Source organism: Stegodyphus dumicola, chromosome 2, assembly GCF_044657685.1.
Source record: "Stegodyphus dumicola isolate Sdum_Otavi_A_Nest chromosome 2, ASM4465768v1".
Lineage (NCBI taxonomy): Eukaryota > Metazoa > Arthropoda > Arachnida > Araneae > Eresidae > Stegodyphus > Stegodyphus dumicola.
In genome coordinates this window covers 11779435-11923613 of record NC_140769.1, presented here as the reverse complement: position 1 = coordinate 11923613, position 144179 = coordinate 11779435, and the positions used below count along the sequence as shown (strand labels likewise).

The 144179-nt window shown below is 34.1% G+C and overlaps 1 protein-coding gene across 4 annotated transcripts; it reads left to right on the top strand.

The window, feature by feature from the left end:
• Positions 1–66413: 66413 nt before the first annotated feature.
• LOC118187885 (alanine aminotransferase 2-like) lies at positions 66414–141483 on the top strand. Of its 4 annotated transcripts, XM_085810293.1 has the most exons (14): positions 66414–66525; positions 79316–79472; positions 86911–87000; positions 89495–89603; positions 90957–91087; positions 107975–108088; positions 114907–115036; positions 116754–116833; positions 116946–117079; positions 119482–119590; positions 125438–125503; positions 137498–137653; positions 140900–141012; positions 141137–141479. In XM_085810293.1, the coding sequence occupies exons 2-14, from the start codon at positions 79335–79337 to the stop codon at positions 141228–141230; spliced, it is 1464 nt and encodes a 487-aa protein (XP_085666419.1). In that variant the 5' UTR covers positions 66414–66525; positions 79316–79334; the 3' UTR covers positions 141231–141479. The 4 variants fall into 4 exon arrangements, with proteins under 4 accessions (XP_085666419.1, XP_085666420.1, XP_085666422.1 ...); XM_085810294.1 differs by lacking the exon at positions 137498–137653 and having other exon boundaries at positions 141137–141483; XM_085810295.1 differs by lacking the exon at positions 79316–79472 and having other exon boundaries at positions 66431–66525; positions 141137–141478.
• The last annotated feature ends 2696 nt before the right edge of the window (positions 141484–144179 follow it).

Sequence of the window (144179 nt, the reverse complement as noted above, 5' to 3'; positions counted from 1 at the left end):
ATGCACAAAACATGGTTAGTAACTTCGCTTATAATAAATGGATTATATTCGGTTACAATAACTATTAATTTTTAAATAAAATACAACGAAAGAAACTGTTAGTAAACCGCACATTAAGCAACATAAAATCAAGATCACTCTATTTAAATAAAAATAAACAATATATTCAAATTTTTTCTGGCAGCCACATAGAACGATTCTAAGGAAAACTCTGAAAATGCCCGTGAAGCAAGCCTACCTGCCAGTATTTCAAGCGAGGGCAAATTTCAGGGTTTGCAGTCTTAACCACCTGTGGGAATGAATTGCTGTGAATGGGGTCTAGTGCAGGTGTTCTCAAAAATAACTAGGATTAGGTTTTATCATCCCTAACCTAAACATTTGCAAAGAAGGCATTAAACATTATTATTCTTCGACAGCAGTATTACATAATCCAAAATTAACTTTCTGAAAAACACTACTATCTCTAACATCACTAACAAACTTCAAATACCTAAAAGCGTCCACCAAATCTAACGCAGTGCCTTCAGAGGATGAGTCTTTCTCTCCAATGTCAATACTGACTCCCTTGTCATGTCTCCACGTTTCATTGAGATCTAAGTAAGCAATATTCTGCTTTGTCACCATTTTTTTTTATTTTCTTTTCGTCTAATATTCTTAAGATCATTTTTTAACCGTTTGACCGCGGATGTTAAAATGGCTTTCACAACAAGATTTTCTGATTTTTTCTTCTTAACACAGTAAATCATGTCTGAAAGTTCTTCACATTCTCTCTTCCGCTTTCCCATTCTGCATCAAAGTGAGATAAAAGCAGTTAAAATAAAATATCAAACGGATTTCAAGTTGATTACCAATGATCAGCAAACACTGGACGCTTTCAGCACAACGATGAAATCACCACGTGCTACTGACAGCAAACTTGCTTTTGCAGGCGTTAAGTCTTTCTGCCTGATGACGAAAATTACTGCATAGTGTTTTGTAAGGAGAGTGTTAAATATCAAAATACCAAAAATAAAGTAATTCAATAAATTTAATATATTTATTTACGAAAGTTTCCAGCTGTAGTAAAAATAGTATGCTTATATAGAAAATTTTAATTAATTTTAACTTACATACATTTTCTCAAATCCAGGTGTTTTCTGTAAAGCACATTGAATAAGGCGTTCATATCGTAAACAGCCCGAAGATTCCTTTCCCGGTATTGCTGTATTTCTTTACGTTGCTGTTGTGAATTTAATTTGTTTTATTCTAATAAATACGAAAGGAAATGAAGTCAGCGTTGTGTGGCTGTGGGCTGTTTAATTTAAGGTCTCTTAGGTTGCTAGCACACGTCGGTTTGTTTCGGACGAACAACTGTTTGGAACAATGTTTCTGTCTTGTCACAACAGCGAATAACCATAGATCACTTTGGTGTTAACACAGAGCAAACTAGTTAGACGTAGCTGATAGCTCACTGGTTTAAAAAGAACAACTTGCAATTTTTTTGGAAAGGAAGGAAAAAGGCGCACGTGTGTCTTTCAATAGTAAACCAAGCAGAAAAATTATCCGAAACAGTAGTTCGTGTGAGACAAATCATGTGTGATATGGGCCTTACGGATCAAAAATTGCTTCCAAAAAAAAAAAAAAAACCTAAGGACTATAAAATATCTGTTAAACTAACTTATACTATCGCCTTCTGATTTTGGCTACAGTTCGTATGTTGGAATTCATGATGATGTGTAATTCACTGTAGCCACAAAAGGAGAAATTTCTGAAAAGTCTATGATAAAATTAATTGTTTTGAATACCATAATTGAAATTAACTGCAAATTGTCCTTATATTCTGAACAAAAACATCGAACTTTGAGCATAGTGTTTGCATACTTTACCATAATTAACAATTCTTGTTTCTGAAGAATTGCCATCATAATTGGGTAAAACATTGTCTGTAGCTCTATGTCACTCCGAAATTAAGCTGACGAAAACATAGTTTAAATTTAAAAATTCAGGCAGTTGTCTTAAAGAAACGTGTGTTAATTTGCAAGTATAAAAGAAGGTTTTTTAGATAAAGCTTTAAAAAAGTAAGGAATCTTCAATTGAAAATTAAATTTGTTCATTATGTTTTAATTATCACATAAAATCAATTTCAAACAATGCCCTTAAAGTACTCCTTTTCTGAAAGCTATACTAGTATGTTACACAGACAATCAGAAAAGAAATGCCATTGGGGTTCTCTAACTTTATTATTATCATATACAGTTTTAAAACAAAATTATTTCATTTGCTCTTTAAATAGCTAATATGCCCAAAACATGGTTAGTAACTTCGCTTATAATAAATGGATTATATTCGGTTACAATAACTATTAATTTTTAAATAAAATACAACGAAAGAAACTGTTAGTAAACCGCACATTAAGCAACATAAAATTAAGATCACTGTATTTATATAAAAATAAACAATATATTCAAATGTTTTCTGGCAGCCACATAGAACGATTCTGAGGAAAACTCTGAAAATGCCCGTGAACCAATTCTACTTGCCAGTATTTCAAGCGAGCGCAAATTCCAGGGTTTGCAGTCTTAACCACCTGTGGGAATGAATTGCTATGGATGGGGTCTAGTGCAGGTGTTCTCAAAAATAAATAGGGTTCGGTTTTATCATCCCTAACCTAAACATTTGCAAAGAATGCATTAAACATTATTATTCTTTGACAGCAGTATTACATAATCCAAAATTAACTTTCTGAAAAACGCTACTATCTCTAACATCACTAACCAACTTCAAATTCTTAAAGCGTCCACCAAATCTAACGCAGTGCCTTCAGAGGATGAGTCTTTCTCGCCAATGTCAATACTCACTCTCTTGTCATGTCTCCACGTTTCATTGAGATCTAAGCAAGCAATATTCTGCTTTGTCACCATTGTTTTATTTTCTTTTCCTCTAATTTTCTTAAGATCATTTTTTAGCCGTTTGACCGCGGATGTTAAAATGGCTTTCACAAGAAGATTTTCCATATTTTCTGATTTTTTCTTCTTAACACAGTAAATCATGTATGAAAGTTCTTCACATTCTCTCTTCCGCTTTCCCATTCTCCATCAAAGAGAGATGAAAGCAGTTAATATAAAATTTCAAACGGATTTCAAGTCGAATACCAATGATCAGCAGACACTGGACGCTTGCAGCTCAACGATGAAATCACCACGTGCGACTGACAGCAAACTTGCTTTTGCAGGCGTTAGGTCTTTCTGCCTGATGACGAAAATTACTGCATAGTGTTTAGTATGGAGAGTGTTAAATATCAAAATACCAAAAATAAAGTAATTCAATAAATTTAATATATTTATTTACGAAAGTTACCTGCTGTAGTAAAAATAACATGCTTATATAGAAAATTTTAATTAATTTTAACTTACATACATTTTCTCAAATCCAGGTGTTTTCTGTAAAGCACATTGAATAGGGCGTTCATATCGTAAACAGCCCGAAGATTCCTTTCCCGGTATTGCTGTATTTCTTTACGTTGCTGTTGTGAATTTAATTGGTTTTATTCTAATAAATACGAAACGAAATGAAGTCAGCGTTCTGTGGCTGTAGGCTGTTTAATTTAAGGTCTCTTATGTTGCTAGCACACGTCGGTTTGTTTTGGATGAACAACTGTTTGGAACAATGTTTCTGTCTTGTCACAACAGCGAATAAACATATATCACTTTGGTGTTAACACAGAGGAATCTAGTTAGACGTAGCTGATAGCTCACTACTTGAAAAAGAACAACTTGCAATTTTTTTGGAAAGGAAGGAAAAAGGCGCACGTGTGTCTTTCAATAATAAACCAAGCAGAAAAATTGTCCGAAACAGTAGTTCGTGTGAGACAAATGATGTGTGATATGGGCCTTACGGATCAAAAATTGCTTCCAAAAAAAAAAAAACCTAAGGACTATAAAATATCTGTTAAACTAACTTAGTGTCTTTAACAATACAGCTTTTTTATACTATCATCTTCTGATTTTGGCTACAGTTCCTATGTTGGAATTCACAATGATGTGTGGTTGATTATAGCCACAAAAGGAGAAATTTCTGAAAAGTCTATGATAAAATTAATTGTTTTGAATACCATAATTGAAATTAACTGCAAATTGTCCTTATATTCTGAACAAAAACATCGAGCTTTGAGCATAGTGTTTGCATACTTTGCCTTAATTAACAATTCTTGTTTCTGAAGAATTGTCATCATAATTGGTTAAAAAATTGTCTGTAGCTCTATGTCACTCCGAAATTAAGCTGACGAAAACATAGATCAAATTTAAAATTCAGGCAGTTGTCTTAAAGAGACGTGTGGTAATTTGCAAGTATCAAAGAAGTATTTTTAGATAAAGCTTTAAAAGAGTAAGGAATTTTCAATTGAAAATTAAATTTGTTCATTATCTTTTAATTATCACATAAAATCAATTTCAAACAATGCCCTAAAAGTACTCCTTTTCTGAAAGGTATACTAGTATGTTACACAGACAATCAGAAAACAAATGCCATGGGGGTTCTCTAACTTTATTATTATCATATATAGTTTTAAAAAAAAAATTTTCATTTGCTCACTAAATAGCTATTATGCACAAAACATGGTTAGTAACTTCGCTTATAATAAATGGATTATATTCGGTTACAATAACTATTAATTTTTAAATAAAATACAACGAAAGAAACTGTTAGTAAACCGCACATTAAGCAACATAAAATCAAGATCACTGTTTTTAAATAAAAATAAACAATATATTCAAATGTTTTCTGGCAGCCACATAGAACGATTCTAAGGAAAACTCTGAAGATGCCCGTGAAGCAAGCCTACCTGCCAGTATTTCAAGCGAGGGCAAATTTCACGGTTTGCAGTCTTAACCACCTGTGGGAATGAATTGCTGTGAATGGGGTCTAGTTCAGGTGTTCTCAAAAATAACTAGGATTAGGTTTATCATCCCTAACCTAAACATTTGCAAAGAAGGCATTAAACATTATTATTCTTCTACAGCAGTATTACATAATCCAAAATTAACTTTCTGAAAAACACTACTACCTCTAACATCACTAACTAACTTCAAATACCTAAAAGCGTCCACCAAATCTAACGCAGTGCCTTCAGAGGATGAGTCTATCTCTCCAATGTCAATACTGACTCCCCTGTCATGTCTCCACGTTTTATTGAGATTTAAGCAAGTAATATTCTGCTTTGTCACCATTTTTTTATTTTCTTTTCGTATGATATTCTTAAGATCATTTTTTAACCGTTTGACCGCGGATGTTAAAATGGCTTTCACAACAAGATTTTCTGATTTTTTCTTCTTAACACAGTAAATCATGTATGAAAGTTCTTCACATTCTCTCTTCCGCTTTCCCATTCTCCATCAAAGAGAGATGAAAGCAGTTAATATAAAATTTCAAACGGATTTCAAGTCGAATACCAATGATCAGCAGACACTGGACGCTTGCAGCTCAACGATGAAATCACCACGTGCGACTGACAGCAAACTTGCTTTTGCAGGCGTTAGGTCTTTCTGCCTGATGACGAAAATTACTGCATAGTGTTTAGTATGGAGAGTGTTAAATATCAAAATACCAAAAATAAAGTAATTCAATAAATTTAATATATTTATTTACGAAAGTTACCTGCTGTAGTAAAAATAACATGCTTATATAGAAAATTTTAATTAATTTTAACTTACATACATTTTCTCAAATCCAGGTGTTTTCTGTAAAGCACATTGAATAGGGCGTTCATATCGTAAACAGCCCGAAGATTCCTTTCCCGGTATTGCTGTATTTCTTTACGTTGCTGTTGTGAATTTAATTGGTTTTATTCTAATAAATACGAAACGAAATGAAGTCAGCGTTCTGTGGCTGTAGGCTGTTTAATTTAAGGTCTCTTATGTTGCTAGCACACGTCGGTTTGTTTTGGATGAACAACTGTTTGGAACAATGTTTCTGTCTTGTCACAACAGCGAATAAACATATATCACTTTGGTGTTAACACAGAGGAATCTAGTTAGACGTAGCTGATAGCTCACTACTTGAAAAAGAACAACTTGCAATTTTTTTGGAAAGGAAGGAAAAAGGCGCACGTGTGTCTTTCAATAATAAACCAAGCAGAAAAATTGTCCGAAACAGTAGTTCGTGTGAGACAAATGATGTGTGATATGGGCCTTACGGATCAAAAATTGCTTCCAAAAAAAAAAAAACCTAAGGACTATAAAATATCTGTTAAACTAACTTAGTGTCTTTAACAATACAGCTTTTTTATACTATCATCTTCTGATTTTGGCTACAGTTCCTATGTTGGAATTCACAATGATGTGTGGTTGATTATAGCCACAAAAGGAGAAATTTCTGAAAAGTCTATGATAAAATTAATTGTTTTGAATACCATAATTGAAATTAACTGCAAATTGTCCTTATATTCTGAACAAAAACATCGAGCTTTGAGCATAGTGTTTGCATACTTTGCCTTAATTAACAATTCTTGTTTCTGAAGAATTGTCATCATAATTGGTTAAAAAATTGTCTGTAGCTCTATGTCACTCCGAAATTAAGCTGACGAAAACATAGATCAAATTTAAAATTCAGGCAGTTGTCTTAAAGAGACGTGTGGTAATTTGCAAGTATCAAAGAAGTATTTTTAGATAAAGCTTTAAAAGAGTAAGGAATTTTCAATTGAAAATTAAATTTGTTCATTATCTTTTAATTATCACATAAAATCAATTTCAAACAATGCCCTAAAAGTACTCCTTTTCTGAAAGGTATACTAGTATGTTACACAGACAATCAGAAAACAAATGCCATGGGGGTTCTCTAACTTTATTATTATCATATATAGTTTTAAAAAAAAAATTTTCATTTGCTTACTAAATAGCTATTATGCACAAAACATGGTTAGTAACTTCGCTTATAATAAATGGATTATATTCGGTTACAATAACTATTAATTTTTAAATAAAATACAACGAAAGAAACTGTTAGTAAACCGCACATTAAGCAACATAAAATCAAGATCACTGTTTTTAAATAAAAATAAACAATATATTCAAATGTTTTCTGGCAGCCACATAGAACGATTCTAAGGAAAACTCTGAAGATGCCCGTGAAGCAAGCCTACCTGCCAGTATTTCAAGCGAGGGCAAATTTCACGGTTTGCAGTCTTAACCACCTGTGGGAATGAATTGCTGTGAATGGGGTCTAGTTCAGGTGTTCTCAAAAATAACTAGGATTAGGTTTATCATCCCTAACCTAAACATTTGCAAAGAAGGCATTAAACATTATTATTCTTCTACAGCAGTATTACATAATCCAAAATTAACTTTCTGAAAAACACTACTACCTCTAACATCACTAACTAACTTCAAATACCTAAAAGCGTCCACCAAATCTAACGCAGTGCCTTCAGAGGATGAGTCTATCTCTCCAATGTCAATACTGACTCCCCTGTCATGTCTCCACGTTTTATTGAGATTTAAGCAAGTAATATTCTGCTTTGTCACCATTTTTTTATTTTCTTTTCGTATGATATTCTTAAGATCATTTTTTAACCGTTTGACCGCGGATGTTAAAATGGCTTTCACAACAAGATTTTCTGATTTTTTCTTCTTAACACAGTAAATCATGTCTGAAAGTTCTTCACATTCTCTCTTCCGCTTTCCCATTCTGCATCAAAGTGAGATAAAAGCAGTTAAAATAAAATATCAAACGGATTTCAAGTTGATTACCAATCATCAGCAAACACTGGACGCTTTCAGCACAACGATGAAATCACCACGTGCGACTGACAGCAAACTTGCTTTTGCAGGCGTTAGGTCTTTCTGCCTGATGACGAAAATTACTCCATAGTGTTTTGTAAGGAGAGTGTTAAATATCAAAATACCAAAAATAAAGTAATTCAAGAAATTTCATATATATTTTTACGAAAGTTTCCTGCTGTAGTATTAATAACATGCTTATATAGAAAATTTTAATTAATTTTAACTTACATACATTTTCTCAAATCCAGGTGTTTTCTGTAAAGCACATTGAATAGGGCGTTCATATCGTAAACAGCCCGAAGATTCCTTTCCCGGTATTGCTGTATTTCTTTACGTTGCTGTTGTGAATTATTTGGTTTTATTCTAATAAATACGAAAGGAAATGAAGTCAGCGTTGTGTGGCTGTGGGCTGTTTAATTTAAGGTCTCTTATGTTGCTAGCACACGTCGGTTTGTTTTGGACGAACAACTGTTTGGAACAATGTTTCTGTCTTGTCTCAACAGCGAATAAACATATATCACTTTGGTGTTAACACAGAAGAAACTAGTTACCGTAGCTGATAGCTCACTGGTTGAAAAAGAACAACTTGCAATTTTTTTGGAAAGGAAGGAAAAAGGCGCACGTGTGTCTTTCAATAATAAACCAAGCAGAAAAATTGTCCGAAACAGTAGTTCGTGTGAGACAAATGATGTGTGATATGGGCCTTACGGATCAAAAATTGCTTCCAAAAAAAAAAAAACCTAAGGACTATAAAATATCTGTTAAACTAACTTAGTGTCTTTAACAATACAGCTTTTTTATACTATCATCTTCTGATTTTGGCTACAGTTCCTATGTTGGAATTCACAATGATGTGTGGTTGATTATAGCCACAAAAGGAGAAATTTCTGAAAAGTCTATGATAAAATTAATTGTTTTGAATACCATAATTGAAATTAACTGCAAATTGTCCTTATATTCTGAACAAAAACATCGAGCTTTGAGCATAGTGTTTGCATACTTTGCCTTAATTAACAATTCTTGTTTCTGAAGAATTGTCATCATAATTGGTTAAAAAATTGTCTGTAGCTCTATGTCACTCCGAAATTAAGCTGACGAAAACATAGATCAAATTTAAAATTCAGGCAGTTGTCTTAAAGAGACGTGTGGTAATTTGCAAGTATCAAAGAAGTATTTTTAGATAAAGCTTTAAAAGAGTAAGGAATTTTCAATTGAAAATTAAATTTGTTCATTATCTTTTAATTATCACATAAAATCAATTTCAAACAATGCCCTAAAAGTACTCCTTTTCTGAAAGGTATACTAGTATGTTACACAGACAATCAGAAAACAAATGCCATGGGGGTTCTCTAACTTTATTATTATCATATATAATTTTAAAAAAAAAATTTTCATTTGCTCACTAAATAGCTATTATGCACAAAACATGGTTAGTAACTTCGCTTATAATAAATGGATTATATTCGGTTACAATAACTATTAATTTTTAAATAAAATACAACGAAAGAAACTGTTAGTAAACCGCACATTAAGCAACATAAAATCAAGATCACTGTTTTTAAATAAAAATAAACAATATATTCAAATGTTTTCTGGCAGCCACATAGAACGATTCTAAGGAAAACTCTGAAGATGCCCGTGAAGCAAGCCTACCTGCCAGTATTTCAAGCGAGGGCAAATTTCACGGTTTGCAGTCTTAACCACCTGTGGGAATGAATTGCTGTGAATGGGGTCTAGTTCAGGTGTTCTCAAAAATAACTAGGATTAGGTTTATCATCCCTAACCTAAACATTTGCAAAGAAGGCATTAAACATTATTATTCTTCTACAGCAGTATTACATAATCCAAAATTAACTTTCTGAAAAACACTACTACCTCTAACATCACTAACTAACTTCAAATACCTAAAAGCGTCCACCAAATCTAACGCAGTGCCTTCAGAGGATGAGTCTATCTCTCCAATGTCAATACTGACTCCCCTGTCATGTCTCCACGTTTTATTGAGATTTAAGCAAGTAATATTCTGCTTTGTCACCATTTTTTTATTTTCTTTTCGTATGATATTCTTAAGATCATTTTTTAACCGTTTGACCGCGGATGTTAAAATGGCTTTCACAACAAGATTTTCTGATTTTTTCTTCTTAACACAGTAAATCATGTCTGAAAGTTCTTCACATTCTCTCTTCCGCTTTCCCATTCTGCATCAAAGTGAGATAAAAGCAGTTAAAATAAAATATCAAACGGATTTCAAGTTGATTACCAATCATCAGCAAACACTGGACGCTTTCAGCACAACGATGAAATCACCACGTGCGACTGACAGCAAACTTGCTTTTGCAGGCGTTAGGTCTTTCTGCCTGATGACGAAAATTACTCCATAGTGTTTTGTAAGGAGAGTGTTAAATATCAAAATACCAAAAATAAAGTAATTCAAGAAATTTCATATATATTTTTACGAAAGTTTCCTGCTGTAGTATAAATAACATGCTTATATAGAAAATTTTAATTAATTTTAACTTACATACATTTTCTCAAATCCAGGTGTTTTCTGTAAAGCACATTGAATAGGGCGTTCATATCGTAAACAGCCCGAAGATTCCTTTCCCGGTATTGCTGTATTTCTTTACGTTGCTGTTGTGAATTATTTGGTTTTATTCTAATAAATACGAAAGGAAATGAAGTCAGCGTTGTGTGGCTGTGGGCTGTTTAATTTAAGGTCTCTTATGTTGCTAGCACACGTCGGTTTGTTTTGGACGAACAACTGTTTGGAACAATGTTTCTGTCTTGTCTCAACAGCGAATAAACATATATCACTTTGGTGTTAACACAGAAGAAACTAGTTACCGTAGCTGATAGCTCACTGGTTGAAAAAGAACAACTTGCAATTTTTTTGGAAAGGAAGGAAAAAGGCGCACGTGTGTCTTTCAATAATAAACCAAGCAGAAAAATTGTCCGAAACAGTAGTTCGTGTGAGACAAATGATGTGTGATATGGGCCTTACGGATCAAAAATTGCTTCCAAAAAAAAAAAAACCTAAGGACTATAAAATATCTGTTAAACTAACTTAGTGTCTTTAACAATACAGCTTTTTTATACTATCATCTTCTGATTTTGGCTACAGTTCCTATGTTGGAATTCACAATGATGTGTGGTTGATTATAGCCACAAAAGGAGAAATTTCTGAAAAGTCTATGATAAAATTAATTGTTTTGAATACCATAATTGAAATTAACTGCAAATTGTCCTTATATTCTGAACAAAAACATCGAGCTTTGAGCATAGTGTTTGCATACTTTGCCTTAATTAACAATTCTTGTTTCTGAAGAATTGTCATCATAATTGGTTAAAAAATTGTCTGTAGCTCTATGTCACTCCGAAATTAAGCTGACGAAAACATAGATCAAATTTAAAATTCAGGCAGTTGTCTTAAAGAGACGTGTGGTAATTTGCAAGTATCAAAGAAGTATTTTTAGATAAAGCTTTAAAAGAGTAAGGAATTTTCAATTGAAAATTAAATTTGTTCATTATCTTTTAATTATCACATAAAATCAATTTCAAACAATGCCCTAAAAGTACTCCTTTTCTGAAAGGTATACTAGTATGTTACACAGACAATCAGAAAACAAATGCCATGGGGGTTCTCTAACTTTATTATTATCATATATAATTTTAAAAAAAAAATTTTCATTTGCTCACTAAATAGCTATTATGCACAAAACATGGTTAGTAACTTCGCTTATAATAAATGGATTATATTCGGTTACAATAACTATTAATTTTTAAATAAAATACAACGAAAGAAACTGTTAGTAAACCGCACATTAAGCAACATAAAATCAAGATCACTGTTTTTAAATAAAAATAAACAATATATTCAAATGTTTTCTGGCAGCCACATAGAACGATTCTAAGGAAAACTCTGAAGATGCCCGTGAAGCAAGCCTACCTGCCAGTATTTCAAGCGAGGGCAAATTTCACGGTTTGCAGTCTTAACCACCTGTGGGAATGAATTGCTGTGAATGGGGTCTAGTTCAGGTGTTCTCAAAAATAACTAGGATTAGGTTTATCATCCCTAACCTAAACATTTGCAAAGAAGGCATTAAACATTATTATTCTTCTACAGCAGTATTACATAATCCAAAATTAACTTTCTGAAAAACACTACTACCTCTAACATCACTAACTAACTTCAAATACCTAAAAGCGTCCACCAAATCTAACGCAGTGCCTTCAGAGGATGAGTCTATCTCTCCAATGTCAATACTGACTCCCCTGTCATGTCTCCACGTTTTATTGAGATTTAAGCAAGTAATATTCTGCTTTGTCACCATTTTTTTATTTTCTTTTCGTATGATATTCTTAAGATCATTTTTTAACCGTTTGACCGCGGATGTTAAAATGGCTTTCACAACAAGATTTTCTGATTTTTTCTTCTTAACACAGTAAATCATGTCTGAAAGTTCTTCACATTCTCTCTTCCGCTTTCCCATTCTGCATCAAAGTGAGATAAAAGCAGTTAAAATAAAATATCAAACGGATTTCAAGTTGATTACCAATCATCAGCAAACACTGGACGCTTTCAGCACAACGATGAAATCACCACGTGCGACTGACAGCAAACTTGCTTTTGCAGGCGTTAGGTCTTTCTGCCTGATGACGAAAATTACTCCATAGTGTTTTGTAAGGAGAGTGTTAAATATCAAAATACCAAAAATAAAGTAATTCGAGAAATTTCATATATATTTTTACGAAAGTTTCCTGCTGTAGTATAAATAACATGCTTATATAGAAAATTTTAATTAATTTTAACTTACATACATTTTCTCAAATCCAGGTGTTTTCTGTAAAGCACATTGAATAGGGCGTTCATATCGTAAACAGCCCGAAGATTCCTTTCCCGGTATTGCTGTATTTCTTTACGTTGCTGTTGTGAATTATTTGGTTTTATTCTAATAAATACGAAAGGAAATGAAGTCAGCGTTGTGTGGCTGTGGGCTGTTTAATTTAAGGTCTCTTATGTTGCTAGCACACGTCGGTTTGTTTTGGACGAACAACTGTTTGGAACAATGTTTCTGTCTTGTCTCAACAGCGAATAAACATATATCACTTTGGTGTTAACACAGAAGAAACTAGTTACCGTAGCTGATAGCTCACTGGTTGAAAAAGAACAACTTGCAATTTTTTTGGAAAGGAAGGAAAAAGGCGCACGTGTGTCTTTCAATAATAAACCAAGCAGAAAAATTGTCCGAAACAGTAGTTCGTGTGAGACAAATGATATGTGATATGGGCCTTACGGATCAAAAATTGCTTCAAAAAAAAAAAAAAAACCTAAGGACTATAAAATATCTGTTAAACTAACTTATACTATCGCCTTCTGATTTTGGCTACAGTTCGTATGTTGGAATTCATGATGATGTGTGATTCACTGTAGCCACAAAAGGAGAAATTTCTGAAAAGTCTATGATAAAATTAATTGTTTTGAATACCATAATTGAAATTAACTGCAAATTGTCCTTATATTCTGAACAAAAACATCGAACTTTGAGCATAGTGTTTGCATACTTTACCATAATTAACAATTCTTGTTTCTGAAGAATTGTCATCATAATTGGGTAAAACATTGTCTGTAGCTCTATGTCACTCCGAAATTAAGCTGACGAAAACATAGTTTAAATTTAAAAATTCAGGCAGTTGTCTTAAAGAAACGTGTGTTAATTTGCAAGTATAAAAGAAGGTTTTTTAGATAAACCTTTAAAAGAGTAAGGAATCTTCAATTGAAAATTAAATTTGTTCATTATGTTTTAATTATCACATAAAATCAATTTCAAACAATGCCCTAAAAGTACTCCTTTTCTGAAAGCTGTACCAGTGTGTTACACAGACAATCAGAAAAGAAATGCCATTGGGGTTCTCTAACTTTATTATTATCATATATAGTTTTAAAACAAAATTATTTCATTTGCTCTTTAAATAGCTAATATGCACAAAACATGGTTAGTAACTTCGCTTATAATAAATGGATTATATTCGGTTACAATAACTATTAATTTTTAAATAAAATACAACGAAAGAAACTGTTAGTAAACCGCACATTAAGCAACATAAAATCAAGATCACTCTATTTAAATAAAAATAAACAATATATTCAAATTTTTTCTGGCAGCCACATAGAACGATTCTAAGGAAAACTCTGAAAATGCCCGTGAAGCAAGCCTACCTGCCAGTATTTCAAGCGAGGGCAAATTTCAGGGTTTGCAGTCTTGAACCTGCAGTCACCACCTGTGGGAATGAATTGCTGTGAATGGGGTCTAGTGCAGGTGTTCTCAAAAATAACTAGGATTAGGTTTTATCATCCCTAACCTAAACATTTGCAAAGAAGGCATTAAACATTATTATTCTTCGACAGCAGTATTACATAATCCAAAATTAACTTTCTGAAAAACACTACTATCTCTAACATCACTAACAAACTTCAAATACCTAAAAGCGTCCACCAAATCTAACGCAGTGCCTTCAGAGGATGAGTCTTTCTCTCCAATGTCAATACTGACTCCCTTGTCATGTCTCCACGTTTCATTGAGATCTAAGCAAGCAATATTCTGCTTTGTCACCATTTTTTTTTATTTTCTTTTCGTCTAATATTCTTAAGATCATTTTTTAACCGTTTGACCGCGGATGTTAAAATGGCTTTCACAACAAGATTTTCTGATTTTTTCTTCTTAACACAGTAAATCATGTCTGAAAGTTCTTCACATTCTCTCTTCCGCTTTCCCATTCTGCATCAAAGTGAGATAAAAGCAGTTAAAATAAAATATCAAACGGATTTCAAGTTGATTACCAATGATCAGCAAACACTGGACGCTTTCAGCACAACGATGAAATCACCACGTGCTACTGACAGCAAACTTGCTTTTGCAGGCGTTAAGTCTTTCTGCCTGATGACGAAAATTACTGCATAGTGTTTTGTAAGGAGAGTGTTAAATATCAAAATACCAAAAATAAAGTAATTCAATAAATTTAATATATTTATTTACGAAAGTTACCTGCTGTAGTAAAAATAACATGCTTATATAGAAAATTTTAATTAATTTTAACTTACATACATTTTCTCAAATCCAGGTGTTTTCTGTAAAGCACATTGAATAGGGCGTTCATATCGTAAACAGCCCGAAGATTCCTTTCCCGGTATTGCTGTATTTCTTTACGTTGCTGTTGTGAATTTAATTGGTTTTATTCTAATAAATACGAAACGAAATGAAGTCAGCGTTGTGTGGCTGTGGGCTGTTTAATTTAAGGTCTCTTAGGTTGCTAGCACACGTCGGTTTGTTTCGGACGAACAACTGTTTGGAACAATGTTTCTGTCTTGTCACAACAGCGAATAACCATAGATCACTTTGGTGTTAACACAGAGCAAACTAGTTAGACGTAGCTGATAGCTCACTGGTTTAAAAAGAACAACTTGCAATTTTTTTGGAAAGGAAGGAAAAAGGCGACGTGTGTCTTTCAATAGTAAACCAAGCAGAAAAATTATCCGAAACAGTAGTTCGTGTGAGACAAATCATGTGTGATATGGGCCTTACGGATCAAAAATTGCTTCAAAAAAAAAAAAAAAAAACCTAAGGACTATAAAATATCTGTTAAACTAACTTATACTATCGCCTTCTGATTTTGGCTACAGTTCGTATGTTGGAATTCATGATGATGTGTGATTCACTGTAGCCACAAAAGGAGAAATTTCTGAAAAGTCTATGATAAAATTAATTGTTTTGAATACCATAATTGAAATTAACTGCAAATTGTCCTTATATTCTGAACAAAAACATCGAACTTTGAGCATAGTGTTTGCATACTTTACCATAATTAACAATTCTTGTTTCTGAAGAATTGTCATCATAATTGGGTAAAACATTGTCTGTAGCTCTATGTCACTCCGAAATTAAGCTGACGAAAACATAGTTTAAATTTAAAAATTCAGGCAGTTGTCTTAAAGAAACGTGTGTTAATTTGCAAGTATAAAAGAAGGTTTTTTAGATAAAGCTTTAAAAAAGTAAGGAATCTTCAATTGAAAATTAAATTTGTTCATTATGTTTTAATTATCACATAAAATCAATTTCAAACAATGCCCTTAAAGTACTCCTTTTCTGAAAGCTATACTAGTATGTTACACAGACAATCAGAAAAGAAATGCCATTGGGGTTCTCTAACTTTATTATTATCATATACAGTTTTAAAACAAAATTATTTCATTTGCTCTTTAAATAGCTAATATGCCCAAAACATGGTTAGTAACTTCGCTTATAATAAATGGATTATATTCGGTTACAATAACTATTAATTTTTAAATAAAATACAACGAAAGAAACTGTTAGTAAACCGCACATTAAGCAACATAAAATTAAGATCACTGTATTTATATAAAAATAAACAATATATTCAAATGTTTTCTGGCAGCCACATAGAACGATTCTGAGGAAAACTCTGAAAATGCCCGTGAACCAATTCTACTTGCCAGTATTTCAAGCGAGCGCAAATTCCAGGGTTTGCAGTCTTAACCACCTGTGGGAATGAATTGCTATGGATGGGGTCTAGTGCAGGTGTTCTCAAAAATAAATAGGGTTCGGTTTTATCATCCCTAACCTAAACATTTGCAAAGAAGGCATTAAACATTATTATTCTTTGACAGCAGTATTACATAATCCAAAATTAACTTTCTGAAAAACGCTACTATCTCTAACATCACTAACCAACTTCAAATTCTTAAAGCGTCCACCAAATCTAACGCAGTGCCTTCAGAGGATGAGTCTTTCTCGCCAATGTCAATACTGACTCTCTTGTCATGTCTCCACGTTTCATTGAGATCTAAGCAAGCAATATTCTGCTTTGTCACCATTGTTTTATTTTCTTTTCCTCTAATATTCTTAAGATCATTTTTTAACCGTTTGACCGCGGATGTTAAAATGGCTTTCACAACAAGATTTTCTGATTTTTTCTTCTTAACACAGTAAATCATGTCTGAAAGTTCTTCACATTCTCTCTTCCGCTTTCCCATTCTGCATCAAAGTGAGATAAAAGCAGTTAAAATAAAATATCAAACGGATTTCAAGTTGATTACCAATCATCAGCAAACACTGGACGCTTTCAGCACAACGATGAAATCACCACGTGCGACTGACAGCAAACTTGCTTTTGCAGGCGTTAGGTCTTTCTGCCTGATGACGAAAATTACTGCATAGTGTTTAGTATGGAGAGTGTTAAATATCAAAATACCAAAAATAAAGTAATTCAATAAATTTAATATATTTATTTACGAAAGTTACCTGCTGTAGTAAAAATAACATGCTTATATAGAAAATTTTAATTAATTTTAACTTACATACATTTTCTCAAATCCAGGTGTTTTCTGTAAAGCACATTGAATAGGGCGTTCATATCGTAAACAGCCCGAAGATTCCTTTCCCGGTATTGCTGTATTTCTTTACGTTGCTGTTGTGAATTTAATTGGTTTTATTCTAATAAATACGAAACGAAATGAAGTCAGCGTTCTGTGGCTGTAGGCTGTTTAATTTAAGGTCTCTTATGTTGCTAGCACACGTCGGTTTGTTTTGGATGAACAACTGTTTGGAACAATGTTTCTGTCTTGTCACAACAGCGAATAAACATATATCACTTTGGTGTTAACACAGAGGAAACTAGTTAGACGTAGCTGATAGCTCACTACTTGAAAAAGAACAACTTGCAATTTTTTTGGAAAGGAAGGAAAAAGGCGCACGTGTGTCTTTCAATAATAAACCAAGCAGAAAAATTGTCCGAAACAGTAGTTCGTGTGAGACAAATGATGTGTGATATGGGCCTTACGGATCAAAAATTGCTTCCAAAAAAAAAAAAACCTAAGGACTATAAAATATCTGTTAAACTAACTTAGTGTCTTTAACAATACAGCTTTTTTATACTATCATCTTCTGATTTTGGCTACAGTTCCTATGTTGGAATTCACAATGATGTGTGGTTGATTATAGCCACAAAAGGAGAAATTTCTGAAAAGTCTATGATAAAATTAATTGTTTTGAATACCATAATTGAAATTAACTGCAAATTGTCCTTATATTCTGAACAAAAACATCGAGCTTTGAGCATAGTGTTTGCATACTTTGCCTTAATTAACAATTCTTGTTTCTGAAGAATTGTCATCATAATTGGTTAAAAAATTGTCTGTAGCTCTATGTCACTCCGAAATTAAGCTGACGAAAACATAGATCAAATTTAAAAATTCAGGCAGTTGTCTTAAAGAGACGTGTGGTAATTTGCAAGTATCAAAGAAGTATTTTTAGATAAAGCTTTAAAAGAGTAAGGAATTTTCAATTGAAAATTAAATTTGTTCATTATCTTTTAATTATCACATAAAATCAATTTCAAACAATGCCCTAAAAGTACTCCTTTTCTGAAAGGTATACTAGTATGTTACACAGACAATCAGAAAACAAATGCGATGGGGGTTCTCTAACTTTATTATTATCATATATAGTTTTAAAAAAAAAATTTTCATTTGCTCACTAAATAGCTAATATGCACAAAACATGGTTAGTAACTTCGCTTATAATAAATGGATTATATTCGGTTACAATAACTATTAATTTTTAAATAAAATACAACGAAAGAAACTGTTAGTAAACCGCACATTAAGCAACATAAAATCAAGATCACTGTATTTAAATAAAAATAAACAATATATTCAAATGTTTTCTGGCAGCCACATAGAACGATTCTAAGGAAAACTCTGAAGATGCCCGTGAAGCAAGCCTACCTGCCAGTATTTCAAGCGAGGGCAAATTTCAGGGTTTGCAGTCTTAACCACCTGTGGGAATGAATTGCTGTGAATGGGGTCTAGTTCAGGTGTTCTCAAAAATAACTAGGATTAGGTTTATCATCCCTAACCTAAACATTTGCAAAGAAGGCATTAAACATTATTATTCTTCGACAGCAGTATTACATAATCCAAAATTAACTTTCTGAAAAACACTACTACCTCTAACATCACTAACTAACTTCAAATACCTAAAAGCGTCCACCAAATCTAACGCAGTGCCTTCAGAGGATGAGTCTATCTCTCCAATGTCAATACTGACTCCCCTGTCATGTCTCCACGTTTTATTGAGATTTAAGCAAGTAATATTCTGCTTTCTCACCATTTTTTTATTTTCTTTTCGTATGATATTCTTAAGATCATTTTTGAACCGTTTGACCGCGGATGTTAAAATGGCTTTCACAACAAGATTTTCTGATTTTTTCTTCTTAACACAGTAAATCATGTCTGAAAGTTCTTCACATTCTCTCTTCCGCTCTCCCATTCTGCATCAAAGTGAGATAAAAGCAGTTAAAATAAAATATCAAACGGATTTCAAGTTGATTACCAATCATCAGCAAACACTGGACGCTTTCAGCACAACGATGAAATCACCACGTGCGACTGACAGCAAACTTGCTTTTGCAGGCGTTAGGTCTTTCTGCCTGATGACGAAAATTACTGCATAGTGTTTTGTAAGGAGAGTGTTAAATATCAAAATACCAAAAATAAAGTAATTCAAGAAATTTAATATATTTATTTACGAAAGTTTCCTGCTGTAGTATAAATAACATGCTTATATAGAAAATTTTAATTAATTTTAACTTACATACATTTTCTCAAATCCAGGTGTTTTCTGTAAAGCACATTGAATAGGGCGTTCATATCGTAAACAGCCCGAAGATTCCTTTCCCGGTATTGCTGTATTTCTTTACGTTGCTGTTGTGAATTATTTGGTTTTATTCTAATAAATACGAAAGGAAATGAAGTCAGCGTTGTGTGGCTGTGGGCTGTTTAATTTAAGGTCTCTTATGTTGCTAGCACACGTCGGTTTGTTTTGGACGAACAACTGTTTGGAACAATGTTTCTGTCTTGTCTCAACAGCGAATAAACATATATCACTTTGGTGTTAACACAGAAGAAACTAGTTACCGTAGCTGATAGCTCACTGGTTGAAAAAGAACAACTTGCAATTTTTTTGGAAAGGAAGGAAAAAGGCGCACGTGTGTCTTTCAATAATAAACCAAGCAGAAAAATTGTCCGAAACAGTAGTTCGTGTGAGACAAATGATATGTGATATGGGCCTTACGGATCAAAAATTGCTTCCAAAAAAAAAAAACCTAAGGACTATAAAATATCTGTTAAACTAACTTAGTGTCTTTAACAATACAGCTTTTTTATACTATCATCTTCTGATTTTGGCTACAGTTCCTATGTTGGAATTCATGATGATGTGTGGTTGATTATAGCCACAAAAGGAGAAATTTCTGAAAAGTCTATGATAAAATTAATTGTTTTGAATACCATAATTGAAATTAACTGCAAATTGTCCTTATATTCTGAACAAAAACATCGAGCTTTGAGCATAGTGTTTGCATACTTTGCCTTAATTAACAATTCTTGTTTCTGAAGAATTGTCATCATAATTGGGTAAAAAATTGTCTGTAGCTCTATGTCACTCCGAAATTAAGCTGACGAAAACATAGATCAAATTTAAAAATTCAGGCAGTTGTCTTAAAGAGACGTGTGGTAATTTGCAAGTATCAAGGAAGTTTTTTTAGATAAACCTTTAAAAGAGTAAGGAATCTTCAATTGAAAATTAAATTTGTTCATTATGTTTTAATTATCACATAAAATCAATTTCAAACAATGCCCTAAAAGTACTCCTTTTCTGAAAGCTGTACCAGTGTGTTACACAGACAATCAGAAAAGAAATGCCATTGGGGTTCTCTAACTTTATTATTATCATATATAGTTTTAAAACAAAATTATTTCATTTGCTCTTTAAATAGCTAATATGCACAAAACATGGTTAGTAACTTCGCTTATAATAAATGGATTATATTCGGTTACAATAACTATTAATTTTTAAATAAAATACAACGAAAGAAACTGTTAGTAAACCGCACATTAAGCAACATAAAATCAAGATCACTGTATTTAAATAAAAATAAACAATATATTCAAATGTTTTCTGGCAGCCACATAGAACGATTCTAAGGAAAACTCTGAAAATGCCTGTGAAGCAAGCCTACTTGCCAGTATTTCAAGCGAGGGCAAATTCCAGTGTTTGCAGTCTTAACCACCTGTGGGAATGAATTGCTATGGATGGGGTCTAGTGCAGGTGTTCTCAAAAATAACTAGGGTTAGGTTTTATCATCCCTAACCTAAACATTTGCAAAGAAGGCATTAAACATTATTATTCTTCGAAAGCAGTATTACATAATCCAAAATTAACTTTCTGAAAAACACTACTATCTCTAACATCACTAACCAACTTCAAATACCTAAAAGCGTCCACCAAATCTAACGCAGTGCCTTCAGAGGATGAGTCTTTCTCTCCAATGTCAATACTGACTCCCTTGTCATGTCTCCACGTTTCATTGAGATCTAAGCAAGCAATATTCTGCTTTGTCACCATTTTTTTTTATTTTCTTTTCGTCTAATATTCTTAAGATCATTTTTTAACCGTTTGACCGCGGATGTTAAAATGGCTTTCACAACAAGATTTTCTGATTTTTTCTTCTTAACACAGTAAATCATGTCTGAATGTTCTTCACATTCTCTCTTCCGCTTTCCCATTCTGCATCAAAGTGAGATAAAAGCAGTTAAAATAAAATATCAAACGGATTTCAAGTTGATTACCAATGATCAGCAAACACTGGACGCTTTCAGCACAACGATGAAATCACCACGTGCTACTGACAGCAAACTTGCTTTTGCAGGCGTTAAGTCTTTCTGCCTGATGACGAAAATTACTGCATAGTGTTTTGTAAGGAGAGTGTTAAATATCAAAATACCAAAAATAAAGTAATTCAATAAATTTAATATATTTATTTACGAAAGTTTCCAGCTGTAGTAAAAATAGTATGCTTATATAGAAAATTTTAATTAATTTTAACTTACATACATTTTCTCAAATCCAGGTGTTTTCTGTAAAGCACATTGAATAAGGCGTTCATATCGTAAACAGCCCGAAGATTCCTTTCCCGGTATTGCTGTATTTCTTTACGTTGCTGTTGTGAATTTAATTTGTTTTATTCTAATAAATACGAAAGGAAATGAAGTCAGCGTTGTGTGGCTGTGGGCTGTTTAATTTAAGGTCTCTTAGGTTGCTAGCACACGTCGGTTTGTTTCGGACGAACAACTGTTTGGAACAATGTTTCTGTCTTGTCACAACAGCGAATAACCATAGATCACTTTGGTGTTAACACAGAGCAAACTAGTTAGACGTAGCTGATAGCTCACTGGTTTAAAAAGAACAACTTGCAATTTTTTTGGAAAGGAAGGAAAAAGGCGCACGTGTGTCTTTCAATAGTAAACCAAGCAGAAAAATTATCCGAAACAGTAGTTCGTGTGAGACAAATCATGTGTGATATGGGCCTTACGGATCAAAAATTGCTTCCAAAAAAAAAAAAACCTAAGGAATATAAAATATCTGTTAAACTAACTTATACTATCGCCTTCTGATTTTGGCTACAGTTCGTATGTTGGAATTCATGATGATGTGTGATTCACTGTAGCCACAAAAGGAGAAATTTCTGAAAAGTCTATGATAAAATTAATTGTTTTGAATACCATAATTGAAATTAACTGCAAATTGTCCTTATATTCTGAACAAAAACATCGAACTTTGAGCATAGTGTTTGCATACTTTGCCTTAATTAACAATTCTTGTTTCTGAAGAATTGTCATCATAATTGGTTAAAAAATTGTCTGTAGCTCTATGTCACTCCGAAATTAAGCTGACGAAAACATAGATCAAATTTAAAAATTCAGGCAGTTGTCTTAAAGAGACGTGTGGTAATTTGCAAGTATCAAAGAAGTATTTTTAGATAAAGCTTTAAAAGAGTAAGGAATTTTCAATTGAAAATTAAATTTGTTCATTATCTTTTAATTATCACATAAAATCAATTTCAAACAATGCCCTAAAAGTACTCCTTTTCTGAAAGGTATACTAGTATGTTACACAGACAATCAGAAAACAAATGCGATGGGGGTTCTCTAACTTTATTATTATCATATATAGTTTTAAAAAAAAAATTTTCATTTGCTCACTAAATAGCTAATATGCACAAAACATGGTTAGTAACTTCGCTTATAATAAATGGATTATATTCGGTTACAATAACTATTAATTTTTAAATAAAATACAACGAAAGAAACTGTTAGTAAACCGCACATTAAGCAACATAAAATCAAGATCACTGTATTTAAATAAAAATAAACAATATATTCAAATGTTTTCTGGCAGCCACATAGAACGATTCTAAGGAAAACTCTGAAGATGCCCGTGAAGCAAGCCTACCTGCCAGTATTTCAAGCGAGGGCAAATTTCAGGGTTTGCAGTCTTAACCACCTGTGGGAATGAATTGCTGTGAATGGGGTCTAGTTCAGGTGTTCTCAAAAATAACTAGGATTAGGTTTATCATCCCTAACCTAAACATTTGCAAAGAAGGCATTAAACATTATTATTCTTCGACAGCAGTATTACATAATCCAAAATTAACTTTCTGAAAAACACTACTACCTCTAACATCACTAACTAACTTCAAATACCTAAAAGCGTCCACCAAATCTAACGCAGTGCCTTCAGAGGATGAGTCTATCTCTCCAATGTCAATACTGACTCCCCTGTCATGTCTCCACGTTTTATTGAGATTTAAGCAAGTAATATTCTGCTTTGTCACCATTTTTTTATTTTCTTTTCGTATGATATTCTTAAGATCATTTTTGAACCGTTTGACCGCGGATGTTAAAATGGCTTTCACAACAAGATTTTCTGATTTTTTCTTCTTAACACAGTAAATCATGTCTGAAAGTTCTTCACATTCTCTCTTCCGCTCTCCCATTCTGCATCAAAGTGAGATAAAAGCAGTTAAAATAAAATATCAAACGGATTTCAAGTTGATTACCAATCATCAGCAAACACTGGACGCTTTCAGCACAACGATGAAATCACCACGTGCGACTGACAGCAAACTTGCTTTTGCAGGCGTTAGGTCTTTCTGCCTGATGACGAAAATTACTGCATAGTGTTTTGTAAGGAGAGTGTTAAATATCAAAATACCAAAAATAAAGTAATTCAAGAAATTTAATATATTTATTTACGAAAGTTTCCTGCTGTAGTATAAATAACATGCTTATATAGAAAATTTTAATTAATTTTAACTTACATACATTTTCTCAAATCCAGGTGTTTTCTGTAAAGCACATTGAATAGGGCGTTCATATCGTAAACAGCCCGAAGATTCCTTTCCCGGTATTGCTGTATTTCTTTACGTTGCTGTTGTGAATTATTTGGTTTTATTCTAATAAATACGAAAGGAAATGAAGTCAGCGTTGTGTGGCTGTGGGCTGTTTAATTTAAGGTCTCTTATGTTGCTAGCACACGTCGGTTTGTTTTGGACGAACAACTGTTTGGAACAATGTTTCTGTCTTGTCTCAACAGCGAATAAACATATATCACTTTGGTGTTAACACAGAAGAAACTAGTTACCGTAGCTGATAGCTCACTGGTTGAAAAAGAACAACTTGCAATTTTTTTGGAAAGGAAGGAAAAAGGCGCACGTGTGTCTTTCAATAATAAACCAAGCAGAAAAATTGTCCGAAACAGTAGTTCGTGTGAGACAAATGATATGTGATATGGGCCTTACGGATCAAAAATTGCTTCCAAAAAAAAAAAACCTAAGGACTATAAAATATCTGTTAAACTAACTTAGTGTCTTTAACAATACAGCTTTTTTATACTATCATCTTCTGATTTTGGCTACAGTTCCTATGTTGGAATTCATGATGATGTGTGGTTGATTATAGCCACAAAAGGAGAAATTTCTGAAAAGTCTATGATAAAATTAATTGTTTTGAATACCATAATTGAAATTAACTGCAAATTGTCCTTATATTCTGAACAAAAACATCGAGCTTTGAGCATAGTGTTTGCATACTTTGCCTTAATTAACAATTCTTGTTTCTGAAGAATTGTCATCATAATTGGGTAAAAAATTGTCTGTAGCTCTATGTCACTCCGAAATTAAGCTGACGAAAACATAGATCAAATTTAAAAATTCAGGCAGTTGTCTTAAAGAGACGTGTGGTAATTTGCAAGTATCAAGGAAGTTTTTTTAGATAAACCTTTAAAAGAGTAAGGAATCTTCAATTGAAAATTAAATTTGTTCATTATGTTTTAATTATCACATAAAATCAATTTCAAACAATGCCCTAAAAGTACTCCTTTTCTGAAAGCTGTACCAGTGTGTTACACAGACAATCAGAAAAGAAATGCCATTGGGGTTCTCTAACTTTATTATTATCATATATAGTTTTAAAACAAAATTATTTCATTTGCTCTTTAAATAGCTAATATGCACAAAACATGGTTAGTAACTTCGCTTATAATAAATGGATTATATTCGGTTACAATAACTATTAATTTTTAAATAAAATACAACGAAAGAAACTGTTAGTAAACCGCACATTAAGCAACATAAAATCAAGATCACTGTATTTAAATAAAAATAAACAATATATTCAAATGTTTTCTGGCAGCCACATAGAACGATTCTAAGGAAAACTCTGAAGATGCCCGTGAAGCAAGCCTACCTGCCAGTATTTCAAGCGAGGGCAAATTTCAGGGTTTGCAGTCTTAACCACCTGTGGGAATGAATTGCTGTGAATGGGGTCTAGTGCAGGTGTTCTCAAAAATAACTAGGATTAGGTTTTATCATCCCTAACCTAAACATTTGCAAAGAAGGCATTAAACATTATTATTCTTCGAAAGCAGTATTACATAATCCAAAATTAACTTTCTGAAAAACACTACTATCTCTAACATCACTAACCAACTTCAAATACCTAAAAGCGTCCACCAAATCTAACGCAGTGCCTTCAGAGGATGAGTCTTTCTCTCCAATGTCAATACTGACTCCCTTGTCATGTCTCCACGTTTCATTGAGATCTAAGCAAGCAATATTCTGCTTTGTCACCATTTTTTTTTATTTTCTTTTCGTCTAATATTCTTAAGATCATTTTTTAACCGTTTGACCGCGGATGTTAAAATGGCTTTCACAACAAGATTTTCTGATTTTTTCTTCTTAACACAGTAAATCATGTCTGAATGTTCTTCACATTCTCTCTTCCGCTTTCCCATTCTGCATCAAAGTGAGATAAAAGCAGTTAAAATAAAATATCAAACGGATTTCAAGTTGATTACCAATGATCAGCAAACACTGGACGCTTTCAGCACAACGATGAAATCACCACGTGCTACTGACAGCAAACTTGCTTTTGCAGGCGTTAAGTCTTTCTGCCTGATGACGAAAATTACTGCATAGTGTTTTGTAAGGAGAGTGTTAAATATCAAAATACCAAAAATAAAGTAATTCAATAAATTTAATATATTTATTTACGAAAGTTTCCAGCTGTAGTAAAAATAGTATGCTTATATAGAAAATTTTAATTAATTTTAACTTACATACATTTTCTCAAATCCAGGTGTTTTCTGTAAAGCACATTGAATAAGGCGTTCATATCGTAAACAGCCCGAAGATTCCTTTCCCGGTATTGCTGTATTTCTTTACGTTGCTGTTGTGAATTTAATTTGTTTTATTCTAATAAATACGAAAGGAAATGAAGTCAGCGTTGTGTGGCTGTGGGCTGTTTAATTTAAGGTCTCTTAGGTTGCTAGCACACGTCGGTTTGTTTCGGACGAACAACTGTTTGGAACAATGTTTCTGTCTTGTCACAACAGCGAATAACCATAGATCACTTTGGTGTTAACACAGAGCAAACTAGTTAGACGTAGCTGATAGCTCACTGGTTTAAAAAGAACAACTTGCAATTTTTTTGGAAAGGAAGGAAAAAGGCGCACGTGTGTCTTTCAATAGTAAACCAAGCAGAAAAATTATCCGAAACAGTAGTTCGTGTGAGACAAATCATGTGTGATATGGGCCTTACGGATCAAAAATTGCTTCCAAAAAAAAAAAAAACCTAAGGAATATAAAATATCTGTTAAACTAACTTATACTATCTCCTTCTGATTTTGGCTACAGTTCGTATGTTGGAATTCATGATGATGTGTGATTCACTGTAGCCACAAAAGGAGAAATTTCTGAAAAGTCTATGATAAAATTAATTGTTTTGAATACCATAATTGAAATTAACTGCAAATTGTCCTTATATTCTGAACAAAAACATCGAACTTTGAGCATAGTGTTTGCATACTTTACCTTAATTAACAATTCTTGTTTCTGAAGAATTGTCATCAGAATTGGGTAAAAAATTGTCTGTAGCTCTATGTCACTCCGAAATTAAGCTGACGAAAACATAGATCAAATTTAAAAATTCAGGCAGTTGTCTTAAAGAGACGTGTGGTAATTTGCAAGTATCAAAGAAGTTTCTTTAGATAAACCTTTAAAAGGGTAAGGAATCTTCAATTGAAAATTAAATTTGTTCATTGTGTTTTAATTATCACATAAAATCAATTTCAAACAATGCCCTAAAAGTACTCCTTTTCTGAAAGCTATACCAGTGTGTTACACAGACAATCAGAAAAGAAATGCCATTGGGGTTCTCTAACTTTATTATTATGATATATAGTTTTAAAACAAAATTATTTCATTTGCTCTTTAAATATCTAATATGCACAAAACATGGTTAGTAACTTCGCTTATAATAAATGGATTATATTCGGTTACAATAACTATTAATTTTTAAATAAAATACAACGAAAGAAACTGTTAGTAAACCGCACATTAAGCAACATAAAATCTAGATCACTGTATTTAAATAAAAATAAACAATATATTCAATTTTTTCTGGCAGCCACATAGAACGATTCTAAGGAAAACTCTGAAAATGCCCGTTAAGCAAGTCTACTTGCCAGTATTTCAAGCGAGGGCAAATTTCAGGGTTTGCAGTCTTAACCACCTGTGGGAATGAATTGCTATGAATGGGGTCTAGTGCAGGTGTTCTCAAGAATAACTGGTTTATCAAGCCTCACCTAAACATTTGCAAAGAAGGCACTAAACATTATTATTCTTCGAAAGCAGTATTACATAATCCAAAATTAACTTTCTGAAAAACACTACTATCTCTAACATCACTAACCAACTTCAAATTCCTAAAAGCGTCCACCAAATCTTACGCAGTGCCTTCAGAGGATGAGGCTTTCTCTCCAATGTCAATACTGACTCCCTTGTCATGTCTCCACGTTTCATTCAGATCTAAGCAAGCAATAATCTGCTTTGTCACCATGTTTTTATTTTCTTTTCGTCTAATATTCTTAAGATCATTTTTTAGCCGTTTGACCGCAGATGTTAAAATGGCTTTCACAAGAAGATTTTCCGTATTTCCTGATTTTTTCTTCTTAACACAGTAAATCATGTCTGAAAGTTCTTCACATTCTCTCTTCCGCTTTCCCATTCTGCATCAAAGAGAGATAAAAGCAGTTAAAATAAAATATCAAACGGATTTCAAGTCGAATACCAATGATCAGCAAACACTGGACGCTTGCAGCACAACGATGAAATCACCATGAGCGACTGAGAGCAAACTTGCTTTTGCAGGCGTTAGGTCTTTCTGCCTGATGACGAAAATTACTGCATAGTGTTTTGCAAGGAGAGTGTTAAATATCAAAATACCAAAAATAAAGTAATTCAATAAATTTAATATATTTATTTACGAAAGTTTCCTGCTGTAGTAAAAATAACATGCTCATATAGAAAATTTTAATTAATTTTAACTTACATACATTTTCTCAAATCCAGGAGTTTTCTGTAAAGCACAGGGAATAGGGCGTTCATATCGTAAACAGCCCGAAGATTCCTTTACCGGTATTGCTGTATTTCTTTATGTTGCTGTTGTGAATTTAATTTGTTTTATTCTAATAAATACGAAAGGAAATGAAGTCAGCGTTGTGTGGCTGTGGGCTGTTTAATTTAAGGTCTCTTAGGTTTCTAGCACACGTCGGTTTGGTTCGGACGAACAACTGTTTGGAACAATGTTTCTGTCTTGTCACAACAGCGAATAACCATAGATCACTTTGGTGTTAACTAGCACACGTCGGTTTGGTTCGGACGAACAACTGTTTGGAACAATGTTTCTGTCTTGTCACAACAGCGAATAACCATAGATCACTTTGGTGTTAACACAGAGGAAACTAGTTAGTCGTAGCTGATAACTCACTGGTTGAAAAAGAACAACTTGTAATTTTTTTTGGAAAGGAAGGAAAAAGGCGCACGTGTGTCTTTCAGTAGTAAACCAAGCAGAAAAATTGTCCGAAACAGTAGTTCATGTGAGACAAATGATCTGTGATATGAGCCCTACGGATCAAAACTTGCTTCCAAAAAAAAAAAAAAAAAAAAAAAAAAAAAAAAAAAAAAAAAACCTAAGGACTATAAAATATCTGTTAAACTAACTTTTTAACAATACAGCTTTTTTATACATATCAGCTTCTGATTTTGGCTACAGTTCGTAAACCTTATCGCTATGATAAACAAAAAGAGCAAATCATAGTAGAACATATTCAGGAAATGTTAAAGAATCAAATAATAACACCCATAAATAGTGAGTACGCGAGTCCGGTCGTACTATGTAGGAAAAAGAACGAGTTTCCTCCTTCGGATAAAAGGGCTTGGAGGTTTGCTATCGATTACAGGAAACTTAATAGTGTTACTAAATTCCCAGTTTACCCTTTGCCGGTTATAGAGGAAATTATTAGAAAGATTAAATCTACAAGATACATGACTACGTTGGACTTAACGTCTGGCTACTATCAAATAGCTATGAGACCCAAAGACATACATAAAACCGCGTTGATAACATTATCGGGCACTTATGCATTTTTACGCATGCCCTTTGGGTTGTGTGGGGCCCCTTCAACATTCCAGAGAGCTATGGACATTGTTCTAAAGCCTGTCCTAGGAAAATCGACTTTAATCTATCTAGATGATATAAGTAGAGTTATGTATCAGAACATCTTTCATTGCTATATATTCAAAAAATCCTTTTAATAACATTTGTAACAATCAAGTTACCAATAATTGTTTTAGGCTTTTTTTTGAATTACAACAAAGTTAACGAATACTTTTTTAACGAGGCTAATAAACCATAATCATTAGAGATATTAAATCTAGTGGTGCTAAAATTTTACGTGTGGATCACTTTTGCTTAAATTTGTTATTTTTACTGCTGAAAACGAATTTGGGCCATTTTTAGAAATGGGCTTCTTTATGTTGACAGTATTATGTTACGTTTTTTACCAACACCGTTTATCGACAGCCTATTGGGCATACTTATTTGTTTTGCGACTGCCTTCATTTTGTTTCCTCGAAGAGAAGAGAAAACTCGAAAAAGTAACGATGAAAATACCATTAACTGTAATGAACACAACTATAATGCCAGAAAGAAGGTCCATAATTTAGATTTCCTTGATTCATAAGCTGATATTCATGAACTTAATGACGATTCCTTTGATGTGGATATAGACAATGACACCCATCTCCTCCAAGTTTCTAACGAAGCTTTTGATAATAATCTTTTTAATTTGCATATTGATAGTGACACTGACCACATCGAACTTTTTGCCAAAGATTTCGGTAATAATCCCACTGAAGTTTACCATATAAGTGATGAAAATAAATTGAATTACCTCCATGAAGAAACAGAAAGGAATTTTGATTACCCAAAACCTGATAACTCAGGTAATCAAACAGGCATGAAGAGCAGTATAACCATCTTCAACCAGGAAAACCTCAGTTTGAATACCTCTATTATATCATTGGATGCTGAATGCATTGTATCGCATACTGATCTTGGAGCACAAGGGGACATCAATTTCGGCAATCTCATCAACACAAATAATGAACCAGAAATAAATGGCAAAATGGATCAAGTAGACAGAATAGAAGTGAAACCAATTCAAGAATTTCAAGAACGCCTTATTGATATCGTCGTTGATACCGTCGCTGTTATCTACGTTGATGAGGAGAAGACTCAACATAATTCATCACATCTTAGCACGCGTTTCACAATTTCAAAATTAAAAGAAAAGCTTTACTGAAATATTTTCCCTTTAAAAAAATTAAAAATAAACATAACAGTTTAAAGCATCATATCAAAATCTAAGTTTACATAATTTCAATTTATGTTCGTGATATATTTGTTCGAAATGGCACCAATCTAATTGACTGACTAAAAAGTGGACATTGACTGACGAGAAACTCACTAAGTGACGATCACATTGATTGACCAGTGACTGAATAAAAATAGCACATTGACTGACCAGTGGCTAAATAACTGACGATCTCATTTATTGAATACAAATTGGACATTGACTGATCATGTGATGATCTCCTTGACTGACTAAAAGACTGAGCTCATAAGCAGAACCTATATTTATTTAATAAAAAAGAGATTAATTGGGGAGCCAAGGAAGCGGCTTAATTATGACTAAACTGTGCATTTTGCCAAAATTAAAGCTTTTAATTAAAGCTTAAGAATTGTTTTTATTATATTTTTGCAATTAATGCATTTTTTACTATGTTTATATCATATTCCCTTTTAAATGCTATTTTATTTTTGCTTATTTGTTTATTAATATTTACTTTTATGTTTTTTGTATTTTCTTATTCTTACTTTTTAAATTTTATATATATTTCTCCTTAATATTTTATTTTGCTTAGCATTTATTTTATTATTATTAATATTATTATCTTAATTTTGTATTTGATTTACTTTTTTCTAAATTTTTGATTTCATTTTTCACATTTATTATTACCATTTCAAAAAAATTTCGAACCCATTATAAAGTTTAGACTTTTGTTAACAATTAAATTTAAATTAACACTTTTGGCTCTCCAATAAAATTTTAATCATTTGTATTAAAGACTTTCGTTTATTATTATTCATGTATGATTTATTATAATATTCAAAGCTATATTCTTGAAAAACTGCATGAATCCTAAAATAATGACATTTGAGGCAAAACTACGAGACCTGAGAGTCCGCCCTAAGGGTTTCCATTTCCTCGTAATCCATACGTATATCCAGATCCCAGAGAATGATTTTAAATAAAGAACAATTTAGTTAACTATTAGTTTCTAAGGAAAACTCTGAAAATGCTCATGCAGCAAGCCTACTTGCCAGTATTTCAATCGAGGGCAAATTTCACGGTTTGCAGTCTTAGCCACCTTTACATTGATATGAATATGGTCTAGTACAGGTGTTCTAAAAAATAATTGGGGTTAGATTTTTATCATCCCTACCCTAAATATTTACGAAGAAGGCATTAAACATCATTATTCTTCACCAGCAGTATTACCTAATCCAAAATTAACTTTCTGAAAAACAGTACTATCTCTAACATCACTAACCAACTTCAAATTCCTAAAAGCGTCCACCAAACCTAACGCAGTGCCTTCAGAGGATGATGTTTCTCTGCAATGTCAATACTGACTGCCTCGTCATGTCTCCACGTTTCACTGAGATCTAAGCAAGCAATAATCTGCTTTGTCACCATTTTTTTATTTTCTTTTCGTCGAATATTCTTAAGATCTTTTTTTAGCCGTTTGACCGCGAATGTTAAAATGGCTTTCACACGAAGATTTTCCATATTTTCTGATTTCTTCTTCTTAACACAGTAAATCATGTCTGAAAGTTCTTCACATTTTCTCTTCCGCTTTCCCATTCTGCATCAAAGAGAGATAAAAGCAGTTAAAATAAAATATCAAACTGGTTTCAAGTCGAATACCATATCAAACTTTCTTTTGCGGGCGTTAAATCTTTCTGCCTGATGACGAAAATGTCAATGCCTGATGACTAAAATTTTGCAAGGAGAGTGTTAAGGGGAATCATACACCTTAAACCCCTCATCATCTTCGAATATGTGACTGTTGCAAGAATTGGGATATTTTATTTATTTTAAAAGTAATTACCTCCAACTTTTTACAGCTGAGTACATAATATAGCTGCTTTGGAAACTAGTAACCAGAAAGTTGGTGTTCCTAAAAATAGTTTTGTAATTTATTCCTCTTTGTGACAAAATATTTCGCCATATTTCCACCTTGCGCGCATGATATTTTAAAAATGGCTGATGGTACATAATTCAAATTTGATGGAAATCTTTATATGGGCACTATTTTCTAACTGAACCAACAATCTGATGAATATTTTAATACTGAAAACTTTTATGGACGAAAATATTACAAATTTTTTTAATAAAATACATTGTATAAACTCAACTCAAAATAAAATAAAAATTTAACATGAAATTTTTAGAATTTTAGGTTCACAGTAGTTTTCGAATGTTATGAAAGCTATATATTAAATATGGAATTAAATTATGAAACAGAATGTTTTAAACTGTGCGCGCAAGTTGGATACATGAAGAAAAATGTTGTCACAAAGCGGATTAAATTATAAAAATATATATGGCAACACAAACTTTCGGATTACTATTTCAGAAAGCAGCTATATTATGTAGTCAGCTGTAAAAAGTTGGTAGTAATTGCTTTTAAAATAAATAAGTTATACCAATTCTTGCAACAGTGACGTATTCGAACAACTTGTAAGGATCTTAAGTTTTACTAACGTTTATTTTATTTTAAATCTTTACTATCACTTCTTATTTTCTACTTCCGGCCAGAATTAAAAGGGTTAACTTATTTATGCAAAATTTGTCTGGCGAACGCCAAGTACTTAAGTTGTGGCTTTTTGCCAAGCGAGAGAGAGGAAGGAGTTAGTCGAAGCAGGCCGCTTATCTTAGAAGTTTTACTCAGTTGCTGGTTGCCTTCCAGGCCAGAGGTTTAATCCTCTTGGTAATTTTAAACGTATTGTAGTGTTAACAGTTCTCTGTACTACATACGGCTTCCTGTTAATATAAGGCCAATCTTCCACGTTTATTATTTTAAAGTTAAATTAGAGTTTAGTTATATTTTTATATTCTTACGTTTAGACCACAAGTAGTGGGTCTTTGTATTCCGAAGTACGGAAATTATTGTAAAGAGAAAAAAATAAAGGGTTTTGTATACCCTTCTTGTGTATCCTGTCTACTTCCCACAGTTATTGAACATAGCTTTAGTAAGCTCCCTGTTCCGAGTCAGGTCATTGCATGTTCCCAAAGAAAGTAAGACGGAACATTGAACCTGATAATCTTACGGGTTTTAAGGTGTATGAGACCCCTTAAATATTAAAATACCAAAAATTAAGTAATTCAATAATTTTAATATATTTATTTGCGAAGGTTTCCTGCTGTAGTAAAAATAATATGCGTATATAGAAAATCTTCTTTGATTTTAACTTACATTTTCTCAAATCCAGGAGTGTTCACGAAGTTTTCTGTACCAAGTGTGAGTAGAATTTCAAGGTCTGCCTGAACGACTGCCACAGGTCTCATGGGAGGAATGTAGGTGGAGACAAAAGTGTAGAGTGTTAGTGTCTGTTGTGATGCAGATAGCTGTGGCCTCTACGGCTGAGAGCTGTGGAATGTTCACGTGATAATGGGGGAATGCAGCGTTTGACAAGAAGTGCAGTGCCACCTCCACGTGGGCGAGGAGCGAAAGTACTTCTGTGCGACTTGTAGGTATAGTAATTTGCCACACACAATGGTATTTTAGGGTCAAGCTTGTGTTCTTGTAGGAAAAATAAGTGTGCTCACTTGCAAAATCCCGCAATTCATTAATCTTACGGAACAAACCATTTGCGTTCCAAGTAATAATACTTAAGTACCTATTGTTTACACTATACATAATTATTCAACATTGGAAAAAACACTGTCAAAAACATTAAATAATATAAACAACATATCGATTGAATGCTCCGCAGCCCGTAATTCAGGCATGGCTGCCGAGATTTTTTGAAAAACATTCATAACTGTGGTGCCTTTAAAAACATCACACACCTCTTTGATTATTTTGAGAAAGTCCATAAACATACCCGAACCAACAGTAGCACTAGCAGCACCACCACTGCTGACAGTCTGTTTATGCATATCAACATTAAAATTATTAACAGTATTTACAGATCTTTGAACGTCACCCTTGGCTACACTAGCATAACTGCGCCTGGAGGCAACAGCAGAATAACTCAAATTTGCATTAGAAGTACTAGGCATTTTAACACCATTATTTACATTTTCTGAGTTTGCACTCTTATTCACAATTTTATTTCCGACTATGCGTCGGGGGAATTTCGGACATCCGCGATAATTGGCGGTGTGTCCTTCTTGCAGGCAATTACAACAAATAGGAGAGTCTATTTTTTAACATTACATTTATCAGTACGATGTGCTCCCGCACATTTCACACATCTTGGTTGTAGTTTGCAACTTTCACTACAATGGTGGAAGTGTTGGCAGTTGTGACACTGCACAACATTTCCACGCACTTTATAAGGATGTATTTTAACAAAGAAACATATCAGTTTTTTAACATCATAAATAGATTGCACCCTTGGTACATTCTCTAAATGAACCTGAAACAAAGGCATAGGAGCCTTAGATTTGGTTCTGTGCATTTGGGTAACTTTTCGAGGTTTACACTTTAAATTAACCAGCTCCTCAAAAATGTCATCTGAGGGGCAATCGATAGGTAAACCTCTTATAACTATTTTGATGGGCCTATCCAGCTTTCTGGTAATTAAATAATGATTTACACTTTTTTCATCCAAATATTTTGTTATCTGAAGGTGATCATTTTCCGTTTTCGGAAAAACTTTTAAAAACTCGCCAGTAACTTTAGCTGCAAAGTCTAAATTAGTTTCAGCCCTCAATGTTTTAGAGAAATCCGAAAAATTAATTGGAGGCTTCACCATTATCGGTTTCACCTTCGGTTGTTGCATTTCAATAACCTCATTCTCTTCACTAACTTCCATATCATTATTAGTGGCAGTATTATCTGCATTAGCATTTTCACCTAGCTTATCAAATTTATTGCTAACATTAATTTCTGCATTAGCTTTGACTAATTTAGCAGGCCGAGCCGTATTACGCGGCTGTCTAAAGCCTTCTGAATCCTGAATTTCGCTCACACATCTTTTTCCTTTTTTCGAAGGCCGTTTAAGCAAAATTTTTGTTTTTTCTCCGCTAGGAGTTTGTGCAACTGCACCAGATTTATCACTAACATTTTTTACACTTGATATAGTATCATTACAGTTAACAGAATTAACAGTAGATATAACCTGCATCTTAGGGACATGCTTAACAACATTCACATTCAACTTATCACAAGATAAATTTACAATACTAGGAATTTGGGCACTAAAAACGTCGCACTTACCCTGAAATAACAGAGTCTTTTGGCTATTCCACTCCTTTTTTGGTGTATATCCAGACGTTTTTGTTTATCATCCTCACTGGATAATGTATTGGGATCATCTTCCGTTAACTGCTCCTCTACATGAACTGCAACATTCAGAAGCAGAACTTGCTGAAGCGCGAGTTGATAATCCTCCGCATCGTAACAATCCTTGTTTAATAGCTGACTCCAACCTTTTCTTAACACCTTGTCTGCATACGCACATATCTCCTCGGGTAAACCAGAGAGATTTTCTTTACTAACGTTCTGGCTGTGGGCTGTTCTAATTTAAGGTCTCTTAGGTTGCTGGCACACGTCGGTTTGTTTCGGAAGAACAACTGCTTGGAACAATGTTTCTGCCTTGTCACAACAGCGAATCACCATACATCACATTGGGGTTAACACAGGGGAAACTAGTTCCTCATAGCTGATAGCTGACTGGTTGAAAACGAACAACTTGCAATTTTTTCTGAAAGGAAGGAAAAAGTCGCACGTGTTTTTTTCAATAGTAAACCTGTAAGGATCCTAAGTTTTACTAACGTTTATTTTATTTTAAATCTTTACTATCACTTCTTATTTTCTATTTCCGGCCAGAATATAAAAGCTTTAACTTATTTATGCAAATTTGTCTTGCTAACGCCAAGTACTTAAGTTGTGGCTTTTTGCCAAGCAACAGAGAGGAAGGAGTTATTAGAAGCAGGCCGCTGACCATAGTAGTTTTACTCGTTTGCTGGTTGCTTTCAAGGCCAGAGGTTTAATCCTCTTGATAATTTTAAACGTATCGTAGTTTTAGCAGCTCTCTGTACTACATACAGCTTTTTGTTAATTAACGGCCAATCTTAAAGTAGGCACTTGTATATTAAGTTAGTTTAGTTAGAGTTTTAGTTAGTATTTTTTATATTCTGACGTTCAGACCACAAGTGGTTGGTCTCTGTATTCCGAAGTTCCGGAAAGCTCTGTAAAGATAGAAAAATAACGGGTTTCGTATACCCTTCCTGTGTGTATTGTCTACTTCACAATTTATTGAACATAGCTTTAGTAAGCTACCTGTTTCGAGTCAGGACAGTTCATGTTTCCAAGGCAAGTAAAGAGGAATACCAGTCCTGATAGTGGCGCCCGACGAAGAATAACCATGGCCGAGTTTCAAGAAGAACCTGTGGTGCGTGCAGAAGCGACTCAGAATCCAGAAAAGCCAGCTGCCGCCCTGGAAGGATTTGGGTACATCGTACAGACCATGCGCGCATCGATGAAACCAGAAGCAACATTTAATGGAAACTCACCGGTAACCAGTTTTTTGGAAAAATTGGGTGACCACTTGATGCTGTACCCAGTCCATGAATTCCAGAAAGTCACCTTAGCTACCAGCGCTTTGAGGGGCCAAGCGCTTAATTGGTTCAAATGTATAGGCAGAAGCCTCTTGGGTCAAGCGGGAAGTCCCACCTATACTTACGAAAATTTTAAGACTGCCTTAGTAAAAGCCTTCCCTGTCGTAAGAGATCGTGCAAGATTAGAAACAGAACTCTTCAGCATATATCAGCAACAAATCGAGAATCTTTCTACCTTTATTTTAAGAAAAATTCATGTCTTTAAACTTTTGTATGGAAACCGTCCGGATCCTGAGATAATCCAAGTGATTTTGCCGAGGTTACTTCACCAATTGCAAGACTTTATTGAATTAGGGAATCCGACTACACTGGAAAAGTTATTTGAGCTAGCAATCCAGTTTGAAAGTAGAACGGCGGACATTGAAAGAAGACGCCAGTATGAGCAACGAAGCCAATTTGGTGCGCCAAGACCACAGCAAAGGCAAGAACATGGCTACGGAATCAAAGCGAATCAGTGGGCAAGGAAACCCGAGTATCCAAAAACAACCGGCAAACGTCGACAGTTCAATAGTAAGCCAGAAAAAAAGTCTGAATGCCAGCGGAAAAAGAAGGAAGGCATGGAAAGGAAGAAACAAAATTTTAACTAAAACGGATTTCTGCTGACGGGAGGATGCGGAAATCCGAAGGCCAAGAAAACCCCTCTTCCTTCAAGTTAAATACAGTTATGGTGAAAAATTTAACTCTTCCAAAGATTGAAGTTTTGGTGAATAACATCCCAGCCACCGCACTCCTGGATACAGGCGCGCAGTGTTCCTGTGTGGCAGAAGATTTTTTAGGAAGTATTTCCGTAGATACCGCATATATAATTCGGATAATACGACAGTGTTAGCTGCGCAGGGAGAAAGATGCAAATGCATAGGTAAAATACCCTTATACGAGTATATATTCATATCAAGGACGAACAAGTAAAGATCATGTTTTTTATCGTAAAAAATTTACAAGCACATGTCATTTTAGGGATTGATTTTCTTTCAGAGGCGGAAGCAACGCTGGATTTTAACGAAGCGTCCCTTAAGCTGACGATGAAACCAGTTCGAGAAGAAAAAACAGAACCACCGACGTTAAACCTCGATCACCTGCCTAAGGAAGAGCAACAAAAAATTCGACAAGTGGTAAGTGAATTTGCTTCGTTATTTAGTGATATTCCCGGATTTACTCAAGTTACTAACCATATTATCGACACCGGAGATTCACTGCCAGTTCGCCACAAACCATATCGATATGATAAGAATAAAGAAAAAATTATAGAGTGGCACATTCGAGATATGTTACGTAAAAAGATCATAACGCCCATCTCAAGTAGTTATGCTAGCCCGGTTGTGTTATGTAAGAAAAATAATGACTATCCGGTAACACATCCGAAAAGGTGGCATTTTGCAATTGACTATCGTAAATTAAACTCCATGATTAAATATCTGGTATATCCGTTACCTATTATTGAAGAAATTCTACGGAACATAACTTCTACCAAATATATGACTACGTTAGACTTAACGACTGGTTATTTTCAAATAGGGGTTAAACCGGAAAATGTGCCTAATACTGCTTTTATAACCAAGTCTGGCACTTATGTATTCTTGCGTATGCCGTTTGGCCTTTCAGGGGCACCGGCAACATTTCAGCGATGTATGGACATTGTGCTAAGGCCTGTTCTTGGAAAGGCCACATTTATCTATTTAGACGATATCATTTTTACTAGTGATAATTTGGACCAACATGTACAGGATTTAAGACAGGTGTTTTCATTATTAAATGAGGCCGGTCTAAAAGTTAATGTCGAAAAGTGCAAATTTGCAGTCCCTGAATTAAAATACTTACGTTACAAAAAATTTCAGAAAGGAATCGAGAAGGACGAATCAAAAATAATCGCTGTGCAAAAGTATCCGCCGCCAAATACGGCAAAGAAGCTCTCTTCTTTTCTAGGACTTTGCTCATATTATAGGTCCTTTATAAAAGATTTTGCAGCTATTGCTGAACCATTGTTAAAACTAAAAAGGAAAAAGGCAAGATTCTCGTGGACGGCCGAAGCCAATAGTGCTTTAGAAAAATTAAAGCAAGCATTAACGCAAGCCCCTGTTTTGAAATTTCCTGAGAACGATGAGAATTTAGAAATTTCAGCGGATGCTTCGGATTATGCAGTGGGAGCGTTACTTTCGCAAAATCAGCAGCCCGTGGCATTTTTTAGTAGAACTTTAGATCAAACACAAAGAAATTATTCCGCGACTGAGAGAGAGGCACTTGCAGTTCTGTTAGCAGTGCAAAAGTTCCAAGTCTATTTTGGAAGGGCGCCAATAACAGTGTATTCTGATCGTGCGGCGGTAACTAGATTGTAGTCAGGGAAAAACTTATCCCCAAGGTTAATAAGATGGGCACTCAAGTTACAAGAGTATAATCTGGTAATCAAGCACAACCCCGGAAAGGAAAATATCGTAGCAGATGCCCTATCCAGAATAAAAATAGATGAAGAAGGTAATACTGTAAAGGTGGCAATGCTCACAGCATGTACGATACATTCTCGAGAAACTGTAATAACCGAACTGGGTAAGGATCCTGAATTTAAAAACATTTATTAGTATTTAAAGGATCCTAAAAATTTTAGCCACCAAGATATTGTGGCGATAAGAAATAGGGCGGCCCATTACGAACTAATAGATGGTCTATTATTTTATACAAAACTACGAATTCCAACAACGAATTTCGTCCTGTTATCCCAGCTAGTCTTAGATTAAATATACTGCAGGAGTTACACGACTCCCCTTTAGCTTGTCATGCTGGTATTCGAAAAACCATCCAACGCGTACGCGAAGCAGTTTATTTTCCTGAGCTGCAAAAGTTAACAAGGGCGTATGTCCTGTCCTGCCCAACATGTCAAGCAGTTAATTATATTAATTTCCGCCCGGCCGGGTTTCTAAATAACATTAAATCCGAATTTCCAAATGAAATAATTGGCATCGATTTATTGGGCCCTTTCCCAAAAAGTCAGTTAAATAAAAGTCGGTATCTCCTTGTTATGGTTGATCATTTTAGTAAGTGGACCGAAATTGTTCCCTTAAAACGAGCCTCCGCGAAATTAGTTACTGATTCTATTTTAAATAAATATATTTTAAAATACGGGGCGCCCCTAAAAGTTATATCGGATAATGGTCCTCAATTTGTAAGTAATATATTTGAAGACATGTGCCAAAAACTGGGCATACGTCATTTAAAAATGGTCCCGTATCGGCAGCAATCAAATATAGCGGAACGGGTCAAAAGAAATGTAGTGAAAATTATCCGTAGTTATGTTAAAAATTTTCATAAAAGCTGGGATAACTATGTCAATGAATTAGCTTTCGCCCTTAGGACCGCAAAACATGATACGTCGGGCAAAACTCCTGCTGAGTTATTTTTAGGCAGAAAGATTATAACGCCGTTAGATAAATTATTTTATGTTCAACAAAGAGCCCCAGAATTTAAAATGGGCGATATAGAAAATTTAATTAAAGAAGCAAAAAAGAACACTGAAGTAGCACAGAGAAAACAGAAGTTTCATTATGATATGAAACGACGGGGTGTAACTTATAAAGTAGAGGATGAAGTGATAAAAATTAAGCATTCACTTTCTTCAGCACCAGAAGATAAAACTGCCAAATTTTATCCACGATTTGAAGCACCATATGTCATAGAAAAAATAACTCAGGCTGTAGTGGTGTTAAAAGCCAGGAATGGTGAAACATGCACCGCAAACGTTGACCAGATAAAACCATTTTATAATCGTAATAAAATGCCAATATTTCGAGATCTTTTGCAGGATCCGGCACGGCAGGCACAAGCTCCAGAGGTGGAACAACGACAATCACAAGGGCAAGCCATTAGGAGGCAGGAGCAATTGAAAAGAAAGTTCCCCCGTTGGAAAACTGAAGGTAACAAGAAAAAGAAGCCGTTCCACCGATCAGAAAAGAGAGAGCACGACCACCCCCAGAATGAAGAAGGGAGAAGTACGACGAATGCAAACAGAGCCAGGAGAAATGACGGCAACTATAAGCCGGCTCCAAAACGGAAGATCTACCCATCGGATAGGAGTCTGCGCAGCAAATGTCGACGAATTGATGAAGGAGTACCAGCTGCAGAGGCAAAGAAACAAGAAAAATTTGAACAGCCAGCAACGAGATCCAGGCAACGACGAGAGACAGTTGTCCCGGTTCCGCCAAGACCAGCTGCCATCAAACGGCCGAGATCACAGGCAGAGGCTAAAAAGAAGGTCTTCAAGGGTGACCGAACTGGAAGGAAAAGAAAGTTCATGGAGGAAGGAACAGAAGGGCGAAACCGTACAAGACGGAAGATCAACCAGACTGTAGTCTTCGCCACTTTCCAATCCTGGGCAGAAAAAAGGATGTCTGAATATCACAAAGATAAGTAAAACTTTATGTTACTTTGAAACCTTAAGTTAATTTTTCATTCTTACTGCAAGTGGCAGAATTCAAGAAGTTTTACCTCATGTGAGGCCTACCTTTATCGCCAAAAAGGCGAGAAATGAGTTGTTACCTATTTTGATATTGTTTTTCAATTACTCGCGAGTAAAACTAATATTAATGTATAATAAAAATGTGTAAATACTTGAATATTGTAAGAGCATTGATAATCTTTGAGAAAGGTACACTGCTCAAAAAAAAAAAAAAATGGGACAGTGCTATATCTCCCGTTCTACTGGGGCAATTCACGAAATTCAAATTGCGTTCTTCATGTCTCGAAAGCGCGACTTAGGATATATATTAGATTTATATGTAGCACTATTCTAACATAGGTATTTTGACACAAAATCGGACTTTTTCTGAAATAACATACCAATTTTTTTACATATTTCGATTCTACGACTCAAATTATGCCAGAATACCGAGTTATGTAAAAATCGTACGAGTAGTTTTTGAAATATTAGCTCTCAAAATTTTAGCTCCTCAATGTTATTTGAATTTGGCAAATATTTATTTATATCTCTTTTTTTATTAAACTTTTTTGATTTTTTCTCTCACATTTTGAAATTTAGGTTCATTCCAAATAAAATTTACCCATTTTTTGTGTTTTATTTTTTAAATTTCTATTTTTAAATAATTTTTATAAATTTTTCGAAAAAAATTTTGAATTATAACCTATAAAATTTTTACCATCATCTTAAAGTAGGTATATTTTTAAGCATATCTGCAAAAAATTAGACTTTTTTATTCAAAATTTTCTAAGATATACACAAATTTACATATTTTCGCGTTTTGAAATTCGGCATCTTTTTTTTGAGCGATAATAACGCCAAATGTGGTCTATGGATTTTTGTTACACTGTATTGCCACAGCTATTTTTAACCTTAAATTTCAAGTAAAATTTTACGGAGAATTAATTATATCACATTTTTTCCCTCAGTGATGCGTAATAAATATTTATTAATACTATATGAAAAGCTATTTTTATAAATAAATTTTTTTAATATTTTGTTTAATTTCTCTCTATTTTTTTTTTTTTTTTTTTTTTTTTTTTTTAATAAGAGTAAATTTTTGTATGAGTAAATTTTTACCTTCGGCGTTTTATCGTCTGCTACTTTACTTCGATTAAATCGAATTGTCTAAAACTGAGAATTTTCGTTTGATGTTTATTTGAATTTTATGACATTAACTGCACAATTTATTTCTAAACAAACTGATGCTTTTGAAGTGGCTGAAAGAGCGGCTGGTACCATCATCCATATTTTTAAAGCACGGTATATTTTTATAGAAACATAAGATTTAGAATAATCATTTTTATAAAAGTCAAATTATGATATAAATATACAACCCTCTAGAGTCTGAATTAATGGAAGTTCAATGGTTATGTAGAAATGATCTGCAGCTACTTAATCGCTGGATAAGTCAGCAGATTCCGTGGACAAGTAAGAATAATTGTATAAACGACACCCAACATTCTGAATTCAATTAACAACGAGGATACGATGTTTATTAAATGAATTCAAGAAGTTTTAAAACATAAAAAATCAACTCATTTTTTATCCTAAAATGTATTGTTGCGTGCGTACGGGTTCGTTATGAAATGAATGCACAAGTCCGATGAAAAATGAACAAAAATTTATTATTATCACAACAAAAATGCTTGAATTTTCTCAAATTATCATGCAGTATTACAATATCTCACAGTAGTTATCTTTTAACTACTCAAATGTCCAATAGAACGTAATTCAAAACAGCTAAAGAACGCTAATCCGCGAATTCGCTACAATCAACAAGAGCAGTTTTCTAAACAACAACAAACTAAGCATCTACTACGAACTGAGATGTTTTCCTCCTTTTATAAGATTTTAAAAATCACGCGCTAGAATTTTGCAGTACTTTCTCGAAATCAAAAAGAGATATTTATTTATTTAATGCACGCGCTCTTGTATTTTCAATTTTCCGGCTTAGCTTTCTTTTAATATTCGTCACGCGCTGCACTGCGCGAGAAATAAAACCATTTAATTTATAATTGAACTAACATTAGCTTTTTAAATACCAAATTCGTAACACTGCCCCCTTCCCAAGGACTGCACGTCCCGGGCAGTACAATCCCTGGACAGGAAGCTAAACTTACAACTGTGGCATAAATGCAACTGAGGCATAAACATTACATTACAATATCAAACAACATGAACAATAAATGCAATAACTAACTTAAACAAATCAAATGCTAAATGCATATCAAATACTAAATACAAATCAAATCAAATACACATTTAAAAACAAAAAAGGACCATGGTCTTATACTATTTACAATTATTTACATTACGCACTATGGACATAGTAATGAGCTAACCTAACCTGTCGTAAAGAACGACTTTAGGATCAGAGTTCGAAGACTTACGGATCCGAACTACAAGGTCATTCAGCCTGTTTAGGACTGTGTGGTGACCATTCCAAGGTGACTGTAATTTAGGCCTGAGTCCTTTTCGTTGAATCGAGTTCCACAACCACACCTTGTCTCCTTTGTTGGATCTATGTCCAGTAGCTCTCGTGTTGTATCTGGTCTTCACTTTCTCCGTGACCAAGTTCACTCGTTTTCGTGCAGAACGGTGCATTCCCTCAAACCGGGCCTGGACATCTTGGATGTTTTCCTCAGGCGATGAAGGCGCATCCGTAGGGCGACCAAACAGGCGGTAACAAGGCAGACGAAGGTCTCGACCGAAGAGCTTCTGAGATGGAGAATAGCTGGTAGTCTTGCGTTTCGTTTCGACCCTAGCATGATTTCGGCGGCTCCCCGAGCTGGGTCTTTCGGACAAGGCGTCGGCATTTCCAGGTGAGGATCTCTTCTGAGGATGGATAATCGTGTCACCAGATGCTGAAAGCAGTTTGTTGTTTTTGAAGTCTAAGGAAAAATTGTATTTCCTTAAAAAGTCTAATCCGAGTATGCATGGATCTGTAATATCCGCCACATATGCCGTGTGATGGTAGGCGGCACTTCCAAACGTGATGTTTACGTTTAACTTCCCAGCTATCTCGATCTTGTCACCAGACGCAGTCTGAAGGGTAACACAGGATGGCGTCCAAATAAGTTTATCTTTAAACTGTTGAGCTAAATCTTTCCTAATGATGGTAACATTAGCTCCTGTGTTAATGATCATATTGCAAGGAACTCCATCGATATTCCCATTAATGGACATTCCGTTACTGTTGCCACTCACTGTATAAATTTTAAGCGCTTTAAAACAAGGTTTTTCATTATCTGGCAGCCTCCGTTCCTCGATATGGTCAATTTGTTTACTGCGTCGTTGCTGGGAAATGGTCTTATTTTCCGTACCTCGGGGTGTTCTGCAGTTTCTTCGTATGTGGCCTTCAACTCCGCAGTTCCAGCACTTTAGAATTAGTTTCTTTTCACTTCTGTTCCGTCTCAAGCCACTGACTTGTCTGGTAAAATCATCTGCTCTATATTCCGTACCCTGGGGTGTTCTGCAATTCCGTCTTAGGTGACCTTCACTATCACATCTCCAACACCTTAGAGCCACTTTCTTCTCGTTCCCACTCCGTATCAAAGCCTCGAATTCTCTGGCTAAATCATCCAAACGAGCCATCAGTTGATCCATTGGCTCATGGACTCGCACAGCTCTAACTGGGCAGCTATCTCGACTAGTTGCTTGCTGGGCTGCCTCGAACTTCATGGCGTACACTAAAGCGCTTTTCAAATCTTTAACATCCGCCATTCGCAGTGCTTTCTGTATTTCAGGGTCCCGGATGCCATCGATGAAATATTGCAGCGACAGATTTTCCCTCGTTTCTCTCGGGCACTCCGTAAAGACGAGGTGGGACAGCCTTTCAACATCCGTGGCGAGTTCCTGGAGTGATTCTGTGGGCTTCTGTTGACGGGATTTTAATTGGAGCCTGCTGTAGTCTTTTAAACACATCTCCCCAAAGCGCAGCTCCAAGGCGCCGGACAGAGCTTCAAAATCTAACCTTTTGTTTTCGGGAAGAGTCTGAAGGATATCCGCTGCGTCGGCTCTTAAAGAAGCGGCGAGATGACAGGCCTTAGCTTGGGAATCCCATCCATTTGCATCCGCAACGATAGAAAATTGGGTCTTGTACACTTGCCAGGATGTCTTCCCATCATATGTGGATAGCTTCAGAAATGGACGAGCAGGCATCGGTAAGAATTTAAAATCATTACTCTTGCTCCCTGCCGTCGCTACGAATTTCTTTAGAGTTTCCATTTCTTTGGCAACTGCAGAAACTCTCTCATCAATTTGTTGTTCGATTTGGTGTTGGACGGCACAAACTCTTCCTTCAATTCGTTCCTCCACAGCCGAAACTCTCCCTTCTATATGTTCTTTTACAGAAGCAACTTTTTTTTCTATTTCTTCTTTCACCGAAGAAACTCTTTCTTCAATTTGATCTTTTACGAAAGAAACTTTTTCTTCAATTTGTCCAACTTCATTTTCAACTGTGTCAATTCTGCCTTCCATAGCTTCAAATTTATTTTCTATTATGCAGGTAATTTCTCTTTTCATTTCTTCTTGACATGCTTCAATCTTTTCTTGACCAGCTTGAACGCCTTTCATTTCGTCCTTAATGGATTCCTGGCCCAATTTCATTTCTTCTTTAAATGAGGCAAAGGCTGATATTAACTGCCTTAATTGCTCTTCCATCGCTCTTGTTATTGGCATTCAAATCCCACTACTGACACCAAAAATTGTTGCGTGCGTACGGGTTCGTTATGAAATGAATGCACAAGTCCGATGAAAAATGAACAAAAATTTATTATTATCACAACAAAAATGCTTAAATTTTCTCAAATTATCATGCAGTATTACAATATCTCACAGTAGTTATCTTTTAACTACTCAAATGTCCAATAGAACGTAATTCAAAACAGCTAAAGAACGCTAATCCGCGAATTTGCTACAATCAACAAGAGCAGTTTTCTAAACAACAACAAACTAAGCATCTACTACGAACTGAGATGTTTTCCTCCTTTTATAAGATTTTAAAAATCACGCGCTAGAATTTTGCAGTACTTTCTCGAAATCAAAAAGAGATATTTATTTATTTAATGCACGCGCTCTTGTATTTTCAATTTTCCGGCTTAGCTTTCTTTTAATATTCGTCACGCGCTGCACTGCGCGAGGAATAAAACCATTTAATTTATAATTGAACTAACATTAGCTTTTTAAATACCAAATTCGTAACAGTATTTTTGTGCGTAGCGTATTTTCATTATTCTAATTTAAAATTCTAATTTAGAATGTAATTGTCAAGAACTGATTTCTAATCATCAGTAATATAATAAGTAATTATTACGGTTATTAATAAATCCTTCTTATAAAGTAATTGCAAATATTTCAAAAAACTTTCTGTCTGAATGCAAATATTTTTCTGTGAAAATATTTTTAATTTTATATTAATCAAGATTGCACACGATATTATTTATTTGCACTTCAATTCTTAACGTCAGTTCTAGTAGAAGTTACAAATCAATTATATTTAATTAAGGATTGGATTGGAGTATTTAATTATGGCAAAGCACACGAGGGCTATCTGCCTAAAGGGAGGGATGCCTTCGTGGAGGACTTTCTAAGGGAAACTGACTCGTATACACGTTACACATCGGGAAAACCACGAAAACACCCATGCAACCAGCCTGTTCGCGGGATTCGAACCTCGGACCGAACTACCAGTGATCAGCGTCTTTACCGCTCGGCCGTTTGTGGGCCCTTATGAAATGGAAGGCGATAACTTTATTTAAAATTATTGCCAGAAATACCAAAATGTTTCGAAAAGTTGGATACTTTTTAATATACTTTCAGAATGCTTAAAGAAAAAGAGAAGAAAAATAAATTTTTTCGTAAAATTTAGTATTTGTTTTTTTTTTAACTTAAAACTTTTCAGTGTTATGATATTTGATTCTTGCGATTTCAAAAATAAAATATTTGACTAAAATAGGAATAACATTTTAAGAAACCAAATGTAGGATAAAATTGTGTAAAGCAATGGGCACAATGATAAAACTGTTTAAAGCAGTTTATGCAAGTCATCCGAAGTTAAAATGTCGGTTATACATCTCTCTTATTTATATATATCTTTTCTGAACGGAACATTGAAAGGCGTGTAAAACTGTGCTTTACTGTATTTTCTCTTTTAATATAGTATGCAGTTTTCAAACTCATCGTAGTCTGGGTTACAAAGTATTCTTCCGAAAGAAACGCAGTTCAAATAAATAAAATCAAATTCTGGAAAATTGATATTAATAAATATATTTAAAATGCTCAGTTCGAAGAAATAAATAGAAAATTTTAAAACAATTATCTGAAGAGGCAATGCAACACAAACAATTAAAATAAAAGTATAAAAATTTAAAAATTACCTATAATAACTATGACGAAAAATATATATAAAGAAAACTATTTGAAAAAAAAAATCAACGCTGCGCCTTTATTTACGCAGTTCGAATAGGTAAATAGAAATTTTTAAAACAGTTATTCGAAAAAAAAAAAAAAAAAAAAAAAGAAAAGAAAAGAAAAGAAAACGTGCAACTTAAACAATTAAAATGAAATTCGAAAAAGAAAAAATTACTTAAAATAATAAGTTATAATTAAAAATATAATATCAAGAATATTATTTGGAAAAAGGAACGATGGTGACTTTTTTTCCTCTCACGGGAAAGGAAACTAGGTTGCCATATATTAAGAAGTTCGCCAAGTGAAGTATTCTTGGCGCAAACTGACAAAAAAGTGCCAACATAAATTTGTGAATTTCTCCGTAAATTTCGCTCCAAATTTTACAAAATTTCATATTTGGGCGTAATTTGAGTCGTAGAATCGAAATATGTAAAACAATTGGTATGTTATTTCAGAAAAAGTCCGAATTTGTGTCAAAATACCTATGTTAGAATAGCGCTATATATAAATCTAATATATATCCTAAGTTGCGCTTTCGAGACATGAAGAACGCAATTTGAATTTTGTCAATCGGCCCAGTAGATCGGGAGATATAGGACTGTCCCATTTTTTTTTTTTTTTTTTTTTTTAGTCCAAAGGGATTTGAATCCCGAAGGACTATTAGTTTTGTTTTGGCATTTTGCGTCAGACTCATAAATGTCGGTTCACTTTTCAAACTGTTGCCCCAAAATGTTAGAGTCCTGCATTATATTTGAAGAAATTAAATAATGAAAAATCTGCATAAATGTATGTAGATTTCTCGTATTGTGATAAAACAACGGTACATAGAGTCATCGAATTTTGAATAACGTAATCCTCCAACGAATATGAGCATGTGGAAGACCAAATTTGAAATTTGAAATTTGTTTTATGATCGATTTCCTATTTTTTAAAACTTTGACGAATTTCTGATTAACAAACTCAAGGATTTCAAAGCGAGCAATGGCAACGTTGTGCAGAAAAAACATTTTTATCTCCAGCGCGTGAGTCTCTGTATCGGAAATTCTAGATATGCTCGTTTTAAAACTATTTTGCGATATTGCTGTTGCACTGGATCTTATGGTTTAAGTGCGAGGAACATGATATTTAATAAAGAAAGGTAACACACAAAATGTTAAAAAACGCCCCTTTGGACGTAATTTAAAATCTGAAACATTTCAGATTTTTTTTTTTTTTTTTGAGCAGTGTACCTTAAGAAAATTGTAAAAAAATTATTGTATAAAATTTTATTTAAAAGATTCTGGCAAGAAAGAAGTTTTAGTCTGAAAGACTTTTGAAATGTAGTATTTCAATGTAGAAGAATTGGCACTTGCTTGGAAAAGAATAGAAGTTAACAATGTACTACTAATGTATGTTTTAAAATGCGTAAAATTAACGGCATGTTAATATGTCCTTATATACAATGTGAACTGTTATTTTAAAAGTTGAGAAATACTGTGATATGTTAAAAGTGAAAGTAATGCCAAAAATTTTAACTTATTCGTGTGACTGTAAAAAGAGAAAATTATTGTGAATATGTGTTAAAGGTTGAACGAATGTAGTTAGCCTCTCTGACGCTACACTTCAGAGTTAGCCACTTTTCAGAATAGTACCTCAGGGTTTAGAGATGAATATAAGGTGTGTTCTGAGGTCTTGTTATGTTGAATTTTAACACGTTAGTGTTTTGATTGCAGGCGGTAGTGTTGAACACTTGTACATGGACACGCTCGTGTTTGCTGTTTTCCTTTACAACACATGTCAGAGAGCACGGGGAGATAATTAAATAACGTCATGAATGAAATGAGAATGTTATAAGAGAAATATAAGTATTCATGTTACTTGCCATTTAATTGTGTAACATTTCATTAAACTAGTTTTCCTTCCAGATCTCTGGAAGGAAACAGATTTCAACTAAGAAACTCCTAGACTAGAAGAGAAACACGCTAATGTGACAATCAAAATCGTAAAAAACAACCTTATATTTAGCGTAGGTATAATGAAACACTCAATCGATTTCGAGGGCAGCTAAAGGTCCCTCCTCATCAAGAGAAAGAAATACATAGAAAGAAGAAAATAGGAATCACAGAAACACGTGGTGCTTATCAGCACTGCACGTGGTTATAACTAGATTTTTAATCAGAGTTGCACTGGCCGCCTACTTTTACTGAGCCAGGCTGTCTGATCAAGCATAAAGAAATATTAGCGAAGTTAAAATAGGGAGCGAGGGGCAAATGCACATTACGCTCAAAATCTGAACTTCAAATAATGGAAAGCAACCACTGAACGGATTTTTATACCCTCTGGTAGTACCAAGCGCGAGGAGGTAACGCCATCTATCGGCAAAAATAATTGAATTAAGACAGTAGAATTTTAAATGCATTAGGAAGGACTGGATTGGACTTCAAATCATTAACTAAACTTTCTAAATCTTTGTGAATGTGAAAAGCCTCAAGAAAATCCAATTCGCCTATGGAAGAAGCCTTTTGGATGATTTTTGCAGACCCAAAATCAAAATTATGGTTAAAAGTCCAGCTATGATACGCTATTGAAGACTTGTTAATTTCCCCTTTTTTGACATAAGATTCATGTTCCTTGATACGAAACTTCAACGCTCTTTTTGTTTGGCCAATATATCTTAAACCACACTGACATGATATACTATAAATTCCCCAAGAATTCAAGACAGAAACGCAATCTTTTAGAATCGAAGGGTGAATTTTATTAATAGGGGAGAAACCGACTTGAAAATTGAATTTCTGGAGAATCCGTGCAATTTTATAGCTAACAGAAGGATAAAATGGAAGCACGACAAGGTCATTGATATTATTTCTAACAGTGTTCTATGTCTTCTTTGATGGGAATCTGAAAATTTTTTGACGGCTTTATCAATAATCACGGGAGAAAATCCACGGTCAATCGCAACTGCTCTCAAATAATTAAGTTCATTGGTAAGCAAAGATTCAGAGGAACAAACTTTTAGCGCGCGGAAAACATAATAGTAAAAAGAAGCCATTTTTTGCTTAACAGGGTGGCATGACTTGGCATGGGGTGGTAAACAAACTGCAAAGGGTTTACGGTACACAGTGGTGCTAAAATCGGTTTCATTGCGGATTATAAGAATATCGAGGAAGGGGAGGGAATTGTTGGATTCAATTTCAAGAGTGAATTGGATGGCTGGATCAATTGAATTCATAATAGATAGAATCTCGGATAAATCCTCTTTATAACCGTCAAAAAGTGCGAAAGTGTCGTCAACATACCGAATCCAAAGACGAAAAGATAATTTATCAAATAATTTCATCTCAAAATAGTGCATATAAATGTCAGCAAGTACCGGACTGAGAGGATTACCCATAGCCAATCCTTCAACTTGACGAAAATATGCATTTTGGAAAACAAAGTGGGTTTGACTTAGAGAAACTTTAGTAAGCGAAACCAACTCATTAATTTCAGTATGTGTGAAGTGAAATTCCCGAAGCCTAGTTTCAAGACAATTTAGTGCTCCTTCGACCGGAACATTAGTAAACAATGATTTGACATCAAATGAAACCATAATGGAACGAAGTGGGGAAATATTTTTAAGTTTATCAATGACTTCAACAGAATTTTTTACAGTGTGAATATTGTTATCAAGTAGAGGAGAAAATCTGGAAACTAAATATTTGGCCAAAGGATATGAAGCAGTACCTATGTTGGAAACAGATGGTCGAAAAGGAATACCGGTTTTGTGGACTTTTGGAAGAGCATAAAGTCTAGCGCAATTAGTAATAGGCGGAATAAGTGATTTCTTCAACTGAGTTGGCAGAATGTGGGAAGATTTAATAGCACTTTTTACTTTCATGAGGTTCGAAGTTGAAGGATCTTTAGGGATCGAGCAGTATGGGCCTTCATTTATCAATTTAGAGACTCCAGTAATATATGTGTGTTTGTCCATAACAACGATCTGTCCGCCCTTATCAGCTTTAGAGATAATGATATTAGTATCAGAATGAATTTCACATAAGACCTCATTTTCCTTTTTGCTAAGATTAGAACCCAAAGATTTATTATTAAAATTAACGTTATGAGTAATTAGGTGGCGGATTGTATCCTTCTGCGTTTCCGAAATTTTCGAGAATTTAAAGGCTTTCTCTATAGGGGCGATGATTTGAGGAATTGAAGGTTTAGATGTCTTTGAAAAGTTGAAATTATATTTTAATACTTTTAACTGATCCTCCGAAAGATTCCTATTGGAGATATTAACGATGGAGTTAACGTTTACAGTGGGAAGATCAGCTAGATAATTGGGCCTATGCGAGTGGTGTGTGAGTTTTTGGAATTTAGAAATGAGCACATTTTTATGCCGTTGACAAACGGTATCGGTTCTAGACAGGATGTATGTTCAAATGAAGAAACATTTTCAGTGGAATTAGCAATTTTTAAATGGAGGTAATATAATTCAAATTCAATTTTAGATAAACGTTTGCGTGTGTCCCTTATAATGTGACGAAGAAGTGCCAATTTGAATTTATGCAAAATTTTTGAAACGTGAACGGAAGCTTTAAGGCTACATTTCACATGTATAAATTTGGGAATGAAATTTTGATGTTTGCATTTAAGTAGAAACTGTATATGATTCAAGAATTTCGTACGCTTAAGGCGTAACTTACAAAATCGGTTCCTGTCAGTGGACATATTGTGAAAAGGGCACAAGCAAGAAACAAGTGAACAAAAGAAATGTAATTCCGAAAGTCCAAACAAGTAATTACTTATAACATGAAAAAAACACAAATAAATAATGAAGACAATTTTCATCAACAAATGACAAAAACATTCCAAAAGGAGAGAAACATCCAATACTGAAAACCAATAGCCACGTGGAAAGAAGCAACGAAAGTCAAAATCGTGCACGTGGTAAACCGAAAAAATATAGAATTACCTCGAAACTGGTAACATAGCTGGACTTTTAACCATAATTTTGATTTTGGGTCTGCAAAAATCATCCAAAAGGCTTCTTCCATAGGCGAATTGGATTTTCTTGAGGCTTTTCACATTCACAAAGATTTAGAAAGTTTAGTTAATGATTTGAAGTCCAATCCAGTCCTTCCTAATGCCCTTAAAATTCTACTGTCTTAATTCAATTATTTTTGCCGATAGATGGCGTTACCTCCTCGCACTTGGTACTACCAGAGGGTATAAAATTCCGTTCAGTGGTTGCTTTCCATTATTTGAAGTTCAGATTTTGAGCGTAATGTGCATTTGCCCCTCGCTCCCTATTTTAACTTCGCTAATATTTCTTTATGCTTGATCAGACAGCCTGGCTCAGTAAAAGTAGGCGGCCAGTGCAACTCTGATTAAAAATCTAGTTATAACCACGTGCAGTGCTGATAAGCACCACGTGTTTCTGTGATTCCTATTTTCTTCTTTCTATGTATTTCTTTCTCCTGATGAGGAGGGACCTTTAGCTGCCCTCGAAATCGATTGAGTGTTTCATTATACCTACGCTAAATATAAGTTTGTTTTTTACGATTTTGATTGTCACATTAGCGTGTTTCTCTTCTAGTCTAGTTTGTGCTATCAACCGGCATTTTCGAGAATATTTTACTGTTTATTGTTTTACCACGTGCACCATTTTATTTACTTCTTTCCACGTGGCCATCATTTTTTCGGATTTGGTTTATGCTATCAACCGGCATTTTCGAGGTAATTCTATATTTTTTCGGTTTACCACGTGCACGATTTTGACTTTCGTTGCTTCTTTCCACGTGGCTATTGGTTTTCAGTATTGGATGTTTCTCTCCTTTTGGAATGTTTTTGTCATTTGTTGATGAAAATTGTCTTCATTATTTATTGGTGTTTTTTTCATGTTATAAGTAATTACTTGTTTGGACTTTCGGAATTACATTTCTTTTGTTCACTTGTTTCTTGCTTGTGCCCTTTTCACAATATGTCCACTGACAGGAACCGATTTTGTAAGTTACGACTTAAGCGTACGAAATTCTTGAATCATCTACAGTTTCTACTTAAATGCAAACATCAAAATTTCATTCCCAAATTTATACATGTGAAATGTAGCCTTAAAGCTTCCGTTCACGTTTCAAAAATTTTGCATAAATTCAAATTGGCACTTCTTCGTCACATTATAAGGGACACACGCAAACGTTTATCTAAAATTGAATTTGAATTATATTACCTCCATTTAAAAATTGCTAATTCCACTGAAAATGTTTCTTCATTTGAACATACATCCTGTCTAGAACCGATACCGTTTGTCAACGGCATAAAAATGTGCTCATTTCTAAATTCCAAAAACTCACACACCACTCGCATAGGCCCAATTATCTAGCTGATCTTCCCACTGTAAACGTTAACTCCATCGTTAATATCTCCAATAGGAATCTTTCGGAGGATCAGTTAAAAGTATTAAAATATAATTTCAACTTTTCAAAGACATCTAAACCTTCAATTCCTCAAATCATCGCCCCTATAGAGAAAGCCTTTAAATTCTCGAAAATTTCGGAAACGCAGAAGGATACAATCCGCCACCTAATTACTCATAACGTTAATTTTAATAATAAATCTTTGGGTTCTAATCTTAGCAAAAAGGAAAATGAGGTCTTACGTGAAATTCATTCTGATACTAATATCATTATCTCTAAAGCTGATAAGGGCGGACAGATCGTTGTTATGGACAAACACACATATATTACTGGAGTCTCTAAATTGATAAATGAAGGCCCATACTGCTCGATCCATAAAGATCCTTCAACTTCGAACCTCATGAAAGTAAAAGTGCTATTAAATCTTCCCACATTCTGCCAACTCAGTTGAAGAAATCACTTATTCCGCCTATTACTAATTGCGCTAGACTTTATGCTCTTCCAAAAGTCCACAAAACCGGTATTCCTTTTCGACCATCTGTTTCCAACATAGGTACTGCTTCATATCCTTTGGCCAAATATTTAGTTTCCAGATTTTCTCCTCTACTTGATAACAATATTCACACTGTAAAAAATTCTGTTGAAGTCATTGATAAACTTAAAAATATTTCCCCACTTCGTTCCATTATGGTTTCATTTGATGTCAAATCATTGTTTACTAATGTTCCGGTCGAAGGAGCACTAAATTGTCTTGAAACTAGGCTTCGGGAATTTCACTTCACACATACTGAAATTAATGAGTTGGTTTTGCTTACTAAAGTTTCTCTAAGTCAAACCCACTTTGTTTTCCAAAATGCATATTTTCGTCAAGTTGAAGGATTGGCTATGGGTAATCCTCTCAGTCCGGTACTTGCTGACATTTATATGCACTATTTTGAGATGAAATTATTTGATAAATTATCTTTTCGTCTTTGGATTCGGTATGTTGACGACACTTTCGCACTTTTTGACGGTTATAAAGAGGATTTATCCGAGATTCTATCTATTATGAATTCAATTGATCCAGCCATCCAATTCACTCTTGAAATTGAATCCAACAATTCCCTCCCCTTCCTCGATATTCTTATAATCCGCAATGAAACCGATTTTAGCACCACTGTGTACCGTAAACCCTTTGCAGTTTGTTTACCACCCCATGCCAAGTCATGCCACCCTGTTAAGCAAAAAATGGCTTCTTTTTACTATTATGTTTTCCGCGCGCTAAAAGTTTGTTCCTCTGAATCTTTGCTTACCAATGAACTTAATTATTTGAGAGCAGTTGCGATTGACCGTGGATTTTCTCCCGTGATTATTGATAAAGCCGTCAAAAAATTTTCAGATTCCCATCAAAGAAGACATAGAACACTGTTAGAAATAATATCAATGACCTTGTCGTGCTTCCATTTTATCCTTCTGTTAGCTATAAAATTGCACGGATTCTCCAGAAATTCAATTTTCAAGTCGGTTTCTCCCTATTAATAAAATTCACCCTTCGATTCTAAAAGATTGCGTTTCTGTCTTGAATTCTTGGGGAATTTATAGTATATCATGTCAGTGTGGTTTAAGATATATTGGCCAAACAAAAAGAGCGTTGAAGTTTCGTATCAAGGAACATGAATCTTATGTCAAAAAAGGGGAAATTAACAAGTCTTCAATAGCGTATCATAGCTGGACTTTTAACCATAATTTTGATTTTGGGTCTGCAAAAATCATCCAAAAGGCTTCTTCCATAGGCGAATTGGATTTTCTTGAGGCTTTTCACATTCACAAAGATTTAGAAAGTTTAGTTAATGATTTGAAGTCCAATCCAGTCCTTCCTAATGCATTTAAAATTCTACTGTCTTAATTCAATTATTTTTGCCGATAGATGGCGTTACCTCCTCGCGCTTGGTACTACCAGAGGGTATAAAAATCCGTTCAGTGGTTGCTTTCCATTATTTGAAGTTCAGATTTTGAGCGTAATGTGCATTTGCCCCTCGCTCCCTATTTTAACTTCGCTAATATTTCTTTATGCTTGATCAGACAGCCTGGCTCAGTAAAAGTAGGCGGCCAGTGCAACTCTGATTAAAAATCTAGTTACAACCACGTGCAGTGCTGATAAGCACCACGTGTTTCTGTGATTCCTATTTTCTTCTTTCTATGTATTTCTTTCTCTTGATGAGGAGGGACCTTTAGCTGCCCTCGAAATCGATTGAGTGTTTCATTATACCTACGCTAAATATAAGGTTGTTTTTTACGATTTTGATTAAGAAACTCCTGTTTAGATGCAGTACAGATGAAAACTCTTGTCCATGGAGTCGATAATGTAAAAACGACTTTTTTAATTTCTAGTTTCTAGTGAGAAATGTTTGTAAAAGATGGGCCTCGCGTTAGATTCTAGAGCTAAAAGTTTTCAGCAAGGTCCTTTTAGACCTCGGTTTCAGACTAATTAACTTTGTCGGGAAGGCGGGAAGTATCTAAGGATCCTAAGTTTTACTAACGTTTATTTTATTTTAAATCTTTACTATCACTTCTTATTTTCTACTTCTGGCCAGAATTAAAAGCTTTAACTTATTTATGCAAATTTGTCTTGCTAACGCCAAGTACTTAAGTTGTGGCTTTTTGGCAAGCAAGAGAGAGGAAGGAGTTATTAGAAGCAGGCAGCTGGCCATAGTAGTTTTACTCGTTTGCTGGTTACCTTCAAGGCCAGAGGTTTAATCCTCTTGATAATTTTAAACGTATCGTAGTTTTAGCAGCTCTCTGTACTACATACGGCTTTTTGTTAATTAACGGCCAATCTTAAAGTAGGCACTTGTATATTAATACAAAGTTAGTTTAGTTAGAGTTTTAGTTAGTATTTTTTATATTCTGACGTTCAGACCACAAGTGGTTGGTCTCTCTATTCCGAAGTTCCGGAAAGCTCTGTAAAGATAGAAAAATAAAGGGTTTCGTATACACTTCCTGTGTGTATTTTCTACTTCACAATTTATTGAACATAGCTTTAGTAAGCTCCCTGTTTCGAGTCAGGACAGTTCATGTTTCCAAGGCAAGTACAGAGGAATTCCAGTCCTGATAAACCAAGCAGAAAAATTGTCCGAAGCAGTAGTTCGTGTGAGACAAACGATGTGTGATATGGGCCTTATGGATCAAAAACTGCTTCCAAAAAAAACCTAAGCACTATAAAATACCTGTTAAACTAATTTACTGTCTTTAGCAATACATCTTTTTCATACATATCACCTTCTGATTTTGGCTACAGTTCGCATGTTGGAATTCATGATGATGTGTGATTGATTAATTACAGCCACAAAAGTGGAAATTTCTGACACGTCTATGATAATTTTAGTTTTTTGAAAACATTAATTGAAATTAACTGCAAGTTTTCCTTATATGCTAAACAAAAACATCGAGCTTAGAGCATAGTGTTTGCATACTTTGCCTTAATTAACAATTCTTGTTTCTGAAGAATTGTCATCATAATTGGGTAAAAAATTGTCTGTAGCTCTATGTCACTCCGAAATTAAGCTGACGAAAATATAGATCAAATTTTAAAATTCAGGCATTTGTCTCTTTAAATGTGGTAATTTGCAAGTATCAAAGAAGTTTTTTTAGATAAAGCTTTAAAAGAGTAAGGAATCTTGAATTGAAAATTAAATTTGTTCATTATGTTTTAATTATCACATAAAATCAATTTCAAACAATGCCCTAAAAGTACTCCTTTTCTGAAAGCTATACAAGTATGTTACACAGACAATCAGAAAAGAAATGCCATTGGAGTTCTCTAACTTTATTATTATCATATATAGTTTTAAGACAAAATCAGATTATATGAAACAAAATGGATTATATTCGGTTACAATAACTATTAAGTTTTAAATAAAATACAACGAAAGAAACTGTTAGTAAACCGCCCATTAAGCAACATAAAATCAAGATCACTGTATTTAAATAAAAGTAAACAATATATTCAAATGTTTTCTGGCATCCACACAGAACGTTTCTCAGGAAAACTCTGAAAATGCTCATGCAGCAAGCCTACTTGCCAGTATTTCAAGCGAAGGCAAATTTCACGGTTTGCAGTCTTAGCCACCTTTACATTGATATGAATATGGTCTAGTACAGGTTTTCTAAAAAATAATTAGGGTTAGATTTTTATCATCCCTACCCTAAATATTTACGAAGAAGGCATTAAACATCATTATTCTTCACCAGCAGTATTACCTAATCCAAAATTAACTTTCTGAAAAACACTACTATCTCTAACATCACTAACCAATTTCATATTCCTAAAAGCGTCCACCAAACCTAACGCAGTGCCTTCAGAGGATGAGTCTTTCTCTGCAATGTCAATAGTGACTGCCTCGTCATGTCTCCACGTTTCACTGAGATCTAAGCAAGCAATAATCTGCTTTGTCACCATTTTTTTATTTTCTTTTCGTCGAATATTCTTAAGATCTTTTTTTAGCCGTTTGACCGCGAATGTTAAAATGGCTTTCACACGAAGATTTTCTATATTTTCTGATTTCTTCTTCTTAACACAGTAAATCATGTCTGAAAGTTCTTCACATTTTCTCTTCCGCTTTCCCATTCTGCATGAAAGAGAGATAAAACCAGTTAAAATAAAATATCAAACTGATTTCAAGTCGAATACCAATGATCAGCAAATACTGGACACTGGAATTGCGTTTCTTTCGGAAGAATACTTTGTAACCCAGACTACGATGCATTTGAAAACTGCATATATTAAAAGAGAAAATACATTAAAGCACAGTTAACACGGCTCTCAATGTTCCATTCAGAAAAGATATATATAAATAAGAGAAATGTATAACCGTCATTTTAACTTAGGATGACTTGCATACACTGCTTTAAACAGTTTTATCATTGTGGCCATTGCTTTACACAATTTTATCCTACATTTGGTTTCTGAAAATGTTATTCATATTTTAGTCAAATATTTTGTTTTTGAAATCGCAATAATCAAATATCATAAGATTAAAAAGTTTTAAATTAAAAGAAAAGGTACAAATATAAAATTTTACGCAAAAATTTATTTTTTCTTCTGTTCTTCTTCAGACATTCTGCTTCATTCTTTTTCTTTTTCTTTAGGCATTCTGCAAGTATATTAAAAAGCATCCAACTTTTCTAAACATCTTGGTATTTCTCACAATCATTTTAAATAAAGTTGTCGCCTTCCATTTCATAAAGGCCCACAAACGGCCGAGCGGTAAATTTGCTGAACACTTGTAGTTCACTCAGGTGTTCGAATCCCGGTAAACGGGCTGGTTGCATGGGCGTTTTCGTGGATTTTCTCATGTGTAACGTGTATGCCAGCTGGTTTGCCTTAGAAAGTTCTTCACGAAAGCATCCATCCTTTTAGGCAGATAGCCCTGCTTTGCCGTAACTTAATAATCCAATGTAATCCATTTCATCAGTCTTTGGTATAAGATGAAAGGAAAGACTGGTTTCATCAAGAGGTTTTTGGTTTATTTAATTATGACAAAGCACACTAGGTCTATCTGCCTAAGGGAAGGGATGCCTTCGTGGAGAAGTTTGTAAGGGAAACTGGCTCGTATACACATTAGAAATGGGGAAAACAACGAAAACGCCCATGCAGCCAGCCCGTTCGCGGGATTCGAACCTCGGACCGAACTACCAGTGTTCAGCGACTTCGGCCGCTGTTTCATCGGGAGGCAAAAAAAAAGTCTTTAAGCGGCATCCACATACATCACTGTATAAACTCCTGAATCTTCAAATAATTCGACTGAGAAATCATGGATTCTCCGTTTATGATACGATATGATGTTCTATAACATAATTTTAATTTATACAACCATATAGTTTAAAACCAGTCGCTCTTCAATTTAATCTGCAATGATATCGTCTTTGTCTTTTCTGTTAACACAAGTTCAGTTGATGGTATTTGCTGGTGTACACGTCTAAGTGTTTTCTCTTTAAACACCTAAATTCTTTGAAGTATCCTGAAGGTATATTCAAAAGCGTCGAACTTTTTGAAAGATCTTGGTATGTCTGACAGCTAAATTTCCCTGCAAATTTTTGCTTACTTTTCTCCCTAATTTCCTTCTACAGTTATTTTCAGTGCTCACGCAAGAAAATTAAGATTTTTCGATTGCGTTTCAGCTGAAGACAGCTTTTCATTTTCTAGTCATTTTAACTATAAATAAACTTTAAAGCGAAGTCCAGAGGATAAGTATTTTAATTAAAAGATTTTTTGCTAAATGACAAAGAATTAAACAGCCCGGCAGTGTTTATTTTGTACCACCGAGTCACCCGATTCTTATAGTATGGTGTATGGTGTATTTAATTATGGCAAAGCACACGAGGGCTATCTGCCTAAAGGGAGGGATGCCTTTCGTGGAGGACTTTCTAAGGGAAACTGGCTCGTATACACGTTACACATGGGGAAAACCACGAAAACGCCCATGCAGCCAGCCCGTTCGCGGGATTCGAACCTCAGACCGAACTACCAGTGTTCAGCGTCTTTACCGCTCGGCCGCTGGTGGGCCCCCGATTCTTATATCGGTTGAAACAATCTAAATCATATTAAAGATCATGTTTTTTTATACAATCTATAACGCGAAAGAAAAATTAGATTCCTAAAACATTCTTTCTAAGAGGATTAATACAAAAATTTATATTTGTATATATATTTTTAAAGCTGGGACTTGAACCAAACTGTCAAACTTTTAAAGTTTAATTTATATGGTGGTTATAATTTTAGTTCCATTTTCAAATGGTTCATAAAAGGAAAACTGCCGGACCAAATGTTATCAAACTTGGGAATCGTGTAAAGGAGGTTATTGGGATTTATTTTCCGCGGGAAAAAAGAGTTCAAAAACTCACCACCAGAGGAAAAATGGCGCTGTATGCAATATTGTTAAATGAAATAAGACATAAAAACATCGGTTTAATATGTATTTAATCGTTTCCGAAACGTATTACAAAGCATGTTCAAAGTAGTGTCCAGCATTTTCCGAAAGCAAGTTAAATCATGTTACTGCATTCTCAGCAGCAGCTCTTAGCATATCAGGAGGAATGCTACGGACATGTCGGTGTATCACATTTTTCATTTCTGTCAAATTGTTTAGATTATCACCATAAACAGTGCTTTTGAGATACCCCATAGCCAAAAGTCACAGAGGTTGAGGTCTGGTGGGAAAAGGGAAAATGTCGGCGTATAAGACGTTCATTCGTGAAGCGACACACATGAAGTAGGGCCCAGCCCTGCATAAAAATCGTAGTATCTAAAATGCCACTTTACTTCAGTTCGTGTATCACGAAACATTTAACATTGACTCTAAGCGAGCTGCAATCACATGGGTCCGGCTGTCGATTGCTCTTCAGAGAAAAATGATTCACTTATGAAACTAGCTGTCATTCCCCACCAAACGGTGTGGAATGACTGCTATGCAATCGAATGCAATAGAAGAATGCAATGGAACTAGGTAGATAACATGAGGGATTTCTTTGGCCCAAATCGAGTGAAAGCGTTTTGAATCAGTATCTTCATGTTTTAGGGCCGAATTCAGGCTTCAAAAACTACAAATTAGCGATCTGTAAGAAAACGATTTCCAGATTGTACGCACTTGTGCGATTGATTTCCGATCTCACATTTTCTAATCGCTAATTCGTGGTTTTTACGGACGAATTTCTCCCTTACACGGATGGCGCACTCGACTTTTATCGAATTTAACGCCATTAAATGGTAGTTTGCTTACTTCAAAGTTTCTTAAGGGTATATAACTTATTAAACCCGTGTAACAAAAAGCTAAGTTAGATTCCGACCCATATTTCGTTTAACAATATTGCATACAGCGCCATTTCCCCCCTGGTGGTGAGGTTTCGAACTTTGTTTTTTTCGCGGAAAATAAATTCCCATGACCTCCTTTACACGGTTACCAAGTTTGATAACATTTGATCCAGTAGTTTTCCTTTTATGACCGTTACAAAGTGGAACTTTAATTATAACCACCCTGTATATTATTAAATTTTAATTTGAAGCTATGCGTTATATGCATACCATGTGTAAGATTTTCTTTTTTATGGAAAAAATAAAGAATCGAAGCAAATATACTTAGGATAATGGACCAAAACTGAAAACGTTTCCCCTCCCTCCAAAAATAAAATATTGAAACTTAGACCTTGAATTTATTGGATTATCGAAATATTCGATTTGACTTAATAGTTCCGACAACAATTCCGTCAAAAATTCCGAATTACATAAGCTGAAGTAAAAGGTTTAGTATATATTCACAGTATGTTAATAAAGTAATCAGAGTGTAATAAAAATAGATTATAGAATTTACGCTGATGCAACTTTTTGTCTGAATGCACAACATGTAATGGAAGAGAAGGCTTGTAGAGATCTGTTTTTTACATGTCTCTAAAAGTAGATGTCATACTCCTTTTGTCTCTTCAGTGTCAAAAAACTTCCCTTTGAGAGGCAACTTTAGTTTTTGGGAAAGAAAAAAAAAATCACAAGAAGACAAATTTGAAGAAAATGCAGGACTATTGAGTACACATACTTATTTTCGGAACACAAGCGGTTCTCCGATTGGTTATTGAATAATGAAAAGATGCATTGTCATGCAATACAAAACATTTGAAATACGTTTTCTGACTGAATAACGTAAGATTAAAAGTCATCTGCCATTCACAGCCATTTACAAGTTGCAATTGCAGAATGGTTTTGATCCTGAGCTTGTAAGACAAACCTAATATCACTGGATTTAAACACTTCTTTAATCTACCGAGAACATTCCTTCTTTAGCTCATATTCCATGAATATTAAGTGAATACAATTATTGCAAAAGAAATTGAATATTTTGCACTACGGCTTGGTAGTTTACTAACGAGTTAACAAAACTTAAATTCTGCTTTTTGTGTCTAAGAATACAACAATATTTTAAATATTTACAAATAAAATATTAAATTTGAGATTTAATTGGAGCCTCACCAGTTGCCTAGCATTTTTAGATTGTTTAATACGAATTGTTTGCTGCGACAGAAAGTTTTTTGAAATATTTGCAATTACTTTATAAGAAGTATTTATTAATAACAGTAATAATTACTTATTATATTACTGATGATTAGAGAATTCAGTTCTTGACAATTACATTCTAAATTAGAATGTTAAGGATATAATGAAAATACGCTACGCATAAAAATACATTTTAGAATTAAAAAATGAGTTGATTTTTTATGTTTAAAAACTTCTTAAATTCATTTAATAAACATCGTACCCTCGTTGTTAATTGAATTCTGAATGTTGGCTGTCATTTATATAATTATTCTTACTTGTCCACAGAACCTGCTGACTTATCCAGCCATTAAGTAGCTGCAGATCATTTCTACATAACCATTGAACTTCCATTAATTCGGTCTGTAGAGGGTTGTATGTTTATATCATAATTTTACTTTTATAAAAATGATTATTCTAAATCTTATGTTTCTATAAAAATATACTGTGCTTTAAAAATATGGATGATAATATCAGCCACTTCATAAGCAACAGCTTGTTTAGAAATAAATTATGCAGTTAGTGTCGTAAAATATTTTAATAAAATTCAAATAAACATCAAACGAAAGTTCTCAGTTTTAGATAATTCGATTTAAACAAAGTTAAAGTAAAGTATGAGACGATAAAACGCCGAAGATAAAAATTTACTCCTACAAATATTTTTTTAAAAAAAAGGAAAAAAGAGAGAAATTAAAAAAAACAGTTAAAATTTTGAATAATAAGTATTACCTATAGTTTAAAAAATAGCTTGTCATACAGTATTAATAAATATTTATTACGCATCATTGACAGAAAAAATTTCATATAATTAATTCTCCGTAAAATTTTATTTGAAATTTAAGATTAAAAATAGCTGTGGCAATTAACTGTAACAAAAATCCATAAACCACATTTGGCGTTATTATTGCTCAAAGAAAAGATGCCAAATTTCAAAGCGCGAAAATATGTAAATTTGTGTATATCTTAGAAAATTTTGAATAAAAAAGTCTAATTTATTGCAGGTATGTTTAGAAATACACCTACTTTAAGATGATAGTAAAAATTTTATAAGTTATAATTCAAAATGTTTTTCGAAAAATTTATAAATTTATTTCAAATTAACAATTTTAAATTAAAAATATAAATTTAAAAAATAAAACTCAAAAAATGGGTAAATTTTATTTGGAATGAACCTAAATTTTGAAATGTGAAAGGAAAAATCAAAAAGGTTTAATAAAAAAAGAGATATTAATAAATATTTGCCAAATGCAATTAACATTGAGGAGCTAAAATTTTGAGAGCTAATATTTTGAAAACTACTCGTACGATTTTTACAAAACTTGGCATTATGGCATAATTTGAGTCGTAGAAATGAAATATGGAAGAAAATTGGTATGTTAGTTCAGAAAAAGTCCAATTTTGTGTCAAAACACCTATGTTAGAATAGTGCTATATATAAATCTAATATATATCCTAAGTCGCGCATTCCAGAAATGAGAAACGCAGTTTGAATTTTGTCAATCGGCCCAGTAGAACGGGAGATATAAATACTGTCCACCCCCCCCCCTTTTTTTTTTTTTTTTTTTTTTTTTTTGAGCAGTGTACATTAAAATTTTCAAAAACGAAAACTTGAAGATTAAATTAAAGAGTGTTTTTTAGCTGGGTAATCAGTTTGAAAGAACTGATCAATATGCTGCGATTTCTGACAGATAAATTTCATTCTGATCCTCCATACGCCTCACTTTTGTACTTATATTTCCCGTAAAAAATTCAGCCTTTTAAAATGTGTCGGAGAGGACTTTGCTATCCGTAAACCCATTGTTCGCCACGGTGTAAAAATAGACATTCTAAATTATCTCCCAAGTTATTTTCTAAAACGCTTAATAGAATGTAATATGTTTTATTGGCACCAAATAAAAAGACGTAGAATTAAACCTGGACCTTTGAAATAACCCTGATCTATAGAAATACCAAAATAATATTTATTTAATTATTTACACTAACTTTAGAGCACCTTCGAAGTTTTGATGAGTATTCTGTATAACTTTGATAAGTACTTGTTGATGATTATATTTGAATATATACCCCATACGGTTTAGAAATTAAATTTGCAAATGCAATTTAGAAATTAAATTCGTACATATGTTGTGATGCAAGAGATAAGTAGGAAAAGGAGAATATATCACGTTTATGTTTTTGCAATAAAAATCACTTTCTTTTCTAATTACTGGTATACTTAATTTATTTAGAAATTAATTAGATAAATAGCATTAACGTGGTTAAATAATGGATAAAGGAAATCACTTGATAATAATGTGAAGCATGTACTTGTAATTAAATAAACAGTGTTGATGGTTTCCAATTAGAGCAGTAATTCATTAATAGAACAGTAGTTAATTTATTTATAAATGTAACTTCAATACAGCTAAATGAAATCGCTTCGCACGGAATGTTAATGACCTAGATAGTGTAAATGCTTAGGTGTACATTCGAAGCATCTACTTTTAGAGTTATACAATCACCAATACAAAGCGACTACTTACAAATCTACTTACGTCACATGATCTTCACTGCAAAACATATACATGCACCAACTATAAATTCCTTTCCGTTTTTCTTTCCTACCTATTGTAACTGAAAACAGAACTGGCATCCTAAGCAGTGTTTGTCGCCTATCGCTCAAGTACCGAACGCTATTTCAGGAAGTTTCCTGAAAATTTAATTACTTCGCGCTTCGATACCCATAGTAAGTCTATTTAATTTTAGTTCGTTTTTCTTGCTCAAATATATTTATCTAAGAATTGTTAATCAGTATGTCTCGATAATCATGAGGCCCCTGTTTATTTTCTTTTCAGAATTTTAAGCTAACTTAAATTTAAGAGATGAAATTTCTTTAATCTACGTATTACAACTTTCGTTTCCTTAATTCACATCAGTTTTGATATTAGAAACATCTACAGCATAGCTTTTCAGCGTTTCTAGGCTCTTCTTATTACTGCTAGGGTATTTGTCGTTCATGCGGCTTGGCAAGTGTTGCTAGGTCTTCTGTAATACACATATAAGATCTGCACTAAATCGTTCGCGCTATCTAGCAAACAGCCAATTTTGTTACTCAATGGGACAGGATGTCTTCAACCAGAGGGGAATTCTCCCTCAGGGAATTTCATAGTTTCACGGGGAGGGGAATGTGGCTATTCGTTTACCTGTTAATAATTTAGTTTCAGTTTATGAACATAAAAACTACTTTTATTCAAATTTTGGTTTGGTTGGTTTATTTAGCTATGGCAAAGCACTCAAGGATACCTACCTAAAAGAATGGATGCTTTCGTGGAGGACTTCTAAGGGAAACTGTCTCGTGTACACGTTACACATAGGGAAAACTACGGAAATACCCATGCATCAAGGCCGTTCGCCGGGATTCGAGCCCCGGACTGAACTACTAGTGTTCAGCGACTTTATCGATCGGCCGCTGGTGGGCACTTTCAAATTTTGGTATTTATTATTGGATTTATTAACTTTTCCTATATTTTTCTCGTTTAATATATAAAACACATTGAAAAAAATTTTAATTTAAATAAACGTATATGTATTTTTCGAGTTTTGGGAAGGAGGGGCAATGATTGTCCAGCAATGTGAAAGGGGTACATTTGGCAAAAAAAAATTACAACCTCTGGTTTATACTTTTAACCCTAACATTTTAACCAAATGAGTGATTTGAAAGCAGTGAGAGAATATTCTTCGTGAAGCAATGAATTATTATTTTTAAAAATTTGCATGTTTACTTTATTTTTTAATCGTATATATGCTCTAATCAGTAATATATCAAACTGATGTCTTTTATGGATATTTGCACAGTTCCCTTTTTAAAAAGGAGTATTTCTAAAGACATACGATACATGTCCCGTACACAATGATAATTAATACTCCATTTAAAAACGAATCATATTTCATTTGCTTTGATTCTCTAGACGTTGAATTTTAGGTAGGAAAGTACTTGTTGTCTTGACCATGAATTTCATGGAAGAATTGTTGCCAGAGCCTCAAGGAGGTTGGGCTTCTACTTCCACCGCAATTTTGAATTTTGAGGGAGAGCACACTGGGGATAGTCCGAAGGTCTCCCACCCCTGTCCCCTTCCACCAAACCACACAAGAGGACTTTCGATTCGCCATATATTTAGATTGCTCCCATGCCGCAAAGATACAATACATTTACAAACATCCATGCCTTCTCCGGGATTCGTACACGGGCCCTTAGGTACCGTAGTAGGCTCCCCTAACCACTACACCGTTTTGTACGGAAGCAAAGTACTTAATCGCACTTACTAGGTTTCTCCCGAACGCTTACACTGTAGCCATAATTGCTCTAATTTTTCCTCGTCGAATTCTGTTATGGTATTTTTAATAAACTAAAAATTTTCAAAAGCAATTAGTTTTTATGCACTTTATCTAGGCAGACTGATGAAATATACGTAAATAAACTGCTATTATGTATCAATGCAGAGTTTAATTTGAAAATAACTTCATAATTTTTTTCTTCAGAAATACCTCGCATAGACTAAGAAACCGGTTCCGTCACTATCCTAAAGTATCTGGAACCGGACTAATTGAGGAAATAAATGTATACCAGGGGAAATTGTTGTAATTGGTTCCAAAATAATTCTCCCTCTATGTGTTTCAATGAATAAAACGGAATTAATAAATTCAAATATTTGTATTTCTTTATTTCCAATAATGTGTTCTAGCCGTTTATAAGCGGAAATTCAAATATCTCTATTAGAAATTATTTTCAATATAATAAGATAAGAAAGTTTTCAGTAAATGAGCTCTCATTTGAAACTCATAAAATATTTAATGAACTAATAGAAGAAAAAAACCCTTATCCTATATTTCATGAGAAGAAGCGATTACATAATAAACCAGAGGTGCCTAAATAACGAAATTGACTAATCGAATCGTATCGTCAAACTATATTCTATAAAACATATTTTAACCTTAGTTGTTGTTGTTTTTTTTTTTTTTTTTTTTTTTTTTTTTTTTTTTTTTTCCCTTAGTCTCAATGACACTTTGTCAATTAAATTTGTAAAGACATTAGGATTTTTTTGGGGGGGACGCCGGGGAGGGGAAAAATTAGCAACGCCTTCGCCGGAAATCGAACCACGGACCTCTGGAATACGGGCCCAGCGTGCAGAACCACTTCACCACGAAGGCACACTCGGAAGGCAGGAGAAATACCTTATATACTCCCGCTTTTAAAGAGCGACTGGAGTTTTTAGGGAACCCAGTCGATAAATCCTGGGTGAGGAGAATCATCATCCAACACTCTTTTAGTTCGGGCGGCACTGTAGAGACATTAGGTTTTTTTTTGGGGGGGGAGGCCGGAGAGATGAAAAATTAGCAACGACTTGCCGAGAATCGAACCACGGATCACTGGAATACCGCCCTAGCGTGCAAAACCAGTACACCACGAAGACACGCTAGGATGGAGGGAGAAATACCTTATAAATTATTCAGTTACAAAATCAGTCTTTTACTCCTAACAATTCTGTTACATCAAGTAGCCCAGAATATATCGAGCGACTTCCAAAAGTTCCCCAAAATATCATATATTAATTACAAAATTCATATAAACTTCATTTAGGAAACACTTTTTTAGCTCATTGTGCAAATGGTGGAATTCTGAGGTCTTCAGCCTTTTCGTTAAAGAGTATATGTGTAAAAAATTGTTTCAATATTAAATTAAATAAACTCTAAATAGAATTTTACAAAACATATTGTAGCACCACATTGTGAATTGTCAAGCACAATGTGTGCAAAATTTGAGCTGCATAACTTTTGAAAAAAGGTCAATACTCAAGTTTTGCCGTAGTTGTATTTTGCAGAGATTGTGCATGACACCACATTGTCTATTGTCATGCACAATGTAGGCAAAATTTGAGCTGCATGACTTTTGAGGAAATAGTTTAAGTCGATGTCATAGCTTTACCATAGTGACAAACCCTATGGGCGAGTTTAAAAAGCTCTTAAAAGGTACCTAATTTAAAAAAAAAAAAAAAAAAAAAAAAAAAAAAAAAATTTGAAGGTATAATTAAAATTTTTTATCATTTTAGTTTTAAAGAGAGGGAACAGTTTATTTCATAGCATTTGAAAAATTTCAAATAATTTTAACGGATTATTTTAAATACTTAAATTTAACTGTCCCATAAAAGAATAAATTACCTGTTACAAAAAAAATTTAAAAAATCAATAGTTTAAATGAAACGCTGGGGAAAATGCGAATAAAGTTATAAAATGGACAAGCTAAAAACAACACATCAGGTTTTCATTTCAAAAAATATTACCCGCTAACAATCCTTAAAGTCTATTAGTTTGGAGATTAATAAAATAAAATAATTATTAACTGCAAAGAAATTTGTACGCAAGCAGTAAGAATCGTAAGCTTAAACTTTTGTTTCCAAGTGGTGGACATAAGAACCGATTTTCTCTCTCCCATCTGCTTCGAATTGCAATTATTATTTAAAACATATATAAAAAGTGGCCAAATAAATATTTTTATCATTCTTGCTTTAAAAGAGCGCGAAGCCTTTTTTTAATCTATAAAAATTTCAAAAATTTGTAACGATACATTTTTACATGTTGAAATTTAAAATCATAGACATGAAATAGTTGCAAAAATCGAGCGATTTTCGAAAAATTGCAGAAACTTATATCAGGTTTGGTTTCTTTGATTATGGTAAAACACTCGGGACTGTCCGTTTGAGAGAAGGGACGCCTTCGCGGAGGACTTTCTAAGGAAACATGGCTCGTATAGACGTTACATATGCTGAAAACCTCGAAATTACCCATTCCCCTTGATTTGAAGTGAACTGCCACTATTCAGCGATTTTACCAATCAGCCACTGGTGGGCCAAAGTATATCAGCAATCACGTTAAAATTTTTATAAAAATTTTATTTAAAAGTTTTGTTTTCTCCTTATTTGACAGTGCGGACCGAATTTCTGAGTTTTCTAGTTTGTTCGCTAAACGAAGATATATGCTAAATATCATTCCAATAGGAAGGAATACATATATACATATATAAAATTCCATTTGGAAAAAAAAATCGCTTCATCACAATGTATTGTCATCCTCAACGTGTGTGCGTGTGTGCAAAATTTAAACTTCATATTTTATTTGGCAGTTGTTTAAAAATTGATGACAAACTTTAAAATAAAGTGACAAACACAAACAGAGAACTAAATAAAAGGTTATAACAATGCGTGTTTTTTGTTCTGTAAAATTTATAATATGGATTCTCTCACGCTTCTTTTTGGCCTTACACCTCACCCCCCCCCATAAGTTTCTCTGTAGCAACGAATTGCAGTGCATAAAGCAGGGGTAACCAATCTTTTGAGGAAGAGTGCCACTACTTAAAAAAAAATATTTATGGGTGCCACTTCTAATTTTTCAAGCATAACTAAAAATATAAAAAGGTGAAAACATTTTATTTATAAGCTGATTATGGGACTTTTGCGCAAATAGCACATTTTTTTATGTAAGTTTGAGTAGGGGATATTAAAAAATAGCGTAATAAATACAACAAACAGTCAAAATAAGGTTTTGTTTTCAATAAACATTTTTGAAGCTTGAGTCAGTTCGGTTACACATAAAATAAAAATGAATAGTTTGAAATATTTGATTCTAAATCACTATTAAACACTCAATACTTAATGTGTTTTTTGAATATGTAGTTCTTTTACCAAGTCATACAGTTAGTCAATAAAGTCTGCGTACATCAAGAAAAGTAACATCAAATCCAAATTTTAAGGTGCAAAAAGGGTAGTTTCTTAAAGTTTTATTTTTTAAATATTTAGTTTCAATAAGGGACTTTGAAATTATTTAACTGTAATATTTTCATATCTAATAATTTATGCACACTAATTTTTAAAAGATAAGTGGCCAGAAATCAAAGCCAATAAAGTTTGCGTACAACGCGAAGGAGGCGGGGGATTTTTTATCTAACTTTTAAACTTCAAACTTGAGAATGCAAAGAAGGTTACACTTTCAAGGTCATTGACTTCCGAAGCGAATTTCACATTGATTGGAAGTTGTTATTTCTATTTTCTTTGACGAAAATGACAACCAATAAAGAAATTCCTTTAGTTACAAGACAACTAATTATCAAATTGGGAGATGAAGGTAAAACTCTTCGTTATATTGGTAAAACCATTGGAAAACCATTTTCTAGTGTGCAAAGAGTTATTCAAAACTATCTTGACCCTGGTAGTCTTGCTGTAAAACCAAGATGTGGGAGACCGAAGAAGCTAACGTAGAGAGAAGAAAGAAAAACTCTTTTACGAATTAAACAAAATCCTAAATTTTCAGCTGCAAGCATTGCAAAAGAAATTTTTTTAACTAGCAACAAGGAAATTTCTTCTGAAACTGTACGAAAAGTGCTGCGAAAGGCCGATTATCATGGACGCAAACCTAGGTCTAAGCCATATATTTCCGAGGCAAATAGAAAGAAAAGAATTGCTTTTGCCAAAACACATTTAAACTCTTCGCAAGACTTCTGAACAATATAATTTGGTCAGACGAAAGTAAATTTACAATATTTAAAGTTAATGGCCACCCTATTGTATGGAGAAAACCAAGAACAGAACTGAATCTGAGAAATTTAAATCCAACTGTCAAACATGGAGCTGGCGGTGTGATAGTATAGGGGTGTATGTCGTCGAAAGGAGTTTAAAATTTTCACATTATTGATAAAGTCATGGATACGTATGTTTACCTGGATATTCTGAAGAAAAATCTACGATACAGTGCCCGAAATTTAAACCTTTCTAATACCTTTATTTTCCAAGAAGACAACGACCCGAAACATACAGCTAACATTGTGAAGGAATATCTCCTCTATCACACTCCAATACAGTTGCGTACTCCTCCACAGTCACCAGACCTCAATCCAATCGAACATTTGTGGGCAAAATTGGAGAAACGAATTCGAAACACACAATATTACGTCGTGAAATTAGCTAATTAGTAAATTTCTGGACGAATGGGCGAAATTTACGTCGGATGACACTGAAAAATTAGTTCAGTCAATGCCCAGACGTCTGCAAGCTGTTTTGAAGAATAAAGGATATCCTACAAAGTATCGAAGTAATGTAAAAAACTTATTTTTTTTTTTTTTTTTTTTTTTTTTTTTTTTGAAAGTGTATGCAGACTTATTGGAAATAATTTCTTAGTTCTTTTGACAAAATATATTTTTGAAAAAAATGTAAAAAGTATTACACTTATATTATTTACTTTTTATTTAAGCTTACAATTTTAGCTAATAGAAGAAAAAAATGCAATGATTAAAATACATTTCTCTATGATTTAAGTGTTTTTTTAATTTCAAATTTAGTCTGTAAGCAGACTTTTGTGACTAACTGTATATATTAGGATTAGTTTTTGCAGATGCTATTTTAAGTGCATATCAGTTAATTTAGAACGATATTTTGATTTTATTATGTTCGTAATAAAAAGGATCTGTTCATAAGCGTATTTTGATTCAAATCTACAATAATATCTGACAGCCAAATCGTGTACATTTGAAAAATTGCTTGTTGGTACAAATTTCCAAAATTCCTTATAATTTGGATCACTTGCAGTTGAAATACGTTCCTTATGTTTGCTTTTCAGTGTAGTATGTTTGCTTTTCAGTGTAGTATGTTTGCTTTTCAGTGTAGTATGTTTGCTTTTCAGTGTAGTATGTTTGCTTTTCAGTGTAGTATGCTGCTGTCGGTCAGTAATTTCGATGTGAATTCCAGTTGGTAACAGTTAACGTCTTGCAGGGAAATTGAATTATTGTATATTTATTATAATGTGTTTATTTGTATGTCGCTCAACGGGTTTGATGCCGATGATATTGTTATTTTTTCAAATCTTTTGATTTTTCAACAAGTCTCTGCGTGCCACTGTCAAAACTCCGCCGTGCCACAGGTTGGCCATTCTTGACTGAAAGGAGGCAGAAAATGCCTTGTAATGTAAATAATTTACTATCATTTATCAACGAAGGGTTAAGGGGCGTTGGAACCCCAAAATCTTCAAAATATTGTGATTTCGGATTTTAGTATTTTCAAATTCTCTACACTTTTATTCTAAAAATACCATTCTTTAATCTCTATGAAAATTAGAACTGTAAAAAATTTAGTTTTAATTTGTCATCTACTGCTTTGATCAATGAGGATTTTTACATAAAAACGCGTTTTTCTCCAAACGTGATTTTTTTATACTCGATGTACCTTTTCTCAGGAACTGCAACTCACAGGTATCTAAACTTTTTATGGCTTATTTATTAGGTTCCCTAATATTTACTAAAATGAGCTTTTTGTAATAAACTTAGAAAAAAAAAATTTTTTAAATTTTTTTGTGTGAGAAAAGTGCTAAATTTTACTATGCCTAACAAAATATTCTGTAATTTACTCTAAAATTCAAAATGCTTCAAAAGCTCATTTCAGTATAATCAAATAGGTATACTTTAATTACAGAAAAAATTTCAAGCTTGTATGTACAGCAGATTTACAGAATTTAAAATGGGAAACAAATAGTAAGTATCCATAAGCTTTAGATTAGCTTTTTAAGCTAAAGCTTATGGATACATTATATTTGCTTATTTAGCTTTTTAAGTAATGTAAGATAAAATTTCTTTTATTTACAATTTAAGTAAAATATCATTTATCTAATTAGTAAAATTTAATATGCCGAACTATATTTTACACACACTGTGAAGATAAAGTCCGCAAAAGCATCAGGGTAACTCATTGCAAGCGTTAGTTTCCGAGGTACAATTTCAGTATTAAAGAAAAAAAATACTTTCTTGACCACATTTTAAAATATGAGGTATATATTTCAAGCAATAAAGGTAAGAAGCCCGTTTTGATACCTCATTAACACAAAGACGATATGCACCATACCCACAAAAGTCTTAATGTGGCCTTATTGTCGCAACGTATTTTTGATTCAGGGGAAAAGCGATGTAGGTATAACGCAATGCAAATAATAGAAAGAAAATGTCTTTGTAATACTAAGTCATCAATACTGCTATTGAATTTTAAAAACTGCAAGATAATATTACCAAAACAAAACAAAAAAAAACCACTAAAGTGCTTCTTTATTTTGAATGACATCTCAAATTCCTCAAAGATTGTTTACGACTCTCTAAGAGGCAGAATTTTTTAATACGCAACTCGGAATTCTAAATTGTTCTAAGTCAGCAAAATTTTTGCTGAATGTATAAAATTGCAAGATAATCACTCTTATAAAACGACATTAATATGCTTCATTATTTTTAATGGCATGAGTATTTTTAAAGGCTCTTTATGACTCCCTAAGATGAGAAATTTCTGAAAATCATCCTTTCTTCTTGGGTAACTAAATTGCAAAAATAATGCATCCGGTAAATTTCGTATTTCTAATTTTGGTGGCTGAAATTGAGAGATAATGAGTTAGTCTGTTGAGATTTTACTTTTTATGATCAAAGATTGGATTTAGATTTTTCATTTTTGTTTAGAGTATCTCTAGTAATAAAAATTTTATTCAAAATAATATATAACAGCCAATGAAGAAAAACTGATAATAAATAGTAGATCGTGGGCAACATATTATTACTTCCCGGTTTAAATGAAACAGTTTACCCTTTTTCTTCGATGATGTCCTATACCTTCCGCCATTCGAATTTTCCACTTCAGTTTACAACCACTGCAGATGGACAACTTATATTTCTCAGATGTTGGGGAGAAGAAATTTCATTACGTGAACATTAATCAAACTTCATAAAGACTGAACACTAATGATCTGATATACTACGCATATTTAAATAACATACAGTTTTACATACTACCTGTACGCGTTTATTTTAATCATAATTATATGTATTTTTTTTTTTTTTTTTTTTTTTTTTTACGCTTTTGCGAAAATGTTTGAGAAATGCAAATAAATGCAGTAAAACTTCAAATATCCTCACTAAACAGAATCACAAACCATTTAAATATTAGGCAAATTTGAATAATCAGGCTGGATTCTTTCTACGTAAATAAGAATATATATATATTAAGTGACATATATGTAACTTGTAAATGAAACTTATCTTTCAGTAGCCCCTTAATTTAATATTTAAATATGTGCTTCCCTTTTTTTATTCTAAAAATAATAATTGCTTATAATAAACTTTTTAAACAGTATCACTTGCATTCTTGCATCTGCTCACGACGCAAATGATTACGCGACGCTTCAGAAAAATTTTAGAAAATTATTAATTAGCCAACCAAAATAGAGCTAAACCAAAACTAAATCATTCTGGACGATGCTTTTACCTAGACACGTTGCATTCTCTCTCGGTTTGAGAATTCCAGAAGTCATTTTAATAAGCAGATATTATCGCCTTCAGGAAAATTTCCGTTTCTCGAAATTTCGTCGCAAGTCTACCTAATCTTCAGTATTCAAGAATTTTCAATGATTCTCAAATGATTTCGTTAGTTCCAATGGGGCATGTTGGACATGAAAAGTTGGTTTAAAATGATTTGATTTCAGTTCACATTTTCCTCTTTGGGTGTTAAAAATTTCGTTTCCGAAATTTGAAATTGCTTCTAATTGGCTGGAACGTTATGAAAGTCTCTGAGGAATTTATGTAATAATCATATGAGATGGATTAATTTAACTTGTCGTAATCATGTAAACTGGATCAATTTTGAAAAGACACAGTTTCGATAGATTTATTTTCAGCAGTTCCTATATTTAGAGCAGAAAGCACAAATTCAAATTAAAATGTAGATCCAACGAACTGTTACCAATTAATGTTAGAACTTGATTTACATGTTTTTTTAACTTTATACATTTATCTTTATTCTGGAATTTAGAATTCAAGTAGCCACTTAATTCTGGAATAGGCAAATCCTAATTGAAATACACTTCAAACCCAGCAAGAGCAACTGTAGAAAGCGGCAATTGTTGTGTCTTGTTAATAGCCTGACGAAACAGCTGGGTAGCGATCAATGTTTGTTCAATTCATATGTTTCTTCATCTTGGTAACTAAACGCGGAATGCCAAAAGAAGCTTTCCAAACGTGCTTATAAGGCCAATAATGGACTGCTTATCCTTCAAAATAAGGGTCTCCAGCGGGATCAGTATTGTCCTCCTGCGGGGTCGAGAAAATTTTAAAGGGAGCTCAACGAAGATCAAGGGGTCGATAGCCGAATATATACCGACAATTGATGAGCTTGATAATAAAATTTTTTAATATACAACATTTTCATGCAAAATGTGTAATGTAAATATTTAAAATGCAAGAATACAGAAAAAAAGCAAATATTACTAAGACTACAAAACTACCTAGGAATATGCATCCATTGGCGTAGATGGGATGGGACAAGGGGGGACATGGGGCTGATGTTAAGAAATTTTAAAACGAAATGTTTTCCATTCTTGGCACGCAGAATGGGGACGCAAAATCTTCAATTGTCCCCGGGCGCTGAAAACCCTAGCTACGCCTCTGTATGTATTGTTATATATACGCCACTAGCAAAACTTTTAAAAAAATTAATTTAATCTTCGTTTCCAAGGCAATGAAAATGTGAAGCGAAGAAGAAGAATTACCATCTGTCTTAAATCAACATTCTGTATGCACTCGGTTATACGATGGCATTTCGAAAAGTAAAGATACAATGGCTCGCATTCCTTAAAAAAAACATTTATTTATAAAACGTCAGTTACATCTTATTAACTGGATTATTTATTATTTTTCGACATAATCACCCCGTTATCCAAACATTTGTTAAGTCGGTGCACATGCTTTTGTATCCCACAGTCATAGAAGGTTGCCGCCTGTTGGAACCCAGCGCGCACACAATTTCTTGTACCCTAACTTGACAGTCACAACTTCATAAAGAGTTGTCATTGACACTCCCGGTATGATCTGATGCAATTCTTTCAATTTGAGACGTCTATTCGCACGTTGTTCGTCATGAACATCGGTCCTACCGTCAGAGAAATGACAACACCATTTCGTTACATTTTGTCGATTCACAATGTTCCCATAAACAGAAACGATTTCTTTGTGAATATCCGCTGGTCGCTGACCTTTTGCATGAAGAAAACGTATGACGGAGCGCACTTCGCATTTGGTGGGATTCTGAATCGGCGCAGCCATTTTAAACACGACCTACTCCAAACAGAATCAACGTTGAAATGCCGAACGACCGCGAGGAGAAAAAGCTGACGGTTCAAGGTTAACACCTGTGTTGTCAACTTGCTCACCAAAACATTTCTTTACCTCTGGCATACGGTGTATCTTTATTTTTCGAAATGCCTTCGTATAAACAAATGTAGTTAATGTGACACTTGAAATAAACCCGTCTTATGCTGGGAATTTCTGTGAAAGAGGAAAGGAAACTCCGGAAATGAGTTGATGGTTCAGCCTGCACAAACAATTCGTATATATCAGGGAATTAGAATAGTGTCAGATTATGGCAGAGCATGTAAGGGTTACTTTTGAGGAGGCCTTTTTTAAAGGAAAATGGCAGCTCGTATCCACTATCCACTATATATTTGGAGGAAAAACAAACTTAACATGCAATTAGCCTGTTATCCAAATTTTAACCCGGATGGAAATACGAGTCTATAACGATTTCACCGCTCTACCATGGATGAGCTATCTACTTTTTGAGAGTTTAACGAACTATAGTATCTTGAAATTATGTGTTAAAAACTTTTAAAACAGAGATCTTAGAGCCGAGAGACATGCAGACGAAATTCTCACTGCTATTTTTAGTACTTACTGTGCAGTTACTGCTGGTTATTTCCTTTTTATAGATAATAAAGCATGCCTTCACAGAAGTTAGTTAATGGACAACAGGCTTCAGAAAAATGTGATCAAATATATAGAATAACTAATATATACTTCCTTGCTTTAAATCCAATTGAGTATACAGGAGGCAAATGCAACCTACAGACTTTGGTTTCCGAATCTCAGAAAAAGTTTGGATGTTTGCAACAATTGTACCTACATACAGAGACTGGGTATATTCTGTTGGTCTGAAAGATCTCGTGGTCGGAGTAAAAGAGCAGTCTTACTTGTGGTGGGAGGAGAAGAAGAATCAAAAGCTCATGAATGCTACCTAATGAGCATTAAAACTGAAATAATATCTGATAGCCGCAAGCATTAGGCTAGACTTTAGTATACTAGAGTATACTTACACCGAAAACGAATAAAGAACTGCATTTCTTTTAAGTCACTCATCGATTTCAAGATGCAGAAGCGTTGCACGTCGCTTTAGTTTCGCTTGAGACGAAGATTGCGCTGCACGTCGCTTTTCTTTTAACATGTTTTGTTCTTGTAATTATGAGAAATTTTTTTTCTAAAATTAAAAATTAATCGAAAATGCTTCTTTTTTCCTGAGTTCTACGCATAACATGCACTAACGTATGTAAATGTATCCTTTTGTTAGTGTACATAGATTGAAATTTCATTAAAAATTTTTAAAAGAGCAATAATTTTGAATTATATTCTTTTGTTTCAGAATATTTCCCTTTCCATCAATGGCATTATATCTAATGGATTCTTCAAAAAAATATCTGACAGTAGATACCATCAATCAAAATCTGAAACATGTAGACTTTCCTTGGAAATGTCCTGTTGTGTCTCGGGTAAAAGAAATCGAAGAGGAAATTAAGAAGGTATGATATGTGAAAGCGATACTGGATATGAACTATTTAAAACAAAACTGAAAAGTGTAAACTTCATATACTCACGTTTGTGAAAATTGCAACACCAAGAAGGAATCGTCATAATTGAATGCAATTTAATACACAGTTGAGTGGTAGTGGTACAAATAAATGATTAAATGTTCAAAGCAAACAAACAAGAACAAGAGATCAGAATCAGTATTTTGTGTGGCCACCACGCGCCGCAATAAGTGCTGCTACACGACGTGGCATGGAGTCAAACAAAGTTTGAATGTCTGACTGAGGAAGAGCATTCCATATCGTTTGTACGCGTACCCAAAGTTCGTCTGCAGACGCAACAGGACGAGGATCACGAGCAAGACGCCGACCAATGACATCCCACACATGTTCAATTGGCGACATATCCGGGGAACACGCAGGCCAAGGAAGAAGCTGTACCTGCTGCGCTGCAAAGAGGGATTTAACAATCCGAGCAGTATGAGGGCGGGCATTGTCCTGTTGAAATACAGCGCCTGGCAAGCTTTGAAGGAAGGGAACAGCTTCGGGCTGTAGAACTTCACGGATATACCGGTTGCTGTTCAGATTGCCCACAATTCGTAGCAATTGAGATCGTCTATGATATGCTATGGCGCCCCAGACCATAACTCCGGGTGTTCGTCCACTGTGGCGTTCGATAATGCACTCCGGAAGGTGGCGTTCACCGGCATAGCGTCTGACACGAATGCGGCCATCATGGTACCACAAATTAAAGCGGGATTCGTCAGAAAACACGACATGCTGCCAATCAGCACGCCAGTCTCTATGCTGATTGGCCCATTATAGCCGCAGGCGGCGATGGTCGTGCGTTAGGGGGATCCTGTATAAAGGAGTCTGTGCGCGCAGTCCACACTGCAGCAGACGTCTACGAATTGATGAAGCACACAATGAAACACCTGTAGCTATTGACCACAGTGCTGCCAATTGTCTAGAGGAAGCTGTACGGTCCGTCCGCGCCATGCGGACCAGGTGTCTATCATCGCGAGCTGACGTCACATTTCGGGGTCCACTCCCGGATTTCCGAGTTGTCCGACACTCGTCCGTCCACTGCTTCCAAACGCGCATCACTGTGCTGCTGTTACGCTGCACACGAGAGGCTACTGCACGATACGACAATCCAGCTTCACGAAGGCCGATGATTCTTCCTCGTTCAAACTCTGTAAGTTGTTCAAATCTCGCTCTCTTTCGTCGACGAGGCATAAGTACAGATTGAGTTAACGTTTACCACTAGCAGATAACCACCGATAACCACACACGCCTCGCTACAGCCGTCTATTTATTCGGATCCATCAGCCGTTCAGAGGGCGATGCTCAGCATACGCATGCGCTACGGATTTGCAATTCTAATCATTTGCATATCATGCGCTACTTTGCATTTCCTGAAAATTTCAGCTCACTCGCGTAAGTCCTTCATGGTGTTGCAATTTTCACAAACGTGAGTGTATAAGAAATTAAAACAAAAGCATTGATAAGCAAAATTAGATGCTATAAAAACTTCAGCGATATTTCCTATGCCAACAACAAACTAAAAATATCAAAATACAATCCATTTTAATAGATTTATTAACCATTGAAACCTCTCGTTGTTTTAAAGTTTCGCTGGGAAAAGGTGAGGAAATGTTATTCATTGCTATTTCATAAAGCGCGTGTATTTTTGCTTTACTTACTGTATTAGCTTATTTAAACTAAAGCAGATCACTAGTGGGCTATCTGCCAGAAGGAAAGGACGTTTTAAGAAACATTGCTTCATATGCACGTTAAAGCATGGAGAAATCCACAAAATTTCCCTATAGCGAGCCCATTTGTATGGACGTGAACCATTGATTTTTTTTAACAAAACTTATGGAAAATACGACGCTTTCAAATCTTATATATGTGACTAAGTAAGTTTCGATGTCAAAGTTGATGTAACACTGTTGCAGATAAATGAACGTTACATGTGCCTTACTACTATTTTACAACACCAGTTCTTTCTCGTTTGATTTAAAATCAAACTAACAAAAATGGGATTTAGTATATAAGGTTTTAAAGTCTTTTTGGAATCTGTGACCAACCTTTTGGTAGAGATTAAGCGACTTATCGCTAAGTCTGAAAAATAACCGAAAGTTGGAAAGGGTGTATAAAACCCTTATATTTAAAACTGAATATGTTGAACAGAAGGCACACCTGATGTTTGCAATTTCGCCAGCTTTTATGGCGGGAAACGTAAAGTAGAAATTCAAACGTAAAGCTAAATTTAATTAACTAGCAGACAAATGCTACACAGAGAATTTTAACCCTAAGCTGACTCGGAATCTCAACTGTTTGCAAGTATAATACTAGCCGAAGATAGGAACTCTTACCTTAGAATGGTAAACTTGAACATTTGTAGCATACAAATAATCGAGAGAAGTTAAACGAAAATGTTTGTATTTTTTCTACTTAAAATAACCTTAATAATAATTTTAAAAAAATAATTTTATTCAAATTTCGTTTTAATAACTGCTACAGTTTGTTCACTACAGTGGGCAGCGTGCATATACGTACATGCATACAAATCTCTTCCCAACGATTTACGGTCATTGCATTTGAAATCATTTTCTGTCTTATTTGCAGCGATCCTTACCATCTTCTAAATGGTAAATCTACAACTGATATGTACATACAGATCCCCCAAAATACCTCCATTTCGTCTATTGTGATTGAATTCATTTTGATGCGATTTTGTAACCTGTACCTATTGGATTCAAATGTCAAACGTTCTAGAAATTCCTTGCCAAACATAAACATTTTCAGTGATGTTTTGGCTTGATGAGCAGTACATTTGGGTTTAAATTTACTCTTATCGGTAGATCGTTATCTACCCACTCCACAATTTTCTCAAACTGACATTTGAAATAAAATGTCTAAAATGACTAATTATGAATAAAAAATGGCAGTATAATAAAATGTAAGCAATATTATATTATGTTTACTATGAAATATTGTACTAACTTGGAAACAGAAGTAGCAGCCATTTTTCAAATAGCAGTGCTTTACTTAGTGATGCTATGCAGCCATCTATGATCGACAGTTTAAAGTTCTAATAATATAATTAGAATGAATAAACACAGGAATGGAATCTGTTAAGGCATTTACAGAAGAATAAACAAATTTAAACTTCTCTCTACTAGAGTGGACATGATGCAACAAAGGATTAGCAACGTGGCATTAAACAATTTCAAAACCACACTTAAATACCAGTGAACTCATCCGCATTCTAGCGAAAAAAATGGATAGAAGACACAGTAAAAATTCAAAACATACAATAACTAATTATTAAAATTAAAGAAACCGTATTGTTATGTTGAAAATTATATTGAGTCTCGATTTTTTCTAACGTTTCTCGTGTACCGGCATAATGATTTTCTGATAACGAAGATTCCTATGTTATTCTAATATTTTCTTTGTTTTGTTTTCAGTCTTTGGAATCAGTTTAAAGTGGTAGATAGCTACATGAAGAAACAAAAGTATGATACCCAAATTCTTGTCTGTGGTGTTTAGGTCCGAGAGAATGGATCAATAATTATAAAACTTGACTAAGTCGCCAAATATCGCAAATATCTAGGTTCTTTTCGAACTATAAACGAAATTCTAGTTGCTAGTTACATCGAAATTAGCTATCCAAATACATAAATATTTAAAATAATTCAATAAAATTCATAAATTAGAATTTGGTTTCAGAACTCAGAACTCAGTACTTGAAAATTTTTAGATTGATTTTTCAAGATTAAAATGCACTATCTGCTGTTATGCAATCTTCATTATGAAAAGTACTTTATTTCTGATTTAAAGGCACTTAGAAAGTAAATATTTTTAATAGAATACCTCGAGAGGTAGCATTGCTATGCAGGCAAAAGTCTATTTTATGCAAGTACTTCTCAAAAGAGATTGATCTAGGAAGTACGATCCATGAAAAGACTGATTGTTCAATCTACGTTTTTCTACTTTCGTTGCTCTCGGACGTATATGTCTTTATATCCTTTATCACACATACATGCACTTTGCTTAATTATTCTACAACATATGGTGTTAGAAATACAACATTTGTTACAATAATGGTTCACATGTGCATATGAATGCGTTGTAAATTTTATCAATAAACTAATATAAAAATTAAATTATAATTAGTAAGTATGTTTAATATGTTAAGTCACTCAGTTTCCAGCCATAAATAAAAGGTGAAAGAAAAATTAAAGATATTATTCCAGATCAAAAGTTAACACTCTGGGAGCACGTTTTGTGCCATATGAATGGAAAAGAAATGAAAAAATTAAATGTTTTTCGTATAGTGTAATGGCGACATTTGATAGGTATCATGAATGTTAATCCTAGTAGCGTAGCTCAAAAGGGCGAAAAATTGCAATAACTAAACTACAAGTGCCTCTGGTTGCATATGCTCAAGGGTCATGGTTCTTAATTTCACTAAATACAATACTCACTCCGCACCAAATAAGACACCATGTTGAAGAAGCATAAATCCTTTATGTTTTGCAAATATTTATGGTCAACTAATTTCGCCATAGCACCATTTATTGCTTGGTATACGTCTCAAAACGAAACAATCAAATGTGCTAATTTTAAACCAAAGTGAATATCTTGCATTCTAGAATCAATCAACGATTTCTTTCAATTACTTTTCTGCTTTTTTCATCACATGATTACCAAACCGTTGCTAGTTTGAGAATGATTCCCGCAGCGAAGCCCAAAACAAGTTTTAAACATTAATGAATGAATCACAGACACTTGCTTATATATATTGCCATTCCTATCGATGTATATAATAAAAGCATACACACATACATAGTATGTCAACTTCTTTTACTGCATGCTATTATTTAATAAATAAATGATAGCTCGAATATGGCGCCGTTGTTTGAACTATTTTGTCAGGTGCATTTGTGACCAAAAGAGCTCAAAGTGTTCAAAGAAATGTTTCTAAAATTATATTGTTATTAAAGTTGAAAAAAGTTATCAAAAGAGAGAAGAAACGGCTTCTGAAACAGAAGAACACATATACTAGGCATGTGCAACACAAGACCCGCAATTCTGATTTGAATCTGATATCACTGAGTCTGGCAAGTTTAGTGTTTAAATTTGAGCTAGAAAAATTCGTAAATGTAATGAGTAATTTTGTAAAACTTCTTTTATTCCCAGTTTCTTGCAAATTTTTTAAACTTTTTATTTTCAGCTTTTTGTTTTGCTTTGTTTACATAGGAACTGAACTTTAACTGCCGTCGTTTGACCAGTGGTCGATGGTCAGGACTTTATTACTCGTCTGACTCTTCTGCAGTTAGTTTGATCACTTTCACTGTTGCTGTATGTAGTTGCTAGTTTCCATGCTACATTAGCTTGCGGTTTACATTTATATATTTGTGAACTTGTTAAAGTACACTCTGAGAGGCTTAAATTTCAATAGAAATGTATTGACGAGTATTTGTTTGCAAAACGAAGGCAAATCCTCTTTGTTTGATGTGTTTGGAAGGATCACAACTTGAAAAGACATTACGCTACCAAAAATGCTAATTCCATCAATTGCAGAGATCAAATGATTTAAATACTATAAGTAGATAGTTAGTTAGATAGATATTAGGTAGATAGTTAGAACGATCACATAGTTATTTAGATACATTTGAAAAAGAGTATATATGTATAACAGAGGCTGTTTCTCCACCATAATAATGTAGCTAACAATTTTGTTCCCGCAAGCTTTACTGTTAAGGAAAATATTACGAAATACTCGGAATCCTATTCCGAAGGCAAGTTTTGCAAAGAATAACTTACTGCTGTCATGAAACTAATGTGTCTTGATAAAAGCAATAAAACTGAAACGATAAGCTTCATTCGTTGGACAGAAAATCAATGAATCGATTAAAATGGTCAGTGGTATTAAATTAAACATATCGCATCAAAAATTGAAGCATTTTCATTGCTTTTGATGAGAACATAGACACCACAAATTATTAGTTGGTTATATTTACATACGGATTTGATATAAACTTCATTTGTAGCGAACAATTGTTTGCTAACCAATGACAGATACAGCAAGGGGTAAAGACATTTTCTAGGAAGTAAAAAATGCTTTTACTAGATGTCGCCTAAATAAGGAAACGCTAAGCGATGGGGCTCCACCAGTGATTGGATCATAGTATAGGAGATGTGGTGTAAATAAAATCAGAGTTATCTGATAGCAAAATCGATACCGAAGATTTGTCTGTATTTCACTGCATTATACACCAACAAAAGCTGAGCACAAAATCAATCAATTTTGCATTTATGATGTGTACGATAATTTCCTATATAAATGGCAATGAGTCTAGGACGTTGAACCACCATCAGTTTCAAAAATTCTGGCTGGCGTTTATTCTGAGCATGAAGATCTGACATTTTACCCCTAAGTGCGTTGGGAAGTAAGAAAAAGATTTTAAAGCGTTTTTATATTTGAAATATGACGTAATTTAGAGCTTCTTCCGGTAGTCTTTCAGGTAATCAGTGATTTGACGGCTACAGATTTTACACGAATTGAATGACTTGCCACTCTGTGCATTACAGATCTCGTGGCATTATAAATCTACACTGAAAGTGAGAGAAGAAATGTAAGTTATATGTTAATAAGAATTTGAAGCAAATATGCAGACCAGTAAATGACGCAAATTACCGGCTGGAAGAATATCTAAATAGACACAACTTCCCAGTTGAGAAAATATATGTAGATTAATAGGGTTAGTATCCTAGAAATTACGTTAATAAACAAAGAATTTTACTGTCGATTATTGCTCACTTTTCTAAATACGTAAAAATAATATTCTTTAGCCACGTTTCTATGAGAGTTGCCCCATGATCGTTTATAAATAGACATATCTTAAAATTAGGTGGCACTGCTAAATTTAATTATAATCAATGGGTCTTAATTTATAAGCACTAATTATGACAAAATTATCACAGTTCTAACAGATACGTGAAGTTGGTAAGCCATAAAATAATATATCTGAAATGATAATAAGAGAATCATTTGATCATGTGTGAAAACATATTCTCAGAACTAGGACTAACGCTAGCATAAATTTTAAGATCAGCTCAACAAAATATGACACAACAGGCAAAACACTCACGGACTTAATTTTAGACTTGGAACGTATCACTTTGTTTGATAAATTATTCCCCATTCAGCAGCAGAGCAGGACTTAAAACCAATAAATACGCAAAATTTCTACATATAAAATAACGCGTATATTGGAAAAAGCAAGTGAAACACAGAAGTTCGCTGCATTATCTTTAAAATGAACTCAAATAATAATGAAGGAATTCACTTGAACTAATTGCTTATATGTTCTGTAGAATAAACATATGAAAATTTAATTTTCTTGTATTGTAGGGGAAAAAATTTCCTTTTAAAGAAGTCTTCCACCTACTCTCTGGGGATCTTCAAGGAATGGGACAGAAACCCATAACATTTTTTCAACAGGTAAATACTGCAGCGGTATAGAAATTTTTAAATAAATATTTAGTAAATTTTTAAATTATTAATATATAAAATATTATAATAAATAATTAATTTTAATTGATTTATTAATTATTATAATATATTATGTAATACATGTACTTATTTTTAACTGTTATAAATTGAATGACATAAGTTGCTGCATTAAATGTATAGGAAAGGTTCATTCGCAATATCCAGGAGTTCGTTATATCAGGCTTCTACTGTATTAGATTAAAATCTTCGTGTTTCCTTTTACATAACTAAGACTTGTTGAAAAACGTCACTTATCATTATCTGTTTTATATAAATCGGCATTTGTAGCAAATCGTTGTGTTTGAAATGCGAAAAAGAATACACATTGAATTGAAAATTCAAAATTGAGAACTTTGTTACAGATATGGCATTGCTTCTTTATCTGTTTGTTTATATTTGTTATATCTTATTTTGTTGATGTTTCTATGCTATTTTTATTTATTAGCCTAAAGCATGTTACACTTGAACGGGATATTAATCTCGAAAAGTCATTTTGCGTTGAATCACTTTAAATGGCGTATCATTTTTCATATTGTTACCATCAAATATTATTGCCTTGTATCATATTTAAATTTAAAGAAATTAAATAAAGAAGAATCTGCATGGATGTGTGCATGTTTCTTTGACTGTGAGAAAACAACGATTCTAGATCCATTGAATTTTGAATAACGTAGACCACCACCCAAATATAGTCATCTGGAAGCCTGAAATTTTGAATTTCGAATTTGTTTTATTATCTATTTCCTGTTCTGCAAAATTTTAACAAAAATTTTTATTAACAAATTCAACGATTTCAAAGCGAGCAAAGAAAATTTTTAATTTTTTCGTAAGCGAGCAAGTTACGACAAAAAAAATCATTTTTATATCAAGTGAGCGCGTGAATTATCTATCGGGAATTCTAGAGATATGGTGTTTTAAACTATTTTGCGATTTTTCTGTTGAATCGAATGATATGTGGTGCAAGAGCCAAGAATATGATATTTAATAAAGTAGACACATAAAGCGTTAATTATGTAGAGAACAAAAAGGTTTTTATAAAGCCTTCTTAGTAAGAAAACTGAACATTGATATGGTGAACTGAGAAAAGACAGAAAAATATATACGAGCACTTAACGCTGCATCGGAAATTCTAAACGTATACTGCTATGCTGCTTTTAAACTTTTAGTCATTTTGATGTTGAACTGCAGATGGCGTAAGTGGGAACAAAATGGTGCTTATTAATAAAGCTAAAAAGACAAAAAAATGGGTTAGTAGAAGTGAGTGTAACAGCAGACTGCGAGCTCAGCGAGAGCTTAAAAATCCTAAACAAACTCTTTTAGGCGAACGTTAATATCTAAAACTTTTCAGATTTTATATTTATTTAATTAATTAAAATTTTTAGATTAAATTAAAATTAATTTAATTTAATTTAATTTTTTTAGACTATGAATAGAAGTAAAATCATTTGATCCAATTCGCCGCCCACCGCACAAAAAATGCTAAAATGCGAAGGGGATATCTATTTTAAATTTTCATGTAATTAAAAAAAATTAGTTTAAATTATTTATTTTCAGAAGTAAAGCAAGTTCCTTAATTGTTTGGGATAAATCAGAAACAGCAACAATAGAAAATTAAAGAAAAGTGGAGACCAAAAGGTGCTGTTACATAACTACTGTTCCTCTATCTGAATCTGATAGTAGATCAATCGCAGAACATTTTCGCCTTCCTCATACCTTTAACTTTTCCTTTTTATAATTTTGAACTGAGAGAGTAAATTAAATATAGAATAAGTAAGATAGGAAAATGAAAGGCTTTTTGCTTAAGAAAAAGTAAATTTTTTTTTAAAACTAGTGAGCTATTATCTTTTATTTAATAATCTTATATAAGGGAAGTTTGCAGAAATTGATCGTAGGAAATCAAACCTTTTCAAAATATTGTCAAGTATTAATTTTTGAGTAGAATCTGGAATTTTAACTATTTTTATCACTAACTAAATTTGATTAATAATCTCTTCATTTCTGAGATACCTGCTCACTAGTTGTGTGTTTATTTCAAATTCCGTTTCAAAGAAATCTCCTAAATACTTATGATGAAGTGATCACTAACTGACTTTTGACCGTAGAAATAAAATGTGTGTGCGTATGTGTGTGATTATGGCAAAGCCTCGAGGGCTATCTGCCTAAAGGGAGGGATGCCTTCGTGGAGAACTTTCTAAGGGAAACTGGCTCGTATACACGTTACACATGGGGAAAACCACGAAAACGCCCATGCAGACAGCCCGTTCGCGGGATTCGAACCTCGGACCGAACTACCAGAGTTCAGCGACTTTACCGCTCGGCCGCTGGTGAGCCCAGAAATAAAATGAATGGGAAACGTATATGGTGCGAAGGCATGTGGAAGATCTGGATAACTATATAGTTTAAAACATAAGTTTGAAAATAATTAGTGTTAATTTTTCTGCAGGTTGTATCGCTATGCCTTTATCCAGCCTTCCTGCAAAGTCCTTCCTTCCCGTCTGACGCAAAGCAGAGAGCCATGACTATCATAAAAGGCTGTTTAGGATGTAGAACAGGTAGTCTTATTTGTGTATCATCTTTCATTTATTATTTTTAAATCGTTTTATTTATTTTCTCATAAAGTAAAAACACTTTGATCTTCAGATGAAATACGGATAAATTTAATTTACTTTCCAATTGCGTTTCCTGTTCGAAACGTAAATTCTAATATCAAAGTAAGTTATCTGTTAGTTATGATCTTTCCAAATATAAATACGTTCTTTAGCTTTTATAAAAGATAACTAGCATTTAAAATTACATTGCAAATGATCTTCTTTTGGTTTCCTACCAGTAAAATGCCCATAGTTTCCAGAAAATACATATTTTAGATCAAATGTGCATCTTACTGTGAAACATGGTGATTCCACTGCTTTTGAATCTGCAAGTAAAAAGTAAATTATTTGTATGATTCCCAGTTCTAGCATTTCTGAGGTGTTACAGTATTAATAAAGAAAACGAATTAACATGATTTCTTTGTCACTTTGCGAAATAGATATGACAGTTTCAATAAAACCAAACACTTAACTTGCAAAACAACACGAAACACAAGAACTGTTTCTCCGTTCACTTATTAATACTTAAGAACAACTCATTTGTCGACTATATAGATGCATTGGACGCATGCAGAAGCATAACCGTTTAAGTGCCTTAGCAATATAATGCTTGCTTCCAGAGAACTTCAACTGAACCGCAAGCATGAACATAATCTACGTACTTCCACTGCACTGAAGTTTGCAGTTGTTTGTGGATACTGATATGAATAACTAAACAGGTGATTGTTAATGAAGCAAAGTGTAAAATAAAATTTCCCGTCTAATTTATTATAGAGAACTATGAACTGAACTTCCTGAAAGCTTCGTATTACTGCACTACAACGTCGCAGCCTTTGTTATTATTGATATGTTTCTTAAAGTGTTTACTTAGAGTCTGAACCTAGCACCAAAAGATTTTTATTTTCTACTGGGATTTCAAAAAGTACTTGCGGGGTAGGGAGTTCTTGGGCGATACGGACTTTCAGTGAGCTGTCATGGGGTAACTTCAGATACTCGACATTAATTTCTTTCACTTCTTCATAGATGCTTTGATGTATTGTTGGAACAAATGCTTGAACTGCAATGATTATTATGTTAAAAAGTAGGGTTTAACGGTGCACTGCCACTGAATATCTGCCTGTGAAATAAAATTTGCCTCTAAGAGGGCTTATTTTCTCATTTTGTTAACAGCCTTTGTATTTCAAACTAATTTAAGAGAACAACCTTATTTGAAAAATGACATATTTAGCTAATTTCTACGACTAACATTTTTACAGATGTTGATTTAAAAAATATTACAGAAAAAGAATTATATAAATTTTGTTTGTTATGATCTAGGTTCATATTCTGATTGTCCTGGACAGAAGATTGTTCGTGAACAAGTGGCTGAATTCATTCAAAACAGAGACGGTGTGCCAGCGTCGTATGAAGACATAATTCTCGCAAATGGAGCTACAGATGCTATAAGGGTCTGTCCAATTTTTCCCCCTCAGAACGCGTCCTGTAGTTTAAACCATTGTTTTTCTTCATCATTAATAGCACTTAATGTAGTTTAATAATTTTGTATATAGACAAAAAGAAGGTGCACATTATATAAGCGAAAATTCTTAGCATTCGATTTTACCACTGCGATCATCTTGCGCTGTTCTAAGGTATTACAATAAACGATTTCCAGAGGGAATCGGACTATTCGCCTTGGCCGTTTCGACGTCAAGACGTATTTTTCTTTACACGACTATATTATATCTTGCCGTATTATATTAAATTGATTTAAACTAATAACTCGTTTAGTTTAATAATTTAATTTAATTTGATAAACATTTTATATATTATTTGATACAGTTTTATACAAATACACCATTACACGTGACATATTAATTTTAAGAGAGTAAAGTGCTGACAAGATTCCAAAGTGATTCCGTTTTCCATTCAGATTTCATCAAAATGTGAATCTTGTGAATGTGAAGTCTCTGAATTGGCTGATTAAAAATTTCAAGGAATTTTGAAGAATCATGTAAATATTGTGCCCGCATAAATTTAAAATCGATAATATAACTTCTGTTATATAAGAAGTTTAGCCCCAGTTCTCTTTGATACCGACATAGTTTTCCAACTAACTAAGTGTAATTTCTTTATATCTCATGCTTGTAAACAACTGTGTATATTAAAAGCAGCTTTTATTAAGTATACAAACGGTAACAGGTAAACAGAATTATTAAACTAAATAAATTTAATACGAGTATAATACGGCAAGATAAAATGCAGACAGGTAAAGAAAAATACAGTGGATGGACAAAAATATGGAAACACCTTGTGAAATGCATGTTTGAAAAGAAAGATTGATTTTAATGAAATATGTAGGTGGCGCTGGCATTTTTGACTACTGACGCCACCTATACAACTTCGTAAATGTGTTAAACAGTTCAGTTGTTGTCGGAGTACTGTTATGTGAGGTTGTCATTGCATTATGTCAGAGTTAACTATGGTAGGTGCTTCCGTAAGCAAGGTAGCCGAGGTGTTTAGTGTTTCAAGAGGTACTGTATCGAAGATTTATTCCGCATATTTGAAAAGCGGAAAAACATCATCTGCTAAATCACAGCGCGGACGAAAGTGTGTCCTGAGTGATCGTGACAGACGATCATTAAGGACAATTGTGACTTAAAATAAAAAGACCGCAGCTGCAAAGGTTACTGCTGAAATGAATGTTGTGTTACCGAACCCTGTGAGTACCAAAACAATTAGAAGGGAGCTTCATAAACAGGGAATTGCTGGCCGTGCTGGCAATTGAGAAGCCACTCATCAGTGATGCTAATGCCCGTAACAGTAAAAGATGGTGTTTAAGTCATAAAGCCTGGAATATAGAGCAGTAGAAGCGAGTAATATGGTCTGACGATTCTTCTTTCACATTGTTTCCCACTTCTGGCCGAGTTTACGTCTGGAGAACGCCATCTCAAGCCTATAATACAGACTGCTTGTTGCCAAGAGTGAAACATGACGGGGGTTCTGTTATGGTTTGGACAGTCATATCGTGGTTCTCTGCTAGCCCCATGATAACTGTGTCAGGGCACGTGACTGCCGAGACTTATGTGAACATTTTGGCCGATCAAGTTCATCCCATGGTACAAACTTTGTTCCCCGATGGTGATGGTGTCTTCCAAGACAACAAAACCCCTGTTCACACAGCTCACATTGTCCAGGACTGGTTTTCTGAGCCCGAGGATGAGTTGTCCCATCTTCCCTGGCCACCACAGTCACCAGACCTGGATATTATCGAACATTTGTGGTCTACATTGGAACGGAAAGTGCGTTCTCGTTAATGTTTTTTTAAAGGTGTTTCCATATTTTTGTCCAACCCCTGTATGTCTTGACGGCGAAAAGTCCTAGACCTATTTCCAGAAATCTTTAGTAACAGAAATTGGTCTTCGTGAGATATAAATTTTTGTCTGCAATTTAGATTTCTTCTGATTACCCGTATTTCCGAGTCAGATCTCATTTTTTTTTTCTAACACCACATGAAACTTTAATGTCTGCATTAATATTCGAGTTTGAAAACTTTCAATTCTCGGTTACAGCCGAAAACATCGCGGCAAAAACATCGTGGACGAAAACGTCGCGGAGAAAACAACGCAAGGCGAAAACGTCGTGCTACAAAACATCGTGGGAGAAAACATCGCAAAGAGAAAACATCGCAGTTCTAAAACATCGTGGTACAAAACACCGTCGTCGAAAATAAAGCGGTTCAAAAACTTCGCAGTTTAAAAACATCGCCGTCGAAAATATCGTGGTAAAAAATAAAGTATCTACAAATCATCGCAGGACGATAACATCGCAGACATGCTTTTTTCAGGCATGCTTTAATAAGTGTAAATGGATATTCCCATAATGATTTGTGAGCGCAAGATGGAAAGAAGGATAATTTTTACTTTCATATTTTTTATTAATTAATAAATTTTTGCTCAGAAAATAAAAAGGAAACTTAAGCATAGAAAATTAATGCAACTTATAGCACTTAATAGAGTTTTAAACCGACATAGTTAACTAACAAAGGCCATTAATAAATCATTTTTATAAAGTTTTTACTGGTAATATTTCATGAAAAGTATAATAAGTTACATTTAATTTTCTATGCTTAAGTTTTCTTACGTTTTCAGCAAAAATTTATTAGTTAATAAAAAATGTGAAAGTAAAATTTATCCTTCTTTACACCTTGCGCTCACAAATCATTATGGGAATATCCATTTACAATTATTAAAACCTGAAAAAAGTATATCTGCGATGTTATCGTCATGCGATGATTTGTAGATACTTTATTTTTTACCACGATATTTTCGACGACGATGTTTTTAAACTGCGATGTGTTTGAACCGCTTTATTTTCGACGACGATGTTTTGTGCCACGATGTTTTAGAACTGCGATGTTTTCTCTTTGCGATGTTTTCTCCCACGATGTTTTGTAGCACGACGTTGCCTTGCGTTGTTTCCTCCGCGACGTTTTCGTCCACGATGTTTTTGCCGCGATGTTATCGGCGGACACCCAATTCTCTAACTTATAGAAGAACCTGAGAGATGTTGATACGATATGCTGGCCATTCTTCACAATGCAATGTTTCGCTGAACGTGAAGTTAACTGTTCTCAGCTATGATTTCACCCGTAGAAAGTATAATAAACAAAAACTTCACTGCTAGTGAGTATCTGTTTAATAACATAACAGAAGCAGGTACCCGAATCTCGATAAGGGATTTTCTATGTCGATAGCGAAGGCGTTGAACTACACCCGTGTGATGTACTCAATTCATATCTGCTCTCACTTATCCATCTATCTATCCATCAATCACATAATAATGCAACATCTAATTCAACTCTTGTTATTTATAATATAAAATAGAGTTACTCATATTTTTATATAGTACTTCTCAGCGAAGTGCAATGTGCACACGTCATTGAAAAGACAATATTCCTTCTCGGGGATTCCTAAAAAATTTATTGGCTGCTTATTTTTCATTCAAATTCTCGTTTAAGCACGTAGGGGTAGGAAGTCATCAGAAGGGATTACTTTCTCGCCACACAGATGATAATCACAGGAAAAGAAACTGAAAAATCGCACGATCATGCAGACATGATAATACACTCTATCACAAAAAAACATATGCACCCAGAAGGAAACGAACTACTATCATGAAACTTAGGCATATATGTAGTGTATGAGTAGATATACAAATTTCAATACAAAAGGTCGTTTTATTAAGAAGTTACAGCATTAGAAATGTTTCAAATCAGTAAGGAGTATAGCCACATTTGGCAGCTATACAATCCGAAACTCGACGTAGAGTCGAATCTGGTAGGTCCCCTATGACCCCCTACGGAAGATCATGCCATAATCTTTGCAGCTGGGCAGTTAATTCACCAACATTTCACGACTGCTGAAGTTGTCTTTCAAGCATTTCCCAAACGGGCACTATTGGCGAGAGGTATGGTGAAGTGGCAGGCCACGGAAATACGTCATATCCTAGGAGATATTGTTGAAAGAATCGCGCATTATGTGACGCGCGTTGTCTTGCTGATAATAATGCTGATAGGACCTGAGCGACTTGATAGTATAGGCAGTACAAGAGGTATTAAAATGTCGTCCACCTAATTTCGAGCCGATATAGTGCCTTGAAGGACGCTAGGGATGATCGTGTGGCCTAAGAAATCGCTTCTCACACTGTCACACTTTTTGTAATCGCCGTGTGCCGCTCGATATAAAGTGCCGGATCGGATTGCTGGCCTGGCCGACTCCACGCGTGTGTGTTGGTCATCAGCACTGACACTAAATCGGATTCATCGCTGAAGATCACACGCCTCCAGTTCGTCATACTCTAGCTCGCCCGAGTTCGGCCAGAAATACAGTCGACACTGTCTATGATGTGGGGTCAATGGTAGGCGTCTTAATGGACGTCGGCAGCATATATCAGCGTCGGCCAGTCGTCTCCGAATTGTTTCCCTTAATACCGGGTGCCTGAAAGGTGGTAAATAGCGTCGAATCGATGCTAGCGACGTTGTTGGTTCGGAAGTGGCCGCTCTTTTGATTGCGCGATCCTCGCGCTCATTCGAGTTCCTGGGTCGCCCTGATCCTCCGCGACGGTAGACTATTCCTTCCGTGATCCATTGTCGCCAAAATCGAACAACTATCCTATCGCTTCGAGAGAGGAGATGGCCAATACGCCTATTTGACCAACCTGCTTCTCTGAAGCCTGTTATACGCCCCTTCTCAAAGTACGACTATTCGTACTGCCGCCGATTACATCTCAGAGGTAGCTATAGTCACAATATCGTCCATCCAAGTCAAGAGATTCGTTCGAATAGCCCTACGGCACGAGAAATCATGCTTTTAAACTCTCCCAGCTGCGCATCTCATATGCATATAACTCGCTTACCCTTGGCTCATCGGTGTCGAAATTTAAATCATTTGCATATCTCTTGCCAGACTACATTGCTGCCGAGTTTCGTGATTTGTGGATCCATTTCTTCTGGTGCATATATTTTTGTTAATTTGCTAGCTTACTAGTTTCCGGCCGTACTGATTACATGCCTGTTAAGCGCCCTTCCCACTGGGCGGTTATCTGAGCTAACGGAGTCGGTTCCATGTGTCGAATAGCTCTGCTCTGCCTGCAGTTCAGATTTTTCAACTTGCTGCCCTATGGGGAACATCTGGTTTTGGTGATGGGTCGACTACGTTAGTTGTGTTCGTTAGCTAAGATAAACCCCAGTGGAAACGGCCCTTTAGTCTACGCAGGTGATTTTAGTTAGAAGCCAACTGCACGTTAACAACTCTGTGAAGCTTAGGCTGTTTATTCTACTTAGCATTAGTTTAATTTTACATTTTCGATTTAAAGTTCAAGTTAAAAATGTTGGCTTCTTGTACGCCCAAGAGGGGCCACCTGTGAATCTATTTGAGTTTAAATAGAGGCGTATTTTATCCCCTCTTATGACTCGTTATTTACGCAACAAGTCGCTACACAGTTCTACTAGGTTCTAGCATTTAAAGACTTTATTTTAGCTAGAACACTTAAAGCTTTCTGCATTTATATAAAGAATTAATTAGAGTTTGGGTACAAATGAACAACAGAACGTGGTACTTTATATGAAGTGCATAAGAGATTTTAACAACAGGAAGTAGTACTTTACTTGAAGCTCATAAAAGTTTTGAAAGAAAATCAGTATTAAAAAATATTCCAAAACTTTTCAATTTTTGTATTTAAGACTTATATACCAATTGAAATAACTTATTACATTTTAGCTAAAATTGATATGCTAGAAATGATACTTTACTTGAATCTCTGAACAGATTTTCTTGAAAAGCATTATTATGATATAATAAAAAACTTCTCACATTTGATACTTAGAACTCGTGTATGTATATACATTCATGATTGAGAGATTTTTGACTGTAAATGAGAAACCGTAAAAGGTCCTTTACTTGGAATAACAAATTTTCGTGGAAAAATACAAAATCATTATCATAAGAGTTTAATCTAAAATAATACAACATACATTAAGGCTATTTCTAATATATCTAAACGTGATATTTATTTATATTAAGCCGTAGAAAAAAAAATGATTTTTATGACCGCTTTTCACTTGGAGGAATTCAAAACTCCTTGCAATGCAGGCACGTTACCAAAAATGCACTTATTGTTCTCTTGCACTCTTGATGATGAACAGGCACAAGAGCAAATAAGGAATTTGAAAATAGCTATTGATTTACTTCTTACTGATCCTGGAACACACGATAGTCACTATTCAGCTTAATTCCAAAAATTAATGAGCTTTATATGCCCAGACTTAAATATCGCAGGGATATAAGTGCAGAAAAAAATTAATTTAGATTTGTTGATACTATAGCAGTAACAAAAAAGAAAATTAAATTATGGTATTCATTCCAAAGTATTTATTCTCAACCTATTATGAATACTTAATTTTCTTTAATCAAAGACCAAAAGCTAAAACAAAACGAAATAAAGTAAGCAGCATTTGATAATGTTGTAAGGATTATGTTAATTTTATTAACAGTTACATTTGAGTTAAATTCCCTTTCCTATAGCTTCTTAATTTCAACTTACCACTTCCGGCCAGAACGTAGTTTTAGAATCACGTCTGAATGCTAATGAGGAAGAGCGGTATTTAACAGCGAAGTTCTACTGTATTAGTGAGCGAGATATCAGATATTCTGGCTGCACGTGTCCGCATTTTTAGGCGACTCTCTCGAAAGTCTCTTAAGTTCAAGCCCAAGTGCCAGATTACAGAACTGAACTACTCTAAGAGAGTTCTGCTAAATCTTATTTGAATAATAAAGGATCTTTCAGCCCTTTTCAATTTTATTTATTGTCTCACGAACTCAAGCGATTATTCGCTGGCTAGTTCTTAAGATTCTTCACTTTTAACTGAGAATTACACAGTAAGGAATCCTACATTTGGCGCCCGAAAGATTTTCAATGGACCATGTCATCAGAAACCGGTAATTTACGTTGACCTCTCCGAACGTTCAGGTCCCTCGGACGTCCATAAATCCAATGGAAGGATTTGGATTTATCGTGGAAACGATACGTGCGGCGATAAAGCCTGCCACAACATTTAACGGCAAAGGCTCAGTTATAACCTTTTTGGAGCAACTGGACCTACATTTTACTTCATACCCAGTGGACCATCTGCAGAAAGACACCATCGCTACAACAAACCTAAGAGGTCAAGCTCTCAACTGGCATAAAGAAATTGGAAAGTTTTTGTTAAGGGACCCAAGTTCAGAATCGTACAGCTGGTAAAACTTCAAGTCTGCATTATCAAAAGCATTTCCAGTAGTTAAAGACCGTGCGAAGCCAGAATCAGAATTGTTTAGTAAATATCAAAGTAATTTCGATGAGTTGACGGAGTTTATTCTACAAAAAATTCAAATTTTCAATTTATTATACGGGAAGAAGCCCGATAATAAACTCATCGATGGTATTTTACCCCGTCTTCTACTGTCAGCTCAATATTTCCTCGAAGTCCGTAACCCGCAGACATTAGAAAATATACGTATTTCAGCTCGCGGTGAAGTTCTAAAGCAGTAGAAACTCGGTGAAAGCACGTGTGAACCAGTTTAGCCGACGTTCAAGGTTTACTCCTCAGAAGAAACCGCAAGTTCGTCAGAATGCGTATAGGCAGACGGGAAAAGGTGAAAAGTCCAATACAAACGAACGGATAAATCTAAGGGTTGTGGATACAAAAATCAGCGAAAAGAGGGGGCAGGAAACCAAATTTAAACGAAAACCGGTGATCGAGAAGGGGGCACGGTCACCGAGTGAGAAGAAAAGCCCCTCAGAAATTAGTCTAAATACAGTGGTGGTGCAAAATCTAGCCATGCCGGAGATACATATTCTTGTAAATAATGTATCGACCACTGCCTTCCTGGACACCAGAGCTCAGTGTTCATTTCTCTCAGAAGAGTTCTTTAAGAAACAATTTCGTCGGTATAGACTATTTAAAACTACAGGACAAAAAGTAATTGCCGCCTAAGGCAAACAGTCGTATGTTTGGGAAAAACCTCACTGCATGTACAAATTAAAAACGAGGTGTTAAAAGTTAACTTTTTAGTCGTAAAAAATGTACTCGCATCTGTAATATTAGGAGCCGATTTCTTACGCTCAGCTGGCGCGAAACTTAATTTCCAGAATGCAGAGTTTCAGACGCACATGGACCCCGTGGGAGAAGAGGAAGGGTCTATTCCGAAAATGGGCTTAGACCACCTGAAGCTTGAAGAGAAAGAAAAGATTGAAATGTTGGTAAGAAAATTTAATTCTTTGTTCAATGAAAAACCTGGCTTCTGCCAGGTAGTGAATCATGCTATTGATACAGGCAATGCCCCTTCAGTCCGGTCGAAACCTTATCGATATGATAGAGTCAAAGAACAGAGTCTAAAACATCATATAAAAACAACATTAGAAAATAAAATCATTCAGACAAGAACTAGTCCATACCCAAGTCCGGTGGTCCTTTGCACGAAGAAAAATGGGCTACTGCCCGAGCACCCGGACGTGTACAGGTTTGCAGTTGGTTATCGTAAACTTAACAGTATAACGAAGTATCCCACGTATCCCCTCCCAATAGTTGATGAAATCATCAGAAAATTTCCTTCTACTAAGTTTATGACAACCTTAGACTTAACGTGTTATTTTCAAATCGCTATAAAACCCGAAGATGTTAAAGACTGCGTTCGTTACAAAGTCAGGCATCTATGCCTTCAAGAATGGTGTTGGTTTAAGCGGAGCTCCAGCTAATTTTCAAAAAGCAATCGACTTAGTTTTAAGGCCAGTTTTGAGTAAAAGTACAATCATCTATCTTGATGGATATAATAGTCAACAGCGAAACGATAGATGACCATGTGAAACACTTGGAAGAAGTTTTTAATTTGCTTAACGAGGCCGGTTTCAAAATAAATTCAAGAAAATGCAAGTTCGCTGCCAAGGAGTTGTGGTACCTTGGGTACAAGATTTCAAATAAGGGCATAGAGACCGACAATTCCAAAATATTAGCATTTAAAAACTACCCTTTCCCAAACACGGCTAAGAAATTATCATCGTTTTTGGGCTTATTTTATTATTACAGAATGTTTATTAAAGACTTCGCCAAAATTGTGAAGCCTCTGCTAGTGCTGAAAAGAAAGAAAATCAGATTTTCTTGGACAGCCGAGGCGAACACCGTTTTTGAACAACTAAAAAAATGCCCTAATTAATGCCCCAGTTCTCAAATTCCCAGAAGGCGAACAAGATCTAGAGATTGCTACAGATGCATCCGATTATGCAATTGGAGCTGTGCTTTCGGAGAAAGGGCAACCGATAGCCTTCTTTTCGAAAACGCTGAATTTTACCGGAACTATTCAGCAACACAGCGAGAAACTCTCGATGTTCAGAAATTTCGCGTTTACTTCGGAAGTTCTCTGATAACAGTATACTCGGACTATGCATCAGTCGGTCGCTTGTATTCGGGGAAACATTTATCGCCTCACCTAATACGTTGGACATTAAAGTTACAAGAATTCAATTTAATTATAAAAACACATGCCAGAAAAGAAAATTTAGTTACCGATGTTCTTTCAAGAATAAAAATCGATGAGGAGAGGAATACAGTTAAATGTGCTATGCTCACTTCAAAAGTTATAAACTCATGAATCCATAGGGGAAGAATTAAGAAAGGATCCAGAATTTAAAGATATTTACGCATATCTTGACGACCCTGAAAAGTTTGAACATATAGATTTAACAGCTATTGGCAATAGAGCGGAGCATTACGAAATAATCGACAAACAGTTATTCTATACGAAAGTAGCAAAGGATAATCAGGAATACCGGCCAGTGATCCCAGTTAGTCTGCGCTTAGATATTTTAGAAGAACTGCATGATCCGCCGTCCGCTGGTCATTTCGAAATTCGAAAAACCGTACAGAGGGTACGCGAAGCGGTTTGTTTTCCGCAGTTGCAACGAGTAGTTACGGCGTATGTTATGTCGTGTCATTTGTGCCAGTTAATAAATGATGTTAATTATGACCCGGCCAGGTGTTTAAAAAACATAAAGACCACTTTCCCAAATGAAATGGTTGGCATATATTTGCTCGACCCTACCCTAGAACAAAAATAAATAAAAACAGATGTTTGTTAACAATTGTAGACCATTTTTCAAAATGGTTAGAAATAGTCCCTCTTAAATTCAGCTAAAATAGTGGCAGATTCGTTTTTGGCAGATTTCGTTAAATAAGTATATTTTAAAATACAGGGCCCCACTAAAAGTAATATCATATAATGGAAAACCGTTTATTAGCAGTATATTTAAAAAATCTGTGAACACGATTTGGCATACGCTATCTAAAAATTGTACCATAGAGACCACAATCGAATACTGCAGAACACGTAAATACGAATATTGTAAAAATTATCAGGGGATACGTTAAGAATTACCATGACCACTGGGACAGCTGTGTCAATGAGTTAGGTTTTGCCTTGGGAACAGCAAAGCACGATACTACAAAGAGAACCCCCGCGAAGTTATTTTTAGGAAGAAAAATTCTGACGACTTTGGATAAGCTATTCTTTGTACAGCAAAGGCAAGAAGAATTCAAGTTAAAAGACGTACAGAGAATTACCGATGGAGCAATTAAGAACTCTTATGTAGCAAGGCAGAAGCAGAAAATTTACTACGATAGAAATAGAAGAGAAATGGAGCAGAAACTGGGCAGAAAGTACTCAAGTTGAAACACTCATTATCATCCGCACCCGAAAACAGGGTGGCAAAATTTGAACCCAGGTTTGAAGGCCCGTACATAGTTGAAAGAACACGGGAAGCCACTTTTTATTTAAAGGCCAAAAATGGCCAACAACTGGTTGCAAATATTGACCAAATAAAGCTTTACACAGCCGTAATTTTACAGGATTTGTTACAGGATCCTGGGAGGAGGAAAGAATTCCGCCAGCTCAAATGCCGAGGTGGAATCCTCCAACACAAAAAGGAAACAGACGAATTAATCACTGGCCAAGCGGATCCAACCCGGAAAAGGTTCAGGCGCACAGAATAGGAAAAAAGTAATGCCGACAGACCAAGAGACCGAGAATTCAACAAAAACACCAATACCGCAGGCTAAAAAGAATGAGGCTTGCAGAGGAGGCTCCAGCGAAACAGAAGTTTCAACGACGGGCGGAAGCAACAAGAAGCAAGCAACGTTTTCCAGCGGCAACAACTACGAGGGAGGCCCAATCAGGTCCAGAATTGAGGATGGAAAAGAGATAAAAGACCAGCCGATACAACCGTGCCTGACCAAGAAGTTAGAAAGTCCAATCGCAAGTTCAAAGACCCTGAAAGACGAATGGCCACACCAGAGCTCAAGAGGAGACTGAAGTTCCAAAACCCGCAGCCGTCCCGCAAAAATCAGAGATTCGTACACAAAGGACAGAAGAGGAAAAGGAGTGAATCAAACGGCACGGAGCATCAAAGTTCCCGAAGAAGGTTGGAGGTCATCAGGTATCCGACGTTTGAACAATTCTGTCAGATCACAATGGAAGAGTACAGAAAAAGATAAGTGAAAATTTCTTTGCTTATTTTGAAAAAAGATTCAAATTATATCATCTTGTTTTAAGCTGCTAAAGATTTTTAGAAAAGTTAAATCGCAAATAGCGAGAACTTAGTTGTAAATAGCTTGTAATCATAGATTTTTATGTTTACAATTTGGCAAGAAGTTACTAGCAGTAAATACTTTTGTTAAGAACTCGCAAGTTGCGAGAATTAAATTGTGAATATGTTAGTCGGAAAGACTCTTTGAATACTGAAATCTGTTAACTTGTTATGTTAAGATTTCATGTAAAGATGGTAAATTGTAACTAAGAAACTATGACTTTTGATTTAAAGTGAATTTAAAAGTGATGTGTAAATATCTAAATGTTTATGTTAAAGTAGAAAATATTGGATTTGTGTGTTAAAGTGCCGTAAATTTAAACGTTTACAAGAGATAAATTTTGGCCTCCACTTAAATGAATTTGTGAAAGAATTGAATGTTTTAGAATATGTATGTTTAACGCTAGGCTCTCCAGCTAAAACTTAAAAGTAAATTTAAGCTTTCACTTAGTACGTTAGGAAAGTGTTCGCGTGTAAGCAGTCTTCTTGTGAGGTCTAGTATGTCAAATTTAACTATATTTGACGATGTGTAGGGGTAGTTTTGTTCGCGGTAACAAAACATAAGTACCCTAAGTACATTTCAGAACAATTTCTGGAGAGTACGGGAGAAACAGAATTCCTTCCAGATAATTTGGAAGGACCGAAAGCCTAAAACTCCTTGACCAAGAAGAAATTGATGTTTGTCGAGAAACAATTTGCAAAATTTTCTAGTGTTAGTCTAGCTTTAGAATTGCTGTAAAGCTGGCCCTCAGAACAGAAGTTTAAAGTGAATCTAGTTAATGCAAGAGTTACAACTGTATAGTTTAACGCTAGAAAGTTTTTAAAGTCTTAAACAAGGTCGTTTAAAGACCTTTAGCTTTCGACTATTTAAAATCTGGTAGGGAATTATGTAAGGATTATGTTAATTTTATTAATAGTTAAATTTTGACTTAAATTTCCTTTCCTATAGCTTCTTAATTTCAACTTACCACTTCCGGCCAGAACGTAGTTTTAGAATTACGTCTGAATGCTAATGAGGAAGAGCGGTATTAAACCGCGAAGTTCTACTGTCTTAGTGAGAGAGATACCAGATATTCTGGCTGCACGCGTCCCCCTTTTTAGGCTATTCTCTAGTAAGCTATTATTACGCTCGGCCGTACTTCAGGCTCTTGATAGCTTTGCAGTCAATTAGCTTTAATGGGCCAACTCTGTTAGAATTTTGATTGTTTCGGCTATACCTCTTTAGTTAAGATTAGTTTTATTCTTAAAGTATTAATGGAAGCATATTGTTTGGAATAAAACTGATTAACTGGAATGCTGAATACCTTTCTTCTTCGAAGGCCCCCATTGACAAAGAGGTTTTTGCCAACGTTTTTTTAATGTTTTAAGTGCATTCAACTGGATTACAAACTAACTCATATTTTAACTGATCATAGGAATTTTTTTAATTACTTATTTCGTTTTAATATCATGACCATTGGACTTTGTACTTACGACGATACTATAGAAGATGCAGAGCATATTTTGTTGCACTTCAGGTTATATGAGAGTGTCGGAACTATATTTAAGGTGATTTTAGTTCGTCTTTCTATTTGTTGGCCCGTCTTTGATCTTGCCAGGGGTTATGACGCTTTTGCTGTTTTGATCATCTTTATTTGTTACTTAAACTTTTATTATTATTTCTTTTATATATTATTGCATTATTATATTTTTATGTGTCTTTGTATTTCTGTTGTTTTTCTATCTGCGTATTATACACTATATTATTGTAGTGCAGTATATTATTGTAATATTAATGGACTATATTATTATAATGTATGCACTATCTATGAATACGTATGAATTATATATACGTATGAATGCACTATATTATTGTAATATTAATGCTGTATATTATTGTAATATTAATGTTTTTATTGTTGTATTATATCTCCTTTGTATTAGTACTATATTATTGTTGTCATTAATGTATTTTATTATTGTTGTATCATATCTCCTTTGTATTAGTACTATATTATTGCTGTCATTAATGTATTTTATTATTATTGTATCATATTTCCTTTGCATTAGTAGAACTTTTGCGCAGTATTTTATCATCATTATTATTATTGTTATTATTTTGATTGATTTTATTTTTTAATGGTAGTATTATCATAGTTTTATTCTACTATAATAAGTATTACTGAAACCGGATGTTTTAATATTGTTATTATAGTAGTATTTGTATTATTATGTATATATTCCTTAGTCTCTTCAGAGCTAGATATTATGCATTACTATTGTATTATATTTTCTTTGTATTAATAAATTATTTACTTACTGTATATCTTACTGTAAGCCTCGTGGCATACTTTGTGGAGCAAGAGGATTTCTGCATTTGTTCTCTGAAATAAAAATGTTTAAAAAATGATCAACTGGAAAAGATACATTATTTAAAGCTCTTTTTTATTTAAAACAAGGAACTGGACGATAGTTATGTGCTGACCTTATCAGACTCTTTATTAACATTCCGATTTATCTGGATCAGATATCTAGAATTTTTTTAACAATTATATTTTTTATTATTTTACATTAAATATTTGTTTGCTTAATCCTTAGAGACATTAGGTCATTCAGGCAAGAGAGATTGAAAAATTCGCAACGCCTTCGCCGGGAATCGAACCACGGACCTCTGGAATACGCGCCCAGCGTGCAAACCACCACACCACGAAAGCATGTCAAGAAGGTGGGAGAAATACCTTATAAATCTCTTAAATGAATATTTAGAAATGATTACAATAGTTACACTTCAGAGAGTTAAACGCAATGCAAAGCTCATCTATAAAGCAAAGCTCTCACGAAGATCTCAATACCCCGAAGTCAGCTCTGAACTAACACCTGAGAAACTGTTCCAAGTTCCGCTAGTGACCGCGAATAACATACTAAGAGCATGTTATTTTCCGGCTACTTTGATATAGTTGCTTCTATGAGCGCTTGAAGTAGAATGAATACCGTTCGATAGGTCCAGGAGAACAGCATGAGAAAGCTGAGAAACTCTTGCTCTCCCCGGTCGCATATACGCATTCTGTACCGCTCCCCGCGCATAGGGAAAAATCCGTACTCGTGATTGGACATACATTCCGATGACATCATTTTCTCTTGGCGTAATGACGTTTAAGCGAGATTCTTACGGTTTTGTTTTTGATTAATGGCGCGCATGAATGAAAAGGAAGCATGAAAATTATCGTTCATTTTCTTTGAAACGAAACAATTTAGCTGCAGCGTTCTGAAGATAGCTTCCTGTTTCATGGAATTATAAAATTACAAAATCTCTCAAAGATGCTGTTCAGAAGAAATCTTAAGCGCTTAGAGTATATAAAAAGCTGAGTTCATAAGTTCAGTGCGAAAACCAAAGTAAGACGATTTCGATCCAACTAAGGCATTTTGTGCTAGTAAGTATTTCAATTTTGTTGCATTCTGTTCCTTTCACATCGCAAAAAATATTTCACTTGTAAATGTTATGTTATTTCCGTGTTAATGTCCATGTCATTTTTAATATTCTGTAGCCTTAAAGGAAAGAATTCGCTGAATTTAATACACGTATATAAGAAAAGAAACTTCCTTCTCTGACAAACACTACTTATGTAAAGGTAGAAAAGGCGTTACACTTTAAAAAATGGGCCATATTCATAAAGTAATATTATTCAATTTAAAATACGTATTTTTATTTCTCTCTTCTAGTTCTATATTAGTCTAAATTCAAAAATAAATTTTACGTTTTCAGGCTGATTATAACTATTGTAAATTTACTGCGTACTATGTTAGCTCCCAAAGTCGTTTTTGCTAGTTCTGAAAACTGACTTGTCTCGTGCTCTCGAAAATTGTATCTGCAGAGAATGGATATATAATGAACATGAAATAACTAATTGATAATCACAACACTTTTTATATGAATACATTTATTAAATACATTTATTAAAAATTTCTGCACTTAATATTAATACACATTTACGGAGTTAGCAGAAGAAATAATACATTTCCTCCATAGAAGTGGGGGGAAAAACTACATTTTTATATTAAATTTACCATACTACAGTGTGTGCTCTTATAGCAGGTGACAGGTGACGGAGGACGGGGGCGCCTGGTGTCTAACATAGGTAAACAGGCATATACCCCGCGTCCGTGATCTTATAGCAACAAAAATACAACGCACGTAATAACCTTTTCGTTACTGCTATCAAAATTTAAGCATACGGTATGGAGGTATACCCTCGAGCCCAAGCAAAGTCGAGGCGTTGAGGAAATTATGTCATCGAAATCTATTATCCAATCAAGAGGAGGGATTTTTCCCTATGTGCGTGGCGCGGTACAGAATGCATATATGCTCCCCGTCTTATATAATTATCCACGACATCCAAGAAATCTTTAGAGCCTTCCACTTCTCGAAATTTCTGGAAGGCATATGAGGCTCGGATACAGTTACTTGATGAAAATCAATTAGAGTTATCCAATTACAGTACGAATTACAATTATACAGGGACCGGATCAAAATGTCAAAAATGATCACTACGCTTGGCGATTTCTCGCTAAATTTGACAACAAAAATTAGTCGCCAAAACCACCGCCAGTTTGGGGATATTTCGGCCAATTTAGTGCGATAGCCAACTTACCTCACTACTGAATAGACTCGCCCCTATAATCTTATTTTCCCGACAGAGCTTCATCTCTTTCAAGCATTTGATGTTACATTATACAAAAAAATACAACAATTTTGCTTACAGTTTCACTAAAATTAGTTACATGCGTACAAAATTGATAGCAATGCATTCTGAGGTGAGGCTGATATTCCTGAGCATGAACACGTAAAAATATCTGTACCGAATATCGAAATCGAGACAGATTTATAATTTTAAAATTATTGCATTACGGGGATTTTATATTTTGCCCTCACATGTAATACAAATATTTTTCCTTCAACTTTTCCTTTGAAATCTCCCAAAACGAAATCTCGTTAGAAAGCTGTTAGCGTACAATTTTTTTTAGTGAACTTAATTTAATGCATAACTCAAATTAATCTCAGAACAAATAAATGTCCAAAATGCCGTTTAAACTTTAGGATATGTTTTCTATACTTAAATAATTACATAATTGTCTTTTTCAATAATACTAGTATTATTTTGCTTTAAAATATTAATTTATGAAACAAAATCTTTGTTGCATAGGTTGTACTTTCTTGGTTTAAGAACAACGCAGCCACAAAACCACCTGGTGTAATGATGCCAATACCACAGTATCCTCTGTTTTCTTCAACTGTAACGGAGTATGGCATGTACCAAGTAAGTTACACTTTTTAACCAATTTATAATAATTTTTGCATAACATGATATAGATAAGTCAAAAATTCATTTTCTTTGAATAATGGGGCACTATAAGAATAAGTAACTGGATGTGAAACAACGTATATTACATGACTAAGTTTAAAAATCGTTGTAAGAATTGAATGATGAAGATATAGTCGAACTCGCTTATAACGAGCGTAAAGATACCGTGATATTTGATCGTTATTGCCCGAGTGCTCGTAAAAACGGATTCGTTAAAAAATATAAAAATTCATACATACGTACTATGTTATAAATACTTTATTTATTTTTATTTCTATACAGTACAAAAAAGTTTGTTCATTTACTTTGAACTACCTTATTATCTCTTTCTTGTGTTATTATTCTTCGGAAAACTTTCTGGCCCGAAAAACTTCGTCATTTGCACCCCTGACTTCTAAAACTTTTTAAGTTTTTCTGCACACTTGAAAGCCAATGAGTATGTTGGGGGCGGCATAGCTTGTAATTCTTCACATTAGTCGTTATCATTGCCGCTCCGCTTTAATTATTTTTTTCCATCTGCTTTAGCTTGAATTTTACCTAAAATATCCTCGAGAGTAGGTATCTCGGAAGTAATAACATAGGCGTCAACAGATATATATTTTTCAAATTCTTCTCTATTTAATTTCCAAATTTTCCAAGACGTAAATTTTTTCTTCTTCCTCAATGATTTGTCCCTCTTGATCCAATCCAGCCTTTTGGAAGCAATTGGTACTACATGTTGATGTAACGTTCTCCCATGCATCGTTCATCAAACGTATCGCTTCGAGTACGTTTACATTAGCATATGAGGTGGTTCCTATTTTTCCATCTCTCATAAAGTGCTTATGAAATTTTGACTTAAAACACCTGATAATCCCTTGGTCTATAGGCTGGAATAACACTCGTAGAATTCGGTGGTAAAAATTAAATTCTGATCACTCTCCAAGGTAAAAAAGGCCGCTGTCACGTATGCGCAGATTTATGACTCATCTCTAACTCATCTGTTGTCTTCTGAAAGTAAAGGAATTCTTTTCAAAAAAGGATTATCTGAGCTGGAGAGGTGGAACTCAACAGAAATTTTATGAATCACAAAACTGGAGAGTTCTCATTCATCACACTTTTAGTCTCTACAAGTGGCCTCGCCACTTGTAGAGACATTAGGTATTTTGGAAGCAGGGAAGATGAAAAATATGCAAAGGCTTCGCCGGGAATCGAACCACAGACGTCTGGAATACGCGCCGAGAGTGCAGACCACAACACCAAGAAAGTGGGAGAAGTACCTTATAACCTGAATATAGGCACCAGGAAGCACGAATTTTGAATTTCGAATTTGTTCTATTTCATATTTTGTAAAACTTTAGCGAATTTTTGACTAAAATTGCTCAACGATTTCAAAGCGAGCAGTGACATCATAGGGCGGAATAAAACATTTTTATCTCCAGAGGGCAAGACCGCCTATCCGAAATTCTAAAGATATGCTGTTTTTTAATATTTTTAGTCCAAATGCTCTCGAAACATGCACGCGTGTATAAATGAAAAAAAGCCTCTTTGGGCGTAATATAAAATCTGAAAGCTTTCAGATTTGTTTCTTTGTTCGTTGCTACCTTTTCCTAAGTTAGCAGGCTGACATATTTCACGGTCCTTTCAGTTTTGAATTTTTACTGTGCCAGGTGTCACGGATTTGCTGTAATAATCTCTTTCATTTTCCTCTTGAATGGTATGCCTGCAATGGTTCCCGCCTTTGCTGTACTCCCCAAAACGTCTTATCCCAGAAGATTCCCCCTAGAAGTCCTCACTGAAGGAGTTAAGGTAAATGCATAAGAAGCATTCTGGTCGAATGCGGAGATCGCAATTGCTGTCAACTAAACTCGGTGACACAATCAAGAAAGAAATTATTTTCTGTTGTAAAGATGGCCATCCTGATCCTCACAGAAGTTCGAATATTAAACGCTGCGATCAGGTGTAGTAGACTAAAGGTATTCTGATGTTCATAGATCGATTCTTTTAAGAATTAAGGATGTTCCTACAAGTAATAATATTTTTTGTAGCTAAGAGATGAACTGCTGTTTGCATATATTCATTTCAAAATTGTAATTTTTTTATACGTTAACGTTTTATAAAATAGATTCCGGGAAGTTATCATTAAGTAGATTAAATTTCAGGAAATGCAGTCCAATATTTGGTTTAAATATGTAGTTAATTTTTCTATTGTTCTAGGCAAAAATTTGAATAAAAAATATTTATAACTCTGCAAGCACTTTGTGAAATTGCTCCTTCTGCGAAGACAGAATCATATGTAGCTCTTCTTACAGAATTTTGGGGAAATAGAGTGAGAAAAATAAATAGATTATCCATACAGTTTTAAAGTCCTTATTTTCATCTGCTTGGAAACGTATGTGGACAGGGAGAAAGAGAAGAGTTATATTCTATGTATATAGCCGTAATTATCATTATCTTTGTTTATTTGCTACTGTTTATTTTATAGGTTGCTTATTGCAGCAAAATACTCTAGAGTTATTTGCCTTACCTTTCCTATATTAACTCATACCTTTCCTACATCTACTTTTAACAATGTATTGTGACTAATTCTACTTATTAAGTACTTCAAGTGCAACTCTCACCCCTCAGTTGCTACTTAAAAGTTGTTATGGGAGTTGTTATCTCTGCTAGCTTAACTAAATGTTGAAATACAAAACAAATCACTAACTTTACCTCAAGGTTATTACACAGTACCAGTATTATACAGTACTAAGTTTATTACACAGTACCAGTATTATACAGTACTAAGTTTATTACACAGTACCAGTATTATACAGTACTAAGTTTATTACACAGTTTAATCCAACACAAATTGCTAACTTTATCTCACGTTTATTATACAGTACCCGCCGTTTCTTCAAATCACTTCCGTTCCAAATATATTTAAGTTTGTTAAGCGGCTGATTTTAATACACAGCGATTTGTACATTACAAATTGTGGTATTGTTACCATTCTTCTATAAATTATACGTCGGCTTGCTCTAAAAATATTTATTAACAGATCACAGAAACAGTTACAAGAAAAATATACATCAAAACAGAACATACACCAGAATGGAACACCTAGCATTTAGAATTAATGTTCGAGTCACAGAGACATAATACTGGATAGCCAATTCTCATCGCAGATGGAGGTCGACTGGCTGTAAATTGCATCTAGTGGCCACTAGATGGCGTTCGATAAAATAGCTCGGTTACATCCAAATAGTTCTGTTGGAATACAACATACCATTTTTAAACATTTTAAGTAAAATAATAGCGAACAGCTAATTTAGTAATTAATCCTAAAATAATAATTAAAAGTTAATGTTAAAATTGAACGATATGTGCAGTTTTAAAATTCATTTTTTAATGTAAATGATTTAATACAAATAATATAAAATATATTCATAATTACGTTTTTGAGTGAAGCTTCATCTCTTACAAATAACCATTCTATCTCTAGTTAATTTCTAAAGCGCCATTTGTACATCCAAAGTATTTTAGTATCATAATTCTTGTCTTAAACACGGTTCAAAAAATCACTTCAATATGTGAATAGATCAACACACGAACTAAGGTTTTGCAAAGTTTATTTATGACATATTAGCTATTTTAAATTACTCTCAAAACGAGAGTTCAAAATTATTATTAATCGATTCTAGAAACAATTCTAAAAACCAAATGCAACAGGGAGGCCACAAAAATAAGGAAAATATCAGGCACGAACTTTGGCGCTGCCTAACCGCCAAATCGGCAGTCATAACAGTTTCAAACTGTTCAAAAGCAGTTTTTCAGTTGCATTATGAGTTTCGTAAAATTCGTGGTAGGATTTTTGATCAGAACTTTTCAGTGCAAGTGTTTCCCTTACAATATTTTCCCCCCTATATTCGATTGATGGTAGCATGTCACCATTTTTTTTCTGTATCACTTTCGCTATCAGTTTCTGTAGTTCTTTTAACACTTTCATAATCATTTTTTACACTAATTTTCTGAATATTGTTGACACAATATTGAATTTACACGTACGGTAAAATAAATCTTCATAACGTACCTGAACTGACGTTTGAAGCATTAGCTACCATTTGCAGTTCCTCTGAGGATTTTTCCTACATAAAATCTATATTTTCGAAACCACTTTTTTACTGATTTTAAGAAATTAAATCCCTGCATTGACTACAACATGCATGGTCTCTAACAGAGTTATTGGATTACTCATCTCCTTTAAAGAGTGCTTGCAATTTTACAGATTTCAGTTATGTTCACAACTTTCTAAACTTCGTTTCTGTGGTGAAATTTGAAAATTTTATAATCCTCTGGTCTAAAGGCTGAAAGTTTTTTTTTTTTCCAGGAACAGACACTAATGTTGGTAGGCCTACGAAAATGGATACTATAGATGACATACGGGAAGCTCTATAGATATTAAATAAGATATTCTGGCACTGAAGTATCAGTCTTTCGTCCATTTGAGTTTTATACGCTGCAGATTTTCTATTGATTAGTGTGCATTTGTTTTGGCTTTTGAAAATTTGAGCGTAATAATCAGCTGCATTTATTACCCAGTGAGTTTAATAAGCGGTGGATACTGTACCTCCTCATTTGTGAGGGATAAATTAAAATACTACAAAACAAAAATTACTCTTAATAGTGAAACAAAATATCCTTTAACAGTCGTTGAATCGACAATTCTAAATACTTTTCAAGCGAGGTTGCAAGTTAGGAATCAACCACTAAAACCTAGTTCAAAATCTTAGGTTATCTATAAAGCTAAATTGTCTTGAGATTTTAATTCTTCCCAAACAATTGCTTTCACCAAAAGGCAAGGGTTGATACGAGTCAATGAAAGTTAGGATTCCCAAAGGGTTGAATACTGACTAGAGAGAATCGATGAAATTTTAAAAGGGCTCACTTATGCTTACCGACTGGGGGTCGATATCCAAACACACGAGGGCAAATGATTGGCATAATGAAGACCGATAAAAGTTATTAATATTATAAAAAAGGTACTTCATTGTTTTGATAAAAAAATGATATGATGTAGTGAGAAAAAAAATTATATAAAAAAATACAACGAAAAAACACACAAGCATTATTCAATACATTTTAAAAATCAATAACACGTTTTAAAAGTATATACATTTTTATGCGAAATGAACAATGTAAAAAAGTATATGCAGGAAAACAGAGAATCGCGACCAAAAACTACGAACAACGCAAAATTTTCTCAAAAGATATATTCTATACGCAACCGCTTGCAATTTTCAAGAGGTTTTAATGTTTGTTTTAGAGAAAATGAAAAATTTGAATACGCCAGCATGGCTAAACTATGATGCATTTGATAATGATATTATAACGATTGTATTGTAGGAGGATGGTTAAGCATATGTCTTACTCAAAAATAGGCGGATATCCTAAGTTTTGGAACTGAAAAGTCATCCGAAAGAAATATTTCAAAATAAAAGTTATTGCTGAATAATAATAATGATTTTTCGTTGTTCTTATTTATAGATGCAGGCTTTAGACAAATCAATAATTTACTATGGAAAAGAAGAAACAGGTTGAATATTTTTGAACGAGACGATTTAAGAATTACGTTGATTAAGCAATTTTATATTAAATATTTAAAAAACTTGCATCAACAAATAAAGCGCAGCCGTCATACTAATTAAAATCAAATTTATGTGCAGTTAGAATCTGTGATTTTGTTTCCGAAAGCTTGTTTATATTTGCAAAATTAAACAAAAAATAACTCCAAAAACTATTGAAATATAAATCCAATAAACCATTTTTTCTTTAAATTTTTTTCATATTCTTAGTAAAATTGTCTTCTTTAAGTTATTTAGGTTCAATTATATTTATGTTGTATGCTGCATATTACATAGAAAAATACAAGAAGGTCAATTAAGAAAACTATCCTTTTAAAAAGGGTCAATGCAAGATAAAGGTTAGGAATCTCTGATCTAAGCATTCATACGGCTACAATCTATTTTCCTAACTTTATTCTAAGGTGCTTGCCATTCATCATTACATAATTCTGCAGGAAAAACAAGATGGTGACAAAATGAGACATACAAGAAGGGTATGTAAATGGAATATAATGCCAAACTCAAATATAATGCCACACACTCACTAAGGAATAAAATGCTTTCTATTACTTAAATACTTTATGTTTTCCGTTTTCTCTCTTAGCTAAAATATACTTTATATTTTCAGCTTTCAGCTTAGCAGAACTTTATCATTTCAGTTAATTAATCAATAAGAGATAGTTAAAACATTTATTTCAATTAAAATGCCAGCACAAATTTTGATAAAAACAAATATTGTGGATAAAAGAAATTCGATCAATGATTTATATATAAAATATTCACGCATGTTTTTAAAGAATGTTCTGTTTAGAATTTATATTATTATCGGAAGATATTATTTCCTTATTTATCTGATTTCTTATTTGTTTCATCAATCAAATTAATTTCAACAATAAAACCACATCTGAACTTTGTTTACTGCAAAGTTCGTAACCTTTGTATTGAACACTGTTCGGGCATTAGGAATATAATTAGCTCTGTCTTAGAGCTTTAACTTCACACGTGCTCATAACGATTACTTCAGCTGTTCTTTCTAATGATCATTTAAAAGCGAGCGAATGCTTTAGATGTTGAGATATCTAATTATTTTCTAAACTTTGCCATTCTTGGTTGTTCTTTTTATACAAATTTTTCGGCTTAATGAGTTTTGATTAGTGTGTTTCAACCTAACCAAATTTTTTTATTAACCAGATCAATTATTATTTAAACGAAGAAAAGCAATGGGCAGTGGATATCGAAGAGTTACAAAGAGCCATCAATTTATCTAAGCCATACTGTGAACCTAAAATTTTAGTGATCATTAATCCGGGAAATCCTGTTGGTATGCATGTTTTATTATTATTTCAACTTTTAATTTGTGGGTCGTTTTTAGTCATGAAGTCATTCATTTTTAATTATGAGTCATCATTATTCATTTTTAACCATTAGTAAAATCGTTAATAGTTTGATAACATTTTTAAAGTGCATATACATCGGTGATTCTCAAAGCGAGTGATACTGCCTGTCTAAAGGCGCAACTGAAGCGCCAAGTCATTTTACGAAGCGCCAATTAACAATCGATGGGCAGTAAAAACTTTACAGGTTTATACTGTAAGTCAAGATAGCATCTTAATATATTTCTGGAGATAGATTAGAAACTGCCTTCTCAAAGAAATGTAATTTTCTTAGCAATACCTTCCACTCTATGCATTTTACTCGTACTTTTCTCTGATACTGAATATATTAGCTGAAAATTGCATGATGCATTCCGATAAATTACATAATGTATAAAATAAAGGGAAATATGGTAGTTTATTATAATAATTAAAGTTTGCATTAGGAAAATATTATTAGTGCATTTAGTGGAAAAGATACTAGTAGCCTCCCGATCGGGATACCGAAACGCTCGGGTTCGAAGCCGGAGAAAAGATGGATGTTTGTAAATGTATATTGTCTTTACGGCATGGAGGGACTCTAAATATGCAGCAAGCCGAAAGTCCTTTCGAGAGTTTGGTGGTAGGGGAAGAGGAAAAGGAGACCTTCGGATATGTCTCCCCGGGGGCGTAATGGCAAACCGCACATCGCGTTGATCAATATTAAACGAATTTTGCTTACTGCGCATGCCCAGAATAGAATTTGGGGCAATTACAAATTTGGCGCAATTTTAGATGAAGATAAATACGGTATATGGTTGATATTGTGTTATCTGGGCGTATACAGTTCGGGATTTTAAAACTTGTTAGGTTGTAAGTTGCTTCATTACTTAAAGTGAAAATGTCGATTGTAAACTACGCAAATTTTCGTTTAAGAAGGATTACAAAACAGGAAACTTTATAAGATATATTAGTTTAATGATACAAGATATGCCATTCGTATATACTTTCACAAATTAAGGAATAAATCCAGTTTTAATTACTGAATAAGTCAAGTAACTGATATTAAATGTAATGTTTTTGAACAAAAAAAAAAACCAAAATGAAATGAAACACAAGTACATGCAATAAGCACGCAACAAATTTGCAATCTTTTAAAACTGTAAAACCAACATGGCTAACAGGCTTGTATAGGGTAGCTTATGCCCCCCCCCTTTAGTCGCCAGTATTTCCTCCCACGCCTACGGTACACCACTGAGCATGCGCAGTAAGCGAAATTCATTAACATTGATCATCTCAATGTGCGGTTTGCCATTACGCTCCCCTGGGTGCTCTACATCTAAATTGGGGGGGGGGGCGGAACTGAGCAAAGTCGTATAATCACCTGTAAGATGCTGAAGGCTCTTGCCAACGGCAGGCGCAATCATGCACTCCTTGCCACAATGAATTTCGTGAGCTTGTGCAGATGTTACTGTCAGAAAAATAAGATAAGTCACAACAACGAATATTAAGAAATAGTATTTCCTAATTCAAAGACACGGACACGTAATGAATAACTCTTACAAAAAAAAAAAAAAAAGCCTGAGTATAAAAATAAGTGATAAATTCTTCTCGCAGGATTTTGGATATAAATTTCAGAATCTTATACATATATATTCAAGTAAATTTATGTCGTTATACTTACAGGTTCTGTTATGTTGCAGAAGGACATGCAGAATATCATCAAATTTGCTTATGAAGAAAAGCTTCTCATTTTCGCAGATGAGGTATGTATCTTCGCTTTGCAAGACATAGAGACTGAATGCTTTATTGCGTTAAAGGCGTGCCTTTTATTAATTTTAAAATGAATATTTTAATCGCTTCCGAATTTTTCTGCAGGTATATCAATACAATGTTTATGATTCAGATTCGAAGTTCTATTCGTTCAAGAAAGTGATGAAAGAAATGGGCCTTCCATACAGTAATATGCAACTTGCATCCTTCATGTCTGCATCCAAAGGATACATGGCAGAGTAAATTCCTGTTTCTGTCTATAGATTAAATTTTAAGTGAATAAGAATTATATTTCTTTGCATTCATTTTTAACCTTTTTCGATTATTTTGAATAGATATTAAGAAGTTTAAACATTTAATATGTTAAAATGAGTGACTCATATAATCTGAATAATTTAGGGTCAACATCTCCAAAATATGTCTCTAAGTTTGCTTATAAGAAACAGATGTTAAAGAAGGGCCAAAATGAGATGCAAAAATAGTGCAGATCAGAGTAATGTATTTTAAGAAACAGAAACAGTAAAGCTATAATAAAGGTCAGCCGACATACAACTAGAAGTAAAATGACAATGAGCAGAAATATCTGTATCTCCCTAAAAATGTTTCTCTTCTGCAAATAGAAAAAAGATGTAGTTAAAAGAAACACTTATCGCATTTTCTCGTGTATTTTCTCCCCTCAGCTTTTGTCCCCTATACATTTTCAGCATCAGGTTCTGAAATTTTTAAAATATCCCCGTAATTTTCCCTTCTTAAATGCGTGCAGAGAATGAGCTCTAATAAATTTTAAAACTTATTCCTTCACGTTCTGATCCTTTTCGTCTTACCAAAAGATAAATCCTCATAAACTATCTATGAAGGTCACGCTGAACCTTTCCCTTCTAAATAAACTTTATGCCACCTTAACATAAGAACCGATCCATCACAGCAAAGCAAACAAGAACTAACATTCGATCTAAAATTTGGCTGAGTAAAAGGAAGATTTAAATTACAAAGAAGTGGGTTTATTTCTTTTAAATCGCTCAACCTTTTAATCAATACACTTATTGTTTGAAAGAGAAATCAAAGATGTTATATTACGTTAAACGGCAGTACAGTGAAAACTTAACATTTGCCAGGTTAAGAGAAATTAATTATCTTACGTGTCATGCAATGGAGACGTTCGTGTCGCGGATGATATATGGTACTGTAAAGTAATATAAAGTCCAAAAACCTGTGAAATGTCACTAATATCACTATTCAGCTGTGCGCTGCACGTAGCTTAAATGAAACATTACGTGCAACTGGTGATGACACAAATAGTGCGATTCCACTTTCAAAATAAGCTTTCGAAAGAAATTAAAATAATGGTCCACGTTATTCGACCAAGGGAATATAACGTTTTAAGTGGGAAATGGTGAATATATATTGTTGCATTCTACGGGTTCGTGGATTTGGAGTGATTGATGACAACACTTGATGACGAAACAAAATAAAATTTATTCGTCAGTATTTCACAGGACAGTTCCAAAGACGCGTTGCAGTCGTCGGAAAACTACGACAAACTCGCTGAAACAATCAGCAACACAGCCCTCAGGATATAACGGTGAAGACAGCTTCACGGCAAAGCACTAAAGTACAGCTCCCGACTCGGTCGATCGCTCTCAAGCTGATCTCTGAGCTTAAAACACTCAAGCTCAAACTCAAAATACACTGCTACTCTGCGCATAGGCAGAGCTTATATAGCTTTTGACCTGCCTTCGAGAACATTCTGGGGCAAACGGGTAAGAATTCGTTCCAAAGTGTTCTTGCTCCGTCTATAGCATAGCTTCAGTTTTTCCGCCAAATTGACGATATCGTAACAAATCTGGCAACCCTGAATCTCCTTTCCATTCTCTGGTAAGCCTAAACTCCCTTCGAGGGAAGCTATTTTAACGCAGCTGGGCATTTCGTAACAATATGTTGTCGGAAAACAAAGAAAGATAAATTATAATTAAATCCATAACAAGCGATTTCATTTACTTTACTAATGAATGTCAGTTTAGCTTTCTTTATTCTTTACTTTATATTCATATATCTCCTTCCACTGCAGATAATAGGGAAAAAAAAAAAACCTTTTTCGCTCTAAAATTTATAATACCGGAAAATGAATCTTTATAACACTACACACTTTCGAAACTGTTTACATATCTGTTTATGGTAGGGCTAATAGCGAAGGGGAATGTTATAGAATCAATACGCAGAAATATCACAAACCATTACGTGAAAAAGTTTATTTTAAAATTTAGGGTAGATCGCTCTTTGAACGCCTTGGGGAAAGGGAAAATTGAGACAATACTTAAAAAAATGAGCAGTCTTCATTAATTAATTTCTTACTAACTTAACTGGTTTTTAATTTCATTGTATTTATATCGGTGAGAGTATTTATTATTTGCCCAAAGAATTTATACGAAATTCCTAGCTGAGTAAACAGAATTCGTTGCATAATGTTTTGCATAAAACAATGTTGGATTTCTTAGCTCTTTTTTCAGTTTACTAAATCTCTTGGTCCATTTATTCTTCAGTACTTGAACAGAAATGGCTCTAAATCTAATTGTTATTTATACATTCATAAATTCATTGTGTTGTTTCGTCTTTTAATTAATTAAACTTTTTCTTTTTTTAGATGTGGCTCAAGAGGTGGATACTGTGAATTTGTGAATCTTGATAAGGAGATAAAAGATATATTGATGAAATTACATTGCGTAAGATTAAGCGGAAACATACATGGGCAGGTAATGGAAGGTTTTATTTTGTGAATGTTCTTGTGAGGATTTATTTATTTATTTACTTTGACTAATGGTTAATTAATTTTTAGTTAAAGCTACTTTCCTTTCACTCTCCTTTCATCCACGCTTTGAATGACAGACTGTAAAATAGATAACGCGAGTTTATTCAGGTTAAGGGGGGAAAATGCTATTTAAGCGAAGGTTTCGCGATTTGATTTTAGAGCGTGTTCTGTCTATTTGAGACCACGTTGTTACCGTGACTTAAAAGCAATTTGATTCTGTGCTTCTAGCCATTGGACTTGTCCCGCCGACTTCTACGAGCCAATAGCTTTCTGCAGGTTTACTTTATCCTGTGAGCCGTTAGTTAGTCTAAATTATATTTTAAGTTCAACATTACTTGTTTTAAGTTAAGCCAGAAGTGATGGCTTATGTAAACCCAAGTGGGGTCGACTATTAATTCTTTGTGATCAAATAAAAGGGCTATAGACACCCTTCGTCTGACTTTCTCTGCCTGCCTACTGCCTACTGTTACCTGAGGATAATTCCTCTACAGTCTTTCTAATGCTCGTGAATTATGTGTTACCAAAGCATACGAGACTCTATATCTTAATATTAATTATTCATAAAAGGTTTAAAGTATGTCTGGGATCTAAGATGCTTTTCAAATAAATTTTCTTTCAACAAAACTAAATGGAATTATCTTTATGAAGCTCAAAGGCAGTTTTGTTTAAATCATCGAAGGAAGTTATTAAGCTGTTATTGCATATAATTAACCTTGTATTCAGTGGTGGCTGATAGTAAAATTATTGGAGTTGCTACTCCAGATAATTTTTACCCTTGATTTTAAAATTGTGTAAAAAGAAAATACGTAAAAGAAAATTTATTCGGAAACTTGACAAAACAGAATTTAGAAACTTCCCGAAAGAACAAAATCACGCATTTTTACTTACTTTAACGTAAACTGTTACTGTTCAAGCTTAATTTGTTCACTTAAAAATGAAATCTATTCTTCTTGTTTTAATTTGAGCGAAAATATAAATAATTTTTTTCTTGATCTCTGGATGACAACTGAGGAAATTTTTGAAAGCGCACTTAGTCTTTCCCAATTCATAACTTTTATTCTCTTCAATGCTGAAAAGCAAAGTTCTGTCTCTGAACTGTCAAGATGATTTTTATCAGTTTCAGAATTTCGCTAAGAACATTATCTAGATTATTTTCAAGATAAATTTCGCAGCTGAATGGATTTGTAATATTCATGAATAACAGATCTACAACAGAATACATTGCTCGACATTGAAAATGAAACACCAAGAAGGAGTGGTCGGAAAGTAATGAAATTTGGAAAAAAAGACGGAGACAGCAAGCAGCAATAAGTGATCTTTATTTCAAAATGATTAGTCAGAATATAGAGCGAGAACGGCATCGGCTCAGTAGGATGTAGGACCACAGCGGACAGCGATGCACGAAGAAACACGTCTAGGCATAGAGTCAATAAGAGTGCGGATGGTGTCCTGAGGGATGGCTCTCCATTCCCTTTCAACCACTTGCCACAGTTCGTCTTCTGAACGAGACAGGGGCAGAGTCTGCAAACGGCGTCCAATCACATCCCACCCATGTTTGATTGGTGACAGGTCAGGAGAATACGGTGGCCAGGGAAGCATCCGTATACCTTGCAGAGCATGTTGGTAGATGCAAGCACTGTGTGTAGCGCCACAAACCATTATGCCACGTTGTCGCGCGGTGGGGCGTTCCACAGTTCCTGCCGGATTAGATCGTCTCCACGTCGACGCCACACACGTATGCGGCGACTGTCACTGGATAAACAGAAGCGTAACTCATCTGAGAACACGACGTTCGCCATTCTGTCATCCACATCGCTCCAGTCTGGCACCATTCTAAACGTTGGCGTCTATGCTGTGGGGTCAATGGCAGTCTTCTTAACGGACGCCGTGAATGCAGGCCACGTTCAACCAATCAACGGGAAATGGTTCTGATCGACACAGGAACATCCATGGTATCGTGCACATGCTGCAGAATCGCGGTACTAGTGACTTGCGGGACCGTCACAGCTTGTCGGCAGATGTGTCGATCCACACGTGCTGACGTTACTCTCGCTGCACCTGCACTCCTCCTTCTTCCCACAATTCCTTGTTCCAACCATGTTCGCCATAGCCGATGCACCGTGCTCGCATCCATGTGGGTATCAGCTGCGATTTGACGTAAGGACCAACCCGCCCTTCTCAGTCCGATCACCATACCCCTCGTAAAATCCTCTATCTGGCTGGAAGTGCCTTCGTTGACGGCGGCTTGGCATTCTCTCCTATTACACGTATCCTCCGGGATAAAAACCAACTTTCCTTGATAATTCGTTTGGCAGAAATAAAGACACCAATATTGCTCATTCTGCCCGTTCCTTCCCTTATATCTTACTTCACGTGCGTCGGAGAGCTGGGCATTTCACATCATTCGCATAACTCAGTGACTTGCGTCTACTCTAAAATTTGCATAAATTTCTGACTACTCCTTCTTGGTGTTGCATTTTCAATGTCGAACAGAGTACTTTTAGTTCAGCTTCAAGCTTTTCATTGTCTATAATGGTATATGCTTATTCTATAGGATATTCCTTCTTCAAACTGGTGAAGCATTCTCATTGAACAATTAAGCAGCTACTGAGTGCTTAGTGGAAGAACATCTGCCCATTATATCAACACATAACAGTCACGCACTTCCTTAGCTTCTGCCATGAGTTTTTAAAGGATTCTTTACGTGCTTTGAAGTTCTTTATTCTAAAATATCAGTTTTGAAATTTGTTATACATTCATTAACTTTAAGCACTTTAATTTATTGATATTTCATTTTGTTGTAAATTATTTCAGTCTGAGGCGTAATCTGTTGAAAACGCTCTAACCAAAACTTATCATCATCCAGGTATTATAGAATTCCTGTTGCCTCTACAATGATTTCATCTGCATCTGATATTGACTGAGTTTTAGTAAGGGAGTTTTTTAAAGGTTGTAGATTTTCATGAGCTCTGTTTACGGTCCGTATGTTAAAGATAGACGTGGAATGCTTATGTCCATATGCTTCTTGAAAATGGACATACGTTGCGATGATGTTGAGAAAAGTATTGGAATAGCCAGAATGATAGAGAAAAATATTCTTGCGTTTCGTGCAATACTTACTGCATTTCACAGTATTAAATTACGTTCACGTGTATTACAGTCAATGAAATATGCACTATAAACTGCTTTTATTTTTGCTTGAACTCCTGCTTTTTTGCCTTTCCTGGCGTTTGCAAAATGAAATGTTTGAGCTGTTAGTTTGCGTTCATTTCCTTGAAAGATTATGTCTCGTTGTTCTAAAATACATTTTGATTGCCATCTGCAATTTGATTTTCTGGAATAAAGAATCTCCCCAAACGTTCAAAATATTTCTCCATTCGATACGTACCCTAGAAAAGGACAACTTGAGTGTGTTCCGAAACATCTGTCGTGTCTTCAGCCATTACAGCTAAAAAGGAAGCTTTTCTAATTTCTCCGTATCTCCTCATGGTATGTTTGTAACAGGCTAGTATTTCATTTTGAATGGTCTTGTATCTAAGTGATTCCTCAAATCTCAATTTAATTTAGATGCAAAATTTACTAATCCTCTAGATACCGCTGGATTTACTGAATCGTCTCTTTCATGATGTCCACATAAAAGAGTTTCAAAGTTTCCACAAATAAAAATGCAGCCTACTATTTTGTTTTAAACTTTATGGATTTTTTAGTCTTTATATTATGCTCGTTGATTGAAAGGCTGTATGCCTCACTAAGTGTCTCTTTAATACATACGGATTCCTAAAAGTGACAGTGAAACTACCCTAACAACGTGCTTCTTTGATTTCTCATGCTTTTCCGTTTTTTTTTTTTTTTTTTTTTTTTTTCCCTTTATTTTTTATATTTAGGAAACTATCTTTTTTTCATGTTAAATCACCTCTATACAGCAAATACGGGAAGCAGATAAGTACATCTTTTACTTCACAGCGCAAAGCCAACAATTCCGTTAGTACCATTCAGAATTTCAAGCTACGAATACATTTATAGCTGTTACTTATGCCTAACTGAGATATTGGGACATCAGGTGTTGAATGACCTCTTTCGTAGCTGCAACATTCTCATGCAGAGACAGCTGTGAAAACGTAAGCTGTTGAAGTTCACTTATTACCGTCACCGAAACTATTTCTTACGGATGCAAGTCACGGTGAAAGTTTTTTGTAAAATAAAGGAATGAAAAAAAAATGAAATCAGATAGAACAGCTGGAAGCAGGATAATAATATAATTCTACAGATTATCACATTCAATTAAAACAGTTATTAAGCATAACACACGTTGAGCTCTTAAAGAGAGGGGGAAAAAAGGAACTTCCACCAGCACACGGGTCGGCAATGTAGGAGCGAAAGGTTTCAGTTTTTTCATCAAGTGGTGGTATTCGCGAAAAAATTGTTTCAAGTCTAAATTTTAAAAAATCTAATTCAAATTTTGAAAACCACTTTTTGTCACAGTGAGTGTGTATGCAAAGTTCGAACTCAATAATTTATCTGGGATTAGTTTAAAAGTGGATGGCGACCCATGGTGACAAATACAATAAGCGAGGTGAATGAAAGCTTATAAAACGCGGCTGAAAACTTCTAGGAAGCTGCCTAATTATTATATTTTAACCGTTCTTGCTTTAAAAGCACGCTAAGAGTTTCTTTCAAAAGCACGTTGAAAAATTTCAAACTTTTATAACAGAAACTTTTTGGGTGATACTGTTTTAAAGTCCTGTGAAAGAAACTTATACTTTATCCACAATAAAATAAGAAACCTAACTCATAAAATGAAATGCCCCACCCCAAACAAACAGAAAAAAAAAAGCATATAAAATTACGAAGTGGAAAAATTTTTAAATTATGCAGTAATATCGTATTCAAACAACGTTGACGAAGTAAACAACATCAAACAACATTTCCTAGCAATGCCGAAAGGAGTAATATTCTGCCTTCTGTTTTATATTTAGCATAATTTTTTAAATAATAAAAAAAATGTAGAAAATTGCCCAATTATTTTTTATTATCATTATTCTTATTTTAAAAGAGAGTGAAGAGTTTGTTTTTTAATCTGTGAAAAATTCAAAATTTTATAACTGATACATTTTTCGATACTAAAAAAAATCAAATAATTTTAAAAAATCGAGATTTTTGAAAATTTACCAAAAAATCAGAAATGACATTAAAACTTTATAAATTTCATTTTAAAAATTTTTTTCTTTCTATCCTATGGTGCAAATACTAAATTTCTATGATTTTTAATTTGATATGTGCGAAAAATCACTTAAACATTGAATAAAAAAAATTAAATCGAATTTTCAAAATTTGCTTCGCCATCCTGCATTGTCATCCTCAAACACTGCGCACAGAAAATTTGAATACAATAGCATATCAGGATGTAAAGTAGTAGGTTAAAAATCGTTGAGAAGCTTTGACTAGAGCGACAAGCACCATAAGTGAACTAAATAAAAAGCTTATAAAAATAAGAATTATTGGTAACATATATCTTTCTATAGTTTGAAGAGGCAATATTTTACTTCTTCGATACCTAATACTGCCATCACATAATGTGATCAAATGTATTGAAATATGTTTGGCTCACGTGGTGCGTAAGATGCATGAATCCTAACCATAACTTGCTCTTAAAGGCACAAAAATAGCTCAAAATTCTTTGTGCAATCTTCATTCTAGAGCATTTCAATGTGTTATATTTGATTAAAGAAATATTATTACTTTCGTTTATGCTCAAATATATTATAAAAGATACGATACTTCTAATTTTTAGATAATTATGTATTGCATATCGAATCCACCCGGACCAGATGAGCCCTCCTATGAGCTGTTTGAACAGGTAAGTTCCCACATTAATTTGTAAGTAAATTAGATTGCAAAAATAGTATGTTTACTAAAAGTACGTTTGAGTAATTGTATATTCATCTGTGATAATATAGAGTAGGAAACGGAGATTAAGAGAATAGACTTGCATATAATTTTTAATTTTCGAATATTCTAAACATTAGGGAAAGCAGAACAAAAATGTTGTTGCTACTAATTTCCTTGCCTAGACGTACAGTCACCAAACACCCTTCTAAATTCTCATCGGGAGGGAGGCGATAGACAGCCGGTTCGTTAGCCAGTTTTAAGGCACCTAATTGGATGTATTTACGACCTAGTCCGACAGCAACCCAGTTTTGATCGAAATACCTCCCGGTTTCGGAATCCCCAGTGTCTCGTATTTCCTCTTCTCCTATTAACAACCTCTTTAATTTTGGAATTTTCGTCTCCACGAGATGCAATTGCTCCTAGGGAACAAAAACTTTTTACATTTACGAATACCCATGTCTTTTGCGAGACTCCACTCCGGACCCGATTAGATAAAAACCGGCTCCGGTGACCACCAGGCAGGGGCGTAGCTAGGGTTTTCAGCGCCCAGGGCAACTGAAGATTTTGCGCCCCTCTCTGTGTGCCACGAATGGAAAACACTTCATTCTAAAATTTCGTACTATCAATTTGGCGCCCCCTGGATGCTGCGCCCGGGGACGGATGTCCCCCTTTGCCCCACCCTAGCTACGCCACTGCCACCAGGGAAACGGAATCAAGGCAAACTAGTAAAACGGAGCAAAAGTGCAAGCAAAGTAATGTTGAGGAGATAAATCGCATGAAAACGGAAAATTTCTTATGCTTCATATCAAGATCAAATAATATCAGCTTCTAGATTTCATTTTTATTCCATTTTTTGAAAGAACAACTCTACGTTTTTACGGTTAAGTTCAATATTTACAAAGTAATCAGTTAATTTATCAAATCATTTAAATAATAATTTAACAGCATTTCTAGAAAATGTGGGAAATTAAGTGTATGATATTTAGAGATCATCTCATTGGCAAAAGAAAAGGAAAAAGTTAATAAACCAGAAACTGTGCCAATTTTCATTACTACACTGGTTTCCAGAAGTTAAGCACGCAGTGCAAATTATCAGTTTTCGAAAACGTAGTAAAGTTTGACTGGCTGAAAAATCGCTGCGGATCCAAATGGCAGTGTACAAATATTGTACATTATTAGCCACTGACAATTGATTGCCTAACATATGCTATTTAGGCAGTCATTGAAGACAGCAGCATTCTGAATGGTTTGACGAGGTTCATTTAAATGCTGATACGAATTGTTTATAACAGTTTTACGATAGCTTTAGCTAAAAATGTTATAAACACTAACTGTTTTTTGACTGAAAGAAGGCAACAGGCTAGATAGTGTGCGTTGGCGCGCCGTCGGACGCATTGAAGTAAGACAGTCAACCAAAGATGCCTCTTGTTTATTTTGCTTTTATCCTTCAGTAATTTCTCAAATGTGGAAAAATTTGAGACACTTTAAACAGTTGTCAGAAGATCTTTGCCCGGTTGACCCAGAGTTACCATCATTTTTGAAGATCGATATGGTATTATAGCAGACAAGAGGAATCCACGAATGACTTCTACAACAGTTTCACATGATAAGACGATATTTGCGAGTTCTTGAAGGCTGAAGGCTTCACATAGAAGTGGCTATAGATCCAAGTATCAAGTGTTGTTCCATTAACCACCCTAAATCGGCTTGTCAAGATTAAATTGTATCGCCAGCATTTCAGTTGGACTGTCTAATATTTCTGCAACGCTTTGTTCACTGACAAGAACGAATTTGCCCTTAAACTCGGTGATAAGCATGTAAGAGTCTGGAAAAGACTAGGATCAAATTTTTTTCGGGAAGTACAATTAGACTTTTACCTTCGAATGATATCTACCGGAACTGATTTGCGGAAACGCAAAACGAATTGTGCGTAAAAGTTGTTTGCTGTAATAGCATCATAAAAACATATTTTATCATAATGTGTAGTTTCAGGGTTGTATAACATAACAAGTTGACGGGAATTCAAAGATCTGCTAGCCGATCACTATTACCTATGAAGGATATTCTTAAGACGAATTCGCAGTCTTTCTTATTAATATTGTATTTTCTATGATTTATTCATAATAAGTATTTACTTTACTGAGTTAATAGAGCAGAGTATTTGCTATTTATACATATCAAGTAAGTACAAATGCTTTAGTAATCTCATTTTTACGATATTTTAGTTACTGAGTCTTTTTCTGAACACTTTTAAAATGGAGTTACACAACATATGCCCTAAGCCTCAGTTTAAAAAGCATATCTCCCACTTTCCTAGCGTGCCTTCGTGGTATAGTGGTTCTGCACGGTGATCCGGTATTCCAGAGGTCCGTAGTTCGATTCCCGGCGAAGGCGATTGCTCATTTTTCATCTTGCCTGCTTCCAAAAATACCTAATGTCTCCACAGTGGCGGACGAACTAAAAGGGTTGTGGATGATGATTCTTCACACCCAGGATTTGGCGACTAGGGCCACTAAAACCTTACTCGCCCTTTAAAAAGGGGAGTATATAAGGTATATCTTCCACTTTCCTGGCGTGCCTTCGTGGTGTAGTGGTTCTGCACGCTGAGCCGGTATTCCAGAGGTCCGTGGTTCGATTCCCGGCGAAGGCGATTGCTCATTTTTCATCTCGTCTGCCTCCAAATGATCCTAATGACTCTACAAGTTTCTACTGCTTAATGTGCACTACGAATCTAAAAGTTCGCAAGGAAATTTACCCATACTTGAATATTCATTGGTGTCCAATCAATTTTGTTTAAGGAAATTTAAATGACGAAAAATGAAGGCATATAAATGAAGAACAATTTTTAATAAACAACTAATGCAAATTCTACACTAAAAGCGCACTAAAGATTGATTTGGAAGAAACTAAATTTTTCTTAATAAAAATGAGCGTGTCAATTTCTGTATTAAAAAAAACCGCACGGGGACAAACTGTGAAAAATATTTTTTTTTTAAATAAAGAATGCATAAAAGTGGATGAATGATAATATAAACAAAATAAATATGGAATACATATATTGAAGATCGAATTATAATTTTCTAACAAAAAAAAAGCATGAAAATATTGGTGAATGATAAAAAGCATTGAAAAAAGGGCGCCTCAAAAACGAGATGCTCTTCAATAAAAATAAAAATAAAAATTAGATTCTTGAAAAAATTTTAGATCGCTTCTTTAAAACATTTTCTTGAATGCAACATTTAGAACTTCTCCAATAAGTCCGTTTTCAGTATAATGTCCTTGTCTTTATTTTATCAATATGTTTAAGGATGAAAGTTTTCGAAAGCGTTTGATATCTGGAAGTCTCTTTCCAATCTGTAACACCTTTCTAGTGCTTTCTGATAATTTGTTTTAATCAGGAAATAATATCATATTTAATTTTCTAGAGCTCTCTGTAATGAGACTGTAGGATTCTCCACTGTGTAATTCTAAGTTACCGTCGGAAGTGAAGAATCTTAAAAACTGATAAGCGAATAACCGCTTGAGTTTGTGTGACAGGAAACAAGATAGAAGGGTAAAATAACCCTTTATTATTCCAATAAAGTGTAACAGAACTCCGTCTTGGAGTTGTAGAATAAATCCGACACTTAAGCTTGAACTTAAGAAACTAAGAATTAAACTAAACTAATCTTAACTAAAGAAATATAGCCGAAGCTATCAAGATTCTAACAGAGTTGGCCCCTTAACGCTAATTGACTGCAAAGCTATCAAGAGCCTAAAGTACGGCCGAGCGTAATAATAGCTTACGAGAGAGTAGCCTAAAAAGACTGACGCGTGCAGCCAAAATATCTGGTATCTCTCTCACTAAGACAGAAGAACTCTCACTAAGACAGAAGAACTTCGCAGTTAAATACCGCTTTTCCTCATTAGCCTTCAGACGTGATTCTGAAAATACGCTCTTTGCGGAAGTGGTAAGTTGAAATTAAAAATCGATAATGGAAGGAAGGATCGATAAAGGATTGAGGAAAGGAAGTTTAACTCAAAATTTAATTGTTAATAAAATTTTAAAAATCCTTACAAGACTATTGAAATTCTGAGATTTTTCCAGTCCAGTTTAGAAGCATTTTCTTTCATAAACTTTTTAGATAACATCAGATATCTAGAAATAGCATCCATATGAATTAAGTGTTCATTCTTGATGAGAAATCTTCCTGATAGTCTTTGACTACACAACTACTATGCCAACCTACTCTGTATTTATATTTTAAGATAAAAGGCGTTAATTATACCTGGTATTTTGAAAGAATTATCCAATCTATAGCATTTTCAAAATTTCTAATCAAATTTTCAGATAATTTATCTGTTGTCGAAACTTCTATCCAATTGAAATCCATTTATAAGTTGCAATTTTAAAGAAGAGGCTCTTTTCAATACGTAATAATTAAATTAATTTTATTAATTTTTCCTTTAAAATTAAATACATAATCCCCACTTTTAAAGATAATAACTTCTTTTTCATCTACTGCTAAGTTATCTAATTTTAAATCTCCATACTTTGAGAGCACATGTTTCAAAGGCATCAGTTTATATTTTCCTGGATTTAAGTCACTCAGTTTAAGAGTTTCAGATTAAGATCCCAAGGATGGAAGAGTTGTTAATTTCTTTCATTATTTATTAATGGTATTTTTAGAATGGCCTAATAATCTTGAGTGAATTCCATTTTCTAAAATAAAGCTGTTATCACCTGTATTTGAAAATGGTTTTTTATTCAATTTAAACGAATGTAAGTCTTGTTTTATACTTATAATTAAATTCATGATTAAATAATACTAATTTTTTAAATAAGCAATATTATTACATCCAGTTTTAAGTATAAATCTGCATATTTTTATTTTCAAAGTCGTTCCGTATTTTTTCGGCTCGCTTACATTCTTCATTGGAACATTTACTTTTTATCCCAAACGGGCAATTTGTCCAGAAGGGCCGCTAATTTCGCTTTGGTATTTTGCGTTGTTCACTATAAAATGGCGTTTCACTTTTCAGATTGTTGCCACAAAATATTAGAACCCTGCTTTATATTTAAACAAATTAAATAATGAAGAATCTGCATAAATGTACAGTGGTGGCCAAAATTGTGGACACGTTTGGAAATTTTTATGTTTTTGAACTTTGTATGCTTATAGAAAATGTTACGTTTCACAAAATGCAAACTTGTATATATCATTTTAAAGAGAATTCATTACTGAATTAAACACAAAACACAAAATTCAATTATTTGCAATACAAAAAAAGTTATATGTACTTTAATATAAATAAAAAACACAGATATGAAGTGGTTTGTAATGTCTAGCTTTCCTGGCCAATCACTGTTCTTATTCTGAGAACCAATCAAATGTTAGTAACTGCCAGTAGAAGCTGACATCAAGTTTACACTTGAAACAATTCATTATTTTGCTTTGTTCTGTAGAAAGAGGACCTGTTTCTTATACACTGCAATTACAAGTAGGAATTTTTGTAAAAATTTTTAATATTTAGTCAAGAAGCAATGACATCAAATAAAAGAGTAGATTGGACACCTAGAAAGAGATGTAATATTATTGTGTTACGAGAAAGTGGTCTTTCCTATGCTGAAATTGCAAGACAGGTGGGTGGTTCATTAACTACATCTGGAGTCCGAAAGTTTCGTTTACGATATCAGGAGACAAATTCAATAAAAAACAAAGAAGGAAAAGGCCGAAAAAGGTGCACCACATCTATTTATGACAGAAGAATAAAAAGACTATATCTCCAAGATAGAAAATGTCATCAGCGGCCATCAGAAGTGATCTGATGATGCTGGTGTTTCTGTCAGTTCAAGAACAATCAGGAGAAGATTAACAGATGTTGGACTGAGAGGTAGAATTCCACAAAAAAAGCCTTATCTTAATTTTCAGCAATGAAAAAAAGACTACAGTGGGCAAAGGAACACATTAATTGGACAGATGATTAGTGGTCGCAAGTTATATGGAGTGATGAAACTAAGATATCGTTATTCGGTAGTGATGGGTGAAAATATGTAAGACGTAGAAGAGCTACATCCTGACTGCATTCAAGCAACTGTGAAGAAACCAGTTAATGTTATGATTTGGTCATGCATGTCAACAGATGGTATTGGTCGCCTTCATGTCGTCGATGGGACACTGAATGCCAGAAAATACATTGACACTATTCTAGAACCAAAACTTTTACCTTCCATCAGAGATCTCTTTCCCAACAATGCTTCCTTTATTTTTCAGCAGGATTCTGCTCCTTGCCACACGGCCAAAATATCGAAAGAGTGGTTTCGTACAAAGAGCATTAAAGTGTTGTCATGGCCAGGAAACAGTCCTGACCTCAATCCTATCGAAAATTTGTGGCATCGTTTGAAAACTCTTGTCCGAATAAGGCACCCATCAAATAAAAGGGAACTAATTGAGGTTACAATTGTTTCCTGGCATCATGTAATAACGAAAGATGAGCTTAAAACTATTGTCAGCTCAATGAAACGTCGATGTGAAGCTGTAATCAAAAATAAAGGGTACCCTACTAAGTACTGATAACTCACTGCAATCAACATTATGTAATGTATATCGATAACTATTATCGATTAACTTTTTTTGTATTGCAAATAATTCAATTTTGTGTTTTGTATTGAATTCAGTAATAAATTCTCTTTAAAATTATATATACAAGTTTGCATTTTGTGAAACGTAAAGTTTTCTATAAGCATGCAAAGTTCAAAAACATAAAAATTTCCAAAAAGTATCCACAATTTTGGCCACCACTGTATGTATGTTTCTCGCATTGTGAAAAAACAACGGTACCTACAGACATCAAATTTTGAACAACGTATTCTTTCACTCGGATATACCCAAATTTTGAATTTGTTTTATTGTCAATTTCATATTTTGTAAAACTTTAACGAATTTTTGATTAACAAACTGACCGATTTCAAAGCTCACCGCTGTACAGGAAAAAATTTTATCTCCAGCGCGCGAGACTGTATATCAGAAATTCAAAACATATGTTCTTTTTAAATATTTTGTGATACTGCTGTCGAATTGAATTTAATGATTTAAGTGAGAATAACATAATATTTAATATATAAACGTAACAGACAAAACGTTAAAAAAAGCCCATTTGGGCGTATTATAAAATCTGAAAGCTTAAAGATTATAATTTTTTTAAATTTTTTTAATATATTATCAAATTTATATTAAACTACTAATTTTGCTTTTAATAATGCGCTGTCAGTTTTCAAAGAATAAACCTTTTTTCGTTTCCCCAATATAATGTCACAGAAAATTTGTTTAGAAACTATACTAATTTTACAGATTCTTCTAAATTCTAATTTTGCAGATTCTTTTGTTCTAAAATTGAGTAAAATCTAAAAGGATCATTTTCAGCCTTTTCTGTTCGTAGGGAAAATTATTATCTAAGTTGCTTACATGTAAATATCATTCGTAATGTGAGAGATTGAAACAAAGCATCGAATAGAATAGAGACGTCCAAACTTTATACAACATATCAGATATATTGTTTCCGTATTCATATTATTCAGTCCTGCTTCTAAAAGAGTCAAATGCAGTGGTTATATTTCTTATTATTAAAATTCGTTTCATACGGCTCATTCGGAAACACTGACTCGTTCACTGTTAATTAGCAAAAAATTATATATCTGAATTGTCAAATACATTTTTATGTTATTTTCCCTTTTAACATACTGCGGAATCACACAGACACATAACACTTCATATGCTAATGATTTGACTTCACACATATCATCACTGCTTTGGAGGGAATTTGAGCTTTCGTTTGTAAGTTCATTCCAGTTTATTTCAAAATATTTATTTTAATTAATTCTAAGATTTTTGTTTCAGTATCTTTTGAGAAAATAACAAGTGGAATCATCAAATGCCTTTCGTTTATAGTAACTTTGTAGTTGTTATTATCAGTTGTGTAAAACCTATTCACATTTGTATTCCTTTCAAATTCCATTTCAACGTTAAAACTTGTAATAACCCTTATGCGTTGGTTTAGGAAGTTAAACCTGTGTTTCAAGAGTGTACAGAAGTTGTTCGCACACTATTTAGACGACTTTGCTTTGCTATTAGAAAACAATCGCCTTCTTGGAAAATTCTTTTAACTGCAACTATTTTTGAAAGTGTAAATAATTGTCTGGTATTTGATAATATTTTTTGTCATCAAAATGGCGTTTTTAAAGAAGCCATGGACGGAAGGCTATGTTTGTGCTCTTTCCGGAGAAAATTATTCGTATTTTGTTACTAAAAAATGCTGTCGAAGCCATGTTTTTTCGGTATCCAAAGAAATGATAGCTTGCCAATGAGAGAGAAAAAACACGTCAAAGTTTGGCTTTAAGAAGAAAAAATTGTTCAGAATACATATCCAAGGAAAAAACGGAATGATTTAAAAGTTGCAAAAGTACGACTGTTAATGTTAAAAGAAAATCTCCGAAGTCAAAGGACAGTTGCATAATCATTAAAATGCTCAGTATCAAATGTAAGCAAAGTGATTAAAGCTGATTTGAATCTTAAAAAGGTTAAAAAACGCAATGTGCATCGTCTTTCTCCACAACATATCGCCCAAAGTAGAACGCGTTGCAGAATTTTCTGTGAGAAACAGTTATTCGAACAGAAATGGGAAAATGTTGTCACGATAGATAAATTCTAGGTATATTTAAATGACCTCAATAAAAAGAGATCCATTTATTATCAACAGAGATAAGAAGAAAATCTTAGAACATGGTTCAAAGAATATAAAGAAAGTTCTTCAAAGGTATTTGTATAAGGGGATATAACGACAAATAATAATTAAAGACAGTGCAGAAAACTATTAAGGTCAACTCCACATATTATGAGAAACATATTTTGTAGCCAATTTCCAAATATGAAGTACTTTCTATTTACCTACAATGTCATGAATCAGTACAACTGCATCAAAACAAAGCAAATAGCCGCAAGTTAAAATCCACTGTTCATTTGGGGAAAAAAATAGAACAAAAAACAAGTATCAAGCCCATACCCTTCACTCATATCGCTACCAAATCTTCTGATGTATCATGCCTGTATTTTTGCGCTGTTGGACTTTTATAAAGCGAATTGTCCAAACTTTAACCTACAACCCTTGTAGAACTTTAAATTTTTGAAGAGGAATGGAATAAAAGACCTCTTTTCGTACTAAAAAATCTGATGTGAACACCGCATGACTTCCTTGTACGGAGTATTAAATTATATGCATTTTTTCTTTCATTTCATTTAAACTTATTGTATTGAATTAAATCTACTTCGTCGATAGCGCATAAACCACAATAGAATAAATGCACTCTTTAAAATTCACTATATTCGTTTACCATAACGACACTCTGGCGCTAGTTTCACTTAACAGCGTTATATTTCGTTCATATTATAACTCAGAATGCACAAAATTTTATATCTTTTGAAGAATTATCTAATCGTTGCTACAGGTTCTCTTCAAAAACTATAATAAATCTAGAACAATGTATAAAAAATGTAGGGTTTATATTTATTTTAACTAACATTTATTTTAAGTTTAAACTATCTTTCCTGTCAAGCCTTACTTTCCCCTGGAACTGCCAATGCCAGAATATGTAAATTTGAGTAGAACGCGCAAGGATTCAAAGTATCAGCGGAAGTATTATGATTTAAATAGGAGGGAAACGAGTTCGGAGTGTGATATTCTTACTTCACGAGCGCGGAGGTAGTTAGCGAGAAATTGAAGCACCCCGCGTTTCGGCCTATGTGCTTGGCGGGAAGTAGTGTTAATCGTTCAAGTGAGCTTCAAGTCTGCTGAATTAGCAGCGGTATTGTAAAACGCGGTGAGTTAGTTATTTTAGAGAGCCTCGTAGTTAGAGTCTTGTCTTTAGTTTTTTTTTTTTTTTTCAGGTTATTATTTTTATTGGACCGCCGAGTTGGCGCAGTCTGTGGGCGTCAAGAGCACGCAATTGTAATTTTTACGCTGAATAAAAAGGGACTTAAACCCTTCACAGGACTCTGTATTTTATCCAGTTTTCACAGTCACCTCTTGGTTGCGTGCAAGTTGGAGGCGCGCAACGTTACAAAGAAATTAAGCAAACAAAACAACAAAGAATAGTTTTTCACAGACGATTCAGTATTTCTCATTCAATTAATTCAGTTCTCACTTCACGACAAGGCAAAAACACATAAAAACTCAAAACATCTATATTAAAAATTACGAAGTAAATCTTAAACACTTATTTCCTCGAAAAAATTCCAGAAAGAATTAAGCATGATTTAATTCGCAATAATAAATGAAGGCGTTAGCTTTGGTGTTGCGAAGCTGTCTCTCTAGTTTCGCAACAAATCTACTATTCTGCTTTTTCAAATGTAAACAAATATATCCGCCACGTTATTTAAAAATTAGCACTTAAACAGCTTTTAAATTGTTGATAATTGTACAAATATTCCTTGCAAATTTCCTAAAGGCATAAAAACCTTAACCGGAAGATAAGAACAACATAATTCAATCATTTTTAAAGCAAAAAATACACATTTTACAAACATATAAGAGTAAAGAAACTGAGATCACTGAGCCGGGTAACAGAGTGGATATATATATATATAAATATATTTATATACGTTTGGTGCAGCCGATTGCAACCAAAATACGAGGTGCACATCTACATGTTATAGCAGTCCTATATACAAAATTTCAACATTCTGAGGCTACTCGTTTTCGAGTTATGCGAGATAGAGAATTTTTCGTGGTGTCTGTACGTACGTGGCGTCTGATACGTCACGAAAAATTTTCTTCAGATTCATTTTAAAGCAGTTTTATCATTTTTTTCAAGAAAAAAAGTCTTTTATTCTGTCCTTACGTACAGATGTCACGCAAAAGCATCGTTAAATTGCATTCGATAGCGGTCAAAATGGATATTTTCGTTGAAATATGCTGCCTGAAACATTTCGTGATTACAATACTTCCTTTTTAATTCGTACAAGGAAGTAAAAAGGCTTTATTGTCTTTGAAATTACGTTGTATAAAGATAGTGAAGAATAAGGGTTATCAAATGGAACATTTAAAACTCAAAACGTTTACGTAAAATATTTCTATAAATGCAATGAAATTCGTCTAAAAAATGTGCGAATGTCTGTATAAATCTGTATATTCGCCCAAATTTTTAATCTCAAACTCATTCGATATTTTTTGGCTAGCTTATATTCTTCACAGGAGCATTTACTTTTATTTAATAAAATAACGAATTTTTCTTGAGATGGTGGTTTTATTACTGGTAATGCTGTGTGATTTATTAAAGAGTAAAAATTTTTCTTTTTCCCAAATAGAGTGTCACAGAAATTTGTTTAGAAACCATATTAAAATTACAGATTCTTCTCTGCTCTGAGATTACGTAAAACTTAAAAAGATCATTTTGAGCCTGCTCATAGTGAAAATTAATATCTAAATTAGCGCTTTCTCAACTTTCCCTGCCCTTATTGTTTCTATCTTAAACCATGCTAAACAGGTATAAATAAACTTTAGAGCTTTTATGTCTTAAACCACAAAGCTTTATGACGACAAAACCGTCGTCTAAACGAAGCACGAATCTCTTAATCTGACTCTATTTAAGATTAACGTTAATCTCACCAGTTGCCAGGCAGATGTATACCAAATTCAAAAATGCCATGTAAATGCCAAATTCAAAAATGTAAATACTAAATTCAAAAATGTAAATACTAAATTCAAAAATGTAAATACTAAATTCAAAAATGTAAATACTAAATTCAAAAATGAGTTTTGATTTAGTTTGGGGATACTTCATTCGCTTGGTAGGAGCAGTGTTTGAAAATATTCAAATGCTGTCCAAATAACAATTTAAATGCACAAACAGAGGTCAGTCAGATATTTTGATCTAATTTACTAAGCTATTTCTTGAGTCTAATGTACTGATAGCTTAAACATGTTTTAGGAAAAGTCGAGCATTCTACAATCTCTGAAAGAAGGGGCCCAGTATTACTATGAAAAGCTTAATAGTGTTGAAGGTTTATCTTGCAGTAAAATAGCTGGATCTATATATGCATTTCCAAAGATTGAACTTTCAAAGAAAGCCTTAGAAGAAGCTCAGGTAAGTAATGGCCCTTGGAATATTAAATCACTGAAATTCACATTAATTGAGAATCACAGCGAAGATTTAAAGTCATTTAAGTAAACAAAAATTGTAGGTGTAATGCGAAGGATGCTTTCATGGATAACATTCTCAAAGAAACCGACTCATATTCATGTTATACAAGAGAAATCACGAAAATAAAACCGTCAGCCCATAATCCTAGGATTTAAACCATGATTTGACCAGCGTACAGCGGTCTTATTTACTTGGCCACATTTATAAGTAGAGAGAAGAGACAAAACAAACTCTTATCATTAGACACCTCAATAAATTTACATGTTAATAAACAGCAATGAAATTTTAACAGTAAATGGATTAAAATATGTTAAACGCAATGGTGTTACTAAACGCCGCTCTCAGAGTCATTATCAGCGTATATGTTAATGAAATGTGATCCGAAAGATATCGCTACCCCAAAAGTCGTACTATGCCACCCCAAAAGTCGTTACGTAATAGAACAATGGGTTTTAAGTAAAGGAGATTAATGAGTTCATACTTTGATGTGTTGCCTCATACAGTGTTTATTAATTTCTCAACCCCGACACTTTGCGAGTGGGAAAAACAATACTTGGTTTGGTTATAAGTGAAATGAGCATCACGTCACGAAACTGAAGCCAAATCAATGTCAACATCGTGCGTCAGAACTTATCATGGCCGCCGTATAGCGTTCACATAAAATTACGAAATTTTGGTCTACTTAAACTGTGATCATGTAGTAACTTTTCACATGGGTAAAATGGGAAACTGGTGCGTAAGGATGCACCAATCATACCGGCTTATGAACCAACTAGTATTACATTTCTTCAGTGATTGCTTCAATTGTTAATTTTAAACTTTCTGTGAATTCTTTTCTAAGATAACTTCCGAAAACACCACGTATACTTTTCTGTAATAGTTAGCTCAGACACATTTTAATGTATAAGAAATCTATTAAATTTGGAATAGTTAGCCATTTGCAGTCTTTCTGATTTTTCTATGTACGAACTAGAAAAATTATCCAAAGTAAGTATGAAAATTAACACACTTTAATGTATAAGAAATTTATTAAATTTGGAATAGTTAGCCATTTGCAGTCTTTCTGATTTTTCTATGTAGGAACTAGAAATATTATCCAAAAGTAAGTATCAAAATTAATGCACTTTAAATGTATACGGAATTCATTAAATTTGGAATAGTTAGCTATTTCTAGTCTTTCTGATTTTTCTATGTACTAACTAGAAAAGTATCCAAATTAAAACGGGAGGCTTATAAGTCTTCAGCTAGGAATAAGTATAAAAACACTACCGATTAGAATATAAACCAAGAAAACAAGGCTTCAAATGGGATGTGTTTTGTTTACATTCAGAAGCTACCTTGACAGCGCTCTGATGGTATTTCGACACACGACAGTTCCACACAAATCGAAAAACGGGAAGCAATTAAATTATATTTAACTAGAAAGTCTGGCGGTCATACGAAATGACCGCTGTTCTGGATATTATAAATTGTAATTAAAATGATTTGTACAAAGGTGTCTGCTAATTTAAACTGAATTACCCAGGGCAAGCGGCGAGGACGCCCCTTTGCTTATTGCCCCACGGGGTTTCTCCTTTCTATTTGCTTAATTGCTTAGAGTGCAATGAAGGAAACCACTGGCGGTCCATTTCTTAAGAGCCACCGCTAGCTCAATCAATAAAGGTGATTTGAATAATGAAATGTTAATTGACATGTCAAAGATCTCTTTGTACATAACATTTCTTGTGTAGATCTTTATATTACTTTTAAGCTCGCCTTGCAGAGGACCATCCATTATTTTTAATTTTACGTCCGTTCTTTCACGAACTCTTGAACAGGCAACATAAAGTTGACCGTGTCCAAATGCAGGCTCAGGTAAAAAAATGCCAACACGCATAAGCGTTTGTCCCTGAGACTTATGGATGGTCATAGCAAAGGCAAGTTTTACAGGAAATTGTCTACGTCTCAATTGAAACGGCAACCCTGTGCCGTGGCAACTTCACCCCATTGGCTAGTACAGTTACGAAAGCAACCAATAAACTATTGGCGACAAACAGACACTTAAGCCGCATATATATATATATATGGGGTGAAGTAACATCATCTCCTCCGAAACGGTTAGCTCCCGGGCCTAGCGAAGCACACCGTTGGATTGCGCAGGTCCGTGGCACGCCATTTTGACCATTCGCGTCTTTTTGGGACTTTAATTAGCCGAGATATTAATTAAAAACTAATTTTTCCCTATGTTTTCCCTACATTTTCCACTTTCTTTCTTGGGTTTTCCCTATTAGAGGAATTTGGCTACTTGCCAAATTCTTTTTTCTCGAATATCTACGGAACGGCGCCAAGTTGAAATTCGAGACGCGTACCCTCGGATTCCAAAAAATTCTCTGAATCCATTGATATCGTTCTCATTTTCATACGACTTTAATCGGTCAAGATATTAATTAAAAACTGCGGAAACGTTAATTTCCGCGCTCATTTTTCCGAGTGGCAACAATAAACTATCGGCGACACACACTTTAGCCGCTTATATATATAAAGAAGATAAAAATTAACTTGATACTTTCTTAAAAAATTCCTAAACACTAGCAATCAAAAAAAATTTTAGCCCAAGGAGGCGTTAGCTCAGATGGATTAATAGTCTCCAAACGGCCTTTTGCGTCAGTTCACTATAAATGTCCGTTTCACTTTCCAAATTGTTGCCACCAAATGTTATCGCCTTGTATTATAGTAAAGAAATTAACTAATGAAGAATCTGTATGAATGTATGTATGTTTCTCCCACTGTAAAAAAAACGTACCTAGAGCCATCAAATTTTGAATAACGTAGTCTTCCACCCGAACATGGGCATCTAAAAGCCCGAATTTGGAGTTTGGAAATTTTTTCTATTGGCTATTCCAAATTTTGTCAAATTTTAAAGAATTTTTGATTAACAAACTCAACGATTTCAAAGCGAGCAGTGATAACACTGTAAGGAATAAAACATTTTTATCTCCAGCGCCGTGAGCCTGTCTATCGGAAATTCTAAAGATATGCCGTTTTTAAGTATTTTTTGCCAAAGGGTTTTTAAGTAGTTTTAGCCCAAATGTTCTCGAAACGTGTATGTGTGTGTTAATGAAGAAAAGCCCCTTTGGCCGTAATATAAAATCTAAGAAGCTTTCAAATTTTTTCTACTCAACTGTATTAATTCTCCTTTTTATCATTCAGAAACGGAAGCAAAGTCCTGATGAATTTTACGCAATGGAATTAGTCGAAACCGCTGGGATATCTGTACAGCCAGGTTACTTCTTCGGCCAAAGACCAGAAACATATCATTTTCGGTAAATGTGTTTTATTCAAGTACAAAATATTAATTTATTTCATAAGTTGGTATTTTTTAATTACGTAATGAAAATAACGCTGCAACTTGAACTGAATGTATATTTTTGTTTTTCTTTTGTCTAGATTAACAATCCTGCCTCAGACGGACAAATTAAAGATAATCATACAACGCATTCTTGAGTTTCATTTGCAATTCTTAGAGAAATACAAGGACTGAATTTGGTTTGAGGAATGTCACTCTTCTTAAATATCAGTGTTGAATTACTTATTCAAAGCATAAATTTCTATAAAACGTAATTCTTGGACAGGTTTGAAAAATTGTGCCTTTAATTTGTTTCAGATATAATTTACTGTAGCAAAATTAATAAATTAAAGTATTGCTGGAAAAACTGAATACTGTATTGCTGTCATTACGGCATTTTTCATTTTTAATTCCCGAAATTTACAAATTTATAAAAATATTGTCGAATAAATTTCATTTCTAGCCTTTATATGAAAGATTCCTTATATTTTATTAAAAAGACATGTATTTAAGATGAATTCCTTCCATATTTTATAGAAAGACTTTCAAATAGGAAGAGAAATAAACAAATAGCGATTTTCACTAGTAACTGGCATGCCGAAAAAATATCCGGTGTACCAGAAGTTAATAGTAATTATTATTTTTAAAAAAATTATTATAAATGCCATGATACTGTTACGAATTTTGTATACATGTAAATAATTATAGCGAAGTTATACGTAAATTATGATATCTCTTCCTTAATGTAATGTGAAAGGACTCAGGATGCCAAGCATTGCCGGAAAAATGGGGTTACAGGGATAAGTCCATTTTATATTGATGTAAATAGTTATCTTGCCAAAATGGCAAGATAACTATTTACATCAATACAAGTTTGGCTTTATCAAGTTGTCAAGTTTACGTTTGGCTTTATCTTGCCAAAATGGTAAGATAAAGCCAAACTAGCAATGGTTTTATTGACTAATTTTTGTTGCCAAATTTGAAGAAAATCGTTAAAAGTCTCCAAGATTGGCTAGGCAGTTATATAATTATAGCAGTTACAGTTATGTAATTATCTGGATTAAAATATCACCAGATGGAAATTTTAATCCAGATAATTATATAACTGTAACTGTATCCGGCCCTATGTAACTGTAATTGTTTATTCCTTCCGGCAAGTTCGAGAAATCGAAGGCACAGGAAATTTCTCGGAGGACGGGATTAAACTGTATAAGATTGGAAAGAGCATCGGTTTGAAGTATAGTTAACAACTGATTTCAGAGTTTAGCTCAGAGTATTGAGAGAAATGTAAGATCACCGAAGCTTTTTGCATTGACTTGTATTTAACGTTCTTTACAGTTTGAAGTGGTAACTATTGATTGTGCTCTGTCCTACTGAGATCTCTGCGAGTGCTTTTGTGTGAAGATATCCAGAACTAATATTTTTGGAAAGGTAAATTTCATCAAGTAATCATCACTTCTGTATGCATTCAATCCGTACGCAAGTTACAACTTTTGGTAACAGGTGACAGCAGGGCCGGACACCCGGACGGCTTTCTAAGACTACTCGGATGTTGTCCAAACCCTGCAACTATCCAGAACAACTCCCTCCCGGTGTCTCCGAAAGACCGCATCGGGAGTTTATTGAAAACTCATTTAAGGATACAATAATGCTACATTGATTACCAAATTACAGTTTCCACATCACAATTGCCGATTATCGCATTACATCCACATTTCAGTTGCATTAAAGATACAATAATGCTACATTGATTATCACTACTATTACAATTAAAACTATTACATGAAATAACAGTTACGTAATAAAATACTAACTACATTACAAGCCACTAATAGCAATTATAAAATACTAACTACATTACCAACCACTAATATCAATTGTATAAACGCATTACCAACTTTCTAATAAAAATTACATGAAAGAATAATGTTATTACAAAACGCGTAAACATACAATTGGTGACAGTGGGATTGAATTCCCGGGACAAGAGCGATGAAGGAGCAAGTAATACAACTTGTAACAGAACACTAGAGGATAGGCAAAGAAAATCCTACGGGGCAAGAGTTGGTGACTGCCTTTGCATCATTCCAAGAAAAAAGGAAAAGGTCAACTCTTAGAAAAGAGATGAAAGCAGACCAAGAAAAATATGGAGGCCGACCAAGAAAAAAATGGAAAGGGTCATCAATATGAACATGGGCCAAGAAAAGATGAAATTAGCCAAGGAGAGATGAAACCGGTTTAAGTAAAGATGAAAGAGGCCGAAGGAAAGATAGAAATGGTCGTAAAGTCAGTTCAACAAAAGATTTGAACATGTCAAGAAGAAATGGGAAGAGAATGCCATAACAGAAAAATCATTTGAGATTGTGGAAGGCTGAATAGACACGGTTTAAAATAAAGTTAAAGGAATCGAATAAAGTTGTTTCTGCTGTAGAACAACAAATCGAAAAATGAATTTCTGCTCTCGAATAAAAAATTGAAGAAAGAATTTTTGCTATCGAACAACAAATTGAAGAAAGAGTTTTCTGTGTTCTCGAACAAACAATGCAAGGTAGAGTTTACGTTATCGCCAAGGCAGCTGAGACATTGAAGAAATCAACAGTGACAGCTGGAAACAATTCTATCAAGTGTAAATTCGAATATATGTCGTCTCTAAAGCCTTCCAGGTAACCATACCTAGTGCATACCTCCTGAAAAGTGTACAAGAACTGGTTTTATATAGTTTCAGACGCGATCGGACGAGATTCCGAAACTAAAATCTGTCGCCTCACCACAGACGCAATGGATAGCCTTCAAATTCTGCCAGTAAACCCGAGGCTAAACATGGAAGCTCTATCCAGAGCACTGTAGCTGCGCTTTGGAAAGAAGTATTTAAAAGATATAGCATGATTCAGATACAATATCGCCAACAGAGGAAACCGGAAACCTTCCAGATGCTCGCCATAGAAAGACTGTCTCATCTTGCCTTTTAGGGCCTAGCCGAAACAAGGGAAATCCTTTCCCCACACTTCTTCGTCGATGTCATCCGAGATCCTGAGATACTGGAAGCTCTAAGAATGGCGGATGTGAAGGGTCTAAAAAGTGCTTTAGTGTAGGCCATAAAGTTTGAGTGTAAGCCTAAAGTTCGAGTCAGCCCAGCAAGCAACC

Coding starts and splice junctions, on each gene's coding strand:
- LOC118187885 (XM_085810293.1), top strand. CDS start 79,335: ATGGCATTATATCTAATGGATTCTTCAAAAAAATATCTGACAGTAGAT. Junction 79,473..86,910: donor TCGAAGAGGAAATTAAGAAG/GTATGATATGTG, acceptor CTTGTATTGTAG/GGGAAAAAATTTCCTTTTAA. Junction 116,834..116,945: donor TTCTCATTTTCGCAGATGAG/GTATGTATCTTC, acceptor ATTTTTCTGCAG/GTATATCAATACAATGTTTA.